The sequence below is a fragment of the Pipra filicauda genome, unplaced genomic scaffold (assembly GCF_003945595.2).
Source record: "Pipra filicauda isolate LSUMZ 115617 unplaced genomic scaffold, ASM394559v2 scaffold20_size4479445_pilon, whole genome shotgun sequence".
NCBI classification, from domain to species: Eukaryota; Metazoa; Chordata; class Aves; order Passeriformes; family Pipridae; genus Pipra; species Pipra filicauda.
The window spans coordinates 927,571-1,049,466 of NW_024104321.1; the positions used below are offsets into that span (position 1 = coordinate 927,571).

At 37.7% G+C, this 121,896-nt stretch overlaps 1 protein-coding gene across 3 annotated transcripts; it reads right to left on the bottom strand.

Moving 5' to 3' along the window:
- Positions 1 to 39,156: 39,156 nt before the first annotated feature.
- On the bottom strand, positions 39,157 to 112,900 carry SLC26A7 (solute carrier family 26 member 7). Of its 3 annotated transcripts, none has more exons than XM_039380987.1 (19): positions 112,851 to 112,900; positions 112,378 to 112,672; positions 96,130 to 96,240; positions 91,292 to 91,464; positions 84,616 to 84,780; positions 76,977 to 77,129; positions 75,492 to 75,574; positions 73,824 to 73,971; positions 71,644 to 71,757; positions 68,957 to 69,034; positions 67,306 to 67,401; positions 60,151 to 60,257; positions 57,873 to 57,939; positions 54,017 to 54,133; positions 52,324 to 52,372; positions 49,537 to 49,637; positions 47,197 to 47,251; positions 47,004 to 47,107; positions 39,157 to 39,209 (listed from the first exon to the last, which is right to left on the bottom strand). In XM_039380987.1, exons 2-19 carry the CDS (start codon positions 112,568 to 112,570, stop codon positions 39,171 to 39,173), a joined length of 1,953 nt encoding a protein of 650 aa, XP_039236921.1. In that variant the 5' UTR covers positions 112,571 to 112,672; positions 112,851 to 112,900; the 3' UTR covers positions 39,157 to 39,170. The 3 variants fall into 3 exon arrangements, with proteins under 3 accessions (XP_039236921.1, XP_027593177.1, XP_039236922.1); XM_027737376.2 differs by lacking the exon at positions 39,157 to 39,209 and adding an exon at positions 39,986 to 41,851; XM_039380988.1 differs by lacking the exon at positions 39,157 to 39,209 and adding an exon at positions 42,729 to 44,972.
- Positions 112,901 to 121,896: the final 8,996 nt, after the last annotated feature.

Below are 121,896 nucleotides of genomic sequence, written 5' to 3' on the forward strand. Positions count from 1 at the left end.
AGTACGTGTGAGTGAGAAGCCACAATTGTTCAGTTCCTGAAACTCCATCTGCCAGCATGATGGTGGGCCTGCAGGGTGAAGGAGGTAAATCCTCCTAACATTCCAGGTGCGAGTCCACACCTGCATCCTCTTTAAAACAGTGCCTACTTCTCCATGCCATGGAAAAGTTGTACAGAACATGGAATATGCAGAATGACAGCAGTTGGCAGCCGTTTAAGCCCAAGAACTATTCCATCATTAGTCTGAGTATACAGTCATGCAAACTGATCACGTTTATTGCTGATTTTGTTTATACTTGCATATACTAAGGGGTTTTCAGGCAAGAGTAACTCGCTTGTTCAAACCCAACTCATTTGCAGCAGAAGTGATCCTCAACCCTGCTGCATCTGTGTGCACCCTTGCGAAAACAGAGGGTGGGTGGCAACAGCATTGGGAACAATGCCAATCTCGCCTTGCCAGCATGGCTCTAAAATATCCAGAACTACTGTACATGGGGAACCGTGGTGAAAAGGACAAACAGATGTGATTTAACTAATTGATGGCCTAATTAAGATCTGAAGAAGAGGTGGATAATTTAGTGCTGTTGGAAAACAAGTTATTGAAAGGATTGAAAATTGATATAAAAGGTCTCAGTGGTGTTTAACAAACAGAATTCACTCAAAAATGTTTTTTAATGTTCCAGACCTCATTTCCTACAACAGCTCTGCCAGACTATGATCACCATGCTCAGTGCAGAGCCAAGACAGCACAGCTGGAGCGAGTGGGGGTTGCCACTGAGTTTTCTTGCTCTCATCTGTTTAATGTGATGCTTGTCCCTTAGACTGTGGCATTAGTCAGTAGACAAAACAGTGTGCAACGTCTCTCACTTCAGCAAAACACCCACGCTAACTATAACATGTTTTGTTCAGCAATTTCCACTCAGTTGCACTTTTAAGTGCTTCAAAACAAGTCACTCTGGGCAGGAGGTGGTTTAAAGAGCAGGGAATTGCTCAGCCCTAAGGTGATCCTCCTGGATTTTACTCCTCCTTCTATTTGCCCATTTGCCATTTTCCCTTTTTTTTTTTTTTTTCTTCTGTTTCTCACACAAAAATAAACTACTGGATCTCACACAGTGTTGTTAAATTCTATCCATCGGTCATAAGGTGGTGCTACACCATTAGGGAAGCCAGGTGTCTCTAAGCCAACCTTGCTGTTAGATTTCTAAAACAGATATTTGGGCAGGGGAGGTTGGGAAGAGAAAAGAAACCTTTTGTTTGACTGTTTGGAAAATCAGTAGGTTTTTTTTAATAAAGATGGTCTTGAGACAGGTAAGGAGCTGTAGGGATACTTGAGATTTCAGACGAATTTGTAACGGAAAGGTAGTACTCCTTTTCACTTAGGCACTGCAAAGTACCTTCTCAGAAGGGTTAGATGTTTTTTTTCCCTTCTGCAGTCCAGAGGCGGCTGCAGAGAGAGCTGTGTTATCTCTCTCTGCTATGCCAGAGAGAGATAACCCTAATAGACATGTACAGAGGTCTTGGGAAGGCCGGGGAGAAACAGGGAGGATACTAAAGGCCCTGGAGAGAGTGGGAACTTGCCTTTCCCTCTGAGGCCTGGTACTGCCTGGCAGGGCCGAGACGTTTGTAAGTTTTAATGTCTTTGCCTCCTAAATAAACCCTTTGTGAACCCTTTCCACTGCCTTGGCATTCTTGGGGAAGATACCTGCATACGTTTTACCTTACAGCAAAGGCAACATATATGTAGGTTACAAGGAAGGATTTTTCACAGTCTGTGTCTCTTAGCAGTTTGCCCCGTGGGAAAGGAAACCATTTAGTCTAGGGAATGGTGATGGGATAGCTACCTTTGAACACAGCTTTGGTGCCACAACTGGGCAAAGGGAGTGAATGTGAGTGACAGCAAACCTGGTTTCCTGTGTAAAATTATCCTACTTGCAAGTCACCTCTCATTCTGTGCCTGGATAGCTCATGAAGTGATGTCACATCCATATCATCCTTGTGTAGAGGAGGGATCCCACACCTGTGGGATTCACCATAGCTACAATCTGCAAAGACCAGTCAGCCCTTGTCACTTAAAAAGGGGGACTGTTAAAGAATCTGAGTTCCTAAAACTAAAGTCTGCAGATGTTTTGCAAGTCCAGCTTCCCACACAAACACAAAGGGTTTTGATCCTTCTGGATCGATTCAATCAAATTTGACACAGATGGAGATGATTCAAAGGAAATTAACATCTTTAGAAAACATGAAAAGTTAAGGAGAGAGTCCCTGTGAGACACTCACATGAAAGCAACCAAAGAATCTACTGCAGAGAGAGGCTTCACAATTCTTGCATTACAGGGGGGAAAAGGGGAAAAAAACCCAACAAACAAGAAACAATACTCCCCCAAATGTCAATCAAAATAGCACCTTCTCAGATACCAAATTCAGTCATAAGACACAGGTTAGTAGAAACTCTGACTCCAGTAGTTCAGATGTTCACAGAATAATTTGTTCTCTGTGGGAAGCCTTCTTCTTTGAACCTGCTTCCTCCACTTGGTCCAAAAAAAAGTTTTAATGATCTTCCCAGTGTAGTGCTTGCCTTTAAAGACTTGGGGGTTGTTGCAGAGAGGACCTTGAAAGAGTAAATGAAAAATATGTTTTCCTGATGATTGAAATTAGTTGTGTTGTAGGTTGATTTTATTTTATGAGAGAGAAGTCTGGAATACTAGATGTATCTTCTTGCATACTTGTACCGGCAAAAGAAATATAGTAAAACTAAGAATAAGCACTTCTTTTATGAGCCCATAGAGATCTAGGCCATAAAATAAATGAGCACAATATCATCAGGTGCTGGACTTTGTTCAGAGTTATCTGAAAGATGCAAAATCATAATGAGACCTGCTAGCTTAAGCAAGAAGGACGTTAGTATCCAGAGACCAGTTTTCTTCCCTTCTCTTCTGCACCCCGTTTATTTCAGGAAGCCTGTGAAGTTCTGATCTTCAAAAATATAACCTGTGTACTTCTGACTGGAGAGAAACAGATGAAACTGTTGATGTGGCTTTATCATGGGTTTTGAAGTAAACCAAGGTGTTTAATCTGTTCTTGTTGCTAATTGTACCAAGTTTAGAACTGATCTCACTCAACACAAGAGAAAAGGCACTTTTCAGCCAATCAGACAGATTTAAAAAGGAATCAGGGATTTTTTTAAGACATTACTTACTGATAGACCTGATATTGATAGTGTTGATACTGGAGAAAAAGGAGCTGGGAAAAATTATTCACAAAATTTTCAGTTATAAGTTGTGGCAGTTTGAGCCACATTAGAAATCCAAAATCTAATTTCCAGGCTTTCCCCCACCCCTTCCCACAATTTATCCCAACATCAGAGAGAAACTTTCAGGCCAGAGGCTTCTATAGGGGAAGGGGGAAGTATATACATTTATTTACACAAATAAATACTATACAAACTAAAGACAACTATATATATATATTATTACACTTCTATCAGTCCTTTAAGCCCCTTCCCTTTAACTTCAGTCCAGGAGAAGCCTTTTGAGGCTGGGAAGTAACCAGTCTCTCCCTCGTGGGAGTGTTCGGGCCCGAACGCTCCCCCCTCACCAAGCTCCAGCTGTTTGTTGCAGTCTTTCTCCTCATGAAGTTCAAGAAAGTAGCTTTGAGTCCTTTCTCCTCGGTCTGCTGTGTGATTTCTCTCTCTCAGTCTCATACCTTGGTTTGTAGGCTGCTGCAGTGTAGCTTATCAATGTACGCGTCCTGGAATGTTGATTCCTCCTCCGGGTTTTCGGCTGTCCTGCGTTTAGATCACGGCAGAGACATCCTCCCGGCTTCTCTCTTCAGTCTGTCTCCAATTTCACCTGGGATTCCTTTCCCTGGCTCCAAGCTATATTTAGCCCGTCCACTTTGGCTCTGCTCCAATTCTGAGCCTCTCCTCCACTTTACAGTGCAGGGAAAGAAAAGGCCCCCCTCCACAGCTTAACTGCAGAAAGGAGGGGGAAGAGGGATTGGTTGCAAAGCCTGCCTCTCTCCTCTTACCTCAGGTGCTGTGAGTCACGTCCCTCACAAACACTCACTCTAAATGCTGCCTTTAACTCTGGCCTAGGCAGAGTTGGGGGGCTGCAGGGCTCCCCTTTTCCCCCTGAAGGGGGGAAGAAGGAGCCCAGCCACCCCCTGGCCTTCTACACCCACAAGCAGCAGACACCAACAGAAACACTGCCAACAGCTTCTGGTGCTGTGTATGTGTGATTTTTCAGCAGAAGCGAACAAGACGAATGGTGACTGGCTCTCCAGGGAACACTGTCCTGGCACTCAATCACCTCTGAGCCCCCCAGCCTCTCAGGGGGGGCCAATTTCAAACTATGACAAAGTACAGTCGGGAAGGGACTTGGTACCTATGTCTACTCTTTAGACTTACTCCCCTCATTTGCTCCTTTATCTTGGACATGCCTGAGGTACTGAGGTTACTGAGTGTTTGACACTGCAAATAGCTAACATGCCATCAGTGCCAAACAAACTTTCTGTCTCTGAAGTTCTGGCAGAACTTGCCAAGCAGGCAGCAATCAAGCACCTGTGGTTTCCATGGGTTGGTACCAATGCTCCATCTGCAGGGTATGGCTCTCCAGTTTCTGCCAGTTAAAACTTCATGAAATCTGTTTTTTCAGTCATCACTCTCAGCTAGACTATGAGTCAAATTTAGGATTTTTCATGCAAGCTCTTAATTTGCTTCACCACCAGAACAATTTGTAAACAATGCTGAAAGCACTAAGTATGTGCTTCAGATAGTCCCTTACTGATTAAGACTCACATCTACTATCACCTGACACATGGCACAGCTGGGCACAGATCTCTGATGGGATCTTCTAGTCCAGCCATAACACATACAAAAAATCTATAGTAATTGTCTCATCAAACCAAAACAGCTTTCCACACATCCCTAAGATCACCAAAACCAGAACTCATCAGATATGAAAGCCCTCAGAATGTCCATTCACCCAAACTTGGAGAGATTTTGAATGGTGCAGGACATATTGACTGCAGTTGTGACTGTCTGGACAGTCAAGGATTGAGAAGATATTAAAGGGAACAGTCCCATATAAAAAGGTAACATTCCAAAACCACCTTATTTCTGCTGGAAGCCAAGCACATTTTCTCTACACTCATCTCCGGTGAGAAATATCCTGGAATTTTTCCCCATGAAATGCTAACTAGTCTGCTGTAAGAGAAAGCCCAGTTCACTTTGAAGTGGTAAGTATGCTTAAATTTGCTCCAGGCTTCAGTATCCCTGAGGGTCCTAAGGCCTACAAATTATTTTTATTCATTTAAAATGAAATAGAAATTAAAAAAAAAAGAATCAATATAGCTGAAAAAAAGACACTGGAGAGTTTTGTAACCTGCTCACTCTCCCTATGGCATTCTGTCCTCAATCTAACAAGATCTTCCCTATCTTTTCTTCAGGAGAAAATTCTGCTTTCATTCAGAGCAAAGTAAAATTTGACACATGGTCTGGGAAAGGCAAAAAATATTACTGCCCTAACTCTGCCTGTTGTGCATTAGGACTGTTGGTGTGTTTGTTTCCATATTCTGTCAACAATGCATATGGACAGAAGCTTCAACGAAAGTGCTGTCACAGAACAATGTATTACTGCACCAAAGGGTATGACTGCAGCAAAGATGCCATGTTTCACCAGCCACAGTAACACTGCAGTGGAGACCATGGGTTACATTTTGTCACACAAGAGGAGTGTTTAGCTGGTAGCCTAGGAGGATATCAGTGCTGCCCCATCTTTCTTTCTGCTGCTTCATATTTTAGCCTTGCTGAGGCTATTGAAGACGCGTCTGTCATACTGCTATCAGATTCTCACTTTACTCCACTAGAACAGCATGGGCTGACTCATGGGAGACCCAATTTTCATTGCAGTTTGTGGAAACAGAAAGCTTGAGGCACAAATGTGTCATCCTGGCCACTTGTATTAAGAGATAAAATACTGTATCCCTGTTCTTCAGCCTGTGGTTACCTCCGCATTATATACATATATGTATGTATATATATATATATATATAAAATATATATATGTGTACATATAATACATATATTCCTCAAAATATTGGAAATTTTTCTAGGAAATGCTTGTCACCACATATTTGGTTTAGGTACCTGTCCTACAATCCCTTCTTAACCTCTGTACATTTGTCCCACATTTCAAGTGTTTTAGCTCTTATGGCAATGAGGATGCCATTGGCATCAGAGAGCTCAAAGGCATTCATAATCCCCCTTATTTAGGGGGAATTATAAAGTCCATTTATAAAATAGAAAGAAATTTATACTGTGTTTTGTCAAATAAAGAAAGTGTTTATGGGCCAGGTTCATATCTGGAGATGTGGGTGGGAATTTTGCTACTGTCTTGAGTTGTTTCCAGTATGGTCCTTATGCTGCACACCATATGTCTTGCTAACCACTACACAGTCCCTTACCCCAAATTGCCAACTCCTCTCTTTTTTGGAAGGAGAACTAGTAAGACTGACTCATGCCAAGTACCCTCATTGTTTATAATGAAGATTAAATGTATAATTATTTTTAGGAGTTCCTTCGTGATAGGAAAAGTTAGATTTCAGACAGATGCTAAATGATCTTCAGAAAAAAGAATCCTGCAGGTACTGCACTCTCTTCTGTTTCATGTCTCTGCACCCACCTCTCACTGACTCCTGGCTGCCGTTTTAAAGAATAGCATGGGAATTATTTCAGACATGTAGAAGATGGGGTGTGATTCAGTTTGAGATCTCAGTGGGCTGCAGGGATGAAATTGGTGATTGTGAAAAATCTTCCTACACATTTTCCATATATTTCACATGTCATCCCACAAGAGGAATGAAAATAGAAGAGTCCATTTTACTGAAATTGTGAGAAGTATAGAAATCAGAAAGGTGAGTAAAATGTGTCAGAATGCCTGCATTTTACACAAGTCATTCCAGAAAAAAACAGGGAGCAGTCGCCTCCCAAAACCTATGTCACTAGACCTTAGAGTATGAGAGAAATCTATGACACTAACCCAGCTCTTTATTATGTATCATGTGCAATCAGTGTGCTCAGTATAGAGAAATAATTCTGAAAGAACAAGATCACTCCCAAGAAAACATAAGAAAGCTAGAAGTGGAATCAACAGCAAATGGTAATTAAATAAACAGCATTTGGACTTGTGTGAACTGGCAGATCAATATTACTGGAGTTTTGAACAAGGTACATTTGAAGAAGATTTGAGGAGAGTGAGGGAGTTGCCCCATGTACTGCAATGAGGAAAAGAAAGCATCAGAATGAGCGCGCGGAAAGGACTTTATTCTGCAATGACCTCAGAGACTTATGTAAAACGCTGCCTGAAGCACACTGACATCTTAAAGCCTCTCTGAGTTAGAGTCCAGCATTCTATGGGACATCTCGGATGGACACTCTGTATATGAAGGCAACCAAAGATCTTGTGGAGGGATCATATTAAATCTCTAGAAGCAGCATGTGTTTGTCAAGATCCAGCTTTGTGGTTGCAAAGGGTGCTAAATTTTAGAAATTCAGTGCTAACTAGGGAAGGTTACAAGAAGTTTTAATGTCTTACATTAACTTTTGCCTGAACTCTATTCAGCTCTGCCTGACTCTTTATGCAATATGGGACATATTGATATGTGTCAGTTCTGTCTGGAGGGATGTACCAAAAATATATCAATCTTGGTACATGATGAGACTGAATTGAATATTAAATTGTTATTCTACATAGGCAACACATTGCCTAGATTGACTCACACATACAAAAGGAAACGTCTGACTTAATTTCTGTGCTTTTTATGTCATTTTTGTGCATTTCTGTAATTTTAGGAAGAATCTGGTCTACTTTCACATCTGAAGCTTGTTTCTTGTGAAAGAGAAACAGTGACATCCTGTGGTTCAACTATAGGAAAAGCATATATTTTATCATTACCCTTTCTTGAATGTACTTTCTCTTTTTCTCTATAACTTAGCAGGAACAATCTAAATTTTGGCTATGAAAAAACAAGATTAGATAGACCCAAACAACACTTTACATGTGCAGTAAGCTTTCTGTATGTGTGAGATTACAGGCATCAGGAAATTGAAGACATTTAATAAATGTGACTAGGGTTACATAATAAATAAATATAAATAAAATAAAATGTATTACAAAATAACCGACTAGGGTTATTTTAAAATAGATGATGATAATAATAATAAAAGAAAATAAATTAGATAAAAATTTTAAAATAGATGTGAAAAGCACCTTTTGGACTTTATGACTTACTGTCTTTGGAAATACTTTGATTATCATTGTTACCAGAATGTATTTGAAGGAATAGAACTTATTCAGAATGTAATGACATATCTCTAGGGCAAGCTGAGAGCACTAGCATATGTAATAATTGAGCAAAGAATGGTCATATTCATGAAGAAAAAAAAATATTCTCATATATTGATTTAAAAGGTAATTTCCTCACAAGATCCTTTTACACTACATAGAGAACTTCTGATGACCCTATACTGATAGAAAAAGCATCTTTAGACAGAGCTGTAACAATTTAATGTACCAAAAATTATATAAACGGAAGTCTACAAAGACCTTGCAATAATATCAGAATCATATTTCTTTAGAAGAAAAGAACTGTAGAATTCCTTCCCTTTGGCGTAAACTTAGTGTCATATACTGGTGACATCCTTAAGAACTTTTTTAAAGACTCTATTTTTATTTCAGATTTATAAATCAGAAAGATTATTTCTGCAGTTGTCTTCATATCATATTCATACTCTGGATTTTTTCCCCAATATATTTTATTCTATTTACATATTTATCAGTTGTGAGGTTGTCCCTTACTGAAAATTAGTTTGCTTTTATTAAGATTCTCAGAGACACATAGTCACTGGAACTGTGACATTATGGCTCTCTAGTTTCTGCTACAGCTCTTGACAGTGGCAGAAACACAAAGAGCAAATGTTCTCCTGTCCCCTGACTTCTCAAATACAAATGGCCGAGTGGATGGGTGACAGTGATGAAGAATGAAGTTGGAATAGAAAATAAACGTGTTCAGACAGAAAGGCTAAAATGTGTTTCTTGAGCATAAATTATTTTCTCCAGGGCTTCAATTTCATGACTTTTTTCCCCTTCAATGCAAACAGTCTCCAAAGGCAAAAGTGTGTTTATAGGAAAGAGGACACCTAGCCACAATGTTGATGCTGTACATGATGCAGACATCCCTAATGGAAGATGAGAATGCCAAGCTGTAAAGAAAACATTGTTGACAATTGATTATTTCTTACCTTTCTTATCATTCAAAAGGAACACACTCGGACAAGCACTTTTTAAGATATAAAGCAAAAAAAAAAATTAAATCCCTACATAAAGTACAGAAATCGTTCACTGAAATTGTTAATTTCAGAGACAAAAGAATATGCCATCTAACATTTGCATGTATTTCATTATGTTTGACTGGCATATGATGATCCACAAGCTTGCTGCTAATATAGAGCCTGTGTTTTTTAATTAAATTGATGGTCTTAAAAAAAGTACCTAGTCTCCTGAGTAAGGTATAATCTCTTCAATTTTGAATATTGCATGGTCTCACACCAGCACTGCAGTAGTCCTAAAATTGCTTCAGCCTCTAGAAGTTGCTTCAGAATAATTTTTAAATATAGGCTTGTAAAATTATAGTAAAGGACAAAGCAAATCTACAACCAGGGATTTCCCCAAAGAAAAATGAAACAAAGAACAGCGCAGGCTATAATTCAAATTGTCAATTAGATTTGACTCAGAGGACTTTGAAAATTAAGTTTTTAATTTCTATATATTCCTTCCACTAATCTGTTTGTGAACTTTAGACTGTCAGCTGAGAAACAAAAAGAGAGGAAAACTAGACTCTTTTGAACCAGAGATTTAATAACTCCCCCAGGTCACAGTGCTCATTATAAAGGGAATGAAGTGCTGGTTCTTGGGCAACAGAGCAAACATCTGCATCCTGCAACAAGCCAGGTGCTCTAAATCAGGGCAAAACCAAGGCAGCCCAAGCAGCAAAATCTGAGCATGTCCGCTGTCTCTCCAGCTTGCCTGAGTCCCTGCTATGATTGTGTCTGCAGCTGGAGCGACCTCCTAACCAAATAAGCACACCTGGAAACACTGATGGGCAGCAGCTGTCTGGCACCCACAGCAAAATTCCCAGCAGGCATCAGGTGTTTGCCTGACTTTTCCTAGGGGAGCTGGATGCATATGCACTGTGCAAGCTTTAAAATGTCATTGTTAGTTTGTGTGTCAGTGAATAACATTTAGGTCTTGAATTGAAATGACAAGGGAAAGAAACATTCTGCAAGAAGTCCTGTTATTGGCAAAAAATGCTCACTACTATTCTATTGTGAATTTCCTTTCTGTAAATCTTTCAAGCCTCTCTCCTTGTGAACAATAAAATTTTACCTATACACACAGCTGACAACTGTGCACATTTAATCCCTTTGAGCAATGCATCATCTCCATTATATTCTTTTTCCCAGACATTATTTTACCAAAGTACAGAATTGATTTTCACACATTTCTTCAAATACTTCTGTATAATAGCAGTTTATATGAACTGCTTATCTGCTCTGTTCTTCCAAGTCTGCATTTCCTCATCAAAACCATATACTACCCGCTTCCTGACTCCCAAAACAAAGTGTTCAAGATAATCACTATAGGAGATGCCTATTTACACAGAGGTTTTGTATAACTATATAGTTTTAAATATCAGCAGTGTACGTGCAGGACTATTCGCCACCCTGCAGATATCCTCGTGAACAAAAGCTTTCACACTTGAATGTTTGCTAGTCAAAGGCAGAGCAAATGCCACCAAAAGCTGCTTTTATGAATGGAGATCATGTGGTTTTATTTTACTCCAAAAGTTTATGCATCTGGGAGCTATGTTGCATTGCTTGAATGGTGCATTTTTGCTTTGATATGATTTCATTCGCAGCTTGGTCCAGAAGTCATGTATTAAACACTTACTTTCTTTCACTGGGTGAACAAAGCATTGGTTTTGCTCATGTTGTCTGTGTCCCAGTCCATAAATGCACAATAGGTATCTTTCAACTTCTACAAAATCACCTTTTGGCTAAATCATACGTAAGAAAGAATGTTCCCCATTTATCTGAGTTGTCCCATGCGTGTCCTCTTTTTACCTCCATGATGAATTTTAGGATGTAGGAAGACTAAAAGCAACCAGAAGTCTTACATTGTGTACATGTGTCGTATGCCTGATTCCCCCAGTAGTTTATAGACTGTACAGATGACAGTGTAAATGCTGTGTGTACTGGATCCATCTGACTGTGTGTGCACAGCTGCATAGCACATGCACAGTACATCAGAAATGCTGAGGTTGGGATGCATTTCCAGTCCATGTGTAGGCCATCTGGGTGGTTCACGCACACATACTTCTGGCCAGGAAACCCTTGTCACAAATACAGCAGTCCTAATCTAATCCAGGAGCAGATCTGGAAACAAGTGCCAATCACTGCAACTCTTCCACTTCCTCCTTAGGTATGTCTTCAGCATTTAAGATGAGAGATGACCTCCTACCCATACACACCTCACTGAACTGTTATGTTTATGTATCTTGTAAAGTTGCTGTTTGAAAGGCTTCCCAACTCTTCCAATTTTAATTTACTGTGACTTCAAAATTTATTAGCTCTGTATCATATTTTAAAGGTGCTTTTATGAAAGGAAATATTTAATGCATTTATTTGCTAGAGACTATTTGGCATTCCCAGAAGGGTTTTCCAACTCTATTTTCCTAGCCATATGAGAGACAGCAGCAGCCAGAAACCTAATGCTTTTACGCAGGTAGACGCAGTTACTACTCTTGTACGCAGAGACTGGGATGGGTCACGGAGAATCAGTTAATACAACACCTCCAGCAGAGCTTAGTTGTGTACTGACAAGGCCACTCTGAAACCCTTTGTCACACTGAAAGCCTCCTGTAAATGATTTGGCTTGTCTTTGGCCATTTCACTGGATTACTTGATATAAACACTGAGCATTTGTTGCTTGCTGTTACACAGTCCTCTCCAATTAGTCATCCACGAATTAGTGGTAAAAGTAAACTAATGCTTTGCTGGTCTTTTCTGCCTCTCTGGTTTTTTGCTTACTGATGAGAAGAACCTGCTGGTTATGGATGGATGAGTTTTTCTCAGAATTTCTGCTTTTTTCTCAGGGTATTGTCTACAAAACTGGATTGTGGTTTTAATGCAACCTCTGGTCTGCATTTCTGTACTGTAAAAGAGGTTCAGATTTGATTTAACCTTTGCCTACATTTACTCTGACTTTTGAATGAGATATTTTTTTCTTAAATTGTATTTCATACTTCAGATTATAGAAATGGTTTTCAGCCTTAGAGTCACCTAAGAAAATATATTTGCTAGAGTTACAATTATTCATCAGCCTTTCCAGGAAATAAGTGCCAGTGAAGAGTGTGGCACTGCATCTAGATTTATGTCAGCTGAACATGCTACAAATTCAATTAAAAAAACCCTATATGCACACACATACAAATGTATGATGCATTTCAAGAAAAATCATGTGGTTTGATGTAGGTTAATAAGCACTCAAACAGATGATATTACAGTAACATTGTTATAACTCATCCTGCAAATTTAAAGGCTTTGAAAATCTAGAGCTACCAAAGCAATCTTGAGTGTGATCCATATCTCCTTAAGTCACCTGCCTGTATTGCAATAGACTATCTGATCACTGTCAGTAAGTTAAAGGTTGGTACTACAGAGACGTGGATTTTCTTTCAGAGATGGTACATTGTGCCTCCCAGCATGTGCAGCAACGGTAGTAAGTTAAGGGATAAAAACCAAGATATGTTGCTTTCTCCTCTTGGCAGCAGAGATTTGAAAGGTTTGGTAATGCTATTTCAGCATTAAGAGTACTCTCAATAGCTCACATATTTAGATATTCATCATTGTTAGAGCACATTGATCAACAACGTGCACATTTTCTGAAAAAGTGGATCTGGTATAGCAGGAGGCAGGATACTTAATTGACTGATTGTGCTGTTGGTGAATACATATGCAGTAAGTGTTGATAGAAGATCAGAATTATTTTCTGTAAATTAGCTTCTATATTTTAATGTGATTTGTGTCTGAACAGCAAAGATTACTATCTGGTAACACATAGTTTTATGAGGAAGTCCTTGTGAAGTTCAGTAAGGGCACATGCAAAGTGTTGCACCTAGGAAGGAACAACTCCATGCACCACTATATGCTGGGAGCCACCTCGCTAGAAAACAGCATTGCAAAAGGCACCTGGGGGTCCTAGTGGACACTGAGTTGAACATGAGGCAATAACGTGCCCTTATGGCAAAGAAGACAAATGGCAGCCTGGGCTGCATGAGGCAAGCCATTATCAGCAGGTCGAGGGAGGTGATCCTGCCCCTCAGCACAGCACTGGTGAGGCCACACCTGGAGTGCTCAGGCCAGTTCTGGGCTCCCCAGTATAAGAGAGACATGGACATTCTGGATAGAGTGCAATAAAGGGCCATGAAGATGATTAAGCACCTGGAGCATGTGTCCTATGAGGGAAGGCTGAGAGAGCTGAGACTGTTTATCCAGAAGAGAAGGCTCAAGGGGGACCTCATCAGTGGCTGTAACTAACTCAAGGGAGGGTCCAAAGAGGATGGAGTCAGATTCTTTTCAGCAGTGCATAGTGACAGGACCAGAGGCAGTAGGCACAAAGTGAAGAACAGGAGGCTCCCTCTGAACAGCAGGAAACATTTTTTACTGTCAGGATGACCAAGAGCTGACACAGGTTGCCCAGAGAGGCTGTAAAATCTCCATCTTTGAAGACATTCAAAAGCCTTCTAGACAAGGTCCTGGGCAACTGGCTGTGGGTGGTCCTGCTTGGGCAGGGTGAACTGAACCAGATGACCTCCAGAGGTCCTGTCAACTTCAGATAATCTGTGGTTCTGCGATTTTGGAAAGAGATGGATTTTTCAGCAGCAACTTTGCCATTTTTAGTGTCCCACCATTCACTTTAGTCATCAAGTGCGCCTGTTTGTAAGAGCTGTAACTTCAGGAAGGACAAATCAATGGACAACAATTTTAAGAAAGCTCGGGTCTCCAGATCACCATGGGTCACAACCTAGCAGTTAGTCAGACACACAAAAGGACCACTACAGTGTTTTCTTCATTGTTGTTTCTAGCCCTCATGCTGCTGGCGTGCCTATTCACTCAGAGAAATAAGCAGCACTTATGCGCTGTGAGCATGATGAGAGTAACCCCAGGGAATGGCACCCCAGCATAAAGAACATGCTGTTTTACTTAGACACTTTTTCAGGAAAATGAAAAAAACTTAAAACAACATGTATGCCATCGAAGCAGTTTCCTTTGGATTAAAAACAGAACATTAGACACGTATTTAATCAGTCTCGCTGTCCCTGGGGGTGTTAATATTTGGCACTCTCCCCCTTTTAATTAAAAGCTGGTTCTCTAGTTCTTAAATAAAACTATTCAGGAAATTTCCATGAATGCTTTCCCATATAAAATGTATTTTCTGCAAAACTGAACTTTACTACTAGGAAATATTAATAATATTCTTTGAAGTTTCCGAATCTTCACCGGACAACACTGACTCCAAGGAAAACATTTTGACTAGTTAAACCACTTCAGACCACATCAGTTAGACTAAACCTCATGGTCAGAGAAATGAGAGGAAAGTCAGAGAAATGCCTCATGGGATTTTAGTTCAGATAATACATGTCCCAGCTCTTCTTTTTTGCAAAAGCTTCCATTTCTGAATTGCACCATAGACATTCCTGAAGTTGAAACATCATACAAAGATCCAATTGAACTGGAGACCCCAAACCAACAGAGGAGAAATGGGGATGCTGCATTTGAACTATGGTTCCCTTGAGGAATCAAAGTCCCTCTGAGTCCTGAACTAAAACATTCAAGTCACTAAATTAAAATTAGATCAAAATGAAAATTCTATTTGGAAATGTTAAGGCATTTAACTTCAGTCAAAGGAATTGAAAGGATCTGCTGAAACGCATTTTAACTAGTTCTGTAAAAATATTGATATTAATTGTTTTCCTCCTTTTGAAAGTAAAGACAAGTAACCTCTTGGGGTTGTTGTTCCATCTTTCTGTGTGAAGCAAGGAGTAACAGAAACCTGGCCTACCCGAGAAAGTTATGTCCCAGGTTCCCAAAGTTTAAGGTCAGGATGGGCCAACATCTCTTTCAGTTTGTTCTACTGCACATCCCATAGCACAGTGTTTTATTTAATGTTCACATAGTGAGCGAGCTCAGTAATATGTGTGACTAAAGTAAAACTTGTATTGAGTGAACACAAGTCTTTCAGAAAAGCATTCGGAGTTGTTTAGGCAATATCACTTTTTTTGGTATTGTGTTGCAGTAGTTTCTTGCCATTGCTGCTCAGGGCCTGTTTCACATTTTCTTCTGACTTCATTTGGCCAGAGTTTCCACCCATAACTCTTGCTGGGGCCATATATGTTTAATTAAAGATTACTTCAACATCTATCTTTTAATTCGAATAAACACACCGATCTTAAAGTTTGTGAAGAGAAATTAGCTCCTCTAGCTCTCAGAGAAAGTAACTTCTCTATCTTTCAGATAATTTTGTTTACTTTCTCTTCATTTTCCTTAACTTTTTTTTCCAATCACTCAACATCTTGTTTAAAAAGCTGACTGCAGTCCTGTGTGCCATGTTCTCATACTAGTCTGTACACACAGGAGAAAAGTAACTCCTGATTTCTACTTATTGCTGACCTGGTTGTATACCTGGGGACTTCATAAGTCATCTGGCCTCAATATCACAGCAGTAAATTGTCATGGACTTTAATGAGTTTCCATGTCCTTTGTCTTGTGTTCCCTGCCTTATAACTACAGTTCCTTTCCAATACTTTCCAACTGTACTAGGGCACTCTAACTTTTTATAGAGTACTACAATTCTCCCTTTACAAATTTACCATACAGGAATAAACTTAATATATTCTGTGATCCAAAAAGTAATCTGAACTTTGAATTTTTTTTTCATAAAATATACAATTCTCCTGAGAAAAAGATTTTTTTATGAAGAAGTGCTGATATGTCCGTTCTTTCTTTCTTCTTCCTTTTTTTGACAGAACAACACAAAAGCAGACAGAATGCATTCAGATTAAATGGCAGTGAACATAAGTTTTCAAGTTCTTCTATTTCTTCCCTTTTTTCTCTTTCCCCCCCTTTTTTCCTATTCAAATTCTACCCCCCCTTTTTTTATTTCTAGAAATTTATTTAATATGCAACTATGATCAACTCTAGAACAAGTGAAAGAAGAAAAAAAGCATGGAATGGTTTTCCATAGGGAAAGTAGAACCTATGTTCTGCTTTATACTTTGTTGAAAGACAGAATAAAAAGGAACAAGTACAAAATATAAAGGATCTCACCAAGAAAATCAGACTGGGGAGTCTAAGAAGACAAAGAGACCTACTCAGATCAAAGAAATTCTTACGTATCTTCTCAGAAATAACTGCATTTCGGTCAGCAAAGGCAGAGGAGTGGAATGCCCTAGGGTCCTTGTCTGGTCTTGCAGATTGAGGTGGAAGCAGAAGAGAGCACTTTGAATTCTTTCCAGCTGGCGACAAACAGCTCAGTTCTCCAGAGGGGCTCAAGGCTAGCAAGAGCATAAGAACCCTCCCTGACCTAACCCTTGAAGAATGAATACCAGCAGTTGAGCTTGCAGAGTGGCTCTTCTCTAGAAGGGGATCTAAAATTATAACAACCCTAATAACATCTCAATGACCTCCAAGAGCAATCTTGACTTAAGTTACTGACAGCGAGAACTCTTTCTATATATTTCCAACTTTGCAATCCAAGCCAACTCTGCTTCCAAACCTTGCTCCTTTAAGCCCTGTCTCTAACAAAGCCACCAAAAAAATTCCCATAGATTTCAGTAAATACAAAATTTCACCCACTGTGAATTTGTGCTATACCACTTAATAAAAGGTCTATGACCACATTCAGTTACAGGTGAAAAGAACCCAGGTCCCTTCTATTGTCCTTGGTTCTGCATCTGACAGGGATCAAAACCAGCAGCACGGTCTCACTAGTTTCAGGGGAATCAAATGCTTTGTGACAAAATATACCCATGCAAGGCAGTGTTCTTGCATACCTGCTTTTCAGATGAAGCAATACAAAGCTGACAGACAGCTAAGAGTAACACTCCTTAGCTTTCAGTAATCAAAGTACTTGAAGGGCATGCAAATAAAAGGCGGCAATGTTCCAAAATTTTTTCATGCCATGCACATACAAGAAGCTCTCACTCTTCATGCACTGTTGTCAGAAAGCAGCTCTCCAGAATTTATTAGACCAGTTCGCTTCTACATCAGCTGGGAACCAAACTGCTTTTGTTTGCACTTTTGAATTTTAAAGTAGCAGCATACTGTTTATATGTTGACTTCGTGTGTATCTGTGTCTGTGTATGAATCTACGTGGAAAAGCTTAGTGTAAAACTTGGAATAATAATTTGAATATTAAGCAATAGAAGCAAAAAATAAACCCACTTCCTTCACTGAAAGAAAAGTATGACAAGGAGCAAAACCCAAAGCCATACTTGACCCTGTTTTTTGGATGCTGGCTCTGAACTGTCAGTGGCCATTACATCAGATAAGCCATGAGCCTTAGCCAAAGTCTAAAGTGTTATAAGGTCAGGAAGGTAAAAAGAATCGGGGCCAGTGCAAGCTTTATAAGTCAGTAAAGAATTTTAAGGCCATATGCTGCTTAACAGGCACCAGGGTAGAGGGAACGTGAGACTGGAGAAATATGATCTGTAGATCAAGTCCTAGTAACAATTCTGGCAGCAGCAACATTCAAAACCATCTGCAGCCAGTTTAGCAAACAATCTGGAATACCACCAGGAACAAATTAAAATAGTCAATCCTGGAAGTCATGAAAGCCTGTATGAACAAGCGCCTGAGCAAATGAAATGGTGTTTTCATGAGAATATCTTGCAATATTCTCAAAAACATCAAAAGATTTTTTTTTTTTTGCCCTCTCTTTCATGTGAAGACAAAAAGCTGAAGGGAGAGTCATATGGGTAAGCAGAGAGAAATGCATTTCAGCCATGGAGCTCCAAAGCAATCAAAATGCCACAGATTTCACTGGCAGCAATATTAATACAAGTCAGAAAGAGTCCTCCTGTACACTGCAGGGCCTCAGACCCGGATATTCCACTACACTTTGCAGCACATGTTGAGTGCAGGAGCTGGGAAGCAAATGTGCTGAGAAATCCCACGGAGACGGGTGTGGGTGAGAAAACTGGCTAGCATATGCCGTGCTCTGACATGTAGCAATTGAACTCTCACTACATGGATCTCATTGTGTAGCACCTCCCCCAGCAAGTGAAAAAAACCAGTGCATGTGTGTAAGAGGTTAGGAGTTTAGGATGCAGTGCCAACAGGAAACGGAAAAAGGGAGAGAAGTAGAAAACCAGGCAGTTGTAGAAACTGCAAGGAAACACAACTCCATTAATGCTATCCAGTGAGAAGCACTGCCTTGTCAATTGTCTGGGGTGGCAAATTTTCAAAGAGAAGAACAAGAGAGAAAGTGCTTTCACAAAGGCCCACACACTGGACACAGCACAGTCAGGAATCTCTGTTGTGAACTAGATTAACTCTTTTTGAGGAACTTCTCTCTGCTAAGTTTCACTCCAGGCACAAGAGGCAGTTCCCACTCCTGCTGCTGTAGCACCATGCCCTGCTCTGCTCTGGCAGTGAGGGCAAAGGCCTTCCCAACCACTCCTCTAGCCTGGGAAACAGGGGAAGGTTTTCAGTCAAGAGTTAGCCTGGGCTTTTCTGAATTAAAAGCTGAATTCAATCCAAATCTCTGACACTTCAGATTCTTGCTAATTTGTCTGAAAACTGCGAGCTATTGGAGATCTCTTTTCACAGAGCAGTTTGACCCAGCAGCACATAATGGAGACACAGAACATACGATCTGGGACAGGTTCTTGTTCAGATACTGCAGGATGCGAACAGGCAAGCTTCATGCAGTGTCTATAAAAGGAACATTAGCATTAGCATGATATTAGCTTGTTTTTGAGCAGGCAGGAGGAAAACATAAGAACAAAAAATTACCTCCAAATTAATCCTGCTGTGAGTCTTGTTTTAGTCATTCTTCTTTTAGCTTTGTTACTCCAGAGTTAATAGATATTAAAGCAGAACTGTGCCCACTTTAATTGCAGGTATAAGTCCTATCTTCTTTGCCTTTGACTAGCAAAGGTGAAACTGGACCCTTGATCCCAGTCCTGAGGAGGGTTATGTTCCAGCATTGCTGGTGCAATAGCAGAGCTGTGATGGAGCTGGCTCATTCCCAAGCCCTGCTGTTCCTTTACTCTGCCCAGGAGAAGGGTGTTAAGCTCACAGCAAGTCAGGACTGATCTCACACTGGGTGATTGTCTCATTGCCATTCTCTTTCTGTTGGTTATGCCATGACCATTATTAGTCCAGCCCTAACTCTGCAGGGAGAGCAAAATAAAATAAAATAAAATTTAAAAGTTATTTATATCCAAGAAAGCATTTTCTGACAGTCTGGGGCAGAGGAGGAGAAGCAAAGCAGGCACCTATAGGACACGATTGCAATCCGTGTATTGAGGCTTTTATTAGCGAAGCGGATGGCAGGCAGCACTCTGGACTGATGGAGCTCACAATAAAAAGCCACAGAGAGTGTTGCCTGGCTTTTTAATTGTCTTTTCTAAATCACCCATGGTATGGATTCGGGAATTAAGCGGTTTATTAGCTGACTCAACTGAATGGTTTTGATGGTGGTTTTATTCAAATGAAGGACAAACTGCGCCCGCAGGGCAAGCGGCAAGGGGTTGGGAGGGGAACGGGGGGGTCTCGCCTGCGGCGGCGGCGGCGCCGGTCGCGACGGCAAGGACAGGGCGCCAGGAAGAGCTTGTGTCCCACGCAGAGCCCGTCTCCCCCCGGGGCTGGGGCATCTGCCGGGCAGCCGGGCCAGGGCCGCTCCGCTCCGCCGCTGCCCCTGGCCACCGAGAGGGGGGAGCCGGGGAGAGGGGAGAGAGCCACCCCTGCACCCTGGGACACAGCCTGCCCACCCTGCCTCTCCCCTGCGGGTGGAAGGAGCCGGACAGGGCTGATCCCAGAGGACAGGCAGCTGCCTGAGCCTCATGGCAGGCAGCAGCATCCTTGTAGATGCTGCGGGGCAGCCCGGAGAGATGGACAAGGGCAGACGGACGTCACGTATGTCGCTCCCCGGGCCTCTGAAACACCGAGATGGCTAACTCCTACTGAGCAAGGCAGTAAAGACAGGTTTAAAAATAGAAGGCAAGGTTTAAAAATAGAAGGAAAGTCCCATAATCATTCTCATCTGTATCCCAGCTCCTTTCATGTCCAAACTTCAATTCATCCCTATACCCCACAGCAGCAAAGCTACCAACAACTAAAATCCACATTTGCTGGGGTTGATACCAGAGCAGACACAGAAAGATGTGAGCCAAGAAAACGCCTGGTGAAGGCCAAAAGTCCAGCTCATGCACCCTATCCTTGTCTCTGTCTTTCCTTGCAGGAGGGAGGCAGTATTTGGTCAGAAGGGTCACCAAAGATGAACATCTAAACTTTGGCATAATCATCTGCTAAAGCAGTATTGTGTATAATCAGTAGGAAATTCTAGATTCCCCTGCAGGCCCCCAGAAAGGAGGCTAATTAGATGCTTCAACTTGCCAGAAAAAATCTGCCTTTGGAGGTCTTCAAAGCCTCTTGTCCTTGGTCACCTGTTTAGGGAATACGAGAACTGAGTTTAGCAGGACTGTTTTGTTAGGTACACACAGCAGGAACCTACATTTGGCAGACAGTGCCAGACCTCTCATGCTGCATGCATGAGGAACAAACAAGAGGAGCTCAAAGCTTTGGCCCAGTCCCAGAAATTTGACTTCATTGGCATGTGAAGCCCGGTGGGATGAGTCCTGTGCCTGGAGTGCCCTCTTAGATGGTTACAGGCTCTTCAGGACGGATAGGCAGGGCAGAAGAAGTGGAGGGGTAGCACTGTATGTAATAGAAGAGTTAGAATATATGGAGCTCACAGCTGGCAATGGCACAGTTGACAGCCTCTGGGAAAGAATCAAGGGGCAAACAAATAATGCCAATGTCATTGTGGGATTCTGTATAGACCTCCCAGCCAGGACGCTGACACTGACAAATTATTCTTTGAGAAACTAAGGGACACTTCCAAGTCAACTGCCCTTGCTCTTGTGGGGGATTTCAATTTGCCAGAAGTTAACTGGAAGCATCACGTATCTGGTACAATCTGGGCCAGAAGATTCCTAAAAAACCTGGATGACAACTCTATGGAGCAGATCATAAGGAAGCCAACTTGGAAAGATGCCCTCCTTGATCTGCTGCTTGTCAACATATTGGATCTGGTGAGAATGTGGAGTTTGGTGGGGAACAATAAAAAGAGTTTTTTAGATATATTAATGGTAACAGGCACTATAGAAATATCATTAGCCCATTACAGGATGAGGATGGTCACCTCACAAACAGCGACAGAGACAAGGCAGAGATGTTTAACGCTTTCTTTGCCTCTGTCTTCAACATGGATGACAGACCAAAGGGGTTTCAGTGACCTGAGCTGGAGGACCATGACTGCAAGAACAATCAACTCCCAGTTGACCCTAAAATTTTGCAGGATCTGCTGTTCCAGCAGAATCCCTACAAAGCTATGACTCCTGATGGGATTCATTCCAGAATCCTCAAAGAGCCCACTGATATCATTGCAAAACCTCTCTCGATGATTTTTGACCAATATTGGGAATCTGGAGAGGTTCTAGCTGACTGGAAGCTGGCAAGTGTTGTCCTGATTTTCAAGAAAGGCAAGAAAGAGGACCCTGGAAACTACAGATCTGTCAGTCTCATTCAGTGCCTTGTAAAGTTGCAGAGAAGATTATTCTGGGAGATATTGAAAACCACCTGAATGACAACGTTGTCATTGATCACAGCCAGTGCGTCTTCATGAGAGGAAAGTCCTGCTTATCCAACTTGATTTCCTTTTATGACAATGTAACCCACCTGGTTGATCAAGGGAAGCCAGTTGATGTCATCGGTTTGGATTTCAGTAAAGCTTTCAATACTGTCTCTCACAGGATCCTTCTGGACAAAATGCCCAGCACAGCTGGACAAACACACCATGTGGTGGGTGAGCAATTGGCTCATGGGCTGAGCAGAGGGTAACAGTGAATGGGGTAACATCAGGCTGATGACCTGCCACTAGTGGGGTTCCACAGGGCCCCATCTTAGGCCCTGTGCTCTTCAATATCTTCATAAATGACTTGGACGCAGGACTGGAAGAGATACTAAATAAGTCTGCCAATAACATAAAAGTGGGAGGAGCTGTTGCCTCCCTTGAAGGCAGAGAGGCCCTGCAGAGAGACTTCAATAAATTAGAGGACTGGTCAATCCAACCGTATGAAGTTGAACAAGGGAAAGTGCTGGATTCTGTACCTGGGATGGGGCGACCCTGGATGTTTATACAGACTGGAGAATGAGATGCTGGAAAGCAGCGCTGTGGAAAGGGACCTGGGGGTCCTGGTCGATGACAAGTTGAATATGAGTCAGCAGTGCCCTGGCAGCCAGGAGGGCCAACCATGTCCTCAGGGGCATCAGGCAAAGCATCACCAGCCTGTTGAGGGAGGGGATTGTCCTGCTCTGCTCTGCACTGGGGCGACCTCACCTTGAATATTGTGGCAGTTTTGGGGACCACAATATAAGAAAGATATTGAGCTATTAGAGAGTGTCCAAAGGAGGGCAATGAAGATGGCAAAGGGCCTTGAGGGCAAGCTGTATGAGGAGAGGCTGAGGTCACTTGGTCTGTTCAGCCTGCAGAAGAGGACACTGAGGGGAGACCTCATTGCAGTTACAAGTTCCTTGTGAGGGGAAGAGGAGGGACAGACATTCATCTCTTCTCTGTTGTGACCAGTGACAGAACCTGAGGTAATGGCCTGAAGTTGTGTCAGGGGAGGTTTAGGTTGGATATTAGAAAAAGGTTCTTCACCCAGAGGGTGTTCCGGTGCTGGAACAGGCTCCCCAGGGAAGTGGTCGCAGCACCAAGTGTGACGGAGTTCAAGAAGTGTTTGGATAATACTTTTGGGCACATGGTGTGACTCTTGGGAATGGTCCTACGCAGGGCCAGCAGCTGGAATCAATGACCCTTGTGGGTCCCTTCCACCTCAGCATATTCTGTGATTATTTCCAAACTTAAAAATGCTTTATTTATACCTACATCTATTTTTCTTTGAAAGTACAGAGGAATTGAAGCCCACAAAATAAACTCGTGAAAATAGAGATGAGTACCATTTCTCATGTATTCTGTAAGGTCCCTGATCCACCATAAAATCCAAGAGGCTACAGGAAAAAACATTTTTTCCACAATTTCTAAATGCCCAGTAAATTACTTAAAGAAGCAGAAATAAAAAAAAAAATGCTTAATCACTTTTACTCAATGTCATTGTATCGTTTTTTTCAGGACAGAAAGGCACAAAACTTTGGAAAGATAATAAACCACAATATTTAGGGCAGATTCCATCATTCGTGAGATATACTGTTAGGAAGAAGACATAAAATGAATTGGGGAAAAAAAAGGGGGGCAAACCATATCTGGAGTTCTTACCATTTTTCTTGTGAAGGATATCCTGCTTACAACTTTCAGCATGAAATGGCCAAGATAAAAGAACCAGGATTTCCCCAACTCTCTTTAAAGAATTGTATTTTCACATACTTTCCGTATATGTTGAGAAAGGATGAATGAACTGTGGATGTTTTTAGGGCTCTTAATGGATGCCAAAAGTAAGATTAGGCAGGGCTGTACCCCAAGTGATGATCAGAAGGGAGAGTGTGTTCCCACACCTCACAGATACAGAATACAGAACAGATGCAGAACAGATACAACACAGACACAGAATTCGTCACCGATCTTAAGGGATAATTGAGGTCCTCACCAATCTTAAGAGATAATTGAGATTCTCATACCCACAGGAGAGGGGAACTGGAAATCCCAGTAGGAAATTTGTGGACAATTCAAGTCAACACTCAAAAATACACAACTGGGTGACTGCAACAGGTGCATTCTGTGTTCATAGAAACACTTCATGAGTCTTGGGTAAAACTCAGAAGGGTGAATGTAAAAGAATATTCTTTATTCTTTATTATACTTTCTTAGTGAAATAGTTTTATTTCTAAGAAAATATTAAAATAATTTAAAATTACTGTAATTAAATACTTACAAACTTATTGATTAGGAAATATACTAATCACGGTATTTCAAGTCCATAGTTTTCTAAAATTGTCCTAGCTTTCTGGCCCCCAGAAGGGACAATTATGACTTGAACTATTTAGAGGTCAGCCATTGAGTAACCACATTAAACCACTGTCTCTCCCGTGTACTGACATCCATCAATCAAAATCATTCCTTCACCAGCAGTTACCTGGTAAAAGAAATAATACTGTTATTGTAATAGCATACGATCAATAACTTCTGCTTTGAAGACAAATCTCATTTCAGTAAAGGCCTTTCCTGCTGTCAGCAGGAGACTATTACTCTATGAAAATATTCTGTTTCATTCAGATTACCTCTTAATTAAAAGTTTATGGCTCTTCTAGTAAAAGTATGGTCAGGAAGGAAATTCTGTATGTAAAGCCAAAGCTAGATAACTCTGTGGTAGAAACAAAAGGAAGACAGAAAAGCTGCTTCCCCCTGTCCTTGGCTCCAGATGCTGCCTACCTGTTATCCTCAGACTCCCATTCCCGAGGATGATGCTTCACACAGGCTATCTAGATGGGCTACTAATAGATTCTGACCTGTATCTATATCTCCCAGCCATCAGATATGTCTTTAAAAGTGGATTTTCCACCCCAGCCTAACTTTACTTCAATCTAAATTAAAACTGTTAAAACCAAGACAACATTTCTATTAAAACAATGAAAGTAATATCTCAGAAATTGCTTCAGAAAAAATATTTTGCAATTAACTAGGAATATTTTGCATAAGCTTGGAGTCTTTACTATTTTTAATGGAAACTAGAGACAACTTGGAATTAAAAAGTCATTTTAGAATCACCAACACACTTATCAGTGCTTCTGCGGACTCTTGCAATAATCTTATGCAAGAAATTTCCATTTCATTTTTTTTTCTCACATGCTCTAAAGATCCCACTGGCAAGAGAGAAGTCCCACCCCTTGAGCAGAGTGAAATTCTATCCAGCACAAAAATCAGTAACAAAAAAATCTATTGACTTGGATTGGGTAAGCACTAGTCTGCAACAACTGGAATTTCCATCACTGTAGTCATTCTCCTTGTGAATATTTCCCAGGTTAATACCATAGCTTTGCTGTTTTCTTACAAAGTCCGCTTTGTTGTAAAATGATGCCCATAATATTATAGAGTAGAATTATTATATATGACAGTAGACTTGCTCAAAAATTATTTTTTTTCCCATAGTTCTTTTTTTCTTGGCAGGAAATCCATATGAAGATCATAAAAAAGAGGATTAGCACTGGGAAATTGAAATAATTTATACAAATGCAGGTTTACAAAGAAGCTGTAGTTCTGAAAATTTACAGCAAGTGAAAAGCTGTGTATCAAGTATCCAAACTCTCCTTCCAGACAGTGAAATGGGGACAATTCATCCTTCCATTAGACAATTCACATGATATATCTCCAATTACTTCCAAGATATAAATGGATATAAAGCTTAGGGTACTCTATGAGATTTCAAGACAGCTTTAATTGATTTCAATGGGAATTGCTTCATGTATCCAAGGGGAGAATTCAGCTGTTCATATTTAAAATGCAGAATCTCAGCATACTTAAAAAATGTTGCAAGAATCTGAAAGAATGGTCAGCTTAGTTTTTTTCTCAAGAGAAATGCGAATGCTGCAGCATTATATGTTATAAATGGCATATATAACAATTATTTGAAAAGATGAGTATTCTCATCAACAAGGATGTGATTTTTAAGTGCAGTGATGCAGTTTGGATAGGAAACCTGCATCTCAGATTAGAAAGAATTCTTGAATTTATGCCAGTTTCATTTCGGACAGATTTCTGAAAGAAATAACAAAGCACATTGGGAGAGTTAAAGGTTAAGGACTGCTGCTAATTTTTTTTTTTCTTTGAAGCACTTTGGTAGGCTGACTTGTCATGCCCTCATGCCTCTCTGCAAGGAATGGCAATGCACAGGTGGTAACGAGCAGCCTTTAGGGACTGGCAATTTCAGTCAACTAAGAAGAGTAGTGTGTGGTCCATCAGTATTATATTGAATTCATTTTGGGAATGGAGAACCTGTATCTCCCTCGGTTCAAAATACTCTCTCCACTTTTTTCTTCAGTATGAGGAGAGGAGAAGCAGCAGCACTACAGATCCCTCTCAGGGGTTTACAAAGTCACATGTTTTTTGGCTTTGGCCAGATGGCTGCAGGTCATGCACAGGGGAGTGCTAAGGGGCTGAACTGTGTGATAGCCAGGTAGATTAGCACTCCTTAGCATATGAGTTTGTGCATTTAACTCTCTGAAGATGCCAAGTCAATTGGCACCAGGACAGCATGCAGTAGTTTTTATTTTCTGCTAATATGTTTTTCTCAATGTTTTCTGTACTGCCAGTAGAATTACTCCTTTATGTCAATATGATAAGTGTGTGCTGGGCATTAACTGAAGCAAGTGCACTCTGTTTAATTTCAGACTTGCCAAGGAACTTTACTTCATGCTATGTTTTTCTTGCAAGAAAACCTGAACAGTATTTTAGAAAGAAAGCTTTTCTGTCCCATTTCACTCTCTTGCATTTAGTCACTTGACTCTCTTTACCTCACCGCAGTCTCACAAAATCTCTTTTGGGCAGTGGTAGCGTAGTTAAAAGCTCAAAGATTTATGACTTCAATTGTTTAGCCTGCTGGCAATAATGCATCATGACAGAAGCAATTGTTGGAACAGGCAGCTATGATACCATTCTTTTATGAAAAACTGTAGTTGGAGATAAGGAAGGCGAAAGAAGTCTCTTGTGAATATTATTATCCTCTGGAAATTATCCCAAAAAGATTTGCAGTTTCTCTATAGACTATGGCTGGAGTTCATTGATCCACAGACTATCATTCTGAATAGAGATTAAAAACAGATGGCCGTAGATCTTGGCTTGGCTACAAATCTCAAAAGAAATGAGAGAGAGTACAGTGGTGGCTGACCACAAATGAAAGCCTTGAAGGGATTCTTCTTTTTTTTGCTTTAATTCCCTATTTCATTCCTCTCTAGTTTTATACAAAGTCCATTGTACTTAAAACTCAAATAATATCAACATAGAGAAGGTATGCAAAGTATACTGAAGTAGATCAAAATTATACAAAGTATCCTAAAAAGCACTACAAAGTCTTTTATGTGGGGCCTTTGTTAGGTTATTGTGCTGGTGCATTGCATTGTCAATGAAAAGGGTCTTTGTATAAACTGACTTGAACTGATGGTAATCCACTTGCTTTAGTGGTTCAGGTCAAGTGAAGAGAACGTATAAATTATGTGTCCTCATAAAAGTGATAAATACACTCTACAAGCTAAGGCAATACAGAGGATGAAACCCTGAATATTTTAAATGTCATGTCAAAATCCTTCTTTTCATTTAACATATGCATGTGTGCAGGTTTGTTAATATAATAAGAAATGTCAGTCCTCATGCATAGAAGTGTAATCTCACAGACCAAGATTTTCCTACTTCTTTTTTCATTGTTTTTAAGTTTGTTTATTTTGCGGTGCCATTCAATTTTTTGAGTAATAATTTCCTTTTTCTCTCCTCCAAATTATCTGAAATGGGGAGCTGAAATTCTAAATTTATCATGACAGAAAAATTCAGAAAACCTTAGTACATGCTTAATGAAGCAAACTATTTTAGCAATCAATCTAGTGTTATTTTATTCTAATCCCAATACTGTCATTCTAACAAGATAAAAATCACTCAACTTCAAATTGTAAAAATTCTAAGTTTTCGGTTATGATTCCAGATATTTTGTTGGTATTTTATGTTACATTAAGATCTTTAAATATAGCATGATATTCAATGCATTTGAATAGGATAGTAAATTAAACTAATTAAAGAATAAATCAGTCCTGTTTTTACTTTTTTTCATGGTACATTTTCCCAAAATCAATTGATTAAATATTTTGAAAATAGTGAAATTGCAATTTTGTCAGGAAGCTGTTTCACAAAATTGTTTTCAGGCAGTGCTACTCAGGTAGCAAGTCACAAATCTGGTTAGTCAGTTAAGTACCCATAGAGTTTGTTATTCAGTTTTAGTTCAGCTTTTTAAAATATTTTCAAACACAAATTGAGTGCAAAAAGTTTTCAGCAGGAGCCTACTTAAATGCCAAAAAATTATTGGAATCAATAATTGTAGTTAGGATTACACAATCAATATTATTGTTATAAGTATCTAATGTAAATAGTGCATTTGTTTCTGTTCTTAGATTAAGAGCATTTTTATCTTGCATTTCATTCCTGGAAATGGAGTTCAAGCATAGCTGTGCATACTTCAAACTCACTATCAATGAAATAGAGCATCATTACGGGTCTGTTGTTTAAATGTTAACAAGAATCAGATGCCAATACTGACCAAAATTTATCTTTTTTCCATATTGACAGCCCATGAAATACATGGATTAATTACCTGTGTTGCTGTTTATTATTAATGGAAGATGAAAAAAAATATAAAGCAGCTCAGTGAAAGTTCATGGAACAGCATCAAAGTAATTAAAGGTGTAAGCCCTTCACAATCTGTCTGTGTTGGCATCTCCTGGAATGGGTAACAACCTGGAAACACAACACCACAGAAGTGTTGGTCAAGACAGCTCCATCTTCTCAATTAAAATCTGGATCTCGTAAGCAGCTAAAATATCGGATGCAACTCAGACTGAGCTTTGGAAGGATGTTAAGGATTTTCAGCTAAACAGCCACTGAGGCTCTTGTCTCCTATGAATTAAACTTGCTTTTCCATGGTTGATTATAATTTCATTTCCATCATTGTTATTTTCTAGCAACATAAAAAGATTTAATTCTCTTTTACCTCAGGCTAAATTGACAATTTTCTATCAAAATATTTTACCCTGAGAAAAATTATTTTGCAATTAATAAGAAATTTTACTAAAAGACTTAAAAAATATCCATCCTTTTAATTAATAGTGCAAAAATTCAAGTGAAAACTCTAAATATATTTTCTTTTATGGACAAAAAGCACTTTACATTCATGTTTTAGGTACCAAATCAGTATAACTGGTGGAACAAGGGGTTATTTTCATCTAAACATCTTCTTTCCCCTACGCAATCCATTCTTGAAGAATTAAAATAAAGATTTTTTTTTCAGAATAAAATATAAAAATTAATTTGTTCTGATGTACTTATCCTCTCTTTAATCAGCGCTTGTTTAGGATGCTGTTGGGTACTGTCAGAATTCACCCTCTAGGCAGGGCAGGGTATATCTCAGGCATGTCAACTCTTCTTCAGGGTTCAATCCATAAATCCAGACTTTTTCAATGATATTTCCTGATGGTCAATGAAGTGATCTCTAGCATCTCAGAGATGCTCTGTCTTTTCTGCCACAGTAAGGCCTGGTTCCCCTCAAATCTCAGACTGGAGACAACAACACTGTTTCCTTTAATCTAGATGTGGCTCCACAAAATATTACTTTGAAAATTTAAAAAAAAAACACTACCTCTGATAGTAAATATTTCCTATTTTCTCTCCTTTGTGACTGAATTCTGATGTAAGCTATACTAACTAAATTTTTTAAGGACCATGTCAGAGAATAACTTTAACAGATATATCAGTTTTGATGTTACAATCCACTATGCAACTTAGCTTTTAGAATATAAAAGGAGACTAAGAGACTGCCTCTTTCTGGAATATTGTACATGTGTATGTGAAAGCTACTACTTGGATGACAATATGTTAAGATGTGTTGCTTTTAGGCAACAATGTCAAAAAACAGGTTCCTCCAAAATACGGAGAGCAGTGTTAGTGTATTTAGAAAATGGGGGACAATTTGAAGTGACTGTATAAAGGAACTTACTGGTCTGGTTCAGTAAATTTGTACAAAGAATTCTAAATCTGATGTAGTAATTCCTTTTCTTCTTCATGAACTAAGTTAGGTCTACAAGTCTGTGAACGTAAGCAAGAGGTCACTCATGCTGGCTGGAGAGAGTCTGGTCAATGGAAATGCACAATACATTTGTATTTCTCTGTTGACAAAAAGAGTTCTGTCCTTCAGGACAAAATACTAGACAATTTGGAGTTTCAGCTACACAGTTTTGAACTCTGTGGAGGAGCTGGACAAAAATTAAAGTCTTTCAGTAAAGCAAATGTCAGCCAAGTTTGCGGTGCCTCTTTGATTAGCAAAAATGGCTTTGCATGTTAGGCCTTAAAGGGCTTCCTCAAGGTCCTGGTTCCCTAATTTTCTAAATATGGGCTTATTAATTCTTCATGTACTGACTTCTTGTCACTGGTTCAATCATGAGCACTCTTCCTCCCTGGCTGTATTGGTTCCCAGGTGCAAAACACATTCATGACTCTCAAGAGCCAAAGCAAACTCCTTGTTATCCATTCTCCTTTCTTACAACTTTTTCTTGTCTGCTTGACAAAGCATCATTAAAAAAAAATAATTCTGATCCCTCATCATGCCTAGTGCTGGTTTTTTAGGGATTTTTTTTTCAATTTGTATTTCCATGCTTAGGCAGGACAACACATGAAATTCGCATGGAGATCTCAGGTGGGGGTCTGAATACTCCCCTAAGACTTCAGACCTTTCTGATCTAGTGTCTGACTCAGAGTATCATTCGTGGTTATATCATGGTTATTTTGAACAAAGAACCCTTCTTCAATAACCCAGACTCAAATCTGAAGTGCTTATTATGTGAATATTGAATGTGAACAATGAATCAAAATATCCTGCTGTTAAAATCACTGTTGTATCACCATATTTTTAAAGATAGCCACAATTTTTCTGTAATTTACAACATCTTACACACTGCAATGCCAGGCAACTGTTCAGTGAAGAGCGGCAAGGAAGGTTAACTAACAGTTCCTGTCTCCAGAAGTCAGTTGATATTATTGATTACACTGTTGTATACAGAAGGAAACAAGGAAGCCACATTAATTTTAGTTTTGTGGAATACCCACCATAATGAAGGATCAAAGAAGAATGAATGCCTAATGAAAAGAAGCAGAAACATTGGAAGGGAATAATTATTCACATGATCAGAATAGAAAAAAAATACAAAGGGGGCTGTGTATTTGTGTGTGCTGTAAATTATATTAAAGACTACAAAGTCTAGAAAGGAGTGAGATGTACACAGAATATCCATTCACAGACATAGATGCTTAGAATTATAAAATTTAAAAAAAACCTGATGGCAGAATCAATCTTACTAGCCAGACACGGTAAGTCATAGCTACATATATCTTCTACAGGAATGACACATTGGGAAATGTAAACTGTCTGAATAGGGCTCCTGTGTGATTTTAGGACTGCCCAGGGAGCCAGGTAACCTTTTATTCACTCACTGACAGGTCTTTTGAATTTAAAGATCTGTTGGACGTGCAAGTCCATTTTAAGTACTACAGTGGCAGGTCAGAATATGTCTTGTTACCACTAACCAGTTGTGTGACCAATTTGAAGAATAATGTTGCCTGCAAAGTCCATTGACAAAACTAGTGCAAAATAATCCACTGCAATAACTGTGTGCAGATATAGGCCTGGACAGGGATAGTGAAATAGTTCTTTCTGGGACTGACACAAATGCTGGCAAAACAGAGAGACGTTTGCAGCAACTTTTTTTTAATTTTGCTATGTTTTTGTAGGATGCAGTCTGTATGTGGACTGATATACAATAACCATTTGAATTTATGCTTTTTGAGTGAATGCAAAAAAGCTCAGCTTGGTGACTTTATCATATTTTTGCATTTATTGCATTGTAGGAGAAATCAGATGACACCACAAATGAAATAATGAGAAAGTCCTCCACAAGGATTTTAGGGAATGGCAGCATTTTCAATAGTAAGACATTTGTTTAAAGGCTTTTAGCAAAACCTCTTCCCCTTTCTTTTGGCTTTATGTCTATTTTGAATCACAACATGGCTATTTTGCTCTTCTACCCTTCTACTGTAACTGTTTTTATCTGGAAATATTTTTCATCAGATAGGAGCGTTCTGTACAACAGGGAAAGAAAACATTTTTGCTTATTCAAAAAAACCCCAAACATAAATCCAAAGGTTTCACTGTGGAATGAGAAAGGGTCTGATGACATTTTCTAGCAGCCAGCAAATCGGGCTGTCATGCATAGGAAAAAAGCCACTAAAATATCCCCAACTAAAATATTGCAAAATTATGTAGAGCTCAATCCCAGGGAGCCATCTGCCATGTGAAAGCTCCACTGCTTTCTAAAGGCATCGTTGCAGGCAGGTTTGCAGGACGGGATGCATAACTTGTCCCATTTAGAAACCACAGCTGTTGAAAAGAAACACTTTAGTGGCAGAGGCTGCCTAAAAAAAATTTGTACAATTGGGTAAAAAAATCCAACACACCCTCAAAAGGAGCTTGTGTGCTGGTTGAAAAGGCACCACAACTACAGGTACAGAAATGAGCTACCCGTGAAAGGTCTGATCCTTCCATTATGTACGCATGGAAATCTGACTGCTGTCAGGGAGTTTTCTGTTCTGAGAGTGTTCAGATAAAGTTCATTCTCAGTAATTGCCCTTTTCTGAATCATCAGTTCTTTAAAAGCTAAAGGTAAAATAGTGCCAGCCGATAGGGAAGAATTTTTTATATACACTACACAGATATAAAAGAATAGTGTATATGTATAAATGTATAATATTTTAGTATTGACTTCTATTTTGTTAAGAAATACCTGCTGGAAATGGTTTGAGGTCTGGAGACACACTATCTTTAATGCCGGTGATGCTTTTGAGAAAGCACGCAAGATCACTCTTGAGGAGAAAAGGCAACGCAGAAAGAATCGTGTCTTGCAGAATATACCACCTAAGGAGTCCTTCTGCTGTGCCTTTTGCAACCAGACATACCTGTCTTGTATTGGCCTCTTTAGCCACCAGCATGCTTGTAACAAATGTGGGTAGAGACCTTCCCAAATCTTCGTTCGCGAAGCCCAGCCATGATGATGATGATGATGATGATGATGATATAAAATAGATAAAATTCCATTCATTTTCAGCTTGGGACAGATGTTATGTTTCAATTTACAGACATGCCCAATGGTAATTCTGGCTTCCAATCTTTGAGATGTGGCTGATCTATTATGGGTGATAACAGCATATGCTACTTTCTGAGACAATTTCTATTATGTCATGAGAAGCAACGCCACCAGTAACGGAAGGCATTTTTACATTAGCTAACATATCAAATGAGGTTCATAACATAGAAAATAGGTGGGTTCCAAAGGTAGATTTAATATTTGAAATGGTTGTCAAATTCAATACTGAGTAAATAACAAAAGCAAGTCTCACCTGAAAAATCAACATGGCATGTAGCTTGTTCAGATTTTTTTTTCTTCACAAAGTGAAAGTGTTGCATGTCTTGACAACTTTCTTTAGCTGGTTATGCCTGGGAGAACTGATGGAGACATTTGGCCTTTGTGGGTCTGTGTCTGAACTTGCATGCCCTGGGAAGGTAAGCAGTTGCTTGAGATGCTGTGGAGCAGTGGCAAACAGCTGAGAAATGGGAGCACCTGAGTGCAATTTGATGGAGCAGATGTTTCATCCTGGCACTCCACAGCTGCCTCAAGGCTTTGTCTGGTGTCAACCCTTTCCTAAATGAGTTTTCATAATGAATTTAGCTGTTAATTGACACATAAAAATCTATGTTAATATAACATTAAGGATCTATCTTAAATTTACAAATGCCAGCAAATTGGAGGGAAAAAAAAAAGCCTAAGCTTGACTGTCACCAAAACTTACCTGCCATTTTTCATGGGGAAGAAAATACTGATGCACTTTGCATGCCACAGAGTTAAACATCACCTTTTTTTTTTTTCTGGTACTTGCTAAAGGAAATAGTATTTCTGTAGAAAGTTCCTTTTTGACAACTGCGTGGGCAGAGGAAATACCTCCAACACCTGGTAAAAGGTTTTTGCAGTTGCTCATGACTAAAGGGGGGCTGCAGTATCAGAATACTATTTGCTTTTATCCAGTGCCCAGACCTGTGGCTCTGATGACACTAGAGTTGTCCCACAGCTACCAGACCAAGCAGTGAGACACTTCCCTTACTCCTTGCAGAAATATAAAGATTGATTTCTCCAGTGTGTCCACTGTTTTCACAGCAGAGAGCTAACATATTGGTAGTCCTCATTTCAGACATAAGCTAGGGCAGTTCTTTCAATACAGTAGCCCAGTTTTTGCCACATGAATTGAGAAATCCAGAAATTACATCCTTCTCAGGATGACAAAATTCACATCTACTGTTTTATGTTTGGAGCAATAACCTTCCGACTGATGGGTATAAATGTACATACCTTCTAACAAAAATATACCAAGAAGAGTTTAAGCCTAAATTGGGCAGTCTGGGAAGAGGAGAGACCCTTTTTTAGTGCCTGGGGAAGTCATAGGAGTTGAGAAGTCCTGGGTACCAGTCCCTCTTCTGAGGACAATATATATATTTAATGTTAAACCACCATTACAAAGACCAGATCCTAGGAACTTGAATTGCTAGCTCATGCCCTCTGCTGCCTTTGCCCTTGGCACCAGTGAATCTTGTTGCCCTCTTTTCAATAATGTCCACATGAAGGACAAATCACAGAAGAGTTAAGGCACAAGCCTGAGGGAAGAACAAGAAAGGAATGGCTGAAAATTTCCAGCCAGAAACAGTGATTAAATCTGGACATCTCAGCTCTCAGGACGTTGCTTGCACATAAAAGGGTACAGAAGGCCTAAGCCCTTTTCCAGCTGTGTTTTGAAAAGGAAAGAGTGACTCTTTTTTATTCTGTTAGTAGAAAAGTCCTCAGTACTCACCTTCAGGAAGTCAGGGCTGGAAAATAGGGACTATTGCACCATGGCTTCCACAATCCAGGATGTGTTTTATGTTTGAGCACTATTCACATAAGACTGTCCAAACCTCATCTGCCTGTATGCTTGTTTCCATGCTGGTTGATAGCCAGTATTTAAGAGTGTGGCATCAGTTGCATCAGCCTTTGTTGCAAGTCTGGAGAGGGTTGTCTTGCAGGTACAAGAGCTAGTGAGGGCCAGGGTAGCAGCCAGCACACATAGCAGAAAGTCGCACTTTAACTGGTCAAAGTCACTGTTGTCCCTCAGGCACACAGACTCAGAGAGTCGCTGATGAGGTTGGGAGGTATTTCTGGAGGTCTCTTGTCCAACCTCTGCGCTCAGAGCAGGGTTAGCTACAACAGGTTGCTCAGGGATGTGTTCAGTTGGGTTGAGTGTCTCCAAGGATTGAGACTTCATGACCTCCCTGAGCAACCTGCTCCAGTGTTTGAACACCCTCACAGTAAGAGTACACCTGAATGGATTTTCCTGTACTTCAGTTTGTTCCTATTGCCTCATCCTGTTCCTGGGTACCAGTGAGAAGGGTCTGACTCTGTCTCCTTTTTTGCCTCATAGGGTACACAAAGCTGATACCCCTAAACCTCTACCAGCCTCTCCTCCTATGTCAGGCTTCACGGCTTTTGCTGATCTAACTTCAATATGGCCATCTCTTCTACTGGTATGTCCAGACCAGGGCACAGTAGATTTCAGTGATCTGGCAATACTCAGTTCAAGCTGCCAGACCATACCTTGGTGCACACAGCCCAGGTAGGCAGGATGATCCCATTCTAAGCTGAAGACCATGTAAAGACAGATTCAGCAGCCAGCCAAACCTACACAGATGTCTCTCTCCTGATAAAAGGTGCAACAGTGTCTCTGCCTACCCTAAAGCCTGGTTGCCCTATGCTAGGTGGGTCACACTGGTCCTCTGTGTAGTGCTCACACACCTCCAGGGCAGTGCATCTCAGCACAGCTCTGAAGGTGCACGGAGGACACCGGGGATGGCTCTCTACTGCACCACCTGGTTTGGCACTCTCCTGCACAGGCAGAGTGGCAGCACACACCAAGGCACAGGATGTCATATCCCAATGAAACTCTATCAAACGTTGTCTGTAGCTAACTGTTGACTAGTCCTAATAGACTGGTTATTCTAAAACTATTATCCTAGCTTTGAATTAATCTTTCAACTGAAAGCATTTCCCCTTTACCTTTCTTTCTTTCTTTTGGTTACACACTTCAAGTTCTATGCTAAATTTTATTTGATGCATGACATGAACACAGCTGTCACTATCCCTGATGAAGTATTTAAGTGGTGACATTGATGGAGGAATGATTGAAGTGCTTCGAGTGCAGTGTTTGCAATGACTGCCCATGACATGGAGGTGGCAACACGGGCTACACCTGTTCCTTCTTGTGGACCACCTGTCTTACTGAAAAGGTGTAGTCTGTGAGGTTGAAAAGAGGCAGATGTGAGCTTGTTTATGCATGTACTTCATACTTACATGGATGAAACACCTATAAATGCTGCATTTTGTCTGAAAAAGAGGTCTTACTCCAGAAAAAAACCCATACCACCAAACCTCTTTTTTTATTGATATGAAGTAATTGAAATGCTGCTAAAACCACATTAGCAGGATCAGTGGCAGCATGGGGAAACTATCCTTGTGTGAGGCAAACCACTTCTGAAGAAAATGACCTTGTGATGATCAAGAGCCTGCTAATAGGAATTGGTTCAAATTTTTATGGTCTGCCTTCCCTCCATCCAGCATCTCCATGCAGCTTGACATCCCAGCTGCACCTTTGCTCTTCAGCTTTTTTTTATCCATGTACAATATCACAGTCTTGTTCCCGTGAGTTTTCTTCCCCTGTTTAGCCTCCTCCCATAGCCTGCTATCCATCCCAGCGCCCTTCCTCTCCCAGTCCCATTCACCACAGTCTCACAACCCACCAGCATCTTACTCCTGGACTCCAGCTCTGCATCTGCACCATCTCACTTGTAGTTCAGTCAGTGCTGCAGCCATGAGACCTTGTGCTATGCAGCCTGTAAGAGCAGACTTTCTCCTGATAGGAGAGATAGGCAGAAGGAAGGAGCAAAGCATACAATCCCCTGGTCCGCAGAGTATCACGGGCCATCTACAGGTCATCGTCTCTGTTTCATGGGGTGGGGAACTGAAGAGAAGAGGCATACTGGAGATGTATGAAATGGGGGCAACAGTGGAGCCAGGCCAGCACCAAATCTAAGCTATGATCAGCAGATTTAAACACAATTTTATTACTAAAAATAAGATGAAAATTATCACAAATCGCAGATTGCAAATTTAATATTCCAAAACATGTTTCAAATCTGGAATCATTCCAGGGCCAAAAAAGTGCACTTTTTTTCCTAACTGATAAGATTGCTCTCATTCTTTCAAACATATCTTCCTTTATGGAGGTACTCTGAATTAAGAATTCGGATATAGGAACCAATCTAGACCAGAAAGGAATGAAGTTCCTGAGACTTAAAAATAATCACAGAGAGGGCAAAGAGAAAAAGAAACGTGACGCGAAATGCTTAAAGTTTTTGAAATTATTAGTTTATACTGGAGTATAAGCTAACTGGAATATCAGCTAACAATTCCAGTACTCTGACCACTAAATTATCTTGCAAAGCAAATGTCATTATGTTATTTTAAAAGGGTTTAAAACGGTTTTTTTTAAAGGGGTTTACTTTTTAGAGGGGTTTACTAACAGAGATGTAAACAGAACAGGTCTGTTTACAGACAGAATGGAGGCAGAATGGAAAGTTATAAACATTACAGCAAACTAATGACCTCTGATACCATGGATGTGTTGGATCCTAAAGCAGACATGATATTCAGCATCTGCTGCAGGACTAACAAAACACCATATTTCTTTCTTTGTCATGGAGAGCATGCAGGACAGATGTGATCTGCCAATTACTTTATTCTCAAACTGAATTAGCAAATATCATCTACTCCTTCCGGCTTTTATACAGAACAAAAGACAGGGATCTTGCTCCCTCAAGCTCATAGGCAGATTTACAGTCTGTCCGAGCACTTTACAAATTGCAGAGGTGGCACGAGGGACATTTGTGTATGCAAGTCAGTCATAAGTCCTCAAAAGAGGAGGTGTATGATGTATTTCAGAGTGGAAATGTACAACTGCTCTTTGAGGAATACTACTTTTCATTTCTGAAAAATCTCTCCATCCATAAATTACCACAAATGAATTGTTACTATAATCACCTGTTCAGGCTTCAAAAATTTGAAACAGCAAGTCATGTAATGAGCAATCATTAGTTTAAAGATCATTCTTTTAGATTATAAAGCATGGTTGCCAAATCACACTGAAAATGCAACTCAACTCAGTGATGAAACAGATCCTTTCTAGTCCTCTGCTTATAAAATCATATGCTTTTCTATCATTTTACTGGTGCAATCACCCCAGAAGCTACAAGTGGTACAAATCAGAAGCCATTCAAGGGATGATGGGTATCACTCTGTAACACTCTGCCACTTTGCCTGTGAACTAATAGAGACCTTATTTCCTGACCCAACAAGCAGCAAGCATTTTTGACTATACTACCTGGGCCTACAAATGACAGCAAATATGTAGAAAAGTTCTTTCACCAAAAACTATTAGTTGTAAGCAACAATTAAGGGATCAGATAATTTCACCTCTCAAATGGAATATAAGACAGTGTGTCTAATTAGTGGGATATACTTTGCGGGATTTAAGTGAATGTACAAGGTGCAGCTTAATTCAGCATTGTGGAGCTTTCAAGAATTTCTAAGATGTCACTGCATTTTTAAACTGCAACAGCATCACAATCCAAGCACAATGGGGATGAGAAATATCTACCATTGTCAAGTCAGTCAGAGCAACAACGTGAGCCAGTCCCTCGGTTCTTCTTAATTTCTAACCACCTCAATGTATCCAGCACAAAAGAACTCTTTATTGGAAAACGCCTTAGAAATAAAATAAGCAAACAGCCATGTCTCTGCTTTTGCATGTCATGCTCTCCAGAACTTCTGCGGAGCCAGGGGATTCCCATTAGGGAAGGAGTTGCTCCTCAAGTTGCCTTTCAAGTTCCTGGTGAAAACTGATCTTCTACATGTCCATTCTGGGAATGAAAATAATATTTGCTCAGTTATCTCACTCCAAAGCAGTTTCCTTGATATTGTGTGAGTGTAATTGAGAAGGACAGCTCTAGAAAATAGCCTTTATCATTAAGAATATCTTTAAGACTATTTAGCTGTGTAGTATCTAGTAATATAAACCAAAAATGTAGAGGTTGCATTCATTTTGGTAGAAGCAAATGCTTTCATAAACTACTAGGCTTGAAAAATCAAGCTGCTACTTTCACGGTCAAATTTTTAAAATTATGTCAATCCATTTTCCATTAATGTCATCACAGTTATTGGGAGGTGGTGGGAGGGTTTATCCATCATTTCCTCTCTACTGGGATAAGCCACAGACTGCATATAAGCAATACCATCAGTATGCGCAAATTGGATATGAGGTGCACCATCTGTGTATGCAAATGACAATTAAAAAAGACATATTCAAGCAACAGCGCATGCAAGGAGGCAATATTGGAAAAAATGGCCCAAGACTTCTGTATGTCTTAAAGAGGTAAAAATGTCTGTTAGATGCCATACTCCCGTAAGAGCTGTGAGGAAGTCAAACTTCTGAACGTAAGGCAGTTTCTCTTCTTTGATTATGAAGATTTAATACTTTGCAAGGTTGGAGAAGGCAACGTACATTACAGATTGGTTAGTACAAGGTTTGTTTATTTTTTTAAAAAAGCTGCTAATGGAAATAATGAGGGCATTTTCCTCCTTCTACATGGAAATTGTCTCATATTCCAATTTATTTCAGTATAAATTTATTGTTGCATATGCTAATACACAGAATTGAACAGGAAAAAATTATTAATTGCATTGTAAAACATATGGAAACACACAGATTAGGTGATCTTTACTAAAAATCTATCTTAATGATGAAGGCACCATTTAGCATGCACTCTGGAACTGCACTCCATTTATTTATGACACACTAGTTTCTGTAGACAAAGAAATATCTTCCAAAAATAGGACTACCATATTTTCAAGGCATACTGTATATTTTATTTTTGTAACTAGTAAATGTCAAACAGTATTCAAACCCAGTATTGACACATTAATGTTTTCATTCAACAGTGAAGATACCTTTCCTTGTTACATTATATATTTATGACACACAGAGCTATCAAATAAATTATGTCAAAGCAGCTACAGCCAGATCTTGTGACACTTGAATCATAGAATCAGGGCAAATAACCTTTAAATTGAAAGACATATGATGAGAATTAGAAACATTTAATTTGCATAAATATAATGTTAACAGTCTTTTCCTTATTACATATTTTATGCCTAATTTTTTTAAATTTTTAATTGCCACTATATTCATTTCTTAACATCAGTTTGCACTCTATTTTTTTCCTCATTGCTCACTTTGTTTTGGAATGTGTGAAACACAAATTCTGTAAGAAGCATCTGATTAGATCCCCATTTTAATATATTCTGATTAGCAAAACTTAAATATTGTGGAAAACTTCCCATTAACACGAGGTACTATTTAAAATTTAGATTAATTCCTAAAAATAGCTAAAAATTCCTAAGCACATCAAGCCGTCTCTGGAAAGCAATCTTATATTAAAGTTCTCCTATGAAATGCAGAATATTGAAGCATTGATTTCCATAAGCTAGGTGATTGATACATTTTGAATTTAGAAATGTAAAACCTGAGCATATAGGTATAAGTATACATACGGGAATCAAAGTGAATGGTTAGGTTTTCAGACTTGCTTACTACTCAGAGTAGTAAATTCACTGGTTTAATTAGTTAAAACTTGTTTGTAAATAAGAGACTTCATTGAGCCTCTGCTGGCATATGCAGTCTATCTCTTGCACCTTTAGAAATCAGTAAGAGCAGTGAGACCTCCACACTTTGCTCTTATTGCTAACACTGCATAAGCTCACATACGTAAGCACAGTTAATAAAACTTCGCGTTATTCTGAAAACTCCCTAAGGATGTTCAAGTAAATAAAGCTGAAGGTACAAAGATCAGTGTCTGCCTCAGGAGGGTAAAATAACTAAACTCCTTATTTTATTGACTTTAATTCCTCTCCGTGTGGATAGCAGGCTCTATCCTACAGGGTGAGTTTGGCTCGTTTCACCCTTCTGGATCAAAAGAGTAAATATGGTATATTCTATTTATAACATTCTATCATTTTATAATAATGGCAGTTGGACTAGATGATCACTGTTGGTTTCTTTCAAATGTTACTCTATTCTATTTCATTCCATTCCATTCTGCTCTAGTGAAGCTAATTGTGATGTTTTGGGTTTGGTTTCTATATATTTACATAATAATTTTTCCTGAGAGCCAGAGGGAAGCTAGTGGACAGTCTGTACAAAGAACTATTGAGGGAAGGGTTTAAAGTGATAGTTGAAATTGCCTCCAAAACTTAACCTAGAAGGTTTAGGGTGTTTCCTTAAATCTTCACCAAAGAATTAAGCAGTCGTTTGTCAGTTGACTCAGTGGCACAAATACAGCATCACCAGAGATTTGCAGAGAGCAACTCAGGGAGGACACGAAGCAACTCCCATCCCACCAGCAGAGCAACCGGTGATCTGGCAGTCCATGAGGTGCATGAGGTCTGATGGCATCTCATCCTGGTGGTTTGAAGACAGGCCGTGTGCAAGCACAGTTTCAGTAAACTTCAAGAGTTCAGAGGGGTGGGTTGTGGAGAAATGGAAACTGTATCAGTAGTGAAGTAATTTGCCCTTCAAGGTCAATAGCAAAAGAGAAATGATCCTCCGCCACTGGCTGCTCATGGTTCTATGGAGCAGTTTTACAAGGCCTAAACTCAACACGGATGTTTTAGAAGCAGTTGAAATGGCAGCTATCTTCATGAGTCTCTGTTCTGCTGAGAAACAACTGTCCTAAGGAATGCCACTTGCCAGAAAGGGAATCTGATTAACAATACATACTCTCAGAAATGGTAGCTTATTTAGGCTAATTATATATGGTCAAATATATTACAGAAATATTACTAGTATCCAAAAGCCCAGAGTTGGAAGGTTAGGAAATTCAGAGTTATGATTAAATGTTTTAAGGGAAGAAATATATTTCATCCCTGATTCTGCCCTGAGAGACAATCAAGCAGTAATCACAGCATTAAGACATTTTGAATTTGAAGTCTTACACTGGTGAAACACTTTTAAAAATGACACTGTGTCACTAGAAGATCTTTGAGCTAATGGGAGATAAATGTCCATCCCAAAACAGCCATTTAACTGTGGAAAATTTATTCCTATTGAAAGCAGTAGAAATTGGAAGTAATTTTGATAAGCACTACAAAATTGATCATTTGATGCAGAGGGCTTCATCAAGGGCTAACACTACAAGGAATTTTAAAAGTATCTGTGTTGTTCCATTTAAAAGATCATTCAGAACAAAACTGAAAGTCTCCTGGTAGATGTTATCTTTGCTAAAGACCCTATTTTTAACAATTTCATTAATCAACTTATCTGTACATCTTCAGAAAAAAACATTTACCCACCAAAGAATAAATGCTGAACTTAGTAGAAAAGATACCATTTATTCATTTATTCAGTTCGCAGTTAAGTAGAAATCTCCATTCAGCCATGACATAAAATTGATGCTTCTACAATTAAAGTACATTGTAAATAGTTTCTAAAGTGTTAATAAATTACTAAAACTGTTTGAGGAAATTATTAATCAAATGTTATAGCCTGTTACTGAGTCCAATGATGTAAAGAGTCATTTGCAATCAACTACAGCATCTGAAATTAATGCACTTGGGACAATATACGGAATTTATTTCTTCTGTGTATAATGAGCTTCTCACAGTTATTTATCAACCTTTTGCATAGTAATTATGAAAGCAGTTTCAGAAGAATATGTACAGAACGTTTCTGGTCATCTGTGAGATAAAGTGGGGAATAACTCCAAGAGTTACTCATAACTGAAAAGGCAAAAAACCCCATGGCTCTCTCCCATTGTCATCTAGCAGTGTGTAATTATCAAGACTAGAAGAAAAGCTTATCAATGTCTTAACACAACTATATGCAGGGAGATGAAAGTCACTCCACGAGCCACCTCATCTCCTTCAGGCAGCAGCTTTGGGCAGACAGAGCAAGGATGGCCCAGACAAGCATACATGTGTAACTGCTGCTGAAAACAGAACACAGCATTAGATTTTTCCTCTAGACTCCAGCTGCACAAAGCACTCTTGTACTTCCCTCCTCTCTGTAGTGCTAAGATGGCCATTAGGGCAGTTAGCTTCAACAGATTTTTTAAGTCAGTGAGAAAAAAATCCTACTACCTCATCCTTTCTCATTTTTTGATTCCTTTTTGTTCAGCTCGCATTTTATTGCTGGTGTTCACATATGGCAACAAAGGCAAGAGCAGAAAAGTTGTACGTAGTATCATAGAATGGTTGGGTTGGAAGGGAGCTTACAGATCATCTAGTTACAACACCCTGCCATGGGCAGGGACACCTTTCACTAGAACAAATTGCTAACAGCTCCATCCAACCTTGCCTTGAACACTTCCAGGCCTAGGACATCCACAGCTTCTCTGGGCAACCTGTTCCAGTGTCTCTCCACCTGCACAGTAAAGAATTTTTTTCTAATATCTCAGCTAAACTTACTCTCTTTTGATTTGAAGCCATTCCCCCTTCTGTCATTACATGCTTTTGTAAATACTCTCTCCGCATGTTTCTTGTAGGCTCCCTTCAGGTACTGGAAGGCCTCGATGTGTTGCCATTAACATGATACTGATGTGATAGTATAATCTAGTATGATTGCTGACAATCTACAAATACAAACCAAATACTCAACCTGTGAATTCCTCCATCCACTTTGTGTGTTCACACACAGTACTGCACATCCCTAATCAGGATTAAGGCTGAAATGTGGCACACACTTTATGTGTCTCCACTGTCATCTCTCAGCTGCCATAGCTGAAGATTTCAATACCAAACAAATCACAGCTCAAACTGGAAATAAAGACTATTCTATGCTGGAAACAAGAAAAAGTTTTTCCTCTTCAGTCTGAGCTAAAGAACACCTGTGGCTTTGAAAATGTAGCAACTTATAACTCATGACAACTACTAGAGGAGGGGGACAATCTAAGGGGCACTTAATCAACATGCAACTGCCTTCTCTGCATACACAGTTTTCCCATGGACCTGGGCAGGCATTAAAAAGTATACAAAGACAAGAATGAAAAATGGAAGCATATGATAGCTATGATATGATGCTGTCACGGCAAATGGCTGTCTTGAACAGAAGGAAGGGTAAGTAAAGACATTAGAAACAGTATGCATTGGTATATAGCTCCCTGCGTATACTCTATCAATGATAACATACTCTTTTAAGAATTCAAAATGTCTCTATTTCATACACAAAACTACAGAGGCACATTACAACTAATGGTATGATAAAAGATATCTAGAAGAATATATCTCACTGGTAAACACAGTCAATACCTCATGTCTACTTCTTAATAATTTTTATCTAAATGTAATTTTTATCTAGATATAAAAATATTATATAAAACCACTATAGAACAATTGCATGAACATTCTCTGAGTGATAGCAGCTGAAAGACTTTCTTTCTGAATGGCAGATCAATCATTACTGAATGTACTAAATATATATGGTATACAAAAGATCATCTATGAGATCCACTGGTGAAAAAAACCTAAGGAGAAACCATGATGTAGTTCATTCTGAATATAAGCAGATGAAACTAGCCATACTCAATGAGTGGGCATCACACTTCACTCTGTTCACTGTACTTGCTGTAATTCTAAATTGAGAGACACAGAAAAAAAAGTATTATAAAGCTTTCCAAGAATATAATGTAAAATTAGCAGATGGAGTGCTAGCTTGAAAATGCCACCACTATAAAGATTAATATTCCAAAAATTTATTTATGATTAGAATGAACTGCATAAAGCAACAGGCAAGTTTCTTATCAATTTATAAACATAAAAATTAGAATGACACAACCTTATCACTGGAGGATGTAGATAAGAGCATCTTTACATTTCTGAACAGAGTCAGAGTTGGAAATGAACCATGAAGCCCTCTTGCCTCTACCTTTCTGACAGTGAAAGACTATTCCTTTCTGTGGCGGGAAGCTGAAATGTAAGTCGGAATGAATCACTTTCTATTAGTCTCCAACTCCTTCCTCCTATTTTTTTCTATCCTGCCTACTCCTTAATGTAAACAGTCAAAAGTCCTACTGACCTCAGCATCTTAAAAAGTCACAGGAGGAGTATATAGACAGACTGGTAGTTACAGTGTGGTGCTGCTATTGTGGTCACCCTGCCTTTTCATTCCCCTCCCCAGGTGTTAAACACAATAAACATATAAAATCCTCTGAAGCTCATACTTTGAATACTTTGAAGAAACATTAGCAGCATATATACACTGTTCATAATTACATTTAAATTTTGAGGCTGCATGCAAGCCTTTCAGACTAAACTGCTAAGCCACTATGCCGAAGTTTGAGTTGCCTAGCAGCTCTGGTAGAAACATGTGGTCAGTTCCTAGAAAAGTGGACTTCTGAGCTGTAACTCCCCCTTTTCACTTTGAATGTTTGGTCTATCTATGTCCCTTTGCCATACAATGAGAATGCTAGTGCATAGCTATCTTACAAGAATCTTAGGAAAGTTAATTAATGTCAATAAAAATGCAGGCATTTTATGACACAACGTTCATTCTAAATCACCTAATCAGATCCAGACAAAATATACAATAGTCATCTCTTTTATTTTTGCCCTGCAGTTACCATTTCAGTAAATTATTTTTTGCAGGGCAACATAATGAAAAATGTTGGAAAGAGCTGAAAAGACCATGTTTTTCTGGTCAATCCACTAGACCAACTGTGCCAACTCAATTTAATCTGGATAAATCAATGGAAAGTGGGTTTTTTTCATAGGCAACTCAAATTTAATTAGTAAAATAAAAAATTAGGGAAAACCCAAACAACCAAACCACAGACCATGATGAGTTTAATGTCTCTTGGAGAAGGCTTGAGCCAAGCTCCAGCCGTGTTTGGAATCATAAATAAAACCATGGGAAAGCACACTACTTGCAATGCACACTCGGTTACACTGTTATTACAATGGAAAAGGATCACATAGTTTATGAGGAAAGCCCAGGTTTACAATATTTTTAATAAGGAATGCAAGAATCATTGAGCAAGTAAATACATACTCAAGTAAGTCAATGCGTGTTCAAGCCTCAAGCCTCAATTTCTGAGCCAAGCCTTTCTCTCTAGCTCTCTCTTCCACCTCGTGCAATTCCTCTCCCCTCCTTCCACCAGAGAGCCTACATGGCATGCTACAGTGCAAGGCAGAGACAAGCTTAGTAGCTCAAACCAAACTTGCTGGGGATCCAGAAGGGTTTCAGTCAGACCAGAGTGGTGTTGTGTGAAGTAGCTTCAAGCAACCCAGGAGGGATAGTAGCTTCAGTAATGCAGAACTGGATGTGAGTTAATTTGCCTCACTGAGAGGCTGTGTTAGGTGTTTCTAGAGACATAAGTGGAGAATGTGCCCAGATTAATGCACCTTAACACCATGCCTCTGGATCTAGCATAGAAGATTGAGAACGCATTGCAAAAGGAGAGATGGTGGTGGGAAGAGAGTGCTAGCAGCAAAAAACTGGGTAACTGCATTGTGAGGTTGACGACCAGTTGTAGAGAATAGATAGATAAAAGATTTCTGCCCAAAAGGTTCAGTGGGTAAATAAGACTTTCCCAGACTTTTAACAAATTGCTGTGAGCATCCAAGAAGCCCTTGACACTTCACTTACCCCTGCTTGTAAGTCTTACCCTGTGAATTTGAATGGCATCAATTGCTGAAGAAATAGATTCAAAAAAGACAGGATTTTCAGATTCAAGATATCCACCGTACTGCATTGCTTTTATCAAGGAAGCTGCAATAAAACAAACTCATGAGCACTGATAAAATAGTGAGGATATATAAACCATCAAATTAAAATTTTTGCTGTAAGATGATACTTGCCTTTGCAGTGTGCTAGCAACACATTGATGTGTCTGTTCTTACAGTCCATGTAAATCTAAATGTGTGAAAACATGAAATTAAAAAAAAAAATGTTTAAACAGAGAGTAAAATACACAAAAACTCTATATCCAAGGTAGGCAAAGCGCCTGGAATGCTGCTGTAGCGGCTGTACTACCAGCAGCCACCAGAGTGAGCCCTTCTATTATGCAAACACCACCAACCCACACTGATTTCCTACCCCCTCTTCACAGTACGCTACAGCTCTGCCAAGAATTAAAACTGAATTTGATTAACAATTTTTCATTTTTTTGCTATAATATTTGAGGGGATTATTTCCAGATCTCCTGTTTCCATCTCCTTGCCATATGCTTACCTACCAGTCCACACAAAAAGAAATCAGACCTAGGAAACTCTGACACTTCATGAGTTTATCAGAAAAGCACCATAACCATCATGCTACATTCTGCATTAAGTTGTTCTTTATACTTTCTTTGAAAATGGTCAGCTCCACAGAGACCAAATGCTGAATGAGAGAGAAAGTAAAAGAGAAAAAAAAAAAGTGAAAATGACTCTAAAACCAGAGTAAAGCCTTTTTCTCCCAGATGAGGAATGTTCAAAGCAGTTCCTGTTTTAAAAAAAAAATGTTTAAATAATCCATATAAAGTGGAAAAATTCTGGAAGACGAGATTCAGTGAGAAGCCCATCAGAATACCCTATTTTTAAAAATAAACCGAAAGCCATACTCAGTCCAAAAATGCCTTTATCTCTGGCATCAGTGATGACATTTTGGGAGGAGTGTAACAACAAGGACAGGTTGAGTGTGTTCTTCTCTGAGTAATTCAGTTTAGGACCAGCCATTCATCCAGAGGCTTCACTCCCAACTTATGCACTTCACAGCCCATGTCAGACTTACCTCACACAAATTTGTCAAACACTTCTTTGACATAATTTGTAGTTCAGAGGTCTCTAAGATCTTTTGGAAATAAGTTTCACAATTTTTTCTTAATTAATACTTTATTGAATGCCCTGTGCTTTGAAGGGATGTGTAATAAAGAATAACTCCCACTAACCTTATTTTTCCAGTTCTCTTTTTTACTATATCCCTATCTATATGTGTAGTTTTAATTTCAAATCATCTAAGGTAACGCTTACTTCACTGTACAATGAGTAAGTGAAGTAATTGAAAAAATTGAAAAAATGGTTAGGATAAGAAAAGGCCTGGGCTGAGACCCAAGTTCAAATCTAGTCTTCTGTCTTACTCAGAAAAATTGTGCAAAACAAATCTTGCATACCCATTTAACTCTGTACTCACTACACAACTTTTAAACTCCAGACCTGATGGAAATGTAAGGAACAGCTTTTGAACATAATTTTTCATCCGCTGTATAGAACTTCTTTTTATGCATAGAATTGTTTAGTTTGGAAAGGACCCTTAAGATCAATGAGTCCAGCCATTAAGCAGGCACTGCCAAGTCCACTGCTAAGCCATGTCTTTCCAGCCACTCTGCCCCCAGCCTGTAGCGCTGCATGGGGTTGTTGTGACCAATGCAGAACCCAGCAGCTGGTCTTTCTGAACCTCACACCGTTGGCCCCGGTCCATCGATCCAGCCTGTCCAGACCCCTCTGCAGAACCTTCCTACCCTTCAGCAGATCAACACGCCCGACTTGGTGTTCTCTGCAAACTTCTTGAGGGTGCACTTGATCCTCTCGTCCAAATCATCAATAAAGATATTAAACAGGACTGGGCCCAGTACTGTCTCTGGGGAACCTCAATTGTGGCCAGCTGCCATCTGGGTTCAGTTCCATTCACCACAGTAACCAGTGATTACCAGTTTTAGTCCTCTGGGAGCACCTTGGAGCTCTGGCAAAGCCTGAACCCCGTTGTTGGATATGTCACCCACAGGAGAAAACATGGAGGTCGTGTTTTGACCTCTGGCTTAGCAGAAAGCAGGACATACACATAAAATCACAGAATTAAAAGCTGGAATTTTAAAGGGATAAATCTATACATGGCTCCATGGCAACTGACATGACAGGGTCAAATATGACCTAAAACAACTTTAAAACTAAAAAAAAAAAAAACAACAAAAACACTAAAAAAAAAAGTTCAGAAAAACATCTTCCTTTCATGCAGATATGTACATTTGCACTGTTACCCATAATATTTATAAATATTTTAATGCAATTTTATATATAAACACAGTGCAGTTTAAAACCAGATCTATGTTCATCCTTTCCATGAATCACATGTTTATCCACTGATATAGGTGAAGTAGTTGCCCCCAATAACTCATATGTGTAATTATAATATATACAGAATTTTTCTGGTATCATGAATACCTGAAGAAGCACTGAGACTCCAGTGTAGTCAAAGAAATTCAGTCCACTGCAGTCTAATATTAAAACACATCTCTCACTGTGACATGACTGCACAGATTCACCTGCACATTGGATAAATGAAAAACTTTAATTAAAAGAGAGAATAGTCAAGAACTGGATATAAGAGTAATGATAGCTCAACAAAATAAGGCCAAATTATCACAATAAAAATTTTACTGGGGTATGTACTGGGGTATCAAGCAAGCAAATGGCACATTTTAGAAGCACAAATGAAGGACTTTTAGAGCAATGGGATGAAGTGATGACAGGCAGAACATATTATTAATGAGATGTTTTAGATAGCATAGTATCTCAAGAATTAAACAATTGTTTCTTCAAATTTGAATTTCTAATTGAGTCACGATAATAACTTGGCTTGTTTGGAAGATTTTTCAGGGGATACACAGAAAATATAACTCTCTTTTAAGTTCTAATATGACATTGATTTCTATAGTACCTAAAAACCTGCCTATGCCTTAACTTAATATTCACCCATAAGGAAGAAGAATATGTAAAGTGGGGTGTTTCATTTTCCTAAGGTTTTACTGTGCTGGCTTTTGTTTGGTTAATTTTTTAATATACTATCACGTATTTTTGCTGGAGAAAAAAATTATGTTGGCAAGATTTGCAAAGGTCTTATTCTTCAACTTCAGGCCACCTTGTGTTTAATCTAAACACACTCTGTTCTAAATGCATCCTGAACCAGCACACAGATAAATGATTCCTGGCTTTCATAAAGGGAAAACTAGAAAATAATGCACATCTTATTTACATTATTCTGTGAACAAATGTTAGTTATCATAATGCACACAACTCAAAAAAAAAAAAAAGATGAAGAAAAGGAATTCTGGATGTAAAGATGAGTTAAGCTAAATGGCATTGGTAGAGCAGAGGTAAAGATTTTAAACTATTGAGGGGAATTAGAATTTCACCATGATGCAAATTTACAATGGTGATAATTCCTTTGCGACAGTAGTCTGAGAGCCAGAGCCTTTTGGACTTGCATCTCCAGAGATTTACTGTCTTTGTACTGTCCAACGTACAACAACAGATACATACCAAACAAAAATACAGAATTTTAAAGGGAACTTCCCGTCTGACATTATTGTGATAGAAACCTAGAAAGGATTTATGAGGTCTGCTAGGCTGTTCAGTGTAATAATTCCTGCTGCATTGCATTAGAGGCTGCCTGGCTTCTAAATGGAGGGATAGGTACACACCTGCTCCCTCTTTGGACCAGTGCAAGAGCAACAGCAGCTGTTTCATTTGGTGCTGATACAGACAGTACTCCCCAAAAGGAGAAAGGAAAGATTCTTTTTTTCCTTATGACAAAGACGTGAGTTGCCATGCCTTCCAGGGCAACTGCCATAAGGATTAAGGTTTGTGTCCTCTTCCTCTCCTCCTTCCTGAAAATTTAAACTCCACATTTTGTTTTCCTCTTTATGGGCATTTTTTTTTTTCTCCCTGCTTTTTATTTTAAAGGCCCCACAAAGAATCACCATAGGCTGGTTGGTACAAGTAACAACAGAGCATTTAAGTCCTCAAGTTAGAACTTAGGCTTTCAGAAAAGAGATTTTATACTGTCTGTCACTTCTGTAATGTGAGAAACCAGTTTATCTTCAAGACAACTGAAATACATACTGGCAAGATCTTCTCACACATAGTATTTTACAGTATAGTCAATACAATACAATATAGTCTTTGGTAGCCATTATTACAGGTTGCTATGCTACATCAAAGCACTCTGTCAGCCCCAAGTAAACTAAACACTGTAGCATCATAAAAATGTCATGAGTCTGGTTAATAAATGCAGAAATTCAGACAACAGCCTCCCAAACAGATTATCTGCTGCAGCCTTAATGCTTATAAGCATTTTAAATAAACACAGTGTTTTAATTCAATCCAAAATTAAATCATCTGTATAAAGTATCTTCTGCAAAAGGTTGCTGCAGCTCTCCCACGAGAATGCGAGTGCTCTGGTTTGATTTAAATGTTATAAAATGTGGGAAGAGTGGAATTATCCAGCTTAATCCTTAATTGAAAGCAAACTCCTAGGTTTTTTCTTTATTCTATACTGTATTGATATACTGTACAATATTGGTAGCCATCGTGTCACTGATAATTCAGTTGACATTTTCTGTGATTTTCTCCTATGTGGATTTAAAGATCACACAGATTTAACATGGTTAAAATCTTATCTTATTTTTACTTTTCCATACTAGTATTCAACTCTGTGAATGGAAAAAAACATGACCAGAGCTGAGCGAAACAGCCTCCTGGGCCTGATCTGAAGATCAGTGCAGGCAGCAACATGGGAAGTGCTTCCCCTGCTGCGTACCTGGCTCACTATGCTCACAGTTGTTCCTGTGAAATGAGCAGGCACTCCCAGAAACATAGAATGGTTTGGGTTGGAAGGGACCTTAAGGATCATCTAGTTCCAACCCCACTGCCATGGGCAATGCAGTCTTCCACTATAAACTTCCACTCCCACAGAAAAGGTGCTTTCATGGGTACCCTACTTTTGAAATCTGAAAAAGTCAGTCAAAAACAAAATGAGAAACAGGACTTGTTAGACCAAAGTTAAGAGTTTAATACGGTTTAGCATTCATGTTTCCTTGAATGTTTGGTCGAACTGAAAATATTAGTTTCCGTACAACTTGAGTTCATCTAGAAATATATAGAAAAATGTGGAGCCATTTTGCACACTTACATCCATCTTGGTTTTAATATAATTTATAGATAACTCACCATGACAACTTCCATTGGAAAATGGACAGAGCAACGTGTTCTGCTCACACTGAAATAAAAGCAACAAACTAATAACATACCAAGGAAAACTAGTTCAATGCACAGTAACCAGAGAAAATCAATGCAATGCATATGAATTCTGTTTCTCAATATCAAAGTTAACTCATTCTCTCTGAAATCATGTTCTATCCAACACCCTATTGAATATATATTATTTTCTGGTATAACCTTAGAAGAATACTGAGATACATACTCAAATTGATATTTTGCTTTTCTTTAAAAAGACGGGAAAGATGTTCTTGAAAAGATAGGTGATTTTATGAGATTAACTTGCTGCGATCTCATCTGCTATGCTAATATTTTAGTAAGAACATTTTTATATGCAAATTTATTAAAAATTATCTTTATTTGGAGAGTTTTTATAAAAATTATTTCAATATGTATGTTGAGTTCTCAGTAGAAATAGGAGCTCAAGCCAGAACTAGAGCACAGAAACAAAATCTAAACTGCATTTTTTTTCCACATCCATTATGTCCTACAGAAAGACATTCATTCCACAAAAAAAAAATTACAAAAAAAATTTATGCACAGTACTTCAGGCAACTGTACTGCCAAGTACCTTACAGAAGAGACAAAGGATAAAATCTCCCTCCTAAGTAATGTATAAATTAACTTATTAAATTAACTTATTACACTTATTAAATTAACTCATATATTAATTCCATGCACATCCTAAGTGATTTCTCTCTCTTTGGAGGTTTGTTATCATACCAATCCAAATCAGTTAGCCTAGCAGAACCAAGCATAAAAAGCATCACATTTTCTGAGCTGAATCCTGAATTTCCACCTATTAAAGTGCACATCAGTAGCACAACTCTTTGTCAAGGGACAGCAGAGGTGGTAGACACATATTGCTGTCTTAACAACCCATCTAAGACATGCCTGTGATTTGCTCAGCCCAGTTTACCAAACTGGATGAAATTTTCTACAGCAAGCATTGCATAGTATTGAAATGTCTTCATTGTACTGATAGACAAATGATAATTTAATTTTTTCCCTTTTAGGAAGTGTTGCAGGAAGTTGCAGTAATCATATGCAGATAAACTTGGAAAATTTATAGGGATTTTTTCCAAAAAAAGTGTTATACATAATTTGTATACTGTTTATTTTTGCAATACAATCAGTGCAAAAAATGAAAAATAAATACTACCTTTGAGAAAATTTACCCACTTTGTAACTTCTTCCCAATTCTCCAGAATTTACTTATAGTTAGAAATGAAGTGTCTATCTCTCATGGACTCATGTCCAGGAAAAAAAATCACATCACATTCAAGCACATTTGTAGCTACTCTCTGTCTTTCTAGAATCCCAGCCTTACATCATCTGAGGTTATATAAGTTCTTCCATAAATTTTAGAGTTTTGGATAAGTGCTTTAATGTCTCTTAAAGGATCATACACAGAAATAGTGAAGATATTATTTTCAAGTAATAGTAAGAAATAATCCATACTGAATCTGATTAAGATTAGGATTAACTTTATTCTAAATGAATCATTTGCAATTTTACCTTTTTATGTCTGTTTCAGTATCTGATTGCGTTCTCTAAGAAACGCAAGGAAAGCAAGCACAAGCTTCAACACAGTCACTGTGATTAATGAAGCAAATAGCATATCCTCATTTACATCTTCACATACCTGGCTGCTCATGCTATCCTTCTGGATTATCTTTATCAGGTCAGCATGAAATTTCCTGGCATTCAGAAAGACTAATGGATTGTTGACTGAAATTATTTTCACCTGTTTCAATGATTCCTGTGGAATTAAATAAACATAATGCTGCAAAGTTTATCTTGCATTTGGAGACTAAAACCCAAACTCATTTATTTAAAAATACTGAAAATACCTGTAAATTAACCGAGAAAGAGCTTTGGATTGTGAGAGTGATTCAACAGATAACTCTCTTGATTAGCCTTCACACACAGCTGAAGTAAGAATGGAAATGTAAGTAATGTATAATGAAAATTACATTCAATTCTAGTTACCATGGAAAAAAAGCATACTCAGGATGATGCATAATACTAAGAACTATTATCTGATAAATAATAGCACTGTTTCAGTTGGTATGACACCTAAATATAAGCAAGACAACACTTGCAGACAGAGAATATATTTTATTAGACAAACACATGTCTTGAAAAAAAGTACATAAGGTTTTGGGGCAAACACTGCAGGTGATTTGGGGAAAGCTGGCAATATTCATCGTAGTCATCTGAAGATAACTTTAGTACAGAGCTATTTCTCCACGAAAATAGTTTGTGGATCCAGAGCAACCTTGAGTGGCACATTTAAAGCTTTACCAGCACATATCTACAACCAACTCCATAATCTACACAAGAATCATCAGTCAGCCTTGATCCTGTCTCTGCACTTCACTGAATAAGTTACAAACAGCTTACCAGTACCTTGGGTCACACTGTGTACCTCAAAACATAGATGTTACACAACAGAACAATTTTGGAATGACATCAGATAAAGGTCAGAAACCCCAGGCATCGGTGAGGAACGTTTTGCACAAAACAAATGCAATTTCTCTCACTCTCGAGGTGTACTCATAAAAAGCCTTAAAGCCAGTAAAAAAATTATTATTTATATATAAATATATTGGATATCAGCAATCACATGATTAAATACTGGTTTTGTAGGAGGTAGAATTAAGTTAATTCTACTGAACTCTAAATTTTCCACAGGTTGTGTGACAATGGAAATAAAACCAAAAAATTTGCGAGAGAGTATAGATCAAAAAGCCTCTCTTTTCCCTAACAAAAGTCATACAAGAAGGTCACACTCAAACAAAAGGAAGTGGAGCTGACACAGACCATTTTTCAAGTAGTTTAAAATCTTTTGGGATTGCATCGAAGATATGCAGTTTTCTCAACAGACTTTCAAGTAAAACGGGAATGAAAATCTTCACCACAAACCACAAAAACTATGTCCTTATTGTAGACTGCTGTTCAGACTTCTGGGAACCAGACGATATCTTGGACACCATGGCAGTGACCATCATACAAAGGAAACATTTCAAACATCCCAAAGTGAGGCAAAGAACACCAGACTATGTATAGGGACTTTGCGCAATTTACCTATGAATGCAATTGTGGTAAATATCACATCACCAACATACCTCAGTCGGACAACTGGCAAAGCATGGCAGTTGAAATGGCTCAGATTATATCAAAGAAAGCTAAAATAAGGGCAAAACAGAGGGCAATATATTTTTGAATGGAGAAATACTCTGACATTCCACGGATTCCCATTAAAAATTATGCTATACACAGCTTGGTGTGGAGACAAGTGGGCACTTCAGTGCCTTAGCAGCACTGGAAAGTAAAAGATGAAAACTGAGGAAAAAGGAAGGCTGATGTGCAAAGATAAAAGCCTGTGATGATCAAGAGGCTAAAAAGCTTCCAAAAGTGCAAGGTGGAAAACTTGAAAGGTTCAAATCATAAAGTCAGATTGAAACGATGGCAGACTTAGGTATACTTTTTTTGTCCAGAATGGGCAAGGTCAAATGTGCCCAATTTGACTCAGTTATTCCAGGCTCTGGTTTGGTTCTTTCTTAAAAAGAATTGTTCTGAGAAAAATGAACTTCTTCTTTGCTGCGTACTTGCTAAGAAAGTGGGAAAATTATTTCAGGTGGCCTGTCCCTGCCATCCCTTAGAAGGACACAGGCAATTGCCCAGTGCACTCTGCACAGCACCATCTATGCTTGGGTAAGGGTTCATTTTAAGTGAACGCCTCTGATGCAATGTGTTTCACATAAGCTTCTAAATACCCTTTGATTTTTTTCCACATTAAAGTGTCTTTTCTCTTATTGGTGAAATAACCCCTATAAATCCACAAACCTTAATGGCAGGGTAGATCATTAAGCTTGCATATTTTGATGTTTAAAAGTCCTGTTGTTTATGTCTAAGCTGTTATTTACCAGGGAAACTTGGATAAGTGTAACATTCATATATTAAAAATTACCCTAAATGCCTGCTGCAATCCAGTGACTCCAAATTCAATTAAAGGCATTTTTCTCAATCTTAAAAATATTTTCCTTCTTTGTTTTGTGTAATAAGCCCTTGAGCAATTTGCTTCCTTAACAAAATGTTATTTTCCCCAATGTCTGCAGACACTGGTTTGTTATTACTAGGTTACTGGCATTAATCTTAATGATTAAGTTAAAAAAACCAACACAGCTTAAAAAAAGATGTATAGGGGTTTGTACAAAATACTGTATGAACTGATAAGGAAAAAACCAGGCAAATAAAATTTTGGCTACCCATCTCTGACAAAGTTACTCCAATGTTTTTCTTAAGAATGAAAAGTGATATAATAATTGACAGCGAGCCCAGCCTCAACAACAGTGTTTTTAATTCACAGTTCAGAGTCCTCCCCATTCTTATGTACCTTTCTCATTCCAGTGTTGCTCAGCATGCCAAAACCGTAAATGCCTCCGAGCCCCTGAAAGTTCAGATTTTGAGCCCAAGATAGCTCTGATGGAAGACATTTGCCAGAAACAATAAATTCTTTAAAGAAGAGCTTCTTAATGGTGAGGCAATAACTGCTGAGCATGTGGCTTACTGATACATAACACCCTTCATAAACATTAGAAAAGGAAAAAGGACATAGTAGAAACTGTCACGGTGGAGAAGGCAAGATGTCCCAGTGATGGGGCTCTGTGCTGAAAGGACACATGGTTCTACTTCTCTCTTGGCTGCTGACCCACCAGTTCACCTTTGAGGAGGGAGTTCACCTCTCTGGGTCATTACCCTTCTCTTCTTACCATAGGCCTGACCACAAGCAGCTTTGATGATAATTGCAATGAAAATAACCAAAAGAATCTGACTGGCTAGTTTGAGTTTGTAGAAAGCCAAATTTTAAAAGCACAGTCTTTGGAAGAGATTCTTCCATCCGTTTTCATGAGAGGGTACCTTGTTTGAGCATAGGGTGAGGAGATGTGTGAAGCAGTCTGTGACAACTTCATGGTGCTGGCCCTCCTTTCCCAGCTGCACACAGCGCCCTTTGGGACAGTCCAGTCACAAGGGGCTGGTGGCAGAAATGGGATCAGAAAAGAGATTGTGGATATCAGAATACCAAAGGACTTTCAGGAAATGAGGAAATCTGATAAGAATACAGAGACTGGTATTGTCTGCTCAGATTGCCCTTGCCATTCCTGGCAAGAGATTTCCCTAAACTTAGGAATTAGGAAACTTTTACAAAGAGCAATTCCTTACTTAAAATGACAAATAAACTAAGATAGATAGATAGATCTAAGAGGACTTGCCTAACTTCGCTTTTCAGACCAGCAGCATGATCGTGAAGATATTCCAATTTCTGATGGCCAGCTAGTTTTGTGTTTACTGTATCATACGGGCTTTAGATTTAAAGTGGTCATATCATGAAAATGCTCCCTTGACTCCCTGATTACAATCTGATAGCCAACTAGAGAAAATAAACAAATCTGAATCAATGAAACACACACACAAGTTAAAAAAAATTAACTTACACAATTATCTTCTGCTTTGTATTTATATTCCACTTCTTTCACATTTTTCAAATTCAGCGTCTTTGCTCTGTAATCAATACACAGAGAAAATCTGTAAGGCAAATCCTTAGTAGTCTTGAACAGAAACAGGAAGAGACACGTGCCAAACTACAGCAGAGATGTTTGAAGTTGGGACAATGCAATCTGTCTATATTTTTGTGCATATAGAGCTTATCTTTTCTGATAATCCAGTTAAAGAGTAAAAACTCATTTTAGAATTATGATATATCACTTTGAAAATATGAATAATGAAAGTCTCTGGTGAATAAAATCTCAATTTTCATTTTAATTTTCTTAATTTTAATTTTCATTACTATTTTGTAGCTGGCCAGAGAGCTATTCTCAAACCAAAGTAGCTCATATATAATCTATAGCATCAAAAGTAAAGAGATTTAATTAACATTTTTTACCTGCAAAATCATAACATAAGGAAAGGGGAAATAAATGTGCTGAATAGCTGCGGGTCATGAAAAATAAAGACTGTTATTTGTCATTAAAATTGACACATTTTTGTATGATGAAGAAAAACACTGCACTCTAGCTATCAAAATGGGGCACTTAACAGGAAAGGGCCAGTATCCCTATGCCGTCTACACAGTCTGTGAAAAGAGAAAGTTGCCTTGGAAAGGCAGCTCAGTGTAGGTGAGTGTAGGTGTAGGTTGTAGTTTTACCTTCAGTGTAGGTTGACTTTCTTCTTCAATGCAGCATTTGCAGGAACAAATTTACTGAAGAAGACTATCAAATTAGCTGTTATCTGATCTCTGTGCCTAAAGCTAGGCAATGGAAATAATCCCAAAATACAAACATTTAATAGATGCATCAGTGTGAAAGAGTATTTGCAGGTACTGAGGCTGGCTAAATGAGCCTTGCAAAAGTCAGCTGTTCTCTCATCTTTGCATAAATTAGGCTGTAGCTGCCGCTGGTTTTAATTTACATTCTGATACGTGACATGTATCACATCCAATACTCTGGCATCTGAACAGAAACTTCTCAATACTTGCTTCACTTCTGCTAATGCTTTTGCTCATGACTGCATGGCTTGCTGCATATTGTCTCACTAACCACATCTGCACAGTACAGATTTTAAGGCTGCTACCTTGTTCAGTGCCTTTAGATGGTGTGAACAATCACATTCAGCTTGACTGAAGAACACAGAAATCACTGGGAAGAGTGCAGGTTCAGACTGAGGTCTCTGTTAGATCAGGCAACAGAGGATCATGCTCTTTTGTGTTAGATATCCCTCCCTTTCTGCTGTTGGAGAACCTCAAACATTCAGGTCCAGGGTAAAAACACGAAAACTTGCATTTTGCTTTACTAGCAGAATTTACCAAAATTTTAGCTTGCTGAATAGCAGAAGTTTACCACAAAGGTACTGATTGATTCAAGCAGAGATCATCTTCCATAATTTTTAACCGCCTTGCGATTTTGAACTATTTTCATGCTGGTTCTGCAACTTATTCCAAGAGAAAGAGCTGTGCACAAATGGCTAACACCATTAACTTTAACAAGCATTTAATCAAGCTGTCTATATTATGCTTAATTTCAGTGGGATTCAATGTTCATGCAAACAACTGCATGCAAGCAGCAAGTCGTTTCCAGGTCTGGTGATCTGTGAATTAATTCTGTAGCACGAATCAATCATGAACCTCAGCTGATATATTCTCTTTACTGATGATACAAACTAGCAACTGTAATATATAATATAAGAACTTCTGATTACTCTAGTTTGTTTGTTCTGGCTTTTCTAATTCATAAAAAGAACAGATACTTTTTATTAGATATTAGAATAGTTGTGCAATTATGTTTCATTAATCTATATTAGCAGTGCAAATGTCAACCACCAACTCCTGTGCAACAGTACCTAGGAGTTTATAAAGGTGCTTAGAGTTCCTAAGGCTTGCCATAGTTTCTCATTAAGGACCAAATAAATATCTAATGGAAAAAAATTATATTATTAATCTTTCTATTGATTTTTTCTACCTTCACATAGTGAATCATACAGATGTGTAATAATAAGAGAAATCACAAAATAATGCCATTTCATAAAATGTTGTAGAGATCCTTAGTCTATGGTAAATGCACGGGTGTGTCTTTTCCTTTTGACTTGTCTTATCTTGTAATTTTCTGCAACTAAAATACTGAATTCAGTATACCGTATGTCCATCCTGACTATGAATCAATAGGCAGAAAGAAAACATAATGGTGTGCTAGTAGAACATTCCAATAAATTGATTCTTACCTGGGAAAGCGGAAAATCACAATTACTATAGTGCAGACAATGCCATACAACAGTCCCACGTTGGCAGCAAAGCATATTGTAAACACGTAGGTACTAACCCATATGCTCTTGAAGGAGGGAAGAAAAAGAAGTGATTAGTTTTAAATTTCATAGCAATGTGCATTTTATGAATGAGAAAAAAGACTTTTAAAACTAAGATAGTTTCTCAGATGTGAACATTTGGATCTTTGAACTGGCAAATACTGAAGACTGAATTAGCAATTAAAGTAATGCCTCCCCACGGGAGACCACGTACAACATGGCACTACTGATCACAGAGATTCCTTCCAGAGTTACTTAAAATAGCATATGTACTTGTGCTAACAGCATAAACAGACTGAACTGTAGTTTTGTAAAACCTGTATTTTATATCTCACATTGCAAGTTCTGCCACTTTCTTGACTGCACAGATTTTAAATCCTCCTTTCTTTTCACACAATGAGAATGTACCCTAATGAGGTCACATACAGAGAGCTCTTCTCCCACTAATGTGGGAATTATAATTTGCAAGGAGGCTGATTAAAAGTGGTGCTTATCAGAGTAAAGCTGACTAAAACAATTCTATAACAAAAATTACTGGGGAATGAATTCCTTCCCAGAGAAATGGTGAGATTTCATATTACTTCCCCACCTTTCAGTATTTGATTACTAAAATTTTGGATTCATCTTAAATTAAAATTAAAAAAAATACAAAAGCATATCTGAAACTAAAGTCACTTTGAAAAGAAATTTAAAATATTTTTCAAAAAAACTTAAAAAAATTAACATTTCATTTATTAAAATTATTCTCTTACCAGAAATGTTCATTTTTATTTACATACTACAATGATGTGTATAGCTGAGAGATATCCAGATTTTACAATTAAAAGAAGAAAAGTACAAATTACTCGATTTCTTATACCAACCTAATTGGTACAATAAAGCACAAATTTCTTTCCTTGGGGGAGCCTTAAGCAAAGACTGCCACCTAATCTTTATATAAAAGGTGTTAAAGAAGAATGGAAATTATTTTCACTCCTCTCAATATCCCGATCCCCACAGGTGCCCATTTCAACAATTACTTCTTGTAGTGCTTCTTGTTCATGTTTGCAGAATAACAGATCACATTACAATGAAACGATCAATGTTAAGATTATCCTTTCTGATGCTTTTACTTAACTCATGAAAGCCAGAGACAATAGAACACTTTCAGCCTAACCACAGGAATTTTGCTTGAGCAGATTTCAGCACTGTTATTTTATGAATTATAAAATGTAAGTCATACTGTACTAATTTGTGCTTCACAGAGGACAGTGTTACATGATTCTATCAAGAAACCTTTCCCTCCCTCAACTTCAAGATTCCTAATTTCTGCAAAAGGTTTTGCAATCTCTTCAACGGCACAGCTGCTAGATAAAGAGGCAGTTCATCGAGACTGTCCTCAATCACCAGTTGTATTTTAACATGTACAATATCTTGTACAAATTGTTGTGTGTATATTTGCAAAAATACCTTTATGAGCAACAGATATGACTTTTAATTAACCAGTAAGAAAGTAATGCTAAGATTTACAAAGCCAGTGTTTATTTTTAAAGGAGCTCACTGGACATGAAAGGGCTAACAAAAATACCACAAACCTGAAGTTCAGGTGGGATCAAGAATTAGCCTATCCTGATAAGGCTGAACCTTTGACAACACCTGAATCCACTTCAGTGCAATTCACTTCAGCTGCAGACCTGAGCCTCATCACATCTAACTAAATCACTGCTGCTAGACCTGAAAAATTTTTACATCTCAGAAGAAAACATGAAAACCCAATACAGTCTGCATAGGAAAAATAAAGGCCAAAAATGTTTAAGTACTGCTGAGTACTGAATAAGCTAGCTGAGTGCCTCTCTAGCAGCCTAGTATCTTACATCTTAACTGTAATCAGAGACTGCCATTGATGTAGAGGTTGAGCCAAAACAATTATATTCTCATTAGTCAATCACCCTTTCAGTGCTTTGTACTGGCGTCAGTGCTTCTTTAGTTAGTGTAGCATCAAACTTGTAGAAAGAAGTTATGTTGATCTGATAGACTTTTTTTATGGGCTATTGCAAGGTTCATCAAAGAAGTCATAAAAATATTAAAGTTTTCTTTGGCAACTTACTTAAAGATGGTTAGTGCATAGTCCAGGACAGATAGAACCTAATCACTCTTCAAATCTTAGCAACAATGTGTTACAGACACGTTATTCTCAAAAGTCAAAACAAAATCCACCTTCAAAGTATCTTTGTACTGTACTAATTTAAAGAAAAATTCTAAAGAGGGAGCAAAGAAACAAGCAGAAGTAATGGACTTATGTTGACTCCTGTATATATGAGAAAGTATCAGAAGCATTGAGAGGTGCAGTGACTGTGTATATAGCAGCTGCCTCCATCTAGACTTTTCCATTTCATATGATCTAATCATCCACCGTTGAGGAGCATCTGAAACGGGAACTTGGTAGGAAAAAAGCATGTAAATAAGTTGTAGAACACTTTCTGAACCTAGGGCTAAACTATGCAATGCTAAGGTATGGTGAAATAAATGTTTCTCTACCACTTTGAAACCAGATTATAAACTTCCCTTTTTCATTGCAAACTGAGACAATCAGCTATTGCCTGAACGGGTAGAATTCCTCTCACTTGGCATTAACTGTCGGCAGCTCAGTTGTCTAGTTTCCTAGCATAACTGATGCAGATTTGGTTATCAGAGTGAGGAGAATTTAGGATGCAGTTTGCTTAACTCCTACCTGATTATGCTGTTGCTTACTTGAGGAAGAGATGAATCATACCCTAACATGACTCAGCTGACCAATTCTGTACTATCTGTAATGTGAGGCTGTGATGACTTGCTCAAAGAGAGAGGCCCATGTTGCCATCACCATCATGTAGCCAAAAGAAGAATCCCATTAAAGTCCTACTCATTCAGGAAGTGTCTCAGCAGGGAAGATGCTGGAGTCCTGGAGGAAGCTCTGGCTCTAAGGAGGCTGAGTGACATGACCCTGCTCCCACGTCCTTCTGCAGACAAATGATTGATACTGGCATTCATCCCCAGCACACCCTTCACCAAAACTTATGATTCAAGGGCTGAAGTGAAAACCACCAGACATAGAGCAGAAACTGCTTAATGCACTTAGTGACATGGTTTAGTGGTAGACTTGGTAATGCTGGGTTAATGATTGGACTAGATGGTCTATAAAGGTCTTTTCCAACCTAAATGATCCTCTGATAATAAAGTGGTATGGTAGTCCTTTAATATAATTTTTCACAAGTATTCCATACACAATGGTTAAGACAGTATTTTTTTTCAAACAGCCCTGGAGACAGAAGAACTGATACAAATATTACTCTTTAAAAATTATTTATGTGGCAAGCATACTTTCAATGGATTAAGCATTTGCAAATTCCTTGCCACCCCACTGAGATCAACTACAGCACAAGTAATATAATTCAGAGTAGCATATTCACTAATGCAGGAAAAATAGAAAATCTCCCTAGGATGTCATAAGCTAAAAGCATGGATGGAAAATTATTCTCACAGAAGAGATGGTTTCCTACCTTGCAGAAAATTGTTTACATAGCAAAGTCCTCAGAGCTCTTAGAGCACTCTCATGAATCAGGAGCCATGTGTGACAAATCTAAAAGGCCATCTCCCTCCTGAGGATAATAAGTTAAGAAGTTCTAAAAAAACCAAGAAATTACACTAATGAACTCCAAAATTTCAAGAAAGACCGTCCCTGGGCTCTCTTCTCTAAATATTTTGACAAAATATATTGAAAGAGTGGTGGATCCATGTCTCAGAAACCAACACTGGCAAGATCTTGGAGGATACTTGTCAAAAATGAGACCCTCCTTGTTGGATCTACTTTAATTTCTGAATTAGTAGCATTCTTTACATCCTTAAATATTATTATATGTGCATGTACTTACAATTCATGTATCAATAACTGCCTCTCACATCACAACACCTTGCAGGGAATGTGTAATTTTTACCATAAATTCTTGCCATTCTTCCTGCTTTATGAATCATGAAGTCAATCATGAAGCTGGCTTTGTCTCAACTGTGGTCATTTTGTGGTCAAGTCATATGTGCAACCTTAAAACAGTTTTTTCTCTTTAAATGCCAGAGTATTTCCACGTAGAATTCCCCAGATCCATGCTATATAATTAACTTATAAAAATAATCCTTATTCTATTATCATTTTTCACTTAGAGCATCACCTTCTGAAATACTTTTTCCCCATCCTTGGTGGCTTTCAAGTCCAATTATTAACAGCAAAGAAAATATTGTTCTTCAACAGTCCATTTCCAGGCAGTAGTTTTTGCCTAGCTTAAAAGGCAGCTTATCTGGGATGCTGAGCCTTAAAATCAAGAGTTAACAAGAACTTTATTGGCCTTTTTATTGATTCTAGCAAAGTGCACTGTCAAGCTGGAGAATAAAAAGGCAAGTTAGTCAAGTTGGCCCAGATTAGAATCTAGGCTTGCAGGACGGATATGGAAATCAACTTTTGATCTCGGGACCTGAGAAGTGAGATATACTCACAGACAAAGATCAGCTTCCTGATAGTTCCCCAAAAAAAGAGGAAAAAAAATCAGGACAAATCACTCCCAGTGCAATAGTGAAATTATTAATCTGCAATTGTTGAAGTCATCCAACCAAGAAGGTGTAGGAACTGACAGAAGACCTTAACTGAAGTGATGCCTCAGAGCTTTTTAAGGCAAGAGAAGCAAGAGACATTTGAAGTTCACATGGATGCTGTGAATGGCAGGAAAGAGATCTGTGGAATAAGGACAGTGGGGTACTATCTGGAAAGCAATTGAATGTGATTTGAGAGGCAGGTCGTAAAACAGGACATCCCTGAGAGTTGATAAAAAAGAAGTCAAAAGAAAACTGAAACAAATTTATGCAATAATATTTGGTATTGGCTACTAAAGTCTGTCAGCCTAGCTGCTTATTTGAACTCAGCTGATCCTAAACACTAAATCTGAAAGGAAAAGCTATCCATAGCTAAAAGAAGAAATTTCATAGAAACACAGAATATCCTGTGATGGAAGGAATGAATGAAAATCCTCAAGTCCAACTCCTGAACAGTACCTTTCGAACTGAACCTTTAATATTTAAAAATATTATGTTTATAAAGAACTAATCAACAAGAAAATGTTATTCATCCCATTTGTGTTCAATGAGAAGCTTAAGGAAGTGTGAAGAAAAAAGGTAACAAACACCATAATATTCTGTTTCCATGCACTATCATTTGCCAGACTTAAAAGCATAACAAACCTGACTTCAATGCTATGTGACACACACCCTTCAAAGAATCAGTTCCAGAAAGGACAACTGCTAATTATTTCCAAATATTTTGTTAGAGTTTCTATCTTCAAAACACTTTGGATAACCTGGGTGATTGAATAATTCATTTCCAGTGTTCTGTCAATTGCTGCAGTGAATCTTTTCAGGCCGAAATAACACCAGTGTAGTTATACAAATCACTGGGCTTGGTGGGGCTCCTCAGAGCAGGCAGCAATGCAAGATCAATGTTTATAGCCTTACTTTAAACTATTCTGTTTAAAGCAAGATGATTTACCCTGTCAAGCTAAGGACTGATGGTGCAACTACTTGAAGACAAATCATTGTTCAAGTATGTTCAGTCAAAAAGATGAACCCAGCAAATTCCCCTTTCTATAATGTCTCTTCAGAATGATAGACATCAGAGAGGTAATAACTAACTACTCATTCAGCCTTTTCTGCCAAAACCAGAAAAGCAAAAATCAATCAGGCAAGTCTATCTGTGAAGATGCATCAAATCTAGTGACATTCCAGAATATCCTGCTGGAAAACTTAACTACTTATTTTCTCAGTGCACTGATAGAGAAGATATATCTCTCTCCCGTAACTACCAATTTTCTTAAGTCCAGTGTAGCCAAAATAATTCTTGATCCACATCATCCACCATTTCTGTCATTGGCAATATGTGTTAAACTGAAGATCAAATACAGTACAAGTGATAGAAAATATTTTCAGAATTTTACTGTTTGAGGAGCATAAGATTGCATGAAAGATAAAGCTTTTCTTCTGGCTGATACAAAAAACCCCCACCAAAACCAACAAACCAAACAAAAACCAAAAACCTCCAGTTTTTTGTGACTAAATGTGAAAAAACTCACATAACCAAACTTGTTGTTGTTTAGCCAGCTCTATTTCCCATACTTAAATCCAGTACCCCATTAAAAAAAACATTTTACTCAGTCTAAATGATTAGTCAGACTTAACCATTACTACTGTAAAGTCACGGGTGAGTTCATCGAAGCCCAATATTAACTCCAGTAAACTGTATCTCCCACCACAGAGAATGACAATATTGTCAAAATATCTTTCTGAATATTAGTTACCTTAAATATACGGGATGTCAGTATATATGTATCTATGAAAGTGCCTAGAAGTTTTGGTTCCACTGACTGGCCAATACATTCAAAAACTTCCACAGAGGAGAAATCCAGGACTTTCTCACACATAGATTTGTCTTTACTATTCACTAGGAATTCTGTGCAAATTCTGTCAGACTATTCAGACTTTGTATTAAACTAGATTTCTGATATATTCTTCCCCTCATAGCACAGAATCTTTTGTTATGATTGAACAATAGATATTCTGTTTGCAAAATCTGAAAGAGTTAAGGCAATTTACCTACAACAACCCCTCAACACGTATCTTTCTGCATCCCCAGTGTTTCCAGTTCTGTTTTTTCCTGTATGGTCATTCCATGTCCCCAGAGGACAAAGATACCCAAATCTCTCCAATAATACTACAATAGCAAAAGCTTATGTCAACCAGATAGAGAAGGCATAAAAATTAAACACATATTTGCACACATTAACCTGATTGGTCTGTATACACATTGCTACCATTAAATTAGGTTTGATTATTTGTAATTTGCTAAAATGCCATTTTTTAATACAACTGATATTAGAGATGCTGTTATTCTGAGCCAGTAGTACACAAAAATACTAATGGCTTGCACTTATATCTTCTAGGGTCACAGAACTATTAAAGTTTATTTATTAGGTATTTGTTAAAAAGTCTCAGGAAAACCTCCTTAGATTAAGTTTGACTTACCCAGTCTATTTTATCCACGTTCCAATATTTTTTTAAGTCACAGAACTGCATTAGCATCCCCTTCAAGCCCACAACAATAATGCTTGCTAAGACACACTGCAAAGACATAAAAACAAAAGAATTGCAGAATTGTAAGTGAAAACAAATGCTCTTTCTTTTATTTAGCAGTCAATTTTATAATGAAATTATAAAAAAATGGTTAGTGTTTCAAAAATGGGATAAGCACAGGTGTCCTTGTGACATAAACACTAAGAGCGTCACCCCTGTTTCGTTGGGGTTTTTTGTTTGTTTGTTTGTTTTGTGAACGCAATCTATGGGCCACCTAATCGTGAGAAAAATTACAGAAATTTCAGGACTACCCAAGGCTCTTCATGTGTCACCAGACCAGCTACATTCTCCCATAGTCTGAAGTACTCACAAGCAAATCAACATTCTACTTCTACACAGTGAAGAATTTTAATTCCTCTTCTTCACTTCCTCTCCTTCCCCTAGCGAAGGTCTCTGGGGCAAAAGCCCATTAATTTTGAAGCAAACAAAATAATTTGTTGTTCTCTGAATCAAAAAAGAGGAGGATATGGATGATGGATGATCTATAACCAAAAAGAATGGAGTACAAACCAATGAACTTGCAGTGGGTAGGTGGGGAGGGCTGAAAAAACATATTAGAAGAGAAATAAAATATCAAGAAAGTAACAATCAAAAAGTATATTTTAAATATGGGGAAAAATGCCTACAGGAAACCAGTCAAAATTTACATATAATCCATTTTAAAAAAATAAAGTAGGAAAGTAGGAAAGTAAAAAAAAAAAAGTAAGAAAGTAAAAAAAGGACATACTGTACACCCCTCTTCAAGTGTCCTTATTTTGCATGCTTAAAATAAGCTATAAAAGGATCTGTTTGAAAAGTGAGAACTTTCATGACACCATATAAACAATAGCATAAAGTAAATTTAAAACATAGTTGAGTTAAAACTTCATGTAGAAACATGGCAAAATTGTGGACAGTTTTGGAGCTGTATTTTGCAGCTTTGACATGCCTCTAGTTAAAATTAACCATTAATTTGTAATACCAAAAGACAAATATAGCTTATGTGAAAAGATGCCACACTGTTTTATAGTCTTAACATAGAAGATGTATTCCATGACAGAGATATAAGAATACTTCATAATCTTTCTATAATTAAGCTTAGATCACTATCTAAAATAATTTGTGTCAAATTTATTTGAAGAGCAAAGTCATGTATCATATGCATACCTGGAGAAATATTGAAAATCTTTATTAATTTCTAGCACATTTTGTCAATTGACAAATCCACAGCAACTTGGCTGTATGTTTTTCATAAATTACAGGCCAAAAGCAAGTAGAAGAGAAATGCAATTTTTTATTTACTTATCATGGCTAGGCTTCGTGAACGAAGATTTGGGAAGGCTTATGTAATAGCCTATATGTGCAACTATATATGTGTAAAATCTATATGTCTTATGTTGTCACGTCTGTATTTTATGATTTGGAGACTTACTGTGCCCTTACTATCCTTTCCCCCAATGACATTAAATAGAGCTGTTTTAGAGGTAGCACTGCCTTTCCCTGAAAAAAATTTTCATTAGAAAGTGTTTAACATTTTAATCTTTAAAAAAGATAAGTACCATACCATAGGAAGCCAGTACAGCAGAGGTCCAATTGCATAGATCACCACAAGAATTAGTACACAAGAGATAAGGCAAGCCATCTAAAACAATAAACAAGAAATGAAGATCATCAGTCTAACAACCACCAAAAAAAATTGTGAAAAGGATTAATTATAAAATTTTGTAGATAAAGTCAAGAATCAGATGCTGAAGATGTTAGCTCTTAACATATCTGTGAATTGCAGATGCATATAATTTTAGTTTTAATATCTGGTGATTACCTTCAACCAACTACAGTGAAAACACAGTGAGAAATCTCGACATCTGTGCTTGACCCTGCTACCAGCACACAGACATAGAGCAGAGCATCACTTATGCACTTGGTTATTAAATGGAGCATGTGTGTGCAATATCTCATCCCAGAAGTTTCTTAGCACCCAGTGTCATTCTGTAACATATTTATAGCCATGCACCCTATGTTGCACTAAATAGCAGATCTGTTATAGCACTAAGCAGAAGTTATGTATGTTGTCATTTTTGCAGAAGACATTTAACTTCTTTTACTGGAATTAACACTAAGAGAAAAGTATTGTGTTAAGTCAAAAACCACTAATGATTTCATGTTAATATCAGTGGACTTGACTTTAGAAAATGTGAGTACAGTTTTTAAAAATATTTTAAAAATCATAATTAATGTAGGTAAAATTAATCCAGAAAAATATATGGCCTAGTAATTATATGCTTCTTCACAGTATTTATGGTATTAATCTGATTGAAAACTACAGTAAAATTGCACTGTCCTACTTCACTCTGAGTGTTCACTGAGTTCTTCTGCTCTTATAAAGATACAGTTCAGATTCACAGAAGGTTTTTGATAAGTAGACAGATGCTCACTTTAAATTTATATCGATAATATGTTTCTTTACTTAAATAATTAGGTTTCATTTTAAGAGACAAGTTGTTAAAAACAAAACCAGACAAGTTGCTAAAACACTAGAAAATTAAAGTCATGGTGTACTTAAAAATACCATCAAGAAAGATAGACAGAGTGTTTACAGATAAAGGGACAGAAAATCTGCTGGTGAAGTCACAAGGAACTTTTCCCTCCTTCTGCCTTCACAAACAGCAAGCAAAAAAAGCGTTGATTCTGTTTGAAGGACACTTCTAGTCCATGATAGAGTCCCTCACTTCTGTTTTCTCCCAGGAAAAGATATCACTGAAGAACAAATGGCAAAACTGAAACCCAGGTATAGCCATTTGAGAAAAAAGGGCAGTTCTGTGCCTCTGAAAGTCTCTTTGCATTACTTCCATGACCTATGCTAAACTCATTTGTCTCTATGTAATCAAAGGAACCCCTCTCTCTTTTTGCCTATGACTTGACCAACATTTACAAGTGATGTTTTTCTCATCTCTTCTTTCTGCCTAGGCAGCCACAAAGAGGAGGATCAACTGGATGTGTTGCTTTCCAAAAAAAAAGGCAGGAGAGAGATCGTTACATTTATTGAAGTACTCTCATAGCCATACTCTAACTTTCAGATGCAGGCTCTGCTATACTGTGAAATCACTGTATAAAACAAAGCAGATTTTTGCCATGCATCTCCTACCTTGAAATCAAACTATGGTGATTTCTTTTTCCATTTCGTGTATTGAATAACCTTCTATCAGGGCCTTTGCCTACATGCACCAAAGCCAAAGTGCTCAAATACCCTATATGCCTTCAGGTTATAGGTTTTCAGGTGTAGGTCTTCAGGTTTCCTTAAATCTTCCTTGAAAAAGCCAGCATAACATGATGCAGTACAACTGCAAACTGTACAATCAGTACATTGACAGGTTGCAGAAGAGGATGTCTATAAGGATGAGGGCACAAGACACAGCATTGAATCCAACAAAAATATATGAAATAACTAATAACAAGTGGTAGCTAAACTATTTGCATAGAAATGCTTTTCAAGATTATTATTTATTAGATTATTCATTATGGTTACTTGAGTTAGGAGTACCCTGTAGGCTAATTAGCAAGTAATTAACATGTAGATTTTTGAAGTAAAGCCCTGTATAATTCCTTAGTATTGTGGCATCTGCATGTGAAATAATTCCAGGACATGGTCAAGAAGAAACAATACCTATGGATTGTACTTAGCCTTTTCAGTTGTACCTCATTACCTTTTTCCTTGCAGCTAATGGCCTTTATACAGGCAAGAGCAACAGTTATAAAATGACAACAGAATTGTAGAATTGTTAAGGTTAGAAAAGACCTTTAAGGTCTCCAAGTCCAACCATCAACCTAGAACCACCACCATTCTCGCTATTAAACCTAAAAACCTCAGTTTAGGCTGTACTACTAAATCCATTAAACACCATTGGAGGGCACTTTTGTTACACTGCTGACAAATTCACATAAACTGAAAGGGCTTTTACGTAGCTTTCTGCAGCCTGAAAACACAATTCCTAACCTCCTTGATGCCACAGACCTGACAGTTTATATTGAATTAAGCAGGTAAAAATGAGTAAGTTGGAACCATTAGCTTTCCTAGGAAGACATTGCTGATCAGATGCAATTTCATGCAGATTGTTAAAAATGACAGGGCAGAGTCATTCCCAGGACAGAGGAGAAGGGATAATAGGGAAACACAATGCACAAATCAGTACAAGTTCCAGTGAGCAGTACTACGGTTTTAATTCTCTGACTTACTTCACTCTAACCTGTTACCTGTGTTTTGGCGCCTGTACTGTACAAAAGTGCGGTCCGTCCCATCGCTGCAGCACTTGGTATGCAAAAGAAAAATGAAGGAATCACGTTGCTGAGGCCATGAGCCAAAAATTCCTGCAAAGTTGTTAAACAGAAGATGTTTTTTTCCTATTGTTCTGTCATTTCAATCCCTCTTGCCAACAAAGGAGTCCCCGATGTAAATAACTGATAAAGGATGGGCATATTTTTGAAGGAAAAAAAATCACATATGTTCATGAAAAAGGATTTCCCAACAGAATATATCTTCTCACAACTCAGAATTAATTTGAGTGATAGAGCTGCTGAACCAGATTCATCAAAAGCAGGAGGCACATTTTGTTCACACAATAACACTATTGCTAAGTTTTGAAGACAAAGTTCAACCAAAATATTTACATCTTGATCTACATCTGCCTTTTAACTGGCCAGAGCCCCAGATAGTTATTTTTGGAGAATGTCCAGATCATTTCTGGCTTATGACTCTACTGGATAAAGACAGACACTGATTTTGTTTCTTTTAGAGGATGTTTTAGTGAAAGTGAAGTGTGGCAGCCGTACTATTTGCATGCTGTCTTTCATCACAAATGTATTTGGTGTTTGTTCACAGTCTAAATGCAGACACGTCTGACCAAAGATTTATAGAAGAAAAAGTGGAGAAGCCACCTTGTACGTGCAGCCTAAGCTGAACAGTGTTTTCTAAGGAAGCATTCCTGCTTGGCCACCCAGCATCAGTTTTCTTCCCAGACTGTTTGAAGCATACTGGTCTGCTGAGGAAAATGTGTAAGAAAAGACCTCAGAAGTGCTTGGGCCACAAATGGTACTGTATCCAGCCAGGAGAACACCTGATCATAAGTTTATCTTCACAGCACAGCACAGTACCTCCTAAAAGCTTCCCAGGCAGCCTCACACACACCCTCCCACATGGCACCATGCAGAGCACTGTGCCTGGCCCCTGAATGCAGTACAGCCACACCACTGCTCTCTCCTCATGGAGGTTTTGCTCTTTTGCTCCATTATTCAGTGCAGACATATACATAGTTTCCAAGGCTTCAGTAATTAGCTGCGTAAGCTCCAAGACTTCCAAAGTTGCAGGAAGACGTACAGGTTGCTGTGCTCCATTGAGTGCCCTTGAAACAAAGCAGCATGTCACTGTGATGTCTGGCCTGTGTTAAGCTCAAAGCGTTTTCCCGCTGCTCCCTAGAAAACATGGCTCTGAAGCATCAACAGAAATTCATGGCCCAGTGTATTCATACTGAAAAATATTTTAGAGACCTGAGTAGGCAAGACCATTCCCACTATAATTTCCAATGACATAAGAGTTGTAAAGCAGAGGAACTGATGTAGCAAGACTGATCTGTCTAAATAGGGGGTTCAAATAGACCTCCAGCTGCAAAGCCAACCCTATGTCATTCATCCCAAATCACTTAACAAAAAGGTGGAGGCAGTGTTTTCATCACACACTACTATTGCCAGTTATCTGCAATTGAGTATTTCTTACCACAGTGCTTGAATTATTGTCTCCATGGATTTCCAGTTGACTTGGAGTTACCCACCCACCATGACAAGCAATGTAGTGTAGAAATAATGGCCCAGTTTTATTTAAGCATGTCCTCTGTAAAGTGGAAATCTGAAAAGAAAGCTCCTATGGCTGTAAATTTGGCAGCACTCTCTGAACCCACCCTGCTTGTTTTGTACAAATAAACCTTTATTTCAGATGAGACTTCTACTTCACGTAAAATAACTTCCTTTTATAACATCAGATGTGTCCTGGGGCTTATAAGTACCTGGTTTTGTTTTAGAATTGCTTTGTTTCATTAATCAGTGGCTGATTTAACATCATAATTTGTCTTTAAGAGCTCACCTGCCAGAGGAAAAGCTGTCTCACCTTAGAGCAGTGAAAAATGCTTTGTTGTCCAAATGCTGCACCAAATGTAGTCTTACAAGACTATCCTGAAGGATGCGCTTCCCTAAAAGAAGGCCTCAACCAGCGAGGGTGTTCTGCAGAGATGATCTGAACAACATTTGGGTGTTTCTGTAATCACTAGAAGGCATCAGATGCCATAGGGAACATACCCTTTCCTACTGGACATTCATCTATAATACTTTTCCAAAATGATGAAGTGATGTCAAGGCTTGGTGACAGGAAGGAGAAAGAGCTTTACCTGGTTGTCATCCACAGTGTATTTAAACTTTTTAGCAGAGCCTTGAGCAAGAGCTAGTGAGGCCACATAACCAACCAGTGCTACTCCAAAAGCTTCAGTGACTACTTCAGGCAGGACATTCATGGGTGGCATTTTCGGTGATGGCAACCTATAAAAAATAAAGACAAGAATTTTTTCAAAACTTGATACACAGTCTCTATAAACCTGCAATTAATGGAAATACAAGGAAAACGATCTCTGCATGCATGGCTAATTTTTCTGCTACTTGTAAGGTGACACTTTTCAATATTTTAGATTAATAAGATCTCAGTCTGTCGGGAACTGCAGAAGAGAATTTGTAGAAGAAGATAAAACAGCTTCAGATGGAGTATTCAATTTAATTCCCTCACTGAGAGATAAAATCAGCAACCATTCACTAATTTTTTAATGTTCAGTAGAAGAGACCCTATTGTATTTTTTTTTAATAGTTGGCTTTCCTGTAAAGTTTAATTTAAACCTTTTAAACAATTTCATATCCTGTAGGTAATGGACAGTAGGACATTTATTTCATCTAATGGAGACCTTCTAATGGGGACTGCTACAAAACAACAAATCACCCTAAATTGTACCCCACAAAAAGACTTTGGTCTCTCCAGAGCACAAATCGTACCACCTGAGAAACAAATTGTGCTCTTAAGGTTTCTGATACTCTTCATTGGAAAGGCAGTTCGATATTTCAGGTAAATGACTAAAAATACACAGGAATGATTCAGGCTCTGCTTCTGTTTTTCAGCACTACTCGTGTGAAGTTAGACAGAAAATAAATTCCTGATTAAAGCTGCAAAAATACAATTTACCTGTTCATTACACATTGAAGGGGCACACTTTGCCCTGTTTTGATCTCAGATTCATAGCATGCCCTAAATACTTAAAACCAATTTTTGTTCTCAGAAATGTCCCTTGTTTTATTTGTATCAGTGCAAACTACCACACAGGCACTTACGATACCTTGAACTTGTACTTTGTGATATTTAGGGAAACCCTGCAATATCCAAACAGGAGGTTACACAACAGCTGTGCCCTTCCATAACAACCTGTAGAGTTTGAACATTTTGTCTGAAAATTAATCTCATTTCTCTTTCCAGCTACTTATACTGATTTTTTTTTTTTTTTTGCCTTCTTTCAAGGTCATGGAGAAAAGTGTATCACTAACTGTAGTAAAAATGTTCTTTTTAGATTAAACATAATTAAATCCTTCGCATTTCCTCAGAAACTGCATTGTCTAAAATTACTATATGAAGAATGAAGTGTAGTAATTGATAAATCTTATTGCAAGTCCTTTCTGCTACAATAGCCCAAGGCAACTCTCAAAAAGCAGGTTGCAATAATCTTGTAGAGAGTGTTCTGCCCTTCTCTCATATATCAAGTATTTAGTGCCTACTTTTTATTCCATAAAGTCATAAAAAGCTATGAAAATGTACAAGAATACATTTTTGCAATGGTGTCTATACAGATAAAACTTGTTAACGTGGGGTTGAATTGAATTGTGAGAGAGTATTTGAGGAGATGGGAAATGAATATAATAGATTTTTGCCTCTTCTTATTTTGGAAAACTACTTTGACCTCTTCAGAGACTGTTCTCAGCAATAAACATATTTAAAAGCCACGAACTAATAAAAAGCACATTACCCTTTAGGAATATGTCCCACAACTTCTAGGCCATAGACGTATTCCATATCAGCATAGTAGCAAGCAATGGATGTAGCAATTATCTATTGATTCAACAAAGAAAAAGACATTATATTTCTATTGGTTTTAGCTTTTGACATGGTCCCTATTATTGACACACCTAAGCACATAAAACTGTTCATACATTTATCCTTAGATCAATCTAGTAAGACAGCAAAATGTTATTATGAAATTTTTGCAAATGTGAAAGAGAGTCAAAAGAAACTGAGATCTGGACACAATAATGAATTTAGAAAAGATGGCTGGAGAAGGACTATTGTGCAGTTTGTACATTCTGTGGTAGTGAAAGAGATTTGTATGAGCCTCTATAGAGCCTCAGGAACCTTGCCAATCAGTGTCCAAACTCCCTCTACTCATCCTGCACCCCAAACCACTGCCATTCATGTGAGAAGCTTAAAGAGGTGCGTAATTTAGGTGTCCCTGTATAGTCTGATTCAGAAGATGTTCTCTGAGCACATCTAATCCAGACTGGCATTGTTGACTTCAGCACAAAAGACAGCAGAATATATGTCTGCCTCTTATTTTTATGTTCCAGTAGGTATGAATCTTACTGAGCAGTGGAAAGTTTGACCCCAAAGAGGTTCAAAATCATTTCCCATACTTTTTGTGAGATGAACACACAAATCCCAGTAGAACAGGCATGGGTTCCAGTCCACAGTCCTTAGTTTACTGGTACATTTTATCCAGTATTTTAAAAAAGGTAACATAGGAACAGATCTTAAAGCATGGAAGAGAACCACACTACCTCCTTTTCCAGCATTTTGCCCAATAAAAATTATTCTTTTGTAAATAACTTTTTCCAGCAAAAGAAGATTAATTGTGACAATCCACCATGAAAAGCACCTGTCCTTCATATTTTATATTTTGTTTTAGAGGCTTAGAGAAAACCAGAAACCTTCTACCCTGGTGCTGATCATATGACTACAGCTTAATCCTTAAAGCAGAGGTTTATAATCCAATAGTTAATTTCAATTTAGTCTCTGCCATGTTAAAGGAAAACTGTTAAAACAAATAGTAAAATTATATAAAGCAACAGCATAGATATTTAACTTTGTTACAAATAAATAACAAGCAATATTTAAGCCACAACTATTCAGCACAAAACTTGCCTGGAGTTACCGTGTGCTGGTTACTTTTCACTTTCTATTTCAAACTTCTTACACTTTAACTTTGTGTTCTTGCGACTATGTAAAAAGTAGTAAACATATGAAAAATATTATACAAATTGGGAGCATATGTCACTTCTTTCTTAATTATTGTTTCTTGTTCTTACAATTAACATACAGCCATGAAAATTAGCTGTCCATTTAATAAGTGTCAGGTGTGGGTGTAGGTAACTATGGACAGCACAGTAAACTTTAGTAGATTAGTTGAACCACTTAAAGCTTACTAAGAAAAAGCCTGATATATAATTTTTGTACTCACCAGAAGTAGATCGATGGGAAGAACAACTTTAATGTCTCTCTGAAATTTCTCATTCAGTTCTTTAACAAGAACAAGCACCACAATGCTCAGCAAGGAGAGAAGTAAAGCCTCCAGCTGAACTGATCTGATATTCTCAAATACGTAGGCATAAATCTACAGTGAGCAGCAAATAACAATTACAGGTCAAAAAGTGTATTCCGGATCACATGCTACGGCATCTTCTACACAACTTCAGACATCTTAAATAATCAGTGAGAGCTGAATCAATACTGCAGGAGCTGAGTTATTGGACAAACTGGCCTATACTTTAGATTTTACAAGGAAGAAAATCACCAATTTACTATTACTATGGACTTTTTAAAACTCAAAAAAATTGCAGTGAATATTTGTATATATTAATATACAAACTTCTATTGGTAGAAGCAAGCAACAAATTTCCAATAAATGTGATATGTTTCCTTTTCTTATTCAGTCTCATTAAAATCAGCAACATAAATGAGTGTAGAGAAAAGCTTCATGCACAAAGATTTATTTGTAGTGTCCACAGCATATAACATCCACCAACTCTAGTAATAAAAGTTATTTCTGAGGAAAAATATTAAAAGACAGAAAGAAGGGGAAAAGACATAGAGAAAGAGGAAGAAGGAAAAGGGAAAATAAAGTGCAGTAATGGCTGGATGGGAAGAGATGCAACAGGAATCTTCCAAAATGACCATCCTCTTCAGGACACACTCGGCAGTCTGCGAGGAGGTCCATCCAAATATTTTTCCTGAGTAACTGTACAACTTCAGCAGGGCATCCTCAGTTTCCCTACTGGTTGCTCTTTCCCCTTACAGAAACAGTGCTCCGTAGTAGTGTAGGTCTAGAGACTCCACACACTAATTAGTTACCAAGCTTGTGTACATGTTATTGGTTATTTAATTAACTACTGTTATCTACTAAGCCCTGTTTGTTTCCTTTTCTGCTGACTGCGGAGTTAAAAGAGGAAGATGAGACTGGGGCAGAGCTATGGAGCTGTGAATGGGAGGCCTTCAGCTTTTCAGAGGTTAAGGTGTGCTGCAACATACTGTAAAAGAGGTTAGAAAAATATAGTTGGATCTGTGATGAAGAAAGGAAATATGGTGCTGAATGTAAGGAATAGAAATATGGAACTGGAATAGAATGACTAATGGTGATGAGCAACAGGAGTCTCTGATGATGAATACGATGTTGTAGGTAACAGATTCAGAAGATTGTAGTTGCCTTCATACCAGCATAGATGACACAGTGAACTGTCATTTTGGCTCTACTCTGAATTTATGGGTTCAGGAAATGAGGCATAAATCAGTATGAAAACAGATTAACAGCAAGTAATGAAAAAAATTAGAAGTTTACTGAAATGGTTAGAAGGGGTTGAGAAAGTTAGAGGGAACTTCTATCCTGATAAATAAAGAAATAATGAGATCCTCATTACAACTTATGTTCAGGCCTCATGAACAAAAGCAATAGTCTGTTGCCCAGAGGAACAATGAGCCATAAAAATGGATACAATCCTCATGCTTACTAAAACTGTAAAGGAAAGAAAACAAGGCAGGCTCAGTCCCTTGAATTTTGCATTTGTATGCTGGGAACTATTGTGTATTCTGAATTGTAAACTGTAGACAGAACAGAAGTTAAGATCTAGGATATAGATTTAGGCATCTTCACAAGTAACTTCTTTTTAAACCACAACATTAAGGGTAATAAAAGCAAGGAACTGAGATTTGAAATAATAATATTTTTTAAAAAGTGCTTTCTCTGGCTATGACTAAGAAGACCACTAAAATAAATGAAAAGTGACACTTGCAGTTTTATCAAAATAAATATTAATAATTTTCTGCCCCAGAGAACCTATTCTCAAATACATGTATAATGCTAACAAAGTTTGACAGTGTGGAGCTTAAATACATATATTTATATTGGGTAGGAAAACGTACTAGAAAAATTATCTTAGGAAAGAACCCTTTTCTAGCAGAAAAGTGGTCAGTATGATGATAAGCTTTGTTCTATTTTTCTAATTCTGTCACTCCTTGAAGTGGTGATGCTCATTTTGAAGAATGAGTAAGTTACAATAACTTCCTGATTTTTCCTTGCTCATAATTTCTGAGAATATTTTCATAATCTAGAAAGGGGAAAAAAAACCAACCTAAAAATGCTTACAGGAATGTAACTTTACTCATAAAGAGGAAAAAGTAGTCCAGTTCTTTGAAATTTAGCCCTTGGACTTTCAATTAAGGATGCACAGTATAACACAACACAAACATTTCTCAGAAACCAAGAAAACATTTTAAAATGAGCTTGTTAAGTGACATCTATATATGTCTTAAATCTGAAGAATGGCAATTAAACCAGTTTTTAACCACACGGTGCTCCACTGTATTCAGATGATTGTGTCTTGAGTGTCTTGGTACTAGTCTCTGTACCCATAATTTTCCAAGAATGCATTTTCAAGAGAGCACATGACTTGGCTCAGTGCCCAGTCAAAAGCTAGGCTGGAAAACTGTGCCCACAAATTCACCAAAGAGTCAGCTAGACCTAAGGTGAAGTGTTAAGAAAAGGGAAGAAATGAGTTGATTCCAAAATCAAAGAGATGTGGGCTCATTATGAAATGAGTGGTGTCTATGAAAGTGTCAGCATTAGCTATCTGTGTTCATGGCATTAAATCTAATTTTCCTAGACAAAGTTAGACATAAAATTGACTGAATAAATACATTTTTAATGAAGGCTTACAGAGAAGTATATATAAACTCTAAGAATTTCTGTTGTTCTTTTAAATTTACTAAAAAGACACTTCCATTTCATTGTAAAAATACATAGCCAAATCTTGTAAATCTTTGCCATAGCTTTTTCAGACTTTGCAACAAAAACATTATGTGAACTGCCTAGAATATTCTTCTGTATTTCTCTTCAAATCATACCCTTCAGGATGTAGTCTACTTCAGCCAATAAATGAAAAAGAATGGAACTACCAACATTTCATAGCCCATATGAATTCAGTAGCCCCAACAGCCCCAAAGTGTCTGTAATACACTGAAACAATTCTGGCAGTAATACATAAATATATAAGACTAAAGAGCTTCTACTGACTAGTCTGTTCCTGGATAACCATTTTCTGAAAACCTAAAAGCACTCAATTCATGATATGACCAGTGAAGACCTTTCACAAGAAAGAAAGAGTATATGGCCCTTAACATGAATGTAGTTAACACACTATAGCCATCTCTTTATACTATACATTTTACATGGTATTCTGTCCACTCAGTTACTCTACTCATCCAAAGTAAAACTGTATATCCTAAATGTAAGTACCTAAAGCTCAAGGATGTAATAGCACCAGCATCTGAATCAAAGAGATATTTACAAATGTTTTAATCACAAACGTCATTATAAATTCAGTATTTCACATATTTTGAGGACACACTTACTGAAATAATTTAGAAATTATGCAGCAGAATTTAGCTTTATATTGCAGTGTAAAAAGCAATATTTGTCACTATATAATTTAAAAAAGGTTTTAAAATCAGTAATAAATTAATTGAGCTGTTTGCCTCCTGTAGTTTTAATTTTTTTAGCTACTTTTGTGTAAAGATTCTTAATGGAACCTATCTGACAATATGAAGAGGAATCAAGGAACTTTTTGGTAATCAATGCAAATTTGCACCTAAATGTAAAAAGCAGTATTTTAGCTTTGCACATATGTATACAGATACTGAATGTCCCTGTATTTTCACATACTTTCATAGGGTAATATTGAACATTATAATGGTTTATATTCTAGAAAGGATGTGTATTCTGATGTATTAATGAAATGCTCTGAGGGATTTTTTTAATGCATATATGAAACCCCAAAAGATTAGCTGTAAAATGAGTATAGAGGCTGAAGCAAACAAAAGAATTAAAGGAACTTGTTATTTAAAATACTTAATACATTTTAAGAGTGGAAAACCTCATTGCATTTTCAAAAATATTTAATTCCAAAGTTTGTTAGACAAATACATCACACTAGAGGGAAAATGTACAGGCAACTACTGTGAATTGTATAGGGAACAAATTGGGAAAAAAAGGAGAAAAAAAAGAGCTGATAGTGGGAACATGAAGGGTTTTTTTCAGATAATTGCACAAAACCACACAAGGACAACAAACTTGCAACACAGCCACAAAAACCCCTGTTTTGCAAATCAAGTTTCTTACTTGCAGTTCATTTTGCAGTGCTGTATTTTCTCAGAAACATGTGGAAAGAGAAATATATCTATACATAAATAAAGGGCAAATGCAGATACTTTCTTCTGTTTTCAGATGCTAAGTAAAACTTGATGACGTTTTTCTTGGGCGTTGTAAAATTAGATCTCATGTAGTATTCCCTCATCATTTTTCTTCTTCACCTTCACCTTGCCTTTTCCATTGCAAAGTATCAACTGGTGCTGCACTGTGCATTTTAACTGCAGTGTTACAAACCATGTACACAGAAAATGAAATTATGTAAACCATGTGTAAAAAACAAAAAAACCCATAGGTTCAAGGCCAGCCTACTAAATTTGTTTTCCACATGCAAAGTTCATTCAATCATGATCTCACTTGCTATAAAGAATCCATTTCACTGCCTTGCTTTACTTGCAACTCTTCTATCACACTTTATTAAACATTCTTATTCTTGGTTTGCCAACCCAAAGGCTGCCTGAGGCAAAGCAATAGGTTTTGTGAGTGGGAGGTGTTTTGGAGTAGAGAAAGAAGAAAAATGTAAGCAAAATACCAGTCTTTGGGTTTCGAGAATTTGAAGTAAAGAACATGTCCAGAGAAACATGACAAATTTTCCTTTCATTCTCTAGTTACATGTGCAAACTAACTTATACATAATTAGTATAATTTTCATATAAAACTACCACCACAGAAGAAAATTGCTGTTAAAATCTAAACCTGGTACTTCTGACTGAGATATTGGACCTTCTTAAGGCAACCCATAAGTCTGAACAGATACTAGAAACCTTTTAAAACACTTCTATGGTAAAACTGTCCCTTTTTTATTATTCTCTCAAGTTGTACAGAATGAATTTCGTTTGGTCAATTCTACAGAGCAACTCAAAACCTTAAAAGAAATCAAGAAAACTTTTCTTTGGAAAATGTTCAAAGGGGTTTGATTTCAAAAGAGAAGTGAAGGGCAAGGAACTTGTTTCAGATACATTAAAAAATACAGGGGATAAGGGAATAGATTTCTTTCAAAGCATTTGAATTACCTCATTTATGATATCATCAGCACACCAACACGGAATTATTTCTTCATATCACTGCTGTTCTTTATTATTGCTCATAATGTATACTTTGATTATGTTTTGGCTGTGGTACTTAACACCACTTATGTGTACAAGATGACAGTATTCCTATATGTAAGTATAGGAATGTTTCATGGAAACACCATGAAAAAGAGGCTAGTCACGTTTTATATTAAGAATTATTTATGAAAAGATTTTTAAAGAATTTAAAAAAATTTAATATATGATGAATCATTTGTAATAGTTTCACAAGCCAACTCATAAAAATGGCTATGATACTTCTAGCTATGCCCCTACAAGATAAATTGCTTGTGTTTATTACTTGCCCCTAATTTTCATTAATGAATTGGTCCTGTAAAAAACTTATTAATGAATTATCCATACAAAAAGTTATCAAATTTATAAAATACTACGAAAAACCATTCTAAAAAGCAACATTTTCTTATTAGAGATTTCCCATTAACAAATTTCTCAAAATAATAGCAAAAAAATAAAGCGCACAGCAAGGCAGGAAGATACAGTCAGTGCTTTTAAATAAGGTGTCCTGATTTAGCGTCTAACTAAATGAAGCCTCACTATCAGTGCAATGTAAGTATCACTTCAACAAGTAAGTAAAGTTTTATTATGAGAAAAAGGTCTTTTTGGCAGCTACTGTCGTAATATTACTAATGCCAAGAGATTATGCTCACAGCATCTAAACTCAGGGTTTGATGGAATAAGTTACCATCAAGAATATGTTTTCCTCTTTAACTTTTCAGCCAGCAATATGTACTTTCCAAAGGCAGTAACCATGATACTTGGGGTGGTGCATCACCCCGCACCCTTGGGCCAGCCCTACGATCTCAGCGTTGACCAAACCAGCTGGGTGGTGAAGTGTCCTTGACTGTACCAGGTGCTCTTGCATGACACAGGTGGGAAAAACACTGTGGCAGCAAATTCAGCTGTCTGACCAAAGCAGGGAACAAACGATAATCAGTCATTCCCTGACAGCCTTGGGACATACCCTACCTGAATTGCAGCCCAGGTGGAACAGCACCATTGTTGCTTGAGTTTTGGAAACAATTTCCAAATGTTTTGGAAACTCCCGTAGTTACCAAGCTGGGTTATGGCCCAGGTGGAAGCTTACTGATAGAATGTTACCATTGTTACTAGACTTTTGAATAATTTCATTAATTATTGATTTGAGTTAGTGCCAGGATAGGAATTGATTAATGACTAAAACAAATCACCTTGTGAACCTAAACACAGATGTCTTAAGTCAGAGGCCATCTGAGCCCTCCTGGGCCACAATGGGCTGTGCCAGCACCTCCCTCTGGGATCATGGGCACCTCTTCAACCCTCATCAACCTTCAAGTCTGCAATACTTGAAAGACCATTGGTTAGGACGAGGCCTGGGCTGGTACACACACACCCCCACACACCCCCACACACCCCCACACCTTGGGGTGCAACCCATGCCTGTTGAGAAACACTGCAGTATTTGCCGTTAGTATTGCACTGAACTTGAAGGGAATCTTTGACAGGTACCCGTACATGCACAGAAATAGATGTATACATCTTTGCCTGTGTCTGTGAGTGTGAAATGATCATGGTGGGAATGTTATTGTGAAGTTATAATTAGGTCACTGTTATAATTATAGCAAGTTCTATTTAATCACTTCGTAAATGCTAAATTAATCCATAATGAGGTGCTGTTCAGCCCTTTTGCACACCTTATCTTTTTGTATCCGTATCCTTACCCTGTTTCATCCTCAGTCTCCATGTAAATCATTCTAAATTGATTCTAATGCAATTTTCCTATGTATGCTTCATCCATGGAATAAGTAATAGAGTGAAACTTGCCTTTGAACTCTGTTAGTCACTCTTTCATAAGTTCATATTAAAACCTGATTTTTTGCCAATACCTTTGATGGTGATCCTTTAAGCAGCTTAACCACTCACGGGAACATTACTGTATGAAATGCTGAATGAATTTTATAAACATTACCTTAAATCTATCCACTTGCTGTGTTTATCATGTCATAAGGCAATAAGTAACGTATTTTGGGTCATTTTTGCATAGGAGATCCACAAATCATGGGCCAATTTCCTTTTACCATAATGACCGTCAGGTTTAACACATATATCTATTTGAAATTGATTACTGTATCCTTTTAAAATAAGACCCATTTCTGCTAGTTCTTCATCAAGTTTTCCAAATCCATTCTTACAAACAGACAAAGCAAGATGAAGGTTCATCTTGTGCTCATTCACACACGTGCATAACAAATTTCTTACTCTTTATATAGCATATAGCGTAGTTATTTAATAAAATGTTAGCTAATGAAGTAACCCATCTCTTTCACTGAACTCACATGAAAAAATCCCAGTGGTCCCGATATATATGGCATTTTCATTCCCAGCAGATACTTCACTTGTGAAGTCACAACGTGTGTAGCTGCTCCTGTTGTCATCGCGCTTATTACTGGCTCTGTTAACAAGAACGTGGCTCTGCCCAACTGCAGCATAAACATTGCTACCTAAAAGACAAAGGCAGGAGTATCAGCAGTTATAATACAATGCACTATCTTGGTGATAGGACAATGAGCCACTGTTCTTTTAATATATTTTAAGATAAAAGAGCTGAAGATGAAAAGGAAAAGTCTTTGAAGGACAAATATAGCTGAAAATGGAATCCACTGAAGCTCTCTGGGTTTACCTGCACTATTTTACTTGCACCACTAATTTACCAGATTCTAACATCAGTTTAGTAACAAAATCACACTCAGAGAAACTGTTAGTATTCTCTCCTGTTCAAGTATAGGAGCACAATCAACACCATGAAAACATCAGTTCAACACAGCAAAAGGAAGTAAAGCAACTTAAAAAGTGAGGGTGGTGTTAAGACTCATTCCTGCTCCACTGCTATCCAGCCTGAGTAGGCAAAGGATCGCTATCTTCATCCAGCTTACTGATTGCCATCATGTTGATATCAAGATTCCCAACACTACTAATTCCAACAGTAATTGCCAAATTTATGAAGTGGTATGGAGAGTCTCATGGAGAGACCTCTAATCCAGGAATCTGAACTACAGCAGAACCTACAACTATTGCAGGTACTTCATACAAATACAGGACTCTTTTCTCCCCTTAACCCAGAGTTCAAACATTCTTTTCCTCTGAGGTATGAGATTTGAGAGCTGTTAATTCTTTGAATAAAGTTGTTACATGACTACAGCTGCTACTGTAGTTTACATAATGCCTAACTTTTTTCTGACACATGTTAAATTACATTTACATTTTCTCCCCTTACAATGAATTTTGCAGTTTCTTACTTCTATGGTCTTGCATTTGCTGTTCTTCTGCCTGAAGTTACATGCTCTTGGCACATAGTTGTTTGTTACAATACTTTCTAAGAGGATTATTTTGTGTTTACCACACTAAATATCATCATTTTGGAATATATCACTGTGTCCTTTGCTTTTTTGTGTGTTCCGAAGCTAAAAGTATCACTTCCAAATGTTAGCATTCTTTATGCCTGAACACTATTTATTTTTTCACCATAAAACTCACCTGTATGCAGTGAGCTCTGAGCATAGTACCAAAAAAGAAACAAAAATACCAAAGTGGATTTTAATTTACCACAAAAATCTCTCGTGAGCAATTTCCTCTTCCATCTGAGCAATTAAATCTGAGATTTTTTTTCTATTTCCCACTAATAGCATGTAAATTGCTCTGTATCACGTGCAATTGGAACATTGATTGCTGTTCAAGATTGGACTCCAATAATGATAATTACTGTTATACCCTCAGTGAGTAGTAATTTAGTTAGTCAGGCCTAAAACTGATAATTACTAACTTCAGATATTTTGTTTAGCTATTTGTTCTAACAGTCTGCCTACTAAGATATTTAAAACATTGTTCACAGTAGTGATGTTGAATAAGAATTAAGTTCTTCCTTCCCTGGTGAATTTTTGTTTGTTTTCTAAGATCAGTTTCTATTGTATGAAGGTGATATTTCTAACTGGGTAATAGCTTAGTTTCCAGAGAATTAGATGTATGTTTATTTAGCCGTGGAATTAGAGACAATTCTTTGAACTACATAATGTCACACAGAAGTGTTAGTGACTATTAGCATTTCAGAGAAAGTTATTATTGTGATTTACAGGAAAATGGTGTCATGATTGCTGAACTTAGAAACTTCAGCATCACTCTCAGATTTATTTTTTGGTTCTTTACTTTTTTTCTATCTTCAGCATTTTAAGAGATTGCTTTACAGATAGTAACTAAAAGATCACATTTCAATATACTTTTTATTGTTTGCTAATAACTGTGGGTTATGTAAAATACATCCAAACCGTGAGTATGGTTTATGTTAGACAATTTGCTTTCACCAGGTATGCATTTTTGATTAAATTCATATAAATGAAAACAAGAGCTGCTAGAGGGAAAAAAAAAAACAACACAAGAGAAAGTGAAAGAAAGTAGCCTTGAATGCACAGTAAAGGAAAAGAGATCATGGAAACAAGTTATACAACCAGATAATTAGGTAAAAGTGGTGGATGATGTGATTTCTAAAAAAAAAAAAAATTATGAAAAAAAAAAAGGAAATTTCAAGATGAAAGAAAGATAATACAAATGGAACCTTTTCTTACAGCTGTCTTTACTGCTCCATAATTTTACTCCAAGTATAAGAGAATGGGGATTTAGCCAGGAGAAGAAAAATGAGCAGTTGCAAAAAGCAAATTCAAGCGCTTTTGATTCTTGTCCACTTTCAATATTTTCTTCCCATGACAACGCACTCAGTTTATTATTATTGAAATTATTATTATTAAAATTCCATTCAACATGTAGTCAATTTAACTTCATGGCCAGTAAAAATTTTTATCACTTAACAGCTCTTTGAAAATTACTAATATCAAACTTTCTGTTGAGAGTAATTGAAAGGTTGATATCATATTACCTGCTGCACAAATTCAGTTTTGGAGAATGACTTTTAAAGCTCTTAAAACTCCACTGTCCTGGAAGGTTTTTTCACTGTTATAGCAAATAAAAGTGGTGGTACCCTTTCTGATGATTTGCTGTATGGGCTGAGAAGACAAGGTCAGGAATGGGGAACATCTCTTGGAGGGAAACACTACAGAGTGTGAGACTCTCATTTAGTACATTGTATTGGTTATCTCAAAGTCAGAGGTTGCAAAAGTCAAGACATCTATGGACCATGTAGAGAAAACAGTCAGACGTGGGCAGTTCAGCTTCACTGAGCAATATTTAAAACTCTTCTCAGCCTGTTTCAATAGACATTTAATTGCGAGCTTTTGGTCTTCTGCATTGCAACTCTCATGTTCATTATGGGTGTCTCGAGAGTGTCTGGTAGCTTCTGATGGTGTGGAAAGTGATCTTTCCACACTCCAGGACCTGAAAAACTCTTCTTTCTATGGTCTTTCTGTACTAACACATTGTATGCTGCACCATAATTGTGGGAACCAGATGTCCCACCTACCCTACTTGTAGTTTTCAAGATACAGAATGTGAACCTGCAAGAAGTTATTTCCACTGTAAAAGAAAAATTAACTGTTTTCCTGATTATCACTTATAATAGACTCATGTTATAATCTCATGAAAAACTATGTGTAACATAGAATAGAGCAACATAACATTCCCCACAGGGAAGAAAAGTTTTGGACAAGAATATTAGCCTTACAAAAACACCCTTCATATTCAAATGTGCTCCTTTTTTGTTAAGTAAACTGATAATATACCACGTAAATTTGTTCTCCTGATAACTAGAAACATTTTTATTTCAAATACTTTATATCAGCAACTAATTACATGTTAGTTTTCAAAATACAGCAGTTGAAAAACTTACTAGTGAAAATGTAGAAGACTGGAATGCAATAAGCAGCTATTTCTCATTTGCAGAAGAGTAGCACAGCTGAACTCTGTAACACTGTGGTCTTAAGAGAATAAAACTTTTTTTGTAGGATAAAAATTATTTTTTCTCATTTTGATCTGCAAGCAGCTTTCCTCTATTCAGCAAATCTTCATGTTGAATTTCAGTTTAGTATGCTGAGGTTCTTTTATAGACACATATATTTATGCAAGCATTCTTGCACATATAATATATTAATAGGGGAAAAAAATCTTATCCAAAAGCTTTTTTGAGTTTTTTTAATGTTATAAAGGCATCATCCAATTTTAATTACAAAATTATCCCATAGGCATCTGTTATGTTCCCTCACTTCCTCTCCCCATCAATACATCTGATGTATTTAATATCTGGAAAGAATTCTATTAACCTGACTAGTTTTCCATGCCCTGTTTATCTTAATAGAGTAGGAGCTACACAAATATAGGAAAAAATTTTCATTATTCCTTCTTTTCTACTTTTAAAAAATGAAATAGTGAATTCGTTATATTATTTTTTGTAATTACAGTTTTTATTTTACATTTACTTATTTTCTATTTTAATACTATTTTATCCTCATCAGAAGCCTCTTAAGATGACTAAATATTTTTCGTCTTTTATAAACAGTCCCTCAAAACATTATATTTAAAAAGCTGTTTAGGACTCCGAAATTTATTACTTGAAAAAATTTAAGCAACTAAGCACCAAATTTCAAATCTCATAAGCTTCACCTGATGATGAGAAAACAGTTCTAATTTATTCATGTCTAGATGGTACTGAGATTCACAAAGTTTGCTCAGAGCTTGCCTCACACACAAATGCACAGTTACGGTCTGCACAAAACATACAGCAGCCAACAGCAGATCATTTCAAAAAAACATCTCTACCCTTTGCTTTCCCTCCATGACTCACTATTTTGTATGTTTTTCCTTTTTTTCCTTTGACATTAATTGCTGATTAGAGTACTTAGCCAGGCTACTGAAAAAATAGTATCAAATTGCTTTTCAGGCCAAGGACATTCACCTCTTTACCTACTCTTTCATAGAAGGAAACAACTGTTTTGGACAGGGACTTTTCATCCTACATATGGAGGTTGACCACGGTATGGAATAATCACAGCATCAGTTGTTTTTGCGAAATTAGATTTTTGCGCTGATTAGAGCACTGCATTTTGACTGTTTTTTTTCAGAATAACGAGTCATAGTAGATACCATAGCCCAGGTCTGCTCCCTTTCCAGAGAAGTACCATCCCAAATACCAGCTACAATGACAATTCAGTTTCTTTCTGTATTTTAGGATGTCTTCAGTGGAAAACTCCTGCCCCAAAATGCATCACACTATTTCTCTTGTCCCAGAATATACATTTACTCCAGGCTATTAAATAATTTCTAGTCTAATCTGATAAATAGATGCAGGTCACTGACAGCTCTCCATTAACAGCAAGATGTGCCCTGTCATCTTATCTGGGAATTGCAGGAACTGTTAGTCAGACTGGAATCATGATGAGAAACATAGATTCCCACACTTAACAGCACCTGGGAAGATGGCACAATTTAATCTCAGCCTTGATCCAGAGTTTCACTCGCATATTGCATTATTAAGAGCTTCAAGGCACTTCTCTAGGAAATAAGTATTTTAATTAAACCATTTATGTGAGTTTAACCATTAAACTCACATAAAGGACTAGTGGCAGCACAACAAGCACCGGCTGTGCTAGCATGGCTCCAATGCAAGTGACATTACTGACCCGGGAGAGGAGCCCATGCACGTGGCACAGTTCCCTACCAGACCTGCTTTGAAGATGCAGGCAGAGGATTTAGTTGTTCTCATTTCAATCAAGCTTAAACAGGACATAGGCTAAGTCAGCTGATGCAATTGAAGGTATATGAAAAAGCAGAACTTTTCAATAGGAAAGAGTAAGAGGTCTAGAGGATTTACACACCTAACGGGATTCTCCATCCACTAAGCAAAAAATTTCTGCATTGGATTTTGAAGTTAGATCAAATGAATGCAGGCACCAACTTCCTGCTTGAAGCATTCTGGCCTCTCTGGGGATAATGTAGGAGATTTCCAAGCTGTGAGCACAGGGTTCCCACGCAAAGAGCTCTGTGCATGCTCTGCTCTTACAAGCACACTGTACAAGATGTAGTGCTGTACTGCACATACTGGTGCAATGAGACAGCACGTGTATGCACAGCCAGGCACAATCAGCACCAGTTCTACCTTGTATATTGTCCACAGGCTTTCCCTCATGCTGCTACCATACAGCATAATCCTGTATCCAATAAAAGAATAATAAAAATACAACAGAAATTGTCATGCTTCTTGATATTTCCTACTGACTAGCATAAGCATATGCCCCGTTCCTGCCAAGCATGCAGGCCACTGGAGATGCCCTGGGCTTCTTTGCTCATCTTCTGCATGGTAGAGGGATCCAAAGCAACAAGTGCAGGAGTTTGGGTTTCTTTCAGGAGGCCAGGTACCCAGGAGGTGTTGCAATATTGCATGCTGGAACATTTTCTCCATTTTAATACTTACAAGGAAAGAGAGAAGCCTTCTTGAAGATCTAAGCAACTGGCAATGGATAAAGGAACTCAGCACTTGCAGTCAGAATAAGAAAAAAGAAGAAATTTAAAAGACCTCTGATCATTTGAATAAGCTCTGGAGAATCATACAAAGGCATCTGTTTTACTATTTCATTTTAATGGTGGGTGTGTAAACCCTGGAGAGAATTTAAACATTTTCCCTGCTGTTTTTAATCATTGGATATTGTATAGTATTTCTCTTCAAGCCAAGAGCAACAGAAATCCAAAGGAATATGTCAGTGCTTACCAGGAGCTGATTCATGTCTTTTTTCTGAAGGAGAAGAAAAAGGGGCACCAACAGCAACTAAGCATTATATTAGAGCTGATTGAATGTGGTTTTACTTCATACTGTAACACACTAGCAGCATGTATACAGATAATTACTACACCTCAACAAAGGAGCAGCAAATTCTTAAAACACATTAGTTTCATCGTTCATGACCATCAGACCAGATGTTTTCATCAGTTGTTCTCAGAGAAGTGAGAAAAATAAAAGTATTACAAATGTCACAGCTGCCACAAAGGCAGTGCATGAGTAAGCGTGAGACCTCTACCAACCTGAATGATTCCTCCTAGAAATGAAACTGCTGCTGCAACTCCAATCCTTTGCATTTCAAACTCCGATAAGCCCAAAATTCCCGAATTATTGTTTGCAGTGAAATTAGTGGTGACTGAAGGAACAAGACGCTCAACTGCATTGGCAGATATTAAGGAAGTTAAAGCAAAAGTTCCTATAAAAAAAGCCACAAATCAGTGAAAAATAATTTTATATCTGTATGTACTCATCACTCATGGTCTCTCGGCCATTATGAGTAAAGGTACCATTTTGTACATTTCTGTCATGATAAGAACAATTTTTAAGGTAATTTTTCTGTTTAACACATATTTCTTCCTGTAAAATACCATTTTTACAGGTGAATTAAATGTAATTTTTTTGAGCACATTCATTTAGACATGTTTACAAAAGAGATTCAAATACAACAATTTACAACTATTTCAAGTTATCAGAAATGCTTTTAACTCACCCTGGACATGACCAAACAGTTATTTGTCTGAGAATCCCAAGTGTTCATGAACCAAATTTCTAGGGCAAATGATTTATGATATACATATGGTACCTAGCCCATTTCATAGCACCTAGCATTCTAATAAATGGAGGCACATTACGAGAGAAACATTTAGCAGCTGAGATAAAGCAAGTTTACTGACACTCAGATAAATCACAGAATTACAGAATCACAGAATATGCCGAATGGAAGGGACCTACAAGGATCATAAAAGTCTAACCCTTAGCCCTGCATAGGACCATCCCCAAGAGTCACACCATGTGCCCAAGGGCATTGTCCTAACGCTTCTTGAACTCTGTCAGGTTTGGTACTGTGACCACTTCCCCAGAGGAGCCTGTTCCAGCACCCAACCACCCTCTGGGTGAGGAACCTTTTCCTAATATCCAACATAAACCTTCCTTGACACAACTTCAGACCATTCCCTCAGGTCCTGTCACTGGTCACCACAGAGAAGAGGTCAGTGTCTGCCCCTGCTCTTCTCCTCAAGAGGAGGTTGTAACTGCAATGAGGTCTCCCTCAGTCTCCTCCAGGCTGAACACACCAAGTGCCCTCAGCCACCCCTCGAACAGCTTCCCCTCAAGGCCCTTCACCATCTTCGTTGCCCTCCTTTGGACACCCTCTAATAGCTTAATAAGCACAAACACATTCATGAAGAGCTATAGGAGCATAAGAGATGTCTTACCATGTCAGATCAACTGTCCATCTTGCCCAGTACTCTGCCTCCAGCCGTGACAGTCAGAGGTGTTACCCAGGAAAAGCACACAAGCCTGGCCATTTTCTGCAGGCCATTGCCCTTATTGCCAGCATCCATAGCTGTTGTGTTAAAGTACATCCTTACCTGGCCCTTTTTGACTTTGTGGACTAGTTCATGAATTTGTCAAAGGTTTGTTTCAACCTGCTTGTAATTTCTCCCTCCACAATGTCCTCTGAGAGCAGGTTCCAGAAGTTCACCGTCTGCTGTACTGTTTTATTTAATCTATACTTTAAAAGTCTTTTAAAATTATATCTCATTGAACTCACCTTTATTCTACTGTTACAGGATGCAGTGAACAATGTGCTACCTTCACTGTAGCCTTCATAAAGGCCCAGGATTCCCAGCATGAATTCCTTGGGAACCTACCAGGAACACCACCACCCTGAAAAATGGCCATGAAGTCCTGCCTTTTGCTTCTTAACCTTTAATCTACTAATAATTAATAAAAGGACTTTTCTTCTATCACAAGGACAACTTAGTTTCTTTAGTGACCTTTGGTGTGGAACCTTATCAGTAGCTGTTTGACCATTTTGATATCTTATATTCAAAGTATTTCCTTTCTTCATGTGCTTATTGACACTCATACATACCCTTGGAGGTTAGAGAGGTCATATTAACAGAGGTCATTTACAGAAGTCATATTAACTCCTCTCCAACAGTCTCCGATTATACATATCTTTTTTCACCCCATCCCTAGAAGTGTTCAAGGCCAGATTGGATGGGGCACTGAGCAACCTGGTCTAGTGAAAGGTGTCCCTGCCCATGAGAGGAGTGTTGGAACTAGATGATCTTTAAGGTCCCTTCCAACCCAGGCCATCCTGTGATTCTAAGATTCTATGATTCAGTATTTTTATTTTTATTACCAACAGGTCTGACATTCCCAGCATTCCCCGCAGAGCCCTTATGACAATGAAATTACACTGACAACTTGACAATCCTGTGGCCTTGTCACAGAATGTCCTAATTACACCTCTGCCAGAAAGATATGCCACCAGTTTACTTCTCACTGTCTTGATTTTGGAGGATTTAAAGAAACTTTAACTACCAGTTTGATCATACTCTCCACGGAATTCTTTAAATTTTTTTTTTAGCCCCTTAGTGTTCCTGCATATGTTTGACCTGTCACATTTCATCACTTTCCTGCCCACCTCATATGGCCAAGCTTTCCATTTTTCAAGTGGCAAACTGTTTCTCAAGAGAGTCCCTTTAATTTTTCCCATCAAACCATGATGGAGTTTATTTTGATTACATTTTCTTTTTTTTATCTAGGCCAAAAATACATTTTTTTCAAGCAACAGGATAGCTGTAAATATTTTGTTTTTCAGATTGCTTTTTTTTTCTTTTAAGCCTGTTCTCTCATTTTTACTTAAAAAAAATCAGTTTACATAAAATTGAATTTGAAAACAGTTTACATAAAATTCTGTCTTAAATCAAAGACCTAAAGGTGTTATTATGATGGATGAAGTTGTCTCAGAGGATGCTTCAAAATCAATCATATCACAAACAGTGAAGGAAAAGGTGTAGGTGTTTGTCGCTCAGGTGTATAATCTTTTAAAGTAGATCAACCATCTCAAAGAAGAGACATTTAAAGTGAGTAAAAGCTGACAGAACTGGGCCACTGATGAATTTTCCATTTCATATTAACATGACTGACCTCTCTAACAAAGGACACTTTTATAGCCTGTGTATATATGGAGAGCACCACAGATCTTACAGAAAATGCTGATAGGTGAAGAGATTGTCTTCAATGTCCACAAGGAATTATGGAACATTTGGGAAACTGAGGCAGACAGTATAGCTCCAGTTCAGCCTACACAGCTCAACAGCTCAACCGAGTGGTGGGAGGAGTGCATGAGTCTTTTCTGTTGAAAAGTCTGCTGATTGACAACATATGTCACACAAATTTATTAATTTAAAAAAAATCTTCATTACTGCAAGAGAACTGTTTTGCTGCCCTTTTTTGATTAAAATTAAATTCTGTAATAGATATCAGTGAAGGAATAGGTTTCCACACCAGTGACCATGCAGAAATCCGCAGACATGAAGCTGTGGGACTAAGCAAGTCATTCTCTGAACATCATTCCCTCCCAAGAATAAAACATCAGACTTAACAGCTTGTACTTACCTATTTTATCATCTGTTTTCATTACTAGAATTTATGCCAGCCAGATACTTACTTATCTGCTTTCCTACATATGATGGATTCTTGTCTTCCTAATAATCTTACACCAACAAACTTCTGACAACACTTGTTATTATAGTTTTTTAATATAGGTTCATGTTTTAGTAAGTGTACTAATCTGTCTGTACTCAAGAGTAAAATTAATTTTCCAAATTCTAAATTTTCACTTCTTTTCAAATGCTTCTCTTTTTCACATGGGCTGAGTACAGTCATTACAACATTAGGACACTAACAGCATCCACAGACCTTTTTCGAACATCACAAGGTTCAAATACTTTTTGCGTATCTAGGGAAAACAAACTTTCAGCTTTACTTTTGCTCTAAGACAATTTACAGTTGGTTAGATTTTTCTTTTTTTGTAATTTAACTGAATGTTTTTGATCAAAAAAGGTGCTAAAAAATATGTTGCTAACTGCTTACTAAAACATTGCATACATGAGAGCAATGAGATTCTGCAGAGTTCATTTTGTGTGTGATTACCCACAACCATCTTTTCTCCTTTCAGGACTTTTTCACCTCCTTAAGGAAAACATCCCTCCTCCTCCTTAAACCTTCTGACAGCCACAGAGGCTGCTTCCCTTTACCCAGTCATGATGTGTGTTACTACTGGGCCTGTCTCATCCTAGTTGCAAACTTCAGAGGCCACCAAGTGCCAACTTCTGCATGGCAAACAATTTGTGGTTCAACGTAATGAGTACTATTTCCAGCTTCCACATATAATTTAGTTTCTTTGGGATCAGAAACAGAGCATTAACCAGCCTAACCTAGGAGATCAAAGCCATTAAATTCTTGCAGCTGCTGTGACTGCTGAAGGTAAACAAGTAACTCATAACTACCAGCATAGTAGCCAGGGAGCACCTTTCACTACCTCCCTAACTAGTCTACAAGTGTGGACAGCAGCCCTCACTGGGAGAGTCTCCAGCTTTAATACAATAGCAAGTAATAGGCACAAAAAGCCTTTTTTTTTTCCTAAAAAATGGAGGATTTGTGGTTTAGACAGTTGAGAAGTAATGTGTTTTCTATGGTTTAAGAGGCAATTGAGCCTTTTTCAGTCCCATTTGCATATCTCTTGTTGGCAGAGCCCTTTGTTAAAATCTTAGCCTGAAGCAGATTTCTAAAGCAGAGTTAAAACACAGAAACTCTTAATAAGTTACACTTACAAAAGAAGTGTCAATCCAATTTTAAATTATAATGGCAGAAATAACTCCAATATATTCTTAATGAGGCTCTTTAAAGTACTTAAACTGACAAAAAATAGGTGTAAAAAGAAGCACAAAAACATAATTTGATGTTTAGTCATAGATGATATTTTCCTTCCATTGATCTTAAAACAAAAGAAGTTCAATTTCCAGTTTTTTATTTTTGAAAAGGTTTTTAGGAAATAGATACTTACCTGTTGCAACATGACGTCCCATTCCAAATATGGCATAAACTATGACAGGGAAGAAAGAGCCATATAGACCAAAAACTGGATGGACTGAAGACAGAGCAGCAAAGGCCAGCCCTATGGAAAGTTAAATGGAATTATTTCACTATATGAAGATAAAACTGTTCTGTTTGGTTTGGTTTTTTAATGAGGAAATATCTACAGCTTTATTAAGAGCAGAAAAAAAACCACCTTCATTTATTAAAACCTCGAGCATGTCAACAACTGCACAATTAAAATCAGGAAAACTGTGGAAGGTTTTTCATTTCATCATCAAAATCCTCTTATTTTCTTTTGAGTCTTGGTCACCAGCAGAAATAACTGGTTTACCAGCTACCATGTTTCCAAGTTGTCTCCATCAGTAGTTCCAAACTTTTTTTTAATTGTCAGGCCTTGCAAGAGAAGGTAGCATTGTTTCACTCCCACCCTCACAAACATGGGTTTGAGACTGCCAGGGTTCCAGGCAGTGAGATGGTTATTTCTTACAAACAGTTCAAAACCTATAATTTTGGTTTGGATGGAACCCCTTCATTCTGCTTTCTTCTAATTTCTTAAACAAAAAAATGTTCCAAAGTTCATTCTTTTTAGGTGTCTGGGGTTTTTAAGCCTTTAGATATTAACACTTTTTTCATTATGTAAAGCTGAAGAAAGAAACTTTCTGTAAAGAAACAAAGTATTTGAGTTTCATGTTGAGATGAAGAATGAACTGAACTGATCAGGGTTTAACTTTATAGACTTACTAGTTACCTTCATCACTTAGCTATAGAAGAGAGCATCCATCTTTTTCTTAGAAAGTCTCAAAATATGCCAAGAACTCATCTTTTAACAGAAACATTCCTGCAAAGCAGGAGTTTTGGTTGCTGTTCAACTTGAGATACCCAAGATAGCAAGCCAGACTGCATTGACTCCTTTCAAGTCAGCAGAGAGACTTCTCAGAACATGCAAGAGCAAGTTCTACTGCCATTTCACAATTCTTACTACTGGAGACTAAGAGCAGGAGAACCTTGCAGAGTTTCTCCACAGATCTTGGTGAATACCTCATCGTGCAGCAGGGACGAAAGGACTGGCTTGTGTAACACACAAGGTGCCTTCCTGAAGTCCACCTTCAATCTGAGTGGATGCACAAGCTAGTGCATACGTGTGTGTATTGGGAGAATGACCACGTGTGGTCTGCAACAGAGGTGATTCAGATCTATGGAATGATGTTGCCTTCTGTTTACATTTAAAACCTCCAAAGAAAATTAAATGTGTAGGATTAATTGTTCTCACCAAGCTTTCCTGACTGCTCCAAAAAGCATTTTTTACCTGAAATGTTGGTGTATGGGGCCTTAATATTATTGAGAGTGCCAAAGAGTGTCTTTGCTTAGGGGCTTCGGTTTATGCGTCAATTGTGAACATTTTGATTCAAAAACTCCTTGAATTTTCATTTGAGTCTGTAATAAAGATAAATAAAAATAAAAAATATGGTGGGGGGAGGCAAGAAAATGCCAGAAGATCAGAAGTGTCAAGTTCCGTGCAAAGCAGACAAGGTCTAGTACTACATCTGTTTTTAGAAAAACATCATGGCAAAGATTTTGCTGAGATGTGTCTTACATGGATATCTTCATCCATACTGGGCTCAGAAAAGTAGCACTATTAGTTATGACTTGGAGAGGAGAAGACATATATCAAAGTGTGTCTGGTTCAAAACTTTTTAACTGAAATGGACTTCATTGCTCTTTTAATTAGTGCATCTATTGATCAACACTTCTGCCTTTTTCTCATAGCACAGCATTATCATAAACCAGAAAGATCTCTGAAATTGTAGTGTGACATCCATGTTCATATGATCAATAGATGTAGAAGAAGATGTTGACCCAAGAGCAACACAGAAGGGTGTGCCCGGGGAAAATAAAAACAACACAGGAGAGAACTGCGTGACCCTATCCAGAAAAAACTGACTATGCATGGGGTGGGGGGGAAATAGCGAATAGGAGAAAGAAATTTTTAAGGCCTGTTTAACATTGAAAAGTTCTTCCCTTATAACCATTTTATGAACAAAACCAAAAGCAGATAAAAAGGTTGTAATTAATTCACTAGTAGAATAGTACTCACTCCAGTCTTTCAATAAAGCATTATGCAAGGCTAATTTATTTTACTCTCCAAAAAGTAAAGGAATCGGAAAAATAAGTATAACTTCAGCCTCACTTTAATTATAACAACATAACTGAAATGAAGGGACCTGTCTGTGCAGACAAGCATAAGGGAAATACACAACATTCAGTACTGAATGCTGAACCAGCATTTTGGGAAGAGGTCTAAAAACCCTGATTAAGATGATCTGTAAAACTTTCTATATTTAAGATACTCATTAAATGAAAGGAATTGTCTAACACTGAACCAGAGAATTACAAATATAGAACATTTTCATTTGAAAACAATCCTATTTCCAAAAATTTAAATTCACACTGTGCAGAACACCTATCTACACAATGCATAGACAACTCACCTTGGTGAGTTCCTTTACATGCCTGCTTCCTTGCATCCTTTTCTCCATTTGTGTGGACTCGTGTTACAAGGGAAGCACAAAAGCTCCCTCTTTACTGGGAAAGGTTAAAATTTTGAAATTTTGAAAGATATGTTTTGAAATATCAAGTTCATTTTGCAGAAAATAGGTTATGTTCATATCATTCTAAAGTTTATATTTCAATTGTGTTAATTTTGGACCTTGAAATTTTCCCTACAAAATCTATGTTTCACTTTTAAGTAACCTTATCATACAGGTCAAGAGAAAATTAGCTTAGAAGCTGTACAAAACAAAACCAAAGGGCACATACTATGCCACAGGTTGAGCTAACTTAGTTCCAGAAGAGGGATCACTAGCTCTTTAACTATTCAATGGAAATCAATCAATCCAGGGCTAAGAACAGTATACATTGTTCTTTCCTCTCAACATTTAGAAGGAAAACAAGGCTTCAGCTACTACAAAATATTCTGTCACCATCTAGCTGTAAAAGCCATTTCTCACTTTTCTATGTGTTTACATTGGTTTTATGTTTCCTAAGATCTTCTGAATCTGAAACATTCGACAATCATGGCCAGACTGTGTTTGATCCAGCACAAACTGTACATGTTGTGGGTAAAGCGCAAGAGCTCAATGCAGCCCTAGGTCATATACACACACACACACTGTGTCAACACCTCAGTTCAGCTCTCTGAACAGGGCTGAGAGGAACAGAGAGGCACAAGCTGAATGAACCCTTACAGTCAGAAGAACTGGCCAACAGAAATCTGGCACGAGTCCTATAAAACTGTGGAAATGGGGCTATCCTGCCCAGTAAACCCTCAGCATCCAACAGGAATTTTGATTTTACTCGCAGATGCTGCTGCCCTTGTTTTTTTCATTTCATGCACAGACCTTCCCTGTTCTCTTTGTATTAAGTTTTAGAAGCAGTGTGTCATTTTATTTCATGATGAAGTCATGGTAGTCAGGACAGAGATAAAATTACCAGCCTTTGACTCAAGTCCTGGCTCTGTTTGTTAGGTTTTTACTCTCATTACTGAAGTATGTCAATCATGTGTAAGAGCAGAGAGGCTTTATAAAATAGAATTAGTAAAGACTTCAGGCTTTCTGATTATGTATAAAATATTCTAAGGGTTGAAATACTTTTAAAGATATAATTGGTAGTATGTTTCAACTTATTTCCTTAATTTTCATATTAAACTTCACTGCAATGCATTCCATATGCTCAAGAACTAGTCAAAAGACATGAAACATTATTTTCATTTTTTCATTCCAAACAGTAATAACACTCAAACGAAATAGATCATAAAATAAGGATCTCACATAATCTTCACGGATAATGCGGAGGAAACCCCTGTGGCAGTGACATTAAGATTTTCATATAAGAATATAAATTCCATGAAAAGAAATGCAAACACATAATGAACAGTAAGTTCAGATACAGTACATTAATACTGTTTGTTTTAACTACCTCTTTATCATAAGATAACATTGTAGGACACATTTTCACTGAAAATCATCCTTTCCGATTAACACCAAGTGCATAACAATACTCTGGCACACCGTGCTGAAAAGCAAGAGATGTTCACCACTGCTGACCAGCGTCAAACACAAGTACCTACAAAAGAACAAGCTTGATACAAATAGAAACACGGCCATCTCCTACCACAGGAGAAAGGTGTCCATTTAAGTTGATAGTTTCTGCTAACTCAATCATGGCTGGGCTTCACGATCGAATATTTGGGAAGGACTCTACCCACATTTGCTACAAGCACACTGGTGGCTAAAGAGGCCAATGCTACGCTAGTGCCAAAACTATGGCAATAAAAAAATATTTTCCATAGGAAGACCCATGAATCATCAGAGTATGGTCAGTTAACAATTTTCTGCATCTGGAAATACGCTCATGATACATACATCTGTTCTGAGGAAAGCTCTACCACGTCTTTTGGAAACAGGATACTCAAACCAGAAATTAAATGAAGATGTAGGAAAAGTAGTAAGCCTATAATTAATCTGAGGAGTATAAAAATTTGTATCATTTAATATTTACTGTGAAAAGCTATAAAATTAAAAGTTTTTTTTCTGATAAACTGTATATTCAAATAACTTTTTGTTATTGTAACCTTTTACTCTCAAATTTGACTATATCAAGATGGTCAGGCCCCAAGTTTATGGAACCCAAAATGACACTAATACATCTTATCCCACTCAAAAATGCTATCTGCAGAGCTGAGGTCACTCTCTCTGATGTTTCAGAAAAATACAATTGCTCCCATTGTTCACAAAGCTGACTTACGTAGTAAGAAAGGTATTTCCTGTGGATGCCCTAAAATGTAGAATTAATACATATTTAATGAGTCTCCTATCTATCCTTCTTGGAGAACTAACAAATCAAACGCCCAATGACTCATATCACAGGCTTCAATTTATAACTCCAGGATAGCTGACTTTTACTGAAGAAACCCACCACATAAAACATTTTTAATATTATATTTCATAACAACTTTCCTATACAAACCTACAGTTCTGGAGATGCTTTGACAGTGACTTGATTAAAAGCTATTAACACAAAATGATCCTCTGGAAATAATGTCATCTATCTCCAAAAACCGAGAAGAGCAACAGCAGTTCTCTCAATGCACATTCACCTCGTGCTTGCGAGATCTCTGTTTCATAATGGCTCCGTTTGCTGGGGCTACAAGTGTGGATTGTATCTTCTGTCTGAGTTATTTAATGACAAAAGTATCAAGAGCTTAAAATCATTCCTTGGTTCTTCTGTCATTCAAAACCTCAGACAAAGGAAGAACATAAAGGCAAGATGGAAGAACAGATTCTGAACAGTGAACCATAAATCTTTTAAACACCACACAGTTAGCAACTATTGTCTCTTTTTTGAAGGAAAGTTCAGTGCAGTTCCTTCCCATCTAATTGTCTTCTTTGGTCTGGTGAGAATTAAGCATCGCAGTTGTGTTAGTCATAGTATCTGAAATGCAGCTCTCCCAGCTTACCATCTGGCAACTGCATCAAAGGTAGGTTTGAGAAATCAGTGTTCTACTCTACCACTTTGCAGATTTCCCGATACTGGTATTTGCATCTTAATGTTCAAAAAAGATCTGCAAGCATTATGGTAGAAGAAACAAGTGGGCTGTGTGACCCACTTATAATTTCTCTATTCAAGAAAGCTTGACCTTCTGTACCTAAAAAAAGTTTAGATTCACATTAAAATAAATAGAATAAAAAAAAATCTAGTATTTTCTTTTAATAGACTGAAAAAACCTATGACTCTTGACAGACAATCCAAGATGTAGTATTAAGAACTCTTTAGGATGAATTTGACACAATATCTGAACACAACAGAGATTATATAAACTGTTATACAGAGAATTCTATGAGCTATAATCATTAGTCAGCCATAATACCCGAAGAATCTGGCCATCTCCAAAATAAAAGAAGCATTTTGAAAGTGGTTTATAGGTAAATTCCTCTGCATCTCAGTAAGAATATACAAAGAATGAAGTCATAAGAAGTTTCTGACAAGCAGGTAACTATGAGGAAGTTTTTGAGAAGCATCAACACTGCAGAGAAACAAAAACGTATCATGAGTGATGACAGGCCTTAATCAAGAGGAACTGGTCTTCTTGAAATCCATGAAAAGGGCATCCATTTTGGCAAATTGGTGGCCAAGGACCTGAACACTAACAATTTTCCTGATCTCTCTGATCTGGAAGATTACATGTGGTGTCATTTCTTCTTCCTTCAGGAATCAACATTTCCTGGATTTCTCAGTCTCTGTCCATGGTGCTCAGGCAACCACAGTGTAGGGATGTGACATCCATGCAGATCATCCGGTCACACAAAGGTGAGTGTATCCAGACATGAGGCTCCGAAAGAGTCAGAGGTCATTCAGAAACTGAATTCACATTTCTGGTAGTCTGTCAAACAGCTCTGTATTAGCACATATAACTCACAAAACCTCCAAGTTTATAACTTGGAAGAATTTTTATAGTCTTTAGAAATTAAATATTGCATGCACAGCAGCACAAGTGCCTTTCATCTCTGCTGGAAAGTTGTAAAATATGAAACATTGTCCCACGTTTACTCACTAACATGTTACAGTTCATATTCAGCTTACATCATTATTCTTTGCATGGGAGAACTTAAACAGAGTTCAACTGGACACTCTCTTCCACAATTCATTTATGAACTACATGGATTCTCCAATGCATTCTGTAGCAGATTTTTCTGGCTCTGTTTCCAAATGTGCTTATTCAATTTCTATTCAATCTACACATGCAATTTGTATGCCAGATGTATATTTACAAGACAGCTTTACCCTTAATAAAATTATTAGCTCCAGTTAGTCAGCTCAGAGTATATTAATGTCTTCATTTATGGTTAGAGCCTGAAATAAACCCCCAACAACTATCACCCTTGAGAAGACACAGCTGGGGTTCCTCCATGAAAAGTTAAGGAAAAAAAAAGTATAAGCTTTTGGCATCATGCCTTCCAAAACACTGGACACCAGTTCTGGAATGCATGAAGGCAGTGTCGTTCATTTTTTTTAATGGCAAGGTCTCCAGCCAGTGTTTAGGAATTAGTTATTCAGCAATAAATCCAGCTCCAGATTAAATTAACTTTAATTAAAACATACAAACCACACCAAGATTCACTGAGTTATTATTGGGCTTGTCGAACGAAAGAAAAAAAAAATTGGCAGGAATAACAATACTGATTTCATCAGATGCCATCTACATATTTAACTTTTAAAGGAAATATGCCTCAAGGGCCCTCCACCCTCCAAAAAAACAGCCCACCAAAACCCACTTGAGCCAAAGCATTTCTTGTTCATGATAGGTCATAGGAAAGGCAGCAAATGTATAGCACTCCATACAAATTCTACATGAAGTATATCACATAATAGTTGACTACAAAAAAGATATTTTTTTAAAACTACAAATGCTGACATAACTGAAAATCTGATAAATTTGAAAGTCCAAATCTTTTGAGTTTTTGAGTATGCACAGACATGGACAGATCTTTATTTCAAAACAAACAGCATCATGTTTATTAATGTTTATTAATCCAGCCTAACACCAGAAACTTAACAAGAAAAGATTGAATCCAGAAATACAATGACATTATTTTAGTTTTAAAAAACCCATGCTTTGTCTTAACTTTTTGACGGATACACCCCAGTTCAAAACTTCACAATTTTTTTGAATAGCAGCAGACACGGAAAGGGAATATAAACTTGTGAAAGAACCCCCCTGTGCCCTGTGTTCTGTTCCCCCTTATGATAGCCAAACATGTAATTTAGCACTTCTACGGATGGAATTATGCGATAAGGAGATTCATCTTCTTATGCCAATATTTAAATGGAATATTTTTAGAACTGCTTCCAATTTTAAGTCTAAACATAGTCATGCTACTTTATTTTCATTTCTCCATGTGCTGCAACTGCCTTTTACTTTAAAAGCCTTTCCTGACTAGGAAGAAACCTTCTCAAGTTTTAATTAACCTATCTGAGCCTTTTAAGTCTTCTCCCAAATATAATCTCTGTTTTCCTGATCCTTCTCCTAGCCTTTTCTTCTACTGATCATCTTCCATGAACAGAGGCAATGAAAATTACACACTATATTTCAGATAATGGACAGTACTACCAGTGGTCATCAGCTTCTGTGCAGCTCCTAACTCACATAGCAACTCTTTTTTTTCAAATAGGTTAATTATTTTCCAAAAGATCATTGAAACTACTCATAACTGAGAACAGCAGCAGTTTCATCTTTAGAATGCATACATAAATCTGAAGCAGAACCCACCAGATGTCCCAGAGCCTTGCTTCAGAATTTCATAGTAGAATCAATCAGTCTGGTATCCTTTAGCGCTCTACATGTAAATATTATTTCATTATTATTATTACCACTAAAGGGAAATACACCTCTATTGCTTGCATCTGGTCCAGTTCCTCATCTGCAATACAGACTAGTAACTGGGATACACTACACTCACTATCAATCATAGAATATAATTTCAAATTTGACAGAATCATCTAGGGTAATTGTTACCAGATCTGCAATGTCACTTACCTAATTTTTCAGAATTCTGAGGTGATGATTACCCATCTTGGCCTTCAATTTGAATGAGTTCCATTTTCTGTGTTTAATCTCAGTTACATATCCTCATTCTTGACCATTTCCCACATGGGCAAAGTCATCGTCCTTCAGGAAAACTGAGTCAAAGTTCTAATTTTGTACTGAGGTTTCAGTTCAGACCAAATACTTAAACAGAAAGTATCAGGTTTTTGTTTTTCACAGCTTTGTAACACTCTTTTTTTTTTTAAGGCTGAAAAAACATTTGTGGGTTCGGGTTTTTTGGAAAGGGTCTAACTCAGTTGCAATGTTGGACATTCATATTAGTAGTAAACAATTGAAACCTGAATTCTTTGCACCATAAATTTTCAGTGCAGCATTGCATGAGTCATTTCTCTGTTTGAAGCAAAAGTAATTTTGTGTGTCTTATTTCCCCCATTTTTCCCATATACTTTTTCTGTTACTGGACAGTGTAAAGAGCTCTAAGTTGCTATAATGAAAAGTGGAGGGTACAAGTATTGTCGTCACTCACAAAATGACCAGAAAAGAAATTAAGTCATATATTTGTCTAAGCAGGAGTCTCTCTGGTCATTAACGGCTTGCAGAAGAGCATTATAACTATCAGAACGTCAAGTACAATTTTGGAAGAAGCTTGGGGGGCAGAGTTGACATTTCCTGAAGTTAGGTACCTACATTAGGAATTTACATCCAGAAATAGTAAGGTAACTGCAGGTGTTAAGCAGAGCCCTTAATTTTCACAGTAGGCCCTAACGAGGTGTCATGGTTTGAGAGCCCCAAAATCCAATTCTCTAGTCCAAACCCCCTCCCACATCTCAACCTGGTGTAATATGGGTTTCCAGACACCACACGAGACTCAAAATGGGGAGAAGGGATTATATATTACAATGACTGTACAAAATAAATACTACAATACATTATATACAATCTTAACTATTTCTACCAAGACATAAAAGTATTTACAATGGATCAAATCTCTTCTCCCCTCCAAATAAAAGTCCAGGAGGGAAGAAGGAAAGATCCTTTCCACTTTCAGAGCAGTATTCTCTTCAGAGTAGCAGTCTATCTCTCTCTCTTCCATGCAGCAGCTGTAGCTGGATCTCTGCCAGTACACACGAGGGGGTATCCAAGCCCCTCGGCCCATCATCTCCAAGCGAGGGTCTTCTCTTCCGTGGGCTACGTTCACCCGGACAAGGTCGTCTCACCACGGTCATATCAACAAAGTGCAGAAGCCTTCATGACGGTCTGTATCTTCAGGGGATCCAAGCCCCCTTTGCAGAGCTCTGTGCTCCATCTCAAGCAGTGGGGGGGGCCAAGGTCACCCCCTCCGCATTCCTTCTCTGAGCTTTCCAGCTGTAGCACTCCAAGACTAAAAGTCCATCACCCTCCTCTCTCTAGGAGGGGTCTCCAAGGAGTTTGGGTCTTTTGGTTCAGTTCTTACCCCAACTCAACTCTCTCTCTGTAGAGTTTAGTTCTCTCTCTGCTGCCGGTTCTCTCTCAGCTCTCTCAGACAACTCTGTGTCTCCCTTCCTTGGCTGCAATGCCTGTTTGCTGCTTGTTCTTATCTCTTGGCTCTCTGCCACCGTTTCTTCGGTCAGTGCAGTTCTGCCGCTGCTGCTGCTGCTTCTCTGTCTGTTCACTCACAGCAAAGAAAACTTCTTTAGCTTTCTAGCTACAGGCACTTAGCCCAGTCTTACACTGTTCCAAGTCCCTGCAGCCCCCCAGCTGGGGGCTGGGGGGGCCAGAGCCCCCCAGAGGGGCTCCTGCCCCTTCTCCTCGTGGCCTGAGAACATGGTCACCTCTCCTACAACTGCTACAACTGCTTTTCTTCTCTTCCGGTCTGCTTGTGATATGTTTATATTTTGCAGAAGCGTTCATTGGGTAAAACCTCAAGGGTCACAGCCCCCTGGGGTTTTACCATTTTATAACTTCAGGGGGAAAACTGTTTCTCCCACCACACCAAGATAACTTCAGACACATTTGTGTCCCCTACCTATACAGGGAACATAAATAAATTATTTACACTAAAATGCATTTTCAAGTAGAACAACTTGGGGAATAATTCCTCTTGTGATGAACTCAGTTGTACGATATAGACCCTATTTTATACACTTTTTTAGGCAAACTCAGCTTTACTTTTCTTACATTCAGGGAAGCTTACAGATGGGTCGCAGTACTAGCTACTTGGTTTCTAGATGCCAGTCTTTGTGAATAGTACTCATAGTTCTACCCAGGCAAAAAAAAAAACCAAACAGCAAAACAAACAAACAAACAAACCACAAAGAAACACATTCTAAATAGCAATCCAAAAGCAAATACTGAGGTGTGATGTACCAACTAACATACATTCCATAATTTAAATCCTGAGAGAAGGTACAAAGCTATTTCTTTGAAAAGACAAGATTAGGTGAAGTAGGGTAACAAAATGGTTTAATGAGGCATGAATCAAGACCTTGGTAATAAATAAATAATGTCAGGAAGGATCACCTATGAAAGGCCTTGAAAATAAAGACGAATAATTTGCTTGGTGCAACAAAAGTTACCACTGTGAAAATGAGCTAAGCAGCTGCACTCAGAAGAGATATGATGGGACTATAGTACATGTTCCAAAGGCTATAGAAAAAAACATGATGACAGTTTTATGAAATTTAACTAGGTGGAAAGACTGCATCATAATGCATCTTAAAATTATCATGTAAGGAAATCAAGAAAAACTCAGACGCAGCTTGATCAAAGTATTCTTCTCATATAAGTATGGGGTGTTCATGCCACATGAAAAAGCCACAAATAATTCTGGTATTGTTGTGACAAGTAAATGGATAAATTACAGAAAAGAAAACAGTAAGACCTGTCTCTAACCATGTTGAACATGAACTGTTTATTACCCACAATGCTAAAGATATAATGGCTGAGGCACATCTCACCTAAACTTTGATGCCTGAGTCATCAGTGTCTACACCTGAGCCAATCCCTTGTTACACTCAAAGGAAATCCTATTTATCTAATCAGATGATTAGATAAAGCAGATGATTAGATTCAGTTGCATGAATCATATTTGTGAAGGGTTGATTCTAGACAGCAGTGAAGTACCCACTCAGCCACTCACTCACTTGCTCCTCCTCAAAGGATGGTGGAGAGAATCAGAAAAGCAAAGTGAGAAAACTTCTCAGTCAAGTTTAATAAGTGAATGAAAAAAAAAAGTGATGTAAAGCCAATCATTCACCACCTCTCACAAGCACAGAATCATAGAATACACTGAGTTTGAAGGGACCCATAAGGATCATCAAGTCCAACCCTTAGCCCCGCACAGGACCATCCCCAAGAATCACACCATGTGCCTGAGAGTGCTGTCCAAATGTTTCTTGAACTTAGGCAGGCTTGGTACTGTGACCACTTCCCTGGGGAGGCTGTTCCAGTGCTCAACCACTCTCTGGGTGAAAAACCTTTTTCCTCATATCCAACCAAAACCTCCCCTGGCTCAGCTTCATGCCATTGCCTTGAGTCCTGTCACTGGTCACAAGAGTGAAAAGATCAGTATTTGCCCTTCCACTTCTTCTCATGAGGATGTTGAAGACCACAATGAGGTGTCCCCTCAGTCTCCTTCTCTGCAGGCTGAACAGACCAAGTGACTCCAGCCACTCCTCATACGGCTTCCCCTCAAGGCCCTTCACCATCTTCGTTGCCCTCCTTTGGATACTCTCTAATGGCTTAATGTTCACTAGCTCTTATTAACCAGATCTTCATTATATAGTAACGAACACAAAAGCAGATTGCAGAGAACTAGTTACCTGCACTGCAGCCCCTTTGTTCTATTAGCACAATTTCAGTTTGGAAAGGAAAAAAAAAATATTAGGCACTTATGAGACATCTACATGGACCTAGCATGTATTCCTCTCCCAAGGGAGAGGAATAAAGAATGAAATGGAAAGTAAAATCTTTATAGAATGACTGTTGATGGGGTATTAATAAGTTTTAAAAGGAAAGGGAAGAGAGAGATGAATACTAATCCAACAAGAAAATTAATTAAAATTAATAAATCTATTTTGCTAATTTAGAGATATCTTGCTCTAGTCTATCATTAACAGGTTTTTGAGAAAAAATATGAGACAAATTAAGTAGTGATTAGGAAAACATAAAAGCTCAAATTTCTTAAGTGTCTGTGAAAATATATAGCAAACTTCTCGACTGGATGACGATGTCTATTTTAGATTCAAAGGTTATTTCTTCAATGTTAGGTATCAGAGTATGATTAAGGATTCTATGGCTGAAAAATAAGGTATTGAACTCTGTATTATTAAATTATAGTTGGAACTAATATTAAATATCTGTAACTGATGAAGCCTGATTTCCTTTACTGGTTTTGACTTGTAGATGACTGACTTTGCAGTCTGAGACCATGAAAGTCCAACTGAATCTTTCCAGTAATTGGTGTTTTTGAAAGGGCTTTTTTTTTGTTAGAACTTGTAGGTTCTTGTTCCTAGTGGATATTTTTATAACATTTTTAGAAACATAATTATATTTGACACTTCTTTCTCCATATTCTGTGGAATTAAATCAAGTACTCTAAAATTAGAGGACATATGCAGAGACAATACAAGTATTGTCTCAATAGCTAAACAGGACATGAGAGTTCAGCAGTGAATTTTGGGACTCATGAATTAATATTTTTTTGGCATTTTTAGCAGACAACGAAACAACTGTAGGAACACTTAAAGAATGACTGCTTGGTTTCAGCAAAGACTCTTTCATCACAAATGCCAAGCAGCACATCATGATGATCCCACACCTTTCCTTCCCATCTCCCTGCAGGTATCACCTCAGTTCAGTGTTAGGCAAGGTAACGCCTTATCTTCTAAAGATCTATTTCTTCCACATTGTACGTGGAAGTAAAAACAATTAAACACTCAGGTGGCATTCTTTTCTCACACCATTCCTAGACTCTGTTACCACGGGACATAGTTCTAGTTCATGCGTGTCATGATGGAAGATTTTTAAATATAAACTGATATGTGAGCTCAAGTGTTTCAATTTTCAAGTAGCTAACTTGGAGGTATCTTACAGAAGTTTGAAGGTTTAAGTCACATTTAGAAAACAATAATTTTGGCACTGCAAATCACAAATGAATTGTAGTAGCTCTGTCAAACTTTATCCAAAATAAAAGATGTCACAGAATAGCTATTCTGAAGTATCCTATACCTTTATCAAAGACTTTTTTGGAGCAATAATTATCTGTATACATTGGTTGCTGATATTTCTATTAATTTACTCTTTTGTTTTTCTCATTTATAAGGCAGACACCAAAAACTACTGCTACATATGAATTCTCCAGAAGCAATTTCTGAAAATGTTGCAAGGAAGAGTGAAGCATTATCTTCATTCCTTTCACTATGACACAGTAAGGACAGTGACTTTTGTCTTTCCTTCCTTACTTTACAAAGGGAAGCCAGCAATTTTGTGTAAAATTTAGATTAGATGCTGGAACACAGACACATTACACCAGGTCAGAGTAGTTGCCAACTTGAATAGTCTGAACATGGCCAATGCCAGATGAGTAAGAAACCACACAGTAGGAAATTGTGAAAAACACAGATCAGTTGGAAGGCCTTTCTTAATTATCCTCGAGCTACTGGACTACTCCCTGTCCTTCTTCTCACTCAGAAAACTGTTGCATGTGAATACAGCTGTACATTTTTTTCCATATACTTCCATAACTCAAGTTTATTTTAATGTATTTGAATTTGCTTAAACCTGTTGCTGCAACACCAAATGATACTGTGCTCTACAAGTCAATTATTGCAGGTTACCTTTTTTTTTCTACTTTTATTAGAATTTCTACCTTTCATTTCATTACAAAACTTCTTGTTTTATCTTGTGGGTAAAAGAAAAGAGTCACAACAGGACCTCTCAAAATTTGAGATTTTTTCACTCTGTGCTATATAAAAAATGGGACTTTTTTCATCTATAAGCCTCTCTGTGAAAGTATAACTGGAATGCTTACAACACTAGGGAAGGAGCTAATGGTCCAAATTAATATGTTGTGTTCAAATTAAAGCACCACAAACATGATAAAATGCTTTTGTATCTAGCTGTCTTCCTATTTCGTTTCCTAAAATCATCCCAAAATCTTGACAAGCAGCAAGCAGAGAAAGGAAAAACAGGAAGGGAGGTTGTCAATGTACTGCTTTTTAAACAGCATAAAATAAGGATAAAGTTATTTCTAGAGTACTTAAAAATAATCTAGAGAGCACAAACTAGTATTTTCTGTCTTCACTGGATCTCCTTAAATTTATCTGTTACTTTTTGGTACAAGAGTCAAACAAGAAAATCCTGGCTAAAACTGCCAGCAGTGCAGAAATGCTGTTTAACTTTTTTGTTTAACTTGTTTGCTCTTCAGCATTTTTGATGAATTTCAACATACTGGTATTAGCAGCATTTTAATTACAATTGTTGTATACACACATACCGGGGAAATTAGATACTTTGCAGTGTTATGGTATGAAGGTTCTTAAAGTTAAATCAAGCCAATGCAGCTGTTCCTAATTACTTTAAAAGAACAAATACTTAGACAAATCAGTTGTTTCCAGCTCCAGCATAATTCAGTTAAAGGAGCCTTTATAATTTAACAACATGAATGATAGTTAAGCATAGCTAATATGGAAGACTGTTCAGAAACAATGTATGTCATTTACATAAAGGAAGGAGTTAAAGTACATCTGAGGCAGACAAGAAGCTATGATTTGCCTAAGACAAATATAAGATATTGCCATAAGAAGGTGGCACTATAAACGACACATCAAAAACTGACAAAAGCCTTTGTTTCCAAGTAGCAATTACTTTATTAACCAAGATTACTGGGCCTTAAGGTTTCTGCAGATCATTGTGCAGGCTTTTAGTTTGGGGAGTTTTTCCTTTTCCTTCACTGTTTTTAATTTTTTTTTAAGCTGCCAAATGTAGTCTAGCTCCACCCCTACTTTGTATTGCTGCTTGACAAGAGATGTGGTAGGTAATGCAATACAGCATTAAATCCACACACAAACCACAGATGCCAGCAAATATTTTCCCTGGGTAATGTCTCTGGCAGGAGCACCCTTTATGCCCAGAAAGTTGTTCATTTTTCCTGCTGTGTTTTGGACTTTCACAGGTAATAGTATCATGCAAATGTTTTTTTTCAGAATAGCATATCTTATAGTGCAATTATCATTCAGATATATTTTGTTTTCCATATGAAATAGAGAAAAAGGTGGTCACTTAAATGACAAACCATTGTATATAACCATATTCTGTGTGAATTGAGTTACTGCTCTCTTATCTGTTATATTAAGTCTTTGAAAAATTGTCAGAGGGATGGGATACACAGTAAAGTTCCACAGAAATCAACTACAGTAACACAATGCATTTCTGTCCACATTTTCATATCCATTATATACACATTAACAGTTAAGACTATACATTTTTCCTTATATTATAAGCATGACATTGTTTTAACCAAAGCTTTATAATAATATAAAACAAGAAAGACAAAATAAAAAAGAAAAGAAAAGGAAGACCAGACTAATTCAGTCAAATAATATTAAATATTAATCTGAAACGAGTTAGCTGTACCTTGAGTCACCTGTTGAATGGCTAGCATCATCCCAGAAACTGTATCAGGAACCAAACTTTCTTTCCAGTTGTAGACAGGCACCCATTTCAAGATGGGCAGCCTTCTCATACACCAGGCTTTGATATCTTCAAAGCGAACAGCCTGGATTTTCCTCCAGACTGTGCTTCTTTTCCTTTTTGCCCCTGTCATCATTCCCACCTCACAAAAGCAGTGCCTCAGAAGGGTGCACAATTGAGGAGTGACCCTGATCTGTGTCAGTCTCCAGCTTTCTTCTGAGATTTTTCAGTTCCAAAACTGCAGAGAAAAAAAAATGAACAGAAGCACTTAAGATTTCTGCAGCTGTTCTGTAACTATACTCAATGAAAACACTTATTAAAAGCTTCAATAATATAAACAGCTACATGAAATGCAAGAACTGTTTACAGCAAAGATCACATTTTCTGCTATTTGCAAAAATTTGGTCTCATCTCACGTTAGTTTGTGATTCTTTCCAGTAACCTCCTGCTTTATATCCCTGTAATGCTTGTGCTTTTGGCCTCATTCCAGTGGCAAAACGAGGTATTACTGGGAGTGTGTGCAATATAGGCTGGGCTATGCTAATCTGAGCGGGAAGTGCCCAGCGAACCCGGCATCTCCCTGCCAAGCCCGGGAAAGCAGCCTTGCCTCTTCCGGGGGGGGAGTTTTTTGGGCCATAGGTAGAAGGCATTAAGTCCTCAGTAAAGCTCATAATAGAAAACTTGTCTTACTCCATCAACATTTTGTCTTTTAAAAGACAGTAAAAAGCTTGTTTATGTAGTAAATGCAGAACATCAGGTAGCAATAAGTCCTGCTGAAAATATACTCAGAGTCTCTCTGTAGGCTGAAGACTCAGACAGAAGAGTAACAAGCTCAAAGTGCAGTGAAGGACTGCAAACTATCAGCTTCACACGGGACATGCCAAAAGCATTTGTGACAATCATTCTTCTTTAAAGCTACTCCTTTCTGCTTTTGGTTGTCCATCCAGCAAAGGCTCTCTCAGCAAAGATAGTTCACCAAGAAACTTCTGTTCTTGTAATAACGTCTTGTACCTTGTGTGCGATACAAAGTGCTCAGACGCAAAGTGATAAGAGAGTGGAAGAACTTTAAATGTTAAAACATTTCTGATAGGAAGCAAGGACACAGTGGGCTTTCCCCTCAGTTATCTGTGTTTCTGAATAGCAAAGAGATTTAAGTTAAAATGCAAGATCCATCACATGGTTTGTGGTTTTGGTTTTCTCTGTATGTGACTCCCTGCTTTTAATTTGAAATTGCAGTTCAAGGACTTCATAATCAAGGTATTTATGTATACCAAGTGTTTAACAAAACAGATCTTTACCTACTTTCAGTGGTCAGAAGTGGACAGGAATCTTTCTGAGTAGAGTGAGAGTTACTCAGCAGTCAGGTATCGCTTAGTTTTGATTAAATGTTCAGTACTTCTAACTATAATAGCATTTACTAGGAAATAAAAATCAAAATACATTTCTACACATAGACATGCATGTGCAAAAACGCACTCAAATATAGGTACTTGTGTAAAAGAAACTAAGAGTTTTTTGTTTGTTTGTTTAAATATGGTTTGCTAGAAGCCCTGAATATTCTGAAACAGGAAAAACAAACAAACAAACAAAAAACGCATTAGAAAACCAAAGAACTATCACCAAACACACAAGAACATAGTCTTCACTCTTAAAACTTCTTGCATCAAAATGCTGAAGCTTTTTGGAAAAGTCTGTAATTGAGATTTTCCCACCTCATAGTTGCACAGTCAGTAAATCTGGACAGTTTTCTTCAATCCCAGATTAGTGTCTGAACTCCTATGATTAGCAATATCAACAGACTTTTGTCCCTCACCAACAACAAGTGATGATATCTCTCTAAGGGTATGTGCATGCGTGAGTACAAACATCTTACAACAGATGTGAAGTTTGTGTGGAAACTTTTTTACTCCAACAATGATTTTGATAAGTAAAAAAACTGCATTATCAATAAATCTGAAGTTGATAATATCATCACTATTGAAAAACACTCTTCCTTGTAAGTCTGAAATTAATAAAGTACTCTTAGTTAGCAATAACACAAGGTAACACTTAATTTACAAACCCCCAAAGAAATCAAAATTTTTAAGAGAAGACAGATGTATGACAACAAACCTATAACTCACTACACAATATTCCAACATTTGAATCTTAAAGAAACATAAAAAACCATCACTTTCCTAAAACACATCAGTATCCTAACTGAAACACATATTGTACCACACATGTGATATTTAAACTTTTTCTCATTGACTGGTTTTCCTTAGCTATAAACCTATAATCTATACACTCCCAAACTATGCAGGCTTTCATAGTTTGAACTTCGTCACAACGTTCCTGAGCTATCATGACTATGAGACCCTCTTCTGCTCTGGAACAGGCATATACAACTCAGTTTTCTAGAACAGTAAATGGTAAACATGAGGAACCTTTGATTTTATACATCTAAGTCAGTGTACTCATTGTTGTAATGTTAGATGTTTCATAATTAGCTTTTTGATGCTCCTACACAAGTAAAGCCTATTTTCAAGTGATTATTTTTTTTTATTTTGGTTTTTTTTCTGGAAATGCACAAAAGTATAATTCTAGTAGTGTATTTATGTACAATATTAAAAAGATAATTACTGATAGTCAAAAATTAGAATACAGATAGTATATAAAAGGAGAAATTTATTGCATCATAGATCAGATCTGGTGGGCTTTTAAAACCTGATTTACAACAGGTTCTAAAAAAATGGAATAACCCTACCACAAAATGACCCCCACAGGGGGTTATATATACTTGCATATATATGGGATGTTTACATACATGGTGGATATGTGAAGATAGGAAGTTTGATTCTCTAGCTTTAGCCTCAAGGGATTTAAAAAAAACCCCAAACCAAACACCTTACGCCAACCTAGACCCCAAAAGGAAAAATTCCTGGTAAACTCTGACAGAGAAGCACTAATCCCCACTTCATATGGAAGCAGATTCTGCAGGAATCATTGGGCGCTTGCATATGAACTGCTTTTAGACTTCACATAAACTGGCAGGAAAGTTCAAAAACTATGTTTATATTTAAATATGCTCATAGAAGTTAAATGAAGTTATTCACACCTATGACAGGTATAGATGCCATGATGGAAATAACTGAACAGATTGCCCAGAGAGTTTGTGGAGTCTCCCTTCCTGGAGATATTCAAGAACTGTCTGGACACAATTCTGTGCAATGTGCTCTAGGATAACCTGCTTGAGCAGGGTCGTTGGACCAGATGACCCACTGTGTTCCCTTCCAATCTTACTTATTCTGTGACTCTGTGATTCTGTAGTATGACTTGCTCTTTGTAAGTTTTCTCAGGTAGACAGATCATGTAACTAAATATCTGTAAATATCCAGTGTCAATGTAATGCTGACTAACTAAAGCTGTATTCCTGCTGATGTGCATCATTTGATCCCCAAGTGCATGCAGTGCATCAAACTCAAATTCCTCATGTTCTCCCATCTACCATCACTGGATAGAGGAAAGTATATGCTAACATTAATCCAAAGCAAATACTTTTCTGGCTGGCCATGGCAAAATATATATAAGATTTAGATCTGAACATATATTGAATATATAATGATTGAGCTTTCCTCATCTTTTTTAAAGTGGGGAAACTAATTTGCATTCATCCTTGTCCTCTATCCTGACCAACAATTTCTATGAACTCAGTTTTGATACTGCTATAGTTCTGTCAAATACGGATAAGAATGGCTAAAGGATTAAGAGGATACTAGATGAAAGATTTTAGAAAAAAGACAGGTAAAAATCTTGGCCACATAAAGGTCACCATCTTTAGGAAAGATGGTAAAAATTCCGAGAGAAATCCTATGAGAAATTTCAAGTATGCGTGAGAAAGCACAGCTGAATGGGAATGGAAATCAGATTTTAAAAAAGGGGTGAGAAGAACTAGTTCAAAGAGACCAAATTGTGCAGTTCATACATCACAGAACACAGCACAAAAGAATAATATATAAGCTACTGGAATTATAAGCAAGTGCTGACAAATTGAGCAACACAAAAACAGTGATAAAAATCCACACCTTCAAAAAAGCATCCTGAAATCTGAAAATCTGTAAAAAAACAGAGTATCAATCACATGTATTACATAAACCTGGTTGCAGTTAAACCACAACACTAGGCCACAAAAGAAGCATACGTTTAAGTATGCAAATTATTTTTTACTCATATTTACATAACTTCTCCCTCTGAAATTCCAGTGCATCAAAACCAGAAATAATTCACAAACTCTGAAGCTTGCCAATTTATCTTCCAGAGTTGGATGCAATGCATTTATTTTCAATAATACCTAATTTTAAAAGTACTTCTGATTTCAGTCATCGAATACTTGCAAGTGGACCTAAATTGAAACAGATATGATTCTTGCCCTTCGCAAAATAGATTAAGCTAAAATCTCCATCTCTTCATCATACAGGATGTTTAGGAGGCACTGTGGTCACACTAACACCTCTGAGTAATCAGAATTATCACAAGATAAAGCTGAGCATTCAGGCATAACAGAAGCTTTTCATTTTTCATGGCTAGGCTTTGCGAATGAAGATTTAGGAAGGCTCTATCCACATTTATTACAGGCACACTGGTGGCTAATGAGGCAAATACGAGATAGACACAACCAGTTGCAAAAGGCACAGCAGAAAGACTCCTTAGGTGGTATATTCTGCAAGACACGGTTCTTTCTGCATTGCCTTTTCTCCTCGAGAGTGATCCTGCGTGTGTTCTCAAAGGAAACAGCAGGATGGTGTGTCTCCAGACCTCCCGATTTGAGGCCAGAGTAGACCAGTTATGTCGATCAATATGGCCAAGGCTGAGATGTTGTTTCAGGGAGTCCTTGTATCTTCTCTTCAGGGCTCCTCTCTTCCTCCAGTGGCAAGTTCACCATAAAGCAAGATCTTAGGGAGACGGTGGTCCTTCGTCCTTGAGATGTGTCCTGCCCAGGGCAGCTGTGTTCTCAGCAACATGGCCTCAATACTTGTGACAGCTGCTTGTTCAAGAACAGATGTATTGGTCACATAATCTGACCAGAGGATGTTTAAGATTGTACGGAGGCAGCGTTGATGGAAGCATTCTAGGAGACGCAGGTGGTGGTGGTAGATGACCCAGGATTCAGAACCATCTAAGAGAATAGACAGCACTATGGCTCTGTAAACACTGATCTTAGTACTTTTCTTCAAGTGTTTATTTCGCCAAACTCTTTTATGAAGCTTTCTGAAGGCACTATATGCCTTTGCTAACCTGTTGTCTATCTCTCTGTCAATCTTACCGTCCGAGGAGATGAGGCTACCTAGGTAATTAAACTGCTGGACTGATTTGAGTTCTGATTGGCCAATGGTGATGTGGGGATGATGGAAGACTTCCCGAGGTGCAGGTTGATAGAGAACTTCTGTCTTCTTTAAGCTGACTTCCAGCCCAAAGAGCTCAGCAGCATCTGCAAAGCAGGATGTTAAACGCTGCAGAGTTGCTTCTGTGTGGGCAACAAGGGCGGCGTCATCAGCATAAAGCAGCTCCCGGACAAGATGGTTTAAGGTCTTGGTGTGGGCCTTCAGTCGCCTTAGGCTGAATAGGGTTCCATCAGTACGGTATCGGATGTAGATACCATCCTGATCATCGAGGTCTGCTGTGGCCCTTTGGAGCATCATGCTGAAAAAGACTGTGATAACAGAAGCTGGACCTGGCTCAAATGGCTAGAGTTCGACTTTAACATATTCTCTGTAAATGGGCTTTTGAGCACCATTAGTGATGCTGTGCCAGGCAAAACTCAGTGAAGCAACACTGACATCGAGTGGCTTTGCTTGGTATTTTCATTTGGTTATTGCAGGGCCCAAGAGCACCATCTAGATCTGATGCTGCCTCATGATATGATGGGTTTTGAACTGGATAATACTAACTACATAGTTTAATAACAAAGTTAGTTGAAAATCAATTTCTGTATCATCAATAAAAGGTTTACTCACTACATTCTAAATATGTTTACTGGTTTAAAATTTAAGACAGGAGGTCAGCTGATAGATTAGCAAGACACTGAACCATGGGAGCTCTTAATGTTCAGGCACAGTGTTCACTGAAGTCATCTAATGAATGAGAAATGAAAGTGGAGACGAGGCAAAAAAAAGATCTGATAATGCAACCGTCCTCTTAAACTCTGTTCCTGATGAGATCCTTACAGCTGTCTGCTAATAAATTGCCATTCACATGTTAATGAATTAAAAAAAAATTAAATTATTAGGAAGATATATTAGATAATTTTAGCATATCTAAAATGAGCATAAGTAAACCAATAGTGTCCATCTCTTACGGAAAACATCTGGAAAAGAAAATATCATTTTTCATTTCCTTTTAGAATTGTTTCTAGCAGCTGTTTGAAGCTTACCTTCAAATTTACCTTCAAATTAGAAAAAATAGCTTAATTTTTTTTTATTTCTAAACAGGGTTAAGTGTCACAGAATGGACTGAAAACAGATTTCAGAACTCTTACACTTGAGAAATATTTGGGAACAACTATCATGAAATAAGCATTCCTGAAGAACTTTATCTCCAGCTAACCCTGGGGGCATAGAATAATTTAAGATGGAAGGGACCTCTGAAGGTCATCTCATCCAAACCTTCCTCAAAGAATGGATAACTTCAAAGCCAGATCAAGTTGCTCAGAACCTTGCTCAGGAATATTTTTCAGAAGTTCAAGGGACAAATTGTTCTTGTGCTTAACCCTCCTCACTGCATTCCTCTCTGTTGAGTGTTACATCATCTTATGCCAGAGGAATGAATATAAATCACAGATTATCCCAATTTACATAACCTTTCTTCAACAGTAAGTTTTTTGTTCTGACACTCTACAAAGAGAAGTTACTGCTATCTGAATAATCAGCAATACCTTGCCTCCAGACCCTTCAGTAGACAAAATCCCTTCTTTTGCATCCCATAATAATCTTATCCCACTTCTTTTCTTCCATGTAAAAGCCTCAAAACCTCAAAATGCCTTATTTCTACCCGCTTTGACAGTGCACTGTGGTACTGATAAGTATTTTACGGACACACATCAGTCGATGAAAGTGTTAATCAGAAAAACCTGCAATTTCAGTGTCCATACACTTCACTAACTTAATTTCAGCCAACTGAAACAGATACTTAATTACCTCACTGAGGAAACTATGTTAACTGTGTATTTAAAAGGCAGCATATTAATCCAGATCTGTAGGCTGTCATAATATAAATCACAGTAATAACAAATTTTACAATATATGACAGAAAATACAGCCATTCAAAAAGGAAAGCCTATGAAGAGTAATAATTAAAATTTAGTATTAAGGTAGGTAATATCTTGCTGCCCTCAGAGACAGCAAACTGACAGAATTCCAGGATCACAGCAGATCAAATTCCATGCAGCCTGTGGAACAGCTAAAGCAGTTCTTGAAAAAAAAAAACAAACAATCTAGAAGCATTAATGTATTCACACAGCCCTTTCTTTCCGCATTTTAATTTAAAATATCTGAACAGGTATTTTAGGAGACTACTACTTTGTAGTCTGCACAGTTAACAGAAAGTTTCACATGAAGAATGCCCAGTGGATACTGAATTAAAAAGGGGTTACTTTTCAAACCTGAGACAAAAAATAGTTTAATTCTTTTTCTCCCCAAAGTTGTTGTTTGCCAAACTAACTTAACTAATAATCATCAGCAAGTACACAGAAAATGCATTGCTGCCAAATTAGACAGAAGACAAAAAGATCTGTGCTAATAATAATCTGAATTGTAATATCAGCTTTTACTAGATCCATAAAAAAGCATGAAGGATATATAGAGGCATAAGAACATGAGTTTTCTAAACAACTTTACTACTACAAGACATTAACCTCAGAAAACTCACACAATAAACAGTTGTGCTGAACTATTTTGCTTATTTCAATAAAAAGTCTCATCCTTGCTTGGGACTTAGTGACTAGACACATACAAATTAATTTGAAATAATGTCTTTTAAACTCCCCCGTACATGCATCCATAGGTTATAAAAAATAACATTTATAAATTCCAAAAGTTTAGAAATAATTCAAACTAAATCTCACAGTATACTTGCCAGGTGCTCTGAAATCAGGAACCTTGCTGCTACTTCAGCAATTTCTTCCAAAGTGTAGGAACAAAATCAACCCAATCTGTGTACAGTGACTCAGAGCACAGTGACTCGCATGCCAGGTTCTTAAGAATCCATTAAAATATACTAAAAAAAAAAAAGAGAGCTTGCTCATTCAAACATGCCATCTAGATGAGTCCATATTTTATCCAAAGTGCCCACTATACAGATCCATGTTCCCCAATTCCCAAGTCAGAATCCATTTTAATTTGCATAAAAATTACAGAATAATTGAGAAGACAACCCAATTAAATGCTGCTACTTGCACATTTTTATGCAACTATGTACATTTTATGCAACTATATACATTTATAGAATTGATTATATAAAAAAGTAATTCTTTGTACAATCTTGCATGGCCTGGACTCCATGATTTGGACAGTTTGCCCTAATTCTTACTGATCTATATTCACAGCAAAAAAATCTTTTCTAGGCGACCTCAAATGCATTCTGAAAGCATTGTCTTTACACCTCTGCTTCACATCCTAATTAAGATATACTCTTGTTCTCTTCTGATGTGATTGCTAATGACATCATTCATGAAGAAAAGGCAGTAGTTCTGCAGCTTTCTTAATCATCAATTGTTACTTAGATTAGACAATTTAACATAAGATAATAGTAAATTAGATAGTCTCAGTAAACACCTTATGGCTGTGAACATGATCCCTTTCCTGGGGTTCTAGGCAATTTCCTACATCGCAAAACACAGTATGAAAATGGCACCAACTACAGGGTGAACAGCTGATAAAGATGACTGGATCACACTGTTCTGTCCTGCTTGAGGGAGCATGGAGGAAGGATATGACTTTTGGCCATGATTGACAAAAAGGAAATGGTTAATTCATTACCATGATTGAATTGTGTGCACTTTAATTCATTCACACTTTTAACATGTTTGAAAAGGTTGTTTGAAACATGCTTATAGGAGCAAGATAAACAGACCACTGCTATCAAACAACTGTTGCAGAACATCAATGTTTTCCCAAATAATCAATATTTGCCCTAGATAGCTCCAAACCTTATGAAATTGCCACCCTTCCTTGTCATGGAGAGGGAGTACAGACAATTCAGGTCATTCCATGCCAATGCTCTTTCCTAAATACTTTAAAACCTGTATTTTTAAGGTGTATTTCCATGGCAGAAAACCAGCAATTGATGCAAATTTTTCAAATACATTTTGGAAAGTAGTCACGAAAACTGTGCTTTTCATTATATATGCATTTAAAATTTACATAGAAATTATAAAAATCTTTATAATTTTCTTAGCCTCATTTTGTGTAATCCAATAGGATTAACAAT

Coding starts and splice junctions, on each gene's coding strand:
- SLC26A7 (XM_027737376.2), bottom strand. CDS start 112,570: ATGATGACAGGGGCAAAAAGGAAAAGAAGCACAGTCTGGAGGAAAATC. Junction 91,465..96,129: donor GGGACGTCATGTTGCAACAG/GTAAGTATCTAT, acceptor CTTTTTTTATAG/GAACTTTTGCTTTAACTTCC. Junction 75,575..76,976: donor TTCCCATCGATCTACTTCTG/GTGAGTACAAAA, acceptor TTGAATCAATAG/ATAATTGCTACATCCATTGC.